This window comes from Bufo bufo, chromosome 2, assembly GCF_905171765.1.
Source record: "Bufo bufo chromosome 2, aBufBuf1.1, whole genome shotgun sequence".
In the NCBI taxonomy this organism is placed as follows: Eukaryota; Metazoa; Chordata; class Amphibia; order Anura; family Bufonidae; genus Bufo; species Bufo bufo.
Window position 1 is genome coordinate 529,479,309 of NC_053390.1, and position 144,179 is coordinate 529,623,487.

Below are 144,179 nucleotides of genomic sequence, written 5' to 3' on the forward strand. Positions count from 1 at the left end.
GGGTCGCCTCGGATCCAGTCAGAAAACAAACAGAAACACTACAATGTCTGCACACTTAACTGAAGGAGCTGCAGCAGCAGTGAAGACAGATCCAAAGACAGCTGGCAATATCCGGAGTACTTGCTGCAGCAGAACACAGGTCCAGTGAAATGATAGCACACAAGTGAAGATACTCAAGCAAGAGATACAGTCATGTGAAAAAATTAGGACACCCTTTGAAAGCATGTGGTTTTTTGTAACATTTTTAATAAATGGTTATTTCATCTCCGTTTCAACAATACAGAGAGATTAAAGTAATCCAACTAAACAAAGAAAACTGAAGAAAAGTCTTTTCAAGATCTTCTGTAAATGTCATTCTACAAAAATGCCTATTCTAACTGAGGAAAAAGATAGGACACCCTCACATGTATTCCCTCTTAAATTGGCTCAGATCTCACACAGGTATATCACACCAGGTGCACATAATTAGTAGATCGTTACTCTGCATGTTGAATGAGGCTTGCCCTATTTAAACCTCAGACATTTAGTTTGGTGTGCTCCTGACTGTTGAAGTGAGAGTGAGCACCATGGTGAGAGCAAAAGAGCTGTCAGAGGACTTCAGAAAAAAGATTGTAGCAGCCTATGAGTCTGGGAAGGGATTTAAAAAGATCTCAAAAGATTTTGAAATCAGCCATTCCACTGTCCGGAAGATAGTCTACAAGTGGAGGGCTTTCAAAACAACTGCCAACATGCCCAGGACTGGTCGCCCCAGCAAGTTCACCCCAAGAGCAGACCGCAAGATGCTAAAAGAGGTATCCAAAAACCCTAAAGTGTCATCTCGAGAACTACAGCAGGCTCTGGCTACTGTTGATGTAGAAGTACATGCCTCTACAATCAGAAAGAGACTGTACAAGTTTAACTTGCATGGGAGGTGTGCAAGGAGGAAACCTTTGCTTTCCAAGAGAAACATCGAGGCCAGACTGACATTTGCCAGCGATAAAGTTGACAAAGACCAGGACTTCTGGAATAATGTTCTTTGGACAGATGAGTCCAAAATTGAATTATTTGGACACAACAGCAGAGGACATGTTTGGCGTAAACCAAACACAGCATTCCAAGAAAAGAACCTCATACCAACTGTGAAGCATGGAGGTGGAAGTGTCATGGTTTGGGGCTGCTTTGCTGCAGCAGGACCTGGTCAGCTCACCATCATAGAATCCACGATGAATTCTACTGTGTATCAGAAGGTGCTTGAAGAACATGTGAGACCATCAGTTAGAAAATTAAAGCTGAAGCGGAACTGGACCATGCAACATGACAATGACCCAAAACATACTAGTAAATCAACCAAAGATTGGCTGAAAAAGAAGAAATGGAGAGTCCTGGAATGGCCAAGTCAAAGTCCAGATTTGAATCCCATTGAGATGCTGTGGGGTGACTTGAAAAGGGCTGTACGTGCAAGAAACCCCTCAAACATCTCACAGCTGAAAAAGTTCTGCATTGAGGAGTGGGGTAAAATTTCCTCAGACCGATGTCGAAGACTGGTAGATGGCTACAAGAACCGTCTCACTGCAGTTATTTCAGCCAAAGGAGGTAACACTCGCTATTAGGGGCAAGGGTGTCCTATCTTTTTCCTCAGTTAGAATAGGCATTTTTGTAGAATGACATTTACAGAAGATCTTGAAAAGACTTTTCTTCAGTTTTCTTTGTTTAGTCGGATTACTTTAATCTCTCTGTATTGTTGAAACGGAGATGAAATAACCATTTATTAAAAATGTTACAAAAAACCACATGCTTTCAAAGGGTGTCCTAATTTTTTCACAAGACTGTACAACTCAAATGAAAAATATAATCCGCACCCTACAAAGGAGGAGGGGTGATTTAAAGGCAGAGAAATCAAACACAGGAGGAACAGCTGGGAGGAAGGAAACAGAAAGTAAAGACCTCATCACAGGGGCGGAGAAACAGAGCAGAGAGAACTCCTCCAAGCTCTAGTAGTGACATCATCACAGGGGTGGAGAAACAGAGCTGTGAGAACGTCTCAAAGCTCTGGTAGTGACACAGGCTTGGCAATTGTAACTTGAGGAGTTTTCCTTCTCTCTATATCTGTCTATACTTTGTCCACACTATAGCACTCAGGTAATGGATATAATAACTTGTACTAGTCAGTAGCAATCCACAGGGCGGCTCCCTAATGGCAGGCATCAGTCTTCTGCTCCATTCTTTGGAAAAGATTCTCACTGAAGAATTACTGTCCACTATGTCCATAGAGGCATGTGGTAAAGGATAATTTTGCGCATTAATCATCCAGCTGTGTCCATGTACTTTTAGGTGCCTCCTGGTCACTGTTACTTGGAAGTCCCTTGGCTAACTTAGCTCTAACCTCCACTAGACTTTCTCCATATCCAGACATAGACTCACTGGTCCGTGCTGTGCTGCTGTAATACTGTTCTCTATGCTCCCTTAGCTTGATCAGGGCTAAGGGGCTAAAAAAGCAGCTACAATGTGGTTCTGCTCCTCTCAACAACCAACCGACACTGATCTTCTCGACCAACTTTATTAGCAAACCCCAGGATATATATATAAGTGGCGCCAGCACCACCAAGGACGAATAAATGAAACAACCTCTACTCTAAAACATATATGTGTTGCTTATATATGGTGTATGTATCTGTAAACATGTGTCGTGACGCCGCGTCTCCACCGTTGAGTAGGGAATCTGTTAAAAATTTGAATCCCACAGCTGGTTGCAATGACATCACCATGCCACCATGCATTCCTGTGTCGGGTCTCGCGTGATTACATGATGCTGTCATGAACGTCATGACGTCACCCTGCAAGACCTGGCACAGGAGGTCACGGGGATGTCATTGCAATCTCCTGTGCAGTTCTACTACCTCATGTATGACTTTACTAGGCCACACCCCTCATTATACCTAAAGAGAAAAAAAAAATATGTGAAGACCGTCAGGTGAGCTGCGCTGGGGGCAGAAGTGCTTCTCTCACCCTCGGTCAGTCACAGAGTGACATGTCCGCTGGCTCTAGTGACTGACTGGGGGTGAGAGAAGCCTCAGTCAGTCAACTTGTTGCTGCAATGCAGCACAATACAATGCTGAAAAGAAGGATATCTGCAGCCAGCCAGAACCGCAGGGGCAACGCGTAAGGTGCACGATGGGCCAATGAGGGGCCAAATAATAACACAGTTCGTCGGTTTACTCACGGTTAGCAGAAAGCCTCCCTGGCTGGCAGCACAGTGTTGAGGAAGACAGCACTAAATCCTCCGGGGCACACTCTGTGGTAGGGAAGCACCAGCCTAGATGGAGGTCGAGGTGCCCTTGATGGCAGTGGTGTTTAGGGTGCTTGTGGCGGCTGGGTCCCTTGGTGTTATTTGTCATGACGCCAGTACCGTTAATGGTGGTACAACCAGTTGTAAGAATGAAGTAGACAGTGGTAGGATACAACTCACAACTTTTACTGATGTTGGTTCCAGTTGCGGCATATACATCCAGACAGAATACAGTCCTTTGCAATTTAGAGGAATTCTGTTGATCCACTGTTAATAGGTTTGGCTGGGTTTAGGCTTAGCTGTATAAGTATTTCTGGTAGGTGACTTTGCTTCAGGTCCCTTGTAAACCAGAGTAATTTGGAGAGGTTGCCTGTAATGCTTATTGGTATGCTTAGTCCTATTACTTCTGTATCTTCCAAACCCTTAAAACAGGTAGCTAATCTGTATTCTTCAATATATGGTGAGGCTGCCTGTAGCCAGTGGCGTTGCTAGGGCTGGTGTCACCCGGTGAGGTAGAAAATGGTGCCATATATGGGGGCTATGGTGGTGCTACTGCCATAGGGGGCATCCGTAGGGGGCAGTCAGAGCCTGGTCTTGGGAGGGACACTTCCAGATTATTTTCTGTCCGCCGCCACAAAACAATGGTGCTTATAGAACAGACTACACAGTGTAGCGGTATACTGTATATTGTGTGGCACAGTGTATGTTATATGTGTATAACAAACATATTTCACATGAAAACTTACAATTACTTGGCTTGGCCCTTGGGGATCTCGGACGCCACTTCAACACTTGGCCGGGGGCTCAGCAGAGCTGATGTTGTAATTTATCCTAATGAGAAAGATTTCATAATTAGGATTTGGAGAAGGGGCAGAGGGATAGCATAGCAGGGAGAGGCTGTGCTGCTACTAGGGGGTCATACCATGGGGGAGTAATAAAGCCCACCATAATGCCCCCCCCCCAGTAGAAATAAATCTCCTTTTAATGTGACAGTGCAAAAAATACCCCCTTGTAATGCCCCCAGTTGAGCTAATGTCCCCATAGTGCCCCCATAATGTCCCAGTATAAAATACCCCTATATAGTGCCCCCAGTAAATTCCCCCATAGTGCTCCTCTCCCCCCTTCCTGCTAGTGCCCCCCATAATGTACCAGTATAAAATGCCCCATATATAGTGCCCCAGTAGATGCCCTCAGTGTCCGGCCTCTGATAGGCTTCCGGCCTAGTGTCCCCCATAGATGCCCCCCCATCATGTGCCAGTATCAAGTGCCTCTCCCCCCCCATATGTCCCAGTATCATAGTGCCATCCCCCCCCCCATCATGTGCCAGTATCAAGTGCCTCTCTCCTTCCCACCCCCCATGTGCCAGTATCATAGTGCCAAACCCCCCCATGTGCCAGTATCAAGTGCCTCTCTCTTCCCCCCCATGTCCCAGTATCATAGTGCCATCTCCCCCCCCAAAAAAGTGCCAGTATCAAGTGCCTCTCTCCCCCCATGTGCCAGTATCATAGTGCCAAACCCACCCATGTGCCAGTATCAAGTGCCAAACCCCCCCCCCACATGCCAGTATCAAGTGCCTCTCTCCTCCCCCCATGTCCCAGTATCATAGTGCCATCTCCCCCCCCCCCCCAAAAAAAAGTGTCAGTATCAAGTGCCTCCCCCCCATGTCCCAGTATCATAGTGCCACCCCCCCCCCCAAAAGTGCCAGTATCAAGTGCCTCTCTCCTCCCCCCCATGTCCCAGTATCATAGTGCCATCTCCCCCCCCCAAAAGTGCCAGTATCAAGTGCCTCTCTCCTCCCCCCATGTCCCAGTATCAAGTGCCTCTCTCCTTCCCCCCATGTGCCAGTATCATAGTGCCAACCCCCCCATGTGCCAGTATCAGGTGCCAACCCCCCTCCCCCCCATGTGCCAGTATCAGGTCCCTCTCTCCTTCCCCCCATGTGCCAGTATCATAGTGCCAACCCCCCCCATGTGCCAGTATCAGGTGCCAACCCCCCTCCCCCCATGTGCCAGTATCAAGTGCCTCCCGCCATGGCAGTAACAGTCGGGTATTTAAAAAAAAAAAAAAAACTTATACTTACCTCCATGTCAGCCTCTTCCTGTGTCCCGCCCTGTATGTCCATATATGGAGTCAGTGCTTGTGTATTCTAATTTAGCCTGTATTTCAGAAAAATTTCTGCTGGGATTCGAACCTACGACCTTCTGTATCAGAGGCAAAAAGCACTTACCCACACAGCCATAAGAGCTGCATTGCCACTGACTGAAAAAATATGAGACTTCTACTGTTATGGCTGGCTAAGTGTGCATCTATACACATGACAGCCATCCCAACACACCCAGCACTGCTATATCTCTATATGACAGCTGTCCCAGCACACTCAGCTCTGCTATATCTCTAAATATGATAGCTGCCCCAGCACACCCAGCTCTGCTACATCTAATACACGACAGCTGCACCAGCACACTCAGCTCTACTATATCTCTATATATGACAGCTGCGCCAGAACACCCAGCTCTTCTACATCTATATATCTCTAAGTATTGCTATACAGTATAGATAGATATATAGAAATATAGCAGAGCTGAGTGTGCTGGGGCAGCTGTCATGTGTATAGATGTAGCAGAGCTGGGTGTGTTTGGGCAGCTGTCATATGTATAGATGTAGCAGAGCTGGGTTTGCTGGGGCAGCTGTCATATATAGAGATATAGTAGAGCTGAGTGTGCTGGTGCAGCTGTCATGTGTATTAGATGTAGCAGAGCTGGGTGTGCTGGGGCAGCTATCATATATAGAGATATAGCAGAGCTGAGTGTGCTGGGACAGCTGTCATATAGAGATATAGCAGTGCTGGGTGTGTGTTGGGGCAGCTGTCATGTGTATAGATGTACACTTAGCCAGCTATAACAGTAGAAGTCTCATATTTTTTCAGTCAGTGGCAATGCAGCTCTTATGGCTGTGTGGGTAAGTGCTTTGCCTCTGATACAGAAGGTTGTGGGTTCGAATCCCAGACACATGTCTCCCTCTCCTGAGGACGGCAATACAAATGACTATGCCTGGGATTCGTAAATGCTGGCCCTGCTGGTGTCACCCCCATCACTGGTGTCACCCGGTGCGGCCCTCACCCCCCTTGCAACGCCCTTTCAATCATAGGGTATGCCTTCCCCAGTATATGCCAGTGTCTACGTATGATATTATCCAGCCTGTGATTACACGGATGAAATTTGTGTACCAATGCCACTCTAGACAATTTTGTTGCCCCAATATTATCAGGATTATCAAGTTCCCTCCTAGTTTTACTCAGAATAAAAGGAGGGTAACCCCTCTCCTTAAGACAATTCTTTGTACACGCTGATATTGGGATTTTGGAATGGCCCTCTTCAATGCCGGTGGATGAGCACTTGAGAAGTGAAGAATACTGTTCCTATCTGTATCCTTTCTGAAAAGATCAGTTGACAGAATACCACATTGGTCCTTAATCACCAGAGTATCAAGGAAGCTCACCTTATGCATGTCACAAACCAATGTAAATTGTAACCCTTCATGTATATGGTTCAAATGGTCGAGGAAAGCCAAAATGTGGCCCCGCCCATATGCAAAAAATGTCATCAATAAATCTTTTCCATAAGAGGACATTATTCTGATACCACATGGTATTATATAAATGTAAATCCTCAAAATTTGACATATACGCGTTTGCATAGGGCGGGGCCACATTCGACCCCATCGCGGTCCCACGCCGTTGTAGGTAGAAGATATCTTCAAACATGAAATAATTTTCATACAACACAAGTTTTAAAAGATGTAGAAAAAAAATCCTGTTCATCCTTAGTGTATTTACTTCTATCTAACAAGGATCCAAATGCTTGAATACCTCCTATATATGATCAATAGAGGTATACAAACTAACCACATCAATGGTTACCAAGAAACTATCAGGAGGAATGGATTTCAAACTAGCAATTGTATTAAGAAAATGTTGTGTATCAGACAAGAAGGATTTAGTATCCTTAATTAAAGGCGTCAATGCCTTCTCCAATACAATTGCCAGAGGTGATAATATTGACCCAACAGAGGCCACAATGGGTCGCCCTGGAGGGTCAATTAAGGTCTTGTGCACCTTGGGGAGAATATAGAAAACCGGGGTAATCGGTGTATGATTAATCAAAAACGTATACAATTTTCCATCTATGACCCCCAAGGATAAAAACTGGCTGGCTGTTTGCACGATTTTCTCTTTAATACGAAAAACTGGATCAGTAGGTAGTTGTTTATACGTGTTTCCATCAGAGAGCTGACGCATTACTTCTGCCACATATTTAACTCTGTCCATCAGGACAATCGCACCCCCTTTACCAGCAGGCTTTGCTATAAGATCCTTATCTTCCATTAACGATCGAATTGCCAATTTTTCTTGTAACGTCACATTATATGAAAAGCGCAATTCACCCCTCTTTATGGAATCCATCTGGCTCTGTATCTCTTTGCTGACTAATTGAACATAAGTCTCAATTGGATGGTAAGTCTTAGGAGGCATAAAATGACTTTTATTCTTTAGATCCAACTCTATCAGGCGTAGGCCAGAATGTCCCCCCTCCTCACCATACACATGTTGCGGTTTTTCATCAGATATCACAAAATGCGCCTTAAGCCTCAGCTTACGAAACAACTGGTTACAGTCCACATCAAACTGAAAAGAATCGAATGCAGTGGAGGGACTAAACGACAGTCCTTTTTGGAGCGCCTTCATCTGAACAGCACTAAGATTCTGAGAAGACAAATTAATCACAAGAGACGTGCTCTTACCTGAGAGCACATCTGGATCGCTTGGCTCAGTCCCATCCCTTCGCCAGTGTTTGCGGTGCTTGCGGCCTGCGCGCCTCCTCCTCCACGCGGACGCCGACCGCCCCTCTGAAAAAAAGGGCGAGTCTTCTGTGGTCCTGCAGATTAGTTTCCGGAACTGGAGGTGTAAGATCCTGGTTTTGTCGGCCTTCTGTAACCGAATCTCTGGCGGGATGAGGTATCTTGCCATTTATATACTTTATTTAGGTGATAATCTTCGCTATCGCGCAAAAACTTCGATCTCTTTTTGTCTTCCGTTTCTTTCTTGTATGTTGCAATATACGAATCCACAGAATCCTTTAACTGACTGAATTCTTCTGATTTGATAGAATCTCTAAGTTGCTGTTCAGTGGCGGAAATTTGCACTCGTATCTCCCCCACTGCTGTCTGTATACGATTAATGGTCAGTAGCATAAGATCATAAAAGCACTTATTAATGATCCTTTCAAAGTCCTTGCAGTATTCAATGTCCTCTGGAAATAATGTCGGGCGCAGATGCACCCTAAGGCCCCTAGGGATCCTTTTCACCTTATGGTATTCTGCGAATGTTATAGCATGTAATTCATATGACGTAAGTCGTCTAAGTTCGCGTTCCCAATCTCGCTTCTTAAATTCTCTAGTTGGAATATTTAAGAAATCAGAAGTCGACGTCACCTGCGAAAGAATCCTTTCAGCGTCGGCATTATCGAAACTCAAAGTCATAGAGGTAGTAGTCATCTGGAGCGGTGCTCGTGCCCACGATAATAGTAATTAGAAGAAACAGCCGGCACTCACTCAATGCACGCCGCACGGGATAGGAAACAATATCCACTTGAAATAAAAAATAAAATCCCAGCAGTCGTGTCTTGTATAATCGTGATGTTTTATTCCATCAAATCAAAATTGTCCTACAGCCAGGACGCGTTTCGGCCCCTCCCACCAGGGTGGGTGGGTGACGTCATTATGGGCGGTATTATCTCTCTATATATACCTGTTCATTTAAAGGGATTCTGTCACCTCTCATAACACAAATTCAGATTTTAAACCAGTCATGCTCCACAGCTTACCTTGAATCGGCTGTGCTGTTCTATATTGTAATCCGTACAGTAGTTTTGCAGAAAAACGACTTTTATAATTATGCAAATTAACCCTGAAGGTGTCCAGAGGGGCGTTATGTTCCCCTTTGTGTGCCCAGTAACGCCCCTCTTACAGTGCCCAAAACGCCTTCCTCCAGAATCCCTAACTGCCCACAGCGTCTCATCCCTCTCCTCCCCCTCCCTGACGGCCGAGCGAAGTCTCGCGCAGACGCAGTACCCACTGAGGGCTGCGCCAGTGCGATTTGCTGGAGGGCAGGAGCTTCATCGTCATCACTGGGCATGCGCCGAGCCCAGTGACGTCCGATGCTCGCTCTTCCCTCAGTCTCCAGCAAATCGCACTGGCGCAGCCCTCAGTGGGTTCTGCGTCTGCGCGAGACTTTGCTCGGCCGTCAGGGAGGGGGAGGAGAGGGATGAGACGCTGTGGGCGGTTAGGGATTCTGGAGGAAGGCGTTTTGGGCACTGTAAGAGGGGCGTTACTGGGCACACAAAGGGGAACGTAACGCCCCTCTGGGCACCTTCAGGGTTAATTTGCATAATTACAAAAGTTGTTTTTCTGCAAAACTACTGGACGGATTACAATATAGAACAGCACAGCCGATTCAAGGTAAGCTGTGGAGCATAACTGGTTTAAAATCTGAATTTGTGTTGTGAGAGGTGACAGAATCCCTTTAAGTATACCTTCAGCTGTTGATAAAGGCATGCTTCCCGAAATGCGTCCTGGCTATAGGACAATTTTGATTTGATGGAATAAAACATCACGATTATACAAGACACGACTGCTGGGATTTTATTTTTTATTTCAAGTGGATATTGTTTCCTATCCCGTGCGGCGTGCATTGAGTGAGTGCCGGCTGTTTCTTCTAATTACTATTATCGTGGGCACGAGCACCGCTCCAGATGACTACTACCTCTATGACTTTGAGTTTCGATAATGCCGATGCTGAAAGGATTCTTTCGCAGGTGACGTCGACTTCTGATTTCTTAAATATTCCAACTAGAGAATTTAAGAAGCGAGATTGGGAACGCGAACTTAGACGACTTACGTCATATGAATTACATGCTATAACATTAGCAGAATACCATAAGGTGAAAAGGATCCCGAGGGGCCTTAGGGTGCATCTGCGCCCGACATTTTTTCCAGAGGACATTGAATACTGCAAGGACTTTGAAAGGATCATTAATAAGTGCTCTTATGATCTTATGCTACTGACCATTAATCGTATACAGACAGCAGTGGGAGAGATACGAGTGCAAATTTCCGCCACTGAACAGCAACTTAGAGATTCTATCACATCAGAAGAATTCAGTCAGTTGAAGGATTCTGTGGATTCGTATATTGCAACATACAAGAAAGAAACGGAAGACAAAAAGAGATCGAAGTTTTTGCGCGATAGCGAAGATTATCACCTAAATAAAGTATATAAATGGCAAGATACCTCATCCCGCCAGAGATTCGGTTACAGAAGGCCGACAAAACCAGGATCTTACACCTCCAGTTCCGTAAACGAATCTGCAGGACCACAGGAGACTCGCCCTTTTTTTCGGAGGGGCGGGCGTCCGCGTGGAGGAGGAGGCGCGCAGGCCGCAAGCACCGCAAACACTGGCGAAGGGATGGGACTGAGCCAAGCGATCCAGACGCGCTCTCAGGTAAGAGCACGTCTCTTGTGATTAATTTGTCTTCTCGGAATCTTAGTGCTGTTCAGATGAAGGCGCTCCAAAAAGGACTGTCGTTTAGTCCCTCCACTGCATTCGATTCTTTTCAGTTTGATGTGGACTGTAATCAGTTTTTTCGTAAGCTGAGGCTTAAGGCGCATTTTGTGATATGTGATGAAAAACTGCAACATGTGTATGGTGAGGAGGGGGGACATTCTGGTCTACGCCTGATAGAGTTGGGTCTAAAGAATAAAAGTCATTTTATGCCTCCTAAGACTTACCATCCAATTGAGACTTATGTTCAATTAGTCAGCAAAGAGATACAGAGCCAGATGGATTCCATAAAGAGGGGTGAATTGCGCTTTTCATATAATGTGACGTTACAAGAAAAATTGGCAATTCGATCGTTAATGGAAGATAAGGATCTTATAGCAAAGCCTGCTGGTAAAGGGGGCGCGATTGTCCTGATGGACAGAGTTAAATATGTGGCAGAAGTAATGCGTCAGCTCTCTGATGGAAACCTGTATAAACAACTACCTACTGATCCAGTTTTTCGTATTAAAGAGAAAATAGAAAAACAGCCAGCCAGTTTTTATCCTTGGGGGTCATAGATGGAAAATTGTATACGTTTTTGATTAATCATACACCGATTACCCCGGTTTTCTATATTCTCCCCAAGGTGCACAAGACCTTAATTGACCCTCCAGGGTGACCCATTGTGGCCTCTGTTGGGTCAATATTATCACCTCTGGCAATTGTATTGGAGAAGGCATTGACGCCTTTAATTAAGGATACTAAATCCTTCTTGTCTGATACACAACATTTTCTCAATACAATTGCTAGTTTGAAATCCATTCCTCCTGATAGTTTCTTGGTAACCATTGATGTGGTTAGTTTGTTTACCTCTATTGATCATATAGGAGGTATTCAAGCAGTTAGATCCTTGTTAGATAGAAGTAAATACACTAAGGATGAACAGGATTTTTTTTCTACATCTTTTGAAACTTGTGTTGTATGAAAATTATTTCATGTTTGAAGATATCTTCTACCTACAACGGCGTGGGACCGCGATGGGGTCGAATGTGGCCCTGCCCTATGCAAACGCGTATATGTCAAATTTTGAGGATTTACATTTATATAATACCATGTGGTATCAGAATAATGTCCTCTTATGGAAAAGATTTATTGATGACATTTTTTGCATATGGGCGGGGCCACATGAGACCCTTTTGGCCTTCCTCGACCATTTGAACCATATACATGAAGGGTTACAATTTACATTGGTTTGTGACATGCATAAGGTGAGCTTCCTTGATACTCTGGTGATTAAGGACCAATGTGGTATTCTGTCAACTGATCTTTTCAGAAAGGATACAGATAGGAACAGTATTCTTCACTTCTCAAGTGCTCATCCACCGGCATTGAAGAGGACCATTCCAAAATCCCAATATCAGCGTGTACAAAGAATTGTCTCTGACCCAGATTAAAAATTTACCAGGATTAACGAGATGACCAATAGATTTAAGGAGAGGGGTTACCCTCCTTTTATTCTGAGTAAAACTAGGAGGGAACTTGACAATCCTGTTAATATTGGGGCAACAAAAGTTTCTAGAGTGGCATTGGTACACAAATTTCATCCGTGTAATCACAGGCTGGATAATATCATACGTAGACACTGGCATATACTGGGGAAGGCATACCCTATGATTGAAGAATTCAAGAATCCACCCTTGATATGTAATAAAAGGAACTCTAGCTACATGGATAAACTTGTGCACTCAGACATTGGGAGTACAAAAATGGCATTGAAACAAATGGTGTTGGCAACCCAACGGAAGGGCACTTTCCCATGTCTGCACTGTTCACAGTGCTCCCATATAATCAGAGGTTCTACATTTTATCATCCGCATAGTGGGCGGTCTTTCCCAATTGAAGGTTTTTACACCTGTGAATCTACTAATTTATTTGATAAAATGCCTGTGTGGTTTACTATATATTGGGGAGACAACACAAACAATTAGGGATCGTATGGGAAGCATAAATCTACAATTAGAACTAAAAATCTACAATTGGAACTAAAAATCTGATGCTACCCATTCCGTTTCACTTTGATCGGTGTAAACATAGCATAGCCCAGCTTAGGTTCCAGGTATTGGAACAGGTTAAATGACCTAGGAGGGGTGGAGACATAAAAAAAATGCTATTACGTAGAGAGGCCTACTGGATTCATATGTTGGATACTCTGCATCCAAGAGGCCTCAACAGGGATTATGAGATTATGCATATCTGATTTATTTATATATTCTATTATTATTTTTTTCAGACTTCTATTATCCATTGAGGGATCATACACCGGAAAATATGGCCTGTTATGTTCAATTAAGATATTTGGTAATATGTATACTGTTTGTTCGCTTCTGATATATTGTTGTTTGACATTGCTTAATTTTTTGACACCTTTGGCCCCTTCCACCAGGGTGGGTGGGTGATGTCATTATGGGCGGTATTATCTCTCTATATATACCTGTTCATTTAAGTATACCTTCACCTGTTGATAAAGGCATGCTTGCCGAAACGCGTCCTGGCTGTAGGACAATTTTGATTTGATGGAATAAAACATCACGATTATACAAGACACGACTGCTGGGATTTCTTTTGGATTTAATGTATATGTAAGTCCTGATGAGTTTTCTAATGTTTTTTTTTTTTTCCATTACTCGGATAACCCCTTTAATGGTACACACTCAGATTGGGTCACTGTCACTAGTGGAGTACCTCAGGGGTCAGTATTGGGCCCAATTCTATTCAATATATTTATTAATGATCATGTTGAAGGCTTGCACAGTAAAATATAAATTTTTGCAGATGACACTAAACTGTGTAAAGTAATTAACACGGAAGAGGACAATATACTGCTACAGATGGATCTGGATAGAATGGAGGCTTGGGCAGATAAGTGGCAGATGAGGTTTAACACTGACAAATGTAAGGTTATGCACATGGGAAGGAATAATGCAAGTCACCCATACATACTAAATGGTAAAACACTAGGTAACACTGACATGGATAAGGATATAGGAATGTTCGTGAACAGCAAACTAAGCAGTAAAAACCAGTGTCAGGCAGCTGCTGCCAAGGCCAATAAGATAATGGGTTGCATCAAAAGGGGCATAGATGTCCGTGATGAGAACATAGTCCTACCACTTTACAAATCACTAGTCAGACCACACATGGAGTACTGTGTACAGTTCTGGGCTCTTGTGAACAAGGCATACATAGCAGAGCTGGAGAGGGTCCAGAGGAGGGCAACTAAAGTAATAACTGGAATGGGGGGACTACAGTACCCTGAAAGATTATCAACATTCTGGTTATTCGCTTTAGAAAAAAGACGACTGAGGGGAGATCTAATTACTATCTATAAATATATCAGGGGACAGTACAGAGATCTCTCCCATCATCTATTTATCCCCAGGACTGTGACTGTGATGAGGGGACATCCTCTGTGTCTGGAGGAAAGAAGGTTTGTACACAAACATAGAAAATGATTCTTTACGGTAAGAGCAGTGAGACTATGGAACTCTCTGCCTGAGGAGGGGGTGATGGTGAGTACAATAAAAGAGTTCAAGAGGGGCCTGGATGTATTTCTGGAGTGTAATAATATTACAGGCTATAGCTACTAGAGAGGGGTCCTTGATCCAGGGATTTATTCTAACTGCCTGAGTGTAGACTGGAAGGAATTTTTTTTCCCCCTAAGTGGGGAAAATTGGCTTCTACCTAACAGTTATTTTTTTTGCCTTCCTCTGGATCAACTTGCAGGATAACAGGCCGAACTGGATGGACAAATGTCTTTTTTTCGGCCTTATAAACTATTTTACCATGCTTTGAAACTCTGTTGTGCATAATAATTTAAAGTTTTTTAATTCGGGAAAAAAAATACTGTTATCATTGGCAGGTTTGCTTAATAAAATTTGATTTATACTCTAAGGGGTGATGACTTGAAAATTATACTGTCACTTGCATCGGCCATTTAGGAAAATCAGAGAAAAATATAATTTGCATAATAATTTGGAATGTGGTATAATGTTCAAGTTTCAGCTAAAAATTTATTTCCTATATCCTATCAGCCCACAGGGTGGAGTATAGCCATATGTCATGATAAGGGAAACATATAAGAGCAGATATGATGAAATATATACTGGTAATTTGATCAGTCTCTATGGACTCCTGTAGCTCATTAAATGTAATTTATGAAATATCCTGACCTATCAGAACTATAAATCCTATTGTGTGCAATAATCCACTCAGTACAATGGAGATATAAGAGGGATTTCACAGGTGTCTGAAACTCAAACAGCAGATTTGCCATTTGCGTGTAAGGAGGAAGACATTTCAGGTAAGTAAAACAAATCTATGAACCTATCTATCTATCTATCTATCTCCTATCTATCTATCTCATATCTATCTATCTATCTATCTATCTATCTATCTATCTATCTATCTATCTAATATCTATCTATCTATCTATCTCATATCTATCTATCTTATATCTATCTCTCTATCTTATATCTATCTCATATCTACAGTATCTATCTATCTCATATCTACAGTATCTATCTATCTATCTCATATCAACAGTATCTATCTATCTATCTATCTATCTATCTCTTATCTATCTATCTATCTATCTATCTATCTATCTATCTATCTATCTAATCTCTCTCTATCATATTTTATAGATTTACAAATTGGTGAGATTTACAACATCTCAGCTTGTTATCTTGGCTGAAGATCACCTTCTCTGTGAGGCGTCTGATCAAGTGGCTTTAATTGAATAGTACAGGAGCCTTAATAAAGTCTTATCTCGTACTAAATGAAAGATGACTAAAGCAGCACAGTTGCTGATCGCCCACGTGTTTCTTTCTGGAACGGTACTCTGTGGAAACATTTTGATCTGGCCAACAGAAGGCAGTCACTGGTTAAACATCAAAACTATAATTGATGAGCTAATAAAGAGAAACCATAGTGTGACAGTATTGATATCAACAGGAGCAGCTTACATTAATGCAAATGATAAGTCCCACTCAGAAAAGTATGAGATTTATAACGTCTCTTATGGGAAGACTGAGATGCTAGCAATAATTGATGACTTTGTTAAGCTCTGGATGTATGAAAAGCCAAACATGACCTTTTTTCAGTTCTATGAGCGTTTCAGCAATTTGGTGAGTGAAGTCAATCTGATGATTAAGGAAAACTGTAATTCTGTACTTAAAAACCAAGACTTAATGACAAAGCTGAAGTCAAACCAATACAACATAATGATATCAGACCCAGTCACCATGTGTGGGGACCTCATAGCAGTGACACTGGACATACCATTCATTTATTCATTGAGGTTCACACCTGCCTCAGCAGCGGAAAGGCATTGTGGAAAACTGCCATCCATTCCATCATACAACCCAGCGTTCTTGTCAGAACTGACTGACAGAATGAATTTCTCAGAACGGATATCCAATATCATCTCATATCTGGTGCAAGACTATATATTTTTCTCTCTTTGGGGTCAATGGGATTCTTACTATAGTGACATCTTAGGTAAGACATCTTAAAATCAATTATATATAAGATTCGCACGGGTATATTTCATCTATTTCATTTAATGTTTGTGTGTGTCGTTAAAAGATATCGACAGTATCCCCCATAACAGTGACATCTACAGCAACCCAGCCCCTTACCAGTAAACTCCACAGTCCCCCAACCCTTAACACTGACCCCCCCCACAGTGCGCCGCCACCTTAAAATGGGACCTCCAAAGCGGCCCACTTCCTTAACTTTGACCTTCGCAGCAGCCTGCCCCTTTAACAGTTTAACAGCACCCCACTCCCTTGACAGTGACCTCCTCAGGGGACTGTCCCCTTATTTGTGATCTCCACTGTTCCCTGCTCCCTTAATAGAGACCTCCACAGCACCCGTCCCTTTAACAGTGACCGCCACAGTACCCCGTTCCCTAAACAGTGACCTCCACAGTTTCCTGCTACCTTAACAGTGACCTCACAGTACCCTGCTGCCTTAACAGAGACATCCACAGCAGTTGCCCCTTTAATTGTCGCCCCTGCCCCCTTAACAGTGACCTCCACAGTGTCCACCCCTTTAACAGTGACCTCCACAGTGGCCTGCCCCTTTAACAGTAACATCCACAGTGAACACCCCTTTAACATTGACCTCCACAGTGTTCATTCCTTTAACAGTGACCACAGCAGCTGCCCCTTTAATAGTGTCCCCTCCCCCGTTATCAGTGACCTCCACAGCGCCCTGCCCCTTTAATGCTAGGGCTACATGATGACATGTGTCGCGCGACATTTTGTCTCAACAATTTTTATAATGACAGGCTATGGTGTCGCACTGCGACATGCAACATACTGCGACACGACAGTTGCAAGAAATCCATCCAAGATGGATTTTTCTACGACTTTCACGTCGCAGCATGTTGCATGTCGCAGTGCAACACCATAGACTATCATTATAAAAAATTTGCGTGACATTGGTGCGACATCAATGTTGCACGACACATGTAGCAGTGTAGCTGTGCCCTATGTGTCGTGTGACTTATTGTCAGGTGACACATGTCGTTGTGTAGCCCTAGCCTAAAGCTGACCTACAGCAGTGAAGAAAAATGGCTGGGTTGTTATGGAAACCCAGAGTAAAACTGTGTGTATGTGGAGACTAAGGGCCTGTGAGTTTCTATTGGCTGATAAGGGACATGTGACCGTGTGTATGGCAGTTGGGATATGAAGAGAAAGACTTGCAGGCTTGTATTGGCTAATGCAGGTCATTTTGGGGAATATCTCAGAAACGGTACATCCTAGAGAGCTGGGACTAAAACCTTCCCGGACACCTAATGTACTGGTGTGCCAAATTTAGTGAAGATCGGTCTAGTCGTTTGGTCACGCATAAAGAAAAGACAGACAGATGTTTAGACAGACAGACAGACAGACAGAAACTAATTTTTATATATATAAGAGACTAACAGAAGGACCCGGCTTCGCACGGGTATATTTCATCTATTTCATTTAATGTTTCTGTGTGTCGTTAAAAGATATCGACAGTACCCCACTCCCTTGACATTGACCTTCTCAGGGGCTCGCCCCCTTAACAGTGACCTATACAGCACCCCATCCCTTAACACTGACCTCCATAGGGGACCGTCCCCTTATCTGTGACCTCTACTGTTCCCTGCCCCCTTAACAGAGACCTCCACAGCACCCGTCCCTTTAACAGTGACTGCCACAATACCCCGTTCCCTTAACAGTGACCTCCACAGTACCCCGCTCCCTTAACAGTGACCTCACGGTACCCTGCTGACTTAACAGTGTCCTCCCTAGCAGCTGCCCCTTTAATAGTGGCCCCTGCCCCCTTAACAGTGACCTCCACAGTGCCCGCCCCTTTAACAGTGACCTCCACAGCAGCCTGCCCCCTAACAATAACATCCACAGTGAACGCCCCTTTAACAATGACCTCCACAGTGCCCGCCCCTTTAACAGTGAGCTCCACAGCAGCTGCCCCTTTAATCGTGGCCCCTGCCCCCTTACAGTGACCTCCACAGTGTCCTGCCCCTTTAAAGGGTTTCTGTCACCCCACAAAACTCATATTTTTTTTTTGGGATAGTTAGATTCCTTATAGGGCGATATAGGAGAATATAATAGTCTTACTTACTTTCATGCGGCCGATTCTTTATAAAACGAAGTTTTATAATATGTAAATGAGGGCTCTACCAGCAAGTAGGGTGTCTACTTGCTGGTAGCCGCAGCAGCAATCCGCCCCCTCGCCGTGTTGATTGACAGGGCCAGCCGTGATCTCCTCCTCCGGCCGGCCCTGTCAGTAATTCAAAAATCGCGCGCCTCTGGTCATTCGGCGCAGGCGCTCTGAGATGAGGAGGCTCGTCTCCTCAGCACTCCTTCAGTGCGCCTGCGCCGATGACGTCTTCTCTTTCGGTGATGTCATCGGCGCAGGCGCACTGAGGAGACGAGCCTCCTTATCTCAGAGCGCCTGCGCCGAATGACCAGAGGCGCGCGATTTTTGAATTACTGACAGGGCCGGCCGGAGGAGGAGATCACGGCTGGCCCTGTCAATCAACACGGCGAGGGGGCGGATTGCTGCTGCGGCTACCAGCAAGTAGACGCCCTACTTGCTGGTAGAGCCCTCATTTACATATTATAAAACTTCGTTTTATAAAGAATCGGCCGCATGAAAGTAAGTAAGACTATTATATTCTCCTATATCGCCCTATAAGGAATCTAACTATCCAAAAAAAAAAAAAAGAGTTTTGTGGGGTGACAGAAACCCTTTAAGGCTAGGGCTACACAACAACATGTGCCGCGCAACATTTTGTCGCACCAATGTCACGCAACTATTTTTATAAAGATAGGCTATGGTGTTGCACTACGACTGCAAGATGGATTTTTCTGCGACTGTTGCATCACAGTCGCAGCATGTTGCATGTCGCAGTGCAACACTATAGACTATCATTATAAAAATTGTTGCGCGGCACATGTCGTTGTGTAGCCCTAGCCTTAAAGGGGCAGGACGCTGTGGAGGTCACTGTAAGGGGGCAGGGGCCACGATTAAAGGGGCAGCTACTGTGGAGCTCATTGTTAAAGGGGCGGGCACTGTGGAGGTCATTGTTAAAGGGGCGTTCACTGTGTATGTTATTGTTAGGGGGCAGGCTGTTGTGTAGCCCTAGCATAAAACTGACCTACAGCAATGAAGAAAAATGGCTGGGTTGTTATGGATACCTGGAGTAAAACTGTGTGTATGTGTAGACTAATGGCTTGCAAGCTTCTATTGGCTGATAAGGGACATGTGACCATGTGTATGGCAGTTGGGATATGAAGAGAAAGACTTGCAGGCTTCTATTGGCTAATGTAAGTAATATTTTGGGAATATCTCAGGAACGGTACGTCCTAGAGAGCCAGTCTAAAACGTTCACGGACACCTGATGTACCTGTGTGCCAAATTTGGTAAAGATAGCTCCAGTCGTTTGGTTGCGCATAAAGAACAGACAGACAGAAACTCATTTTTATAATATAAGAGATAATCCTGTTGTGAAAAATGTTCATACCTCACATGCCAGCATTGAAGAAGGTTTTTTATTGCAAGGTCACTGGTATACTGAAGTACTACTGAAAGGACAAAAACAAGGACTTTTTATACTCTTTAATTTGTCATAAAGTGGTGGTTATGATGCATTTCTATGGGTAGCCAGTGGCAGCTGTGTAGGAAAAAGCTAAACCAGTGCTGCAGCCCCTACATTTTTAGGATCTTTGTTTCAGACCCCTACTGATCACAAAGTGATAACATATCCCATTGATACCATGGAATATAGAATTCCATCAACAGTTCTTGTATCCTTAAAAATCTTCTTTATTTGGCATCCATGTTAAAAACGTATAAAATCATGTTGCGTACTGCTGACGCTTTTCTGGTTATGATTAAGGGCCTGGCTAGGCCAGAAAGGCGTCAGCAGTATGCAACATGATTTTCTTGGTTTTTAATATCGGTGCCAAAGAAGATTTTTAGGATACAATGACTGTTGCTGGAGTTCTATTTTCTATGCTCTGTACTACCTGGTTACCAGTCCTGTGATTTCAGTTGTTCTCCAATCTCCATGCAACATGCAACATAGTCACGATTTCCTGGAGTTGGAGAGTACACAGGACGGGCTGAGGATTATTTCACATGAAGTTGATATCCTAGTGATATGCTATCACTTTATGAGATGAGACACCCCTTTTAAGTTCCCTGACTATACAAGCACATTAAAACAGTTCCCAGTACTTAGATGCTGGTGACCTAGATCAAGATTTGATCGGTGGTTGTTCGACACCTGACATCTCCACCGATCAGCTAATTCATACTACTTCGGACTCTTACTTATCTGATATTGATGATCTATCCTGAGAATGGGCCAACTACTGTAATTTTAAGTACCTTTAATTAGAGATTTTTAAATATAGACTTAGGGTACTTTCACACTTGCGGCAGAGGATTCCGACAGGCAAAATGTATGCAAGCTGATGGCATTTGTCAGACGGATCAGGATCCTGATCCGTTTGACAACTGCATTGAAATGCCAGATCCGTCTCTCCGGTGTCACCTGGAAAAACGGATCTGGCATTTATTTTTTTTCAAATTTTTTGCGGTCTGAGCATGCGCAGACCGCAATGCCGGATCCGTTTTGACGGAACACTCAGAGTTGGATCCGGCATTAATGCATTATAATGGGAAAAAATGTTCCGGAATTTTGGACGGAGATAAAACCGCAGCATGATGTCTTCTGACAATGTGCTGTGACCTCTTGGAAGATGGTTAGATGTTCCCTTCCCTTTAGATAGTACTAATCCTAGCAGATTTGTTTGGAGTTTAGGGAATGCTGTGGATTTTTAAAAGTTGCTAAATATTTGGTTGCAATGCTGCACCAATATCCACAAAACTTAAGAGGGTTTTCTCCCAGTTGTATAGATAGGTTCAATGGATTACTATAACATTGCCTACTGTATGTGTGTATTTGCAATAGAGAAATTAGATTGTGGATATCTTGGACAGGGACTGACGTGAGTGCTGACAACCGCTGTCCAGTGCTGCAGAATATGTTGGTGCCATATAAGCAACAGAAAAAACGATCAGTAACTATTAGTATTGGGATAGTACATAGCTACACTACAGGTGAGTGTATTGTAGTGTGGAGCTAATGATGTCATTGAAAGAACAGAAATTGAGTTGTGCAATGACATATAATCCATTTCAGTTTGTGTTTATATGAACTGGGATAGCATAAAATTACATTTCACAAGTAAAAATGATACCATTAATACCATTAAGCTGTTTGTGCTTAGCAGAGTAATCATAAAAGCATTTAGTAAGGCATTTGTGGGAATGTTGTCTGAACAATACGGTTATATAGCTTCGTCTTGGGTTTCTTGATGCTGCCTTCTCAAGCAATGTCTGCATCTGTGTAAGGAGGAGAATTCTTGGCAGATTAAAAAGATTTCCCTATTAGAACAATTAGGGCAGTCTACTGTTGTCATCAACCTCACACGGTGTATGCAGTGGCGTAACTACAGTACTATGGGCTCCTGGGCAAACTTTGGATCGCCCCCTCCCCCCCCCGACCTGCCCCCAGTAATGTTCCCACTGACACCAGTAATGTCCCCCACTGCCCCCAGTAATGTCCCTCACTAGCTTTAGTAATGTTCCCCATTGCCCCAGTAGTGTCCCCCACTGCCCCTAGTAATGTCCCCCACTGCCTCCAGTAAAGTCCTCCACTTCCCCCAGTAATGTTCCCCACTGCCCCTAGTAATGTCCCCCACTGCCCCCAGTCTTCACTCACATGTAAGGGGGCCCAGCACTGTCACTGTACTTCATGCCGGGCCTGTTAGAGTGCTCATGTCACCTGCATCACATGTGCTCCAGCATCTATCAGCCCCGCGCTGGGGCCTTGTAGATGGTGTACCTCATGTGATGGAGCTGAGTTGAGAGCTCTGACAGGGCTAGGCATGAAGAACAGTGACAATGCCGAGCCCCATTACATGTGAGTGCAGCATGCCCCCTCTTCCCACCAGGCCTGGTCGTGGTTGAACCCTCTGCGACCACGATTGTTACGCCCCTGGGTGGATGTTCTGACTCAATACCCAGGCTGAAATATGAGCTCATGAGACAATATGGCTATGCTTGTCTGTATTGAACAATTTCACCTGATATCTATCAGACAGTGTTCAACTTCAGACGTGTATGAAGAATCCAGATGAGGTTTATTTCCGTGCTAAATCCTTATAATTATGTACAATCAGTAGGTGAAAATATGATCTTTGCCAGGGTTTACCAGGACAGATGGACTGTTCTATTGCTTGAACTACAATGGCTGACACACAGGAAGAAGGGAGGAACTGATTACAGAACCTGGCTATAGTGAGGTAGCAGGACAAACTTTACAATCAAGCATGGTGCAATGACAGCATTAAGATAATGCTTAAAAAATGATGAATACATGTACTATAGTGTGAAAGAGTGCAGTCCTTTCAAACCAATTCACTGATTCCACATAGATTTCTACAGAACCTGTTCTATTTAACGCTTATACAAGTAGAGCCCCCCGAAAGAGTGGAGTGGGTGTCAGCAGTAAGTTTGTGTTGACGTCACTGATTATTTTGCCCTTCCTCTGATCCATGAGAACAATAACGCCCAAAAAACGGATCCTGTCTGTGGAGCATCCACCTTCTCTCGGTCAGCATTTGGTCAGTAATTCCATCAGTATTGTTAAAGCCAAAAAAGCAGGAGTGGATCCAAAACAGAGATGACACGTGAATGGAATCTTTGCATGTCTTCTGTGTTTTGTACCCACTCTTGCTTTTGGCTACTAAATCATAAGCCAATTCTGATGCAAAATAGGGACCATGTCATGCAGGCCTTACAGCTGTTACATAGACAGGATCTATTGTGCGTCTCATTTTTCCTTCCTTCTGACCGATCAGAAGAATGGTCAAATAAATGATGTCAGCCAGGCCGAAAGGCAAAATAGTGGCTTAGTCATGAAGTGGAGATGGTGGGAACAGCATGAGAAGTCCACAGAGTGGCCCTATGACATAGTGGTGAGGTGAAAGCATCAGGAGGAGGCCACAGAGTGGCACAATGACAGTGTAGAGGTGGCAGCAGCATCAGGAGACCACAGTGGGGCTCAATGACAGAGTGTGGAGGTGGTGGCAGCAGCAGCATCAGGAGGACGCCACAGATTGGCGCAATGACAGTGTGGAGGTGGCAGCAGTAGCATGAGGAGACCACCGAGTGGCACAATGACAGAGCGTGTAGGTGGCAGCAGCATCAGGAGGCCACAGAGTGACACACTGACAGAGTGTGGAGATGGCAGCAGCAGCATCAGAAAAAGACCATAAGGTGGCACAATGACAGAGTGTGGAAGTCGCAGCAGCATCATCAGGAGGAGGCCACAGGGTGGCACAATGACAGTGTGGAGGTGGCAGCAGCAGTATCGGGAGGCCACAGAGTGGCACAATGACAGAGCTTGGAGGTGGTGGCGGCAGAAGCAGCATCAGGAGCAGGCCACAGAGTGGAACAATGACAGTGTGTAGGTGGCAGCAGCATCAGGAGGCCACAGAGTGGAACACTGACAGAGTGGAGGTGGCAGCAGCAGCATCAGGAGGAGGCCACAGAGTGGCACAATGACAGAGTGTGGAGGTGGCAGCACCAGAATCAGGAGGCCACAGAGTGGCAAGGTGACAGTGTTGAGGTGTCAGCAGCATCAGGAGACCACAGCGTGGCAAGGTGACAGTGTGGAGGTGGCAGCAACATCAGGAGACCACAGAGTGACCCAGTGACAGAGGTGGGTGGCAATACCAGTACCAGCTGAAGATGATGGGTGAAATAAGGAGCACTTGGCATCAGATGTGTGGCATCAGGCAGGTGGAAGCATCAGAATAGTAGCTGAGGCAGATAGCCACAAGAAACCGGTCTCTTTTGTGAAAGTGTTGGTTTGGCACCATGGATGATCTAGTCTGATGCATCAAGCAATGGTGTATGGAAATACTGGCTGATCCACGCCTGATTCATCTTCACAAACGTCAGTCTCTCCACATTTTGGGTGGACAGGCGAGTTCTTCTTGGGGTAACTATGGCTTCCGCCACACTAAACACCCGCTCTGAGGCCACACTACTGGCCGGGCAGGACAGCTTTTCCAGGGCAAACTCTGCCAGTTGCGCCCACAAATCCAGTTTGGCTGCCCAGTAGTCCAGCGGATCTTCAATGTGGGGTGGCATGGTGCTGTCCAAGTATGCCACTACCTGCTGGTTCAGGTCCTGCTCCAGGTCTAGCTGTTGCTGCTGCTGGTGAGCAGTTTTTTCACTAAGCGGGTGAAGAAAGCTGCTCATCAGCGACTATAGACTCAAGTTGCTGCTGATGGAGCTGGAACTGCTCCTACCCTCCCCCCCCACTCTGCCACAGCAGCCATGGCAGAGGAACGTGAGCGAAGAGGGCCCCCCGGTCAGAACTGCGAGAGGATGGACAATGGTGCAGATAGGCAGCAACCAACTGACTACATAGGATGTCTCTATAGTAGTTTAGTTTGTCCTCCCTCTCAGCGGGTGTAAAAAAGGCCCCTATTTTGGACCGGTAGCAAGGGTCCAACCAGAAGTCATCCCTCTGCCGAATGGTGACAATTCGGCTGTCACTACGCAAGCAAGTGAGCATGCATCGGGCCATTTGTGCAAGTGACTCGGAGGGACTCCCTGCCTCCATTTCCACTGCATACTGCCACAGTGTGTCTGGGTCCTTTGCCTCATCTTCCTCATTGCCCTGTAGCTCCTCTTGCTGCTCCTGCTCCTCCTTTCCTGTCACCTGTGTAAAAAAAAAAACACCCATTTCACTACACATTGCTTGTGCTTCAATGTCATCGTCGTCCTCCTCCTCCCCCTCCAGTTCAGCCCCCACATGAGATCTAGGCGCCACGCCTCCAGTCCCTTGACCAGCCAGATTTACCAGCATCTGTTCCAGGATATGAATCAGTGGAATGACGTTGTTCATACTGTAGTCCTGGCGACTGACAAATAACGTGGCCTCCTCAAAGGGTCTGAGCAAAATGCAGGTGTCAAGCATGAGATGCCACTGGCTGACATCGAAGTTACACAGGGGAGTACTCCTGTCCGCTTGGATGATCAAGAAATCATTTATGGCCTTTCTCTGTTCGTACAGTCGGTCCAACATATGGAGGGTGGAATTCCAACGGGTGGAAACGTCGCATATCAGCCAACAGGATGCTGTTCTGCTGCTGCAGCTTAAGGAGGGTGTGCTTTGTGGTGTACGAGTGGCTGAAGTGCATGCAAAGTTTCCTGGCCATTTTTAGGATGTCTTGCAGATGGGTGGAAGACTTCAGGAACCTCTAGACAACCAGATTGAACACGTGTGTCATGCAGGGTGCATGGCTCAGCCCTCCGTGATGCAGCGCCGACACCATGTTCTTCCCGTTGTCGGTCACCATGGTTCCGATTTTGAGTTGTCGCGGAGAAAGCCAGGATTCGATTTCTTGAGGAAGGACACGGAGCAGTTCCTCCCCTCTGTGAGCCCAGGCAAAAAAGTTGCAGAACAGCATGACACCACCGTGCCCTACACATATGGTATGCTGGAGGGGCACTGTGAATTGTCCCTGCAGTGGAGGCTGAGGACACGGTGGAGGATGAGGAGGCAGAGGCAGACATTGTTGCTGGACCAACGGCGTTAGAATGTGGAGGCAGAAGCAGCGTCACCTGGCCAAGTTGCTGGTGTGGCTATGCCGGAACCACATTCATCCAGTGGGCCGTAAAGGACATGTATTGTCCCTGACCGTAGTTACAGCTCCACAAGTCGGCGCTGCCGTGCACTTTGGCAGACACCAACAGGCTCAAGGACTGGCCCACCTTTTTTTCTACATACGTGTGCAGGTCTAGTACTGCCTTTTTGAAGAAATGATGGCTTGGGACTCTCCACCTGGGCTCGGCACGAGCCATCAGTTCTCTGAAAGGTGCAGAGTCCACCACTTGGAAAAGAAGAGACTGCAGACACAGCAACTTGGCCAGGAGCACATTCAGCTTCTGCACCGTTGGGTGAGTGCACACATACTGTTGTCTCTTGGCAATCGCTTCAGTGATTGATTCCTGACAGAATGACTGACGAGGAAGAGGTGGAGGAGCAGGAGCATCAGGACCAGCAGATGATGGCAATGACAGACAGTTCCCTTCTGCTGAGGTGGTGGAGCCTTGACTGCCTGAAATCGGGTGCGTGCAACTGGGTGATGCAGCGGCAGCTGCGAAAGGCTGGACCACCAGATCGTAACCACAGATCTGCTAGGCCACTTTATGGTGACGCTTCATATATGTTGACGCAGGGCCATGGTGCCAACATTGGCACCCTGCCCACGCTTCACCTTCTGCCCAAAAAATTGCCACATCGCCAAGAAGGTGATTTTACCCCCAACAACCTGCACTGACTGACTGCTACCGCCTCTGCTTCTGTGAACCCCTGCACCACTACTTTCCAGGCAGGTAGGCTCATGCGAAGAGGGTGGTCTAACGGGGGCATGTTTGGCTCCTGACCTCCCACTGCTGCCACCCTGCTGACTCTCGGCCACACTAGCGACTTGCTGGCTCCACCGCTGCCTCACGGGCAAGCTGCCACCCTCTTCTCCCGATGATGATGAAGCCCCTAATTCACCAGGCTTCTAAGTGCGATCAGCTACATCATCATCGAGTACTGTCTGCACGTCACTGATGTCCTCCTCAACGGTCTCTGGGTCCTCCTCATCACTACTTGCCCACCTACTGGAGGAAGCGGCGGGTGATTCCTTCACATCTTGGCTGACCAGTAGCTGCTGACTGTCCTCTAGTAGCTCGTCCTCGCTGTATAGTGTAGCTGAGCCCACAGAATATAATACTTGGCTGGCTGAGGGAACAGAAAAGGACAAAGGCAGGTTGAGGACAGGTGAGGGCACAGGGCCAACTAAGGGTTGTGTCTGATGAACCCACCGACTCTTGGCTGGGGGTGTCTGATGTCACTTGGGACGAAGTGGATGACCGAGTCAACCATTCAAGAACCGCTGGGTTGCTGGTCAAGACACGACAGCTAGATGACACCGGGATCTCAGGCCTCTCGCTGCGACTCCTGCTGCCACGCCGCCTTACTCTGTTGCGACCTGTGCCTGCGCCAGAAACATTTAGCCCTCTGCCACTCCCCTGTGCAGGACCTGGCACTTCTCTGTCTGACATACTGTTAGATCAAATAAATAAATAAAAAGGAGATTAAAACACCCCAAAAAAGTCTGTAATTTTCTCACTTCACCACACAACGGCTAATAAGCCCTTTTTTCCCCACTAATACATGCCAAAGAAGGCTTTAGAATATATAACTGCACCGCTGAATAGCAAATAGGCCCTTACTTTTTTCCACTTATATACGCCACAAAAGGCTTTAGAACATAAAACAGCATCGCAGAACGTTAAATAATATATATTTTTGTGCCACTAATACACACCAAAAAGGGCTGTAATTTTCTCACTTCACAACACAACGGCAAATACTTTTTTTTGTACCACTAATACACGCCAAAAAGGGCTTTAGAACATAAAACTGCACTGCTGAACGGCAAATAATATATATTTTTTTGCCACTAATACACACCAAAAAGGGCTGTAATTTTCTCACTTCACCACACAACGGCTAATAAGCCCTTTTTTTCCCCACTAATACACGCCAAAGAAGGCTTTAGAATATATAACTGCACCGCTGAATAGCAAATAGGCCCTTACCTTTTTCCACTTATAAACGCCACAAAAGGCTTTAGAACATAAAACAGCACCGCAGAACGTTAAATCATATATATTTTTGTGCCACTAATACACACCAAAAAGGGCTGTAATTATGCTTTAGAACATATAACTGCACCGCACAAGGGCAAATAAGACGTATAAATATTTCCTTGTAATCAACCCTGTTAACCCCTTCCCACAATATCACGTACATGTACGTGGGGGAATATGGTGCCTAACTGCATTCCCACGTGCATGTACATGATGTGATCGGTCGGGTGCAGGACCTGCACCCGCCTGATCCGCAGCACGGGCCCGGCTGTAACCACTGGCATCACTGTATGCGGTGATGCCGGCGGATTAACCCTTTCGCATGCCGCGGTCATCGCTGACCGCGGCACGTGCAAGGTTTACAGAGGGAGGGGGTTCCCTCTGATTTCATCGGCCCCCCGAGCTGCGCTGGCAGGGGGCTATGGATGCTACAGAAGCCCAGGAGATCCAACCTGAGGGCTGGGTCTCCTAGGCAACTGTCAGCGTCTAAGGCTACTTTCACACTCGTGTTTGGTGCGGATCCGTCATGGATCTGCACAGATGGATCCGCACCGATAAAACAACCGCATGCATCCGTTCAGAATGGATCCGTTTATATTATCTTTAACATTGCCAAAACTGATCCGTCTTGAACACCATTGAAAGTCAATGGGGGGTGGATCCGTTTTGCATTGTGTCAGTGAAAACGGATCCGTCCCAATTGACTTACATTGTGTGTCAGGACGGATCCACCCGGAGGAAAACTGATGCATTCTGAACGGATCCTTATCCATTCAGAATGCATTAGGGCAAAACTGATCCGTTTTGGACCGCTTGTGAGATCCCTGAATGGATCTCACAAACGGAAACCAAAACGCCAGTGTGAAAGTAGCCTTACTGTGTAAGACACTGACAGTTCAATTCAGTACAATACATAATGTATTGTACTGAATTGAACAGGGATCAAAGCCTGAAAAGGTGAAGTCCCACAGTATGAAAAAAGTGTTTTTTTTATAATAAAAAAAATAAAGTTTCAAGTAAAAAAAAAACATCCTTTTCCCAAAATAAAGTAAAAACAATTTGTAAAAAATAGGGATAATAAGAAAAGTAGACATATTAGGTATCGCCGCGTCCATATTGACGAGCTCTATAAAAATATCACATGACCTAACCCCTCAGATGAACACCGTCAAAAAAATAAAATAAAAACTGTGCTAAAAAAAACTTTTTTTGTCACCTTACATCACTAAAAGTGCAACACCAAGCGATCAAAAAGGCGTATGCGCCCCAGAATAGTACCAATCTAACCGTCACCTCATCCTGCAAAAAATGAGCCCCAACCTAAGACAATTGCCCAAAAAAAATAAAAAACTATGGCTTTCAGAATATGGAGACACTGAAAAATCATTTGTTTCAAAAATTCTTTATTATGTAAAACTGAAACAACCAAAAACAGTAGTCATATTTGGTATTGCCGCGTACGTAACAACCTGCTCTATGAATACCACATGATCTAACCTGTCAGATGAACATTGTAAATAACAAAAAATAAAAACGGTGCCAAGACAGCTGTTTTTTGTTACCTTGCCTTACAAAAAGTGTAATATAGAGCAACCAAAAATCATATGTACCCTAAAATAGTACCAACAAAACTGCCACCTTATCCTGTAGTCATATGTCTGTCTATTTCATGTTTGGATCAGTTGTGACATCACAGTGCTGATTGTCTGCATGCATGGCATTGTGGGTAATCCCTCGTTCCCAGAGTTCCTTGCTCCATGTCCTAACACGTGCAGCTGCAGCAGCCATTTTTGTGATTCGTTACCACGAAGCGTGAAGAAGTTCGGATTTTTCCTGAAATTCGTATCAAATTCAACTTTGTCAACTTCGATTCGCTCATCTCTAGTTATTATATGTTGGTCAAATAACTCTTGCATACACCGGAATAATAATATAATGACTAAGACCTCTTTCTCATCTGCGGTGTGCCCTGTGGCAGCCTGTTTATAGCAGATAACAGCCTGCTGAAGCTCTCTGGATGATACCGCAATACCTGTCTGCCCCTTTGGGTACATGTAATAATTGATTGAAGCCAGCTGTTTAGCTAAAACCCCTTTGGTTTACGTCAGCAAAAAGGTGTATTAGTGGTCACTATGGGGTTAATAAGCATGATAATGCAGTATCTAGTATAACACCCCGCAGTATGCAGTGCCCCACAGTATGCAGTATCTAGTATAACACCCCACAGTATGCGGTGCCCCACAGTATGCAGTATATAGTATAGCACCCCACAATATGCAGTGCCCCATAGTATGCAGTATAGAGTATAGCACCCCACAGTATGCAGTACCCCACAGAATGCAGTATCTAGTATGACACCCCACAGTATGCAGTGCCCAAGAGTATGCAGTATATAGTATAACACCCCACAATATGCGGTGCCCCACAGTATGCAGTATATAGTATAACACCCCACAGTATGCAGTACCCCACAGAATGCATTATCTAGTAAAGCACCCCATATTATGGAGTATATAGTATAATACCACACAATATACAGTAGCCCACAGTATGCTGTATAACACCCTATGTCACATTTCCTGATGTAATCTTCAGAAAAACTCCATAAAACTATATAGGCAATACTCCTCCTCTGAGAGAGAGAACCTGTGATGGTGTCATAACTATAGGACCAGTTACATCGATGTTCACATGCCGATTATGTGATCAAAGGTTCTTTCTCCTACCAGAATCACAACTCCCCTTCCTCGTTGTAATGGTTATTTTGGGTGCCGATGAGCCCCACAGAAACATTGGGCCTGGGCCACCGGCCCAAACGCCCCTATTATAATCTGCCATTGAGTGTGTTCACAATTTTTCTTAAAATCCATAGGATACTCCTGCGGCAAAAGTTCAAGACAGTCTATTGCAAACACTCATCCTCATACAGCTGCATTGTTTCTGCACGGTAGAATGCTGTTTAGACTGCTGCCCAGAATACTTGCCTGCACTAATGAAAGTTTCATCTGCACCTTTAGAAAGGCAGATTGTCAGGAACAAGCTTTCACAGGAACATTCATCCCAGATAATCTGCCCGATCTGTGTGTGTAATAGGCCATCTGACCAATGCTTGGTCAGAAAATCTGTCAGATAATCTGTTGGCGTAATACAGTCCTTAGGCTACTTTCACACTTGCGGCAGAGTGATCCAGCAAGCAGTTCCATCGGACAGCATTTGTAGACTGATCCGAATGCAAATCCGTCTTACAAATGCATTGCAAGAATGGATCCGTCTCTCCGTATGTCATCTGGAGAAACTGATCTGTTATATACACTGCTCAAAAAAATAAAGGGAACACTTAAACAATACAATGTAACTCCAAGTCAATCACACTTCTGTGAAATCAAACTGTCCACTTAGGAAGCAACACTGAGTGACAATCAATTTCACATGCTGTTGTGCAAATGGGATAGATAACAGGTGTAAATTATAGGCAATTAGCAAGACACCCCCAATAAAGGAGTGGTTCTGCAGGGGGTGAACACAGACCACTTCTCAGTTCCTATGCTTCCTGGCTGATGTTTTGGTCACTTTTGAATGCTGGCGGTGCTTTCACTCTAGTGGTAGCATGAGACGGAGTCTACAACCCACACAAGTGGCTCAGGTAGTGCAGCTTATCCAGGATGGCACATCAATGCGAGCTGTGGCAAGAAGGTTTGCTGTGTCTGACAGTGTAGTGTCCAGAACATGGAGGCGCTACCAGGAGACAGGCCAGTACATCAGGAGACGTGGAGGAGGCCTTAGGAGGGCAACAACCCAGCAGCAGGACCGCTACCTCCGCCTTTGTGCAAGGAGGAACAGGAGGAGCACTGCCAGACCCCTGCAAAATGACCTCCAGCAGGCCACAAATGTGCATGTGTCTGCTCAAACGGTCAGAAACAGACTCCATGAGGGTGATATGAGGGTCCGACGTCCACAGGTGGGGGTTGTGCTTACAGCCCAACACCGTGCAGAACGTTTGGCATTTGCCAGAGAACACCAAGATTGGCAAATTCGCCACTGGCGCCCTGTGCTCTTCACAGATGAAAGCAGGTTCACACTGAGCACATGTGACAGACGTGACAGAGTCTGGAGACGCCGTGGAGAATGTTCTGCTGCCTGCAACATCCTCCAGCATGACCGTTTTGGCATTGGATTAGTAATGGTGTGGGGTGGCATTTCTTTGGAGCGCTGCACAGCCCTCCATGTGCTCGCCAGAGGTAGCCTGACTGCCATTAGGTACCGAGATGAGATCCTCAGACCCCTTGTGAGACCATATGCTGGTGCGGTTGGCCCTGGGTTCCTCCTAATGCAAGACAATGCTAGACCTCATGTGGCTGGAGTGTGTAGTGTGTCAGCAGTTCCTGCAAGACGAAGGCATTGATGCTATGGACTGGCCCGCCCGTTCCCCAGACCTGAATCCAATTGAGCACATCTGGGACATCATGTCTCGCTCTATCCACCAACCTCACGTTGCACCACAGACTGTCCAGGAGTTGGCAGATGCTTTAGTCCAGGTCTGGGAGGAGATCCCTCAGGAGACCGTCCGCCACCTCATCAGGAGCATGCGCAGGCGTTGTAGGGAGGTCATACATGCACGTGGAGGCCACACACACTACTGAGCATCATTTTGACTTGTTTTAAGGACATTACATCAAAATTGGATCAGCCTGTAGTATGTTTTTCCACTTTAATTTTGAGTGTAACTCCAAATCCAGACCTCCACGGGTTGAAAAATTTTATTTCCATTTTTTTATTTTTGTGTGATTTTGTTGTCAGCACATTCAACTATGTAAAGAACAAAGTATTTCAGAAGAATATTTAATTAACTCAGATCTAGGATGTGTTATTGTTGTGTTCCCTTTATTTTTTTGAGCAGTGTATTTATTTCACATTTTTACGGAAGGACGGATCTGGCATTGCGGTATTTTTAATGCCGGATCCGGCACTAATACATTTCAATGTAAATTAATGCCGGATCTGGCATTCCGGCAACTGATCCGGAATTTTGGACGGAATTTTGAACTCAGTGCCGGAAAAGAAAAACGCTGACCCTCAGTCAGGCAGGCTGGCAGCCATTTGTGTTAGTGCTGTAATATTTAAAGCTATACAATCAGATATATTATTAATCACCCTAATCTTCATCACATAATTCGCGATCACACACACACAAATCCTTTACAATATTAATGCTGGTGCTGGACTCTGTCGATGTGTCCTTTAAAAAAATAAAATAAATCTAAGGTAATCAGAGACCAGTGTGCCTGACATTGTTCCGCATTACCTGGACTTTGTCCAATTGACCATTAAAAAACTAAAATTATATATATATATATAAATATATAATGAAGCAAAAGAAGGCAGCACTCCAAATGATGAAAAAAGTGGATGGTTTATTCACTCATCAGCAACTTTTTAGCTCTCTCTATGTTGCTGACGTAAACCAAAGGACCATTCATAATTTATAATTCAAAATAATGTCCTATAAAAATGAGAAAGAGAAAGACCAGTTCTTTTTTATAGGACATTATTTTGAAATATAAATTACGAATGGTCACATATGGCGAAGACTGGAGGAACTGTGTTGGCGATCCTTCTGTATATTTTTCATTTTTGTATCTTTATTATCAGATTTAGCTACTGTTGGATGAGAGCCCCTGTCTGCGCTATAATGCGACTCCTGCCCCCTATGGGACCTGGGTCGAATTTACACAGACGGGTGTTGCTGCCATATGTAATATTTATAATATTAACACATTATGAGCCCCGATGTAGTTTGTCCGTGTCCTCCTAACTGACAGTGGTGTCGGACTCACATTACGTGGATCCTTCCTACTGTGTGGCGATGAGTGACATGGAGCGGATTTGCTGTCAATTCTGAACAGCGGGATGTTAGCGGCATGACCACCGCACCACCCCGCTGATGCGAATATCCTATTGGTGACCGACGTTGACCCGCTGGCCCCCGATGTTTGGATCAGCTATGTCTGCTATACACTGCAGCTCTCAGACACTGTACAAGTGTCTGTCAATTTTACATGGGCGGTCGTATTGGCATGCGCATGCGCCCTACAGCAATGTTCAAAAGCGGCCATCTTTGAAGTGGTCTACATACTACGGACTATCTCTGTGAATCTCGCGATAGCGGTCAGAGCGGCGCGTGCGCCGTCTTCTTTCCTGGACGCCAACAGTTCCCACCATGTCTACTCGGCCTAAGGTGATTCATTCAAAGGTTTTTAACTTTCTTTATTGTTGTATCATGGTAAACACACCTGTTCACTTTTCACACTTGATTATCAATTATGCTTTTGTGGCGATTTTATATTATATGTATCACATCATGGAACTTTTATTGTCATATTTATGTTGCTGCGATATTGAATCACGATGATACACTGACTACACTTGTAACATGACTATAATATTTATGCATTTGCACTTTATTAGATGATATATTAATTTGTAATTTGTTAATCACTTGCACTATTTATAATTGTAATTGTGCACATGTTACTCAGCTGGACAAAGGCTCCATAGAGAGAGCTGAAACGTTGTTGATGAGTGAATAAACCATCCACTTTTTTCATCATTTGGAGTGCTGCCTTCTTTTGCTTCATTATCCATACCTGGGATCTTGGTCACAGGTCCCCAAGGAGGATTATTTTGCACCCGTACAACCCTTTTTGTGTGCTGCTTCTTTCCTTTTTTCTAATATATATATATATATATATATATATATATATATATATATATATATACAGTGGGGGAAATAATTATTTGACCCCTCACTGATTTTGTAAGTTTGTCCAATGACAAAGAAATGAAAAGTCTCAGAACAGTATCATTTCAATGGTAGGTTTATTGTAACAGTGGCAGATAGCACATCAAAAGGAAAATCGAAAAAATAACTTTAAATAAAAGATAGCAACTGATTTGCATTTCATTGAGTGAAATAAGTATTTGAACCCCTACCAACCATTAAGAGTTCTGGCTCCCACAGAGTGGTTAGACACTTCTACTCAATTAGTCACCCTCATTAAGGACACCTATCTTAACTAGTCACCTGTATAAAAGACACCTGTCCACAGAATCAATCAATCAAGCAGACTCCAAACTCTCCAACATGGGAAAGACCAAAGAGCTGTCCAAGGATGTCAGAGACAAAATTGTAGACCTGCACAAGGCTGGAATGGGCTACAAAACCATTAGCAAGAAGCTGGGAGAGAAGGTGACAACTGTTGGTGCGATTGTTCGAAAATGGAAGGAGCACAAAATGACCATCAATCGACCTCGCTCTGGGGCTCCACGCAAGATCTCACCTCGTGGGGTGTCAATGGTTCTGAGAAAGGTGAAAAAACATCCTAGAACTACACGGGAGGAGTTAGTTAATGACCTCAAATTAGCAGGGACCACAGTCACCAAGAAAACCATTGGAAACACATTACACCGCAATGGATTAAAATCCTGCAGGGCTCGCAAGGTCCCCCTGCTCAGGAAGGCACATGTGCAGGCCCGTCTGAAGTTTGCCAATGAACACCTGAATGATTCAGAGAGTGACTGGGAGAAGGTGCTGTGGTCTGATGAGACCAAAATAGAGCTCTTTGGCATTAACTCAACTCGCTGTGTTTGGAGGAAGAAAAATGCTGCCTATGACCCCCAAAACACCGTCCCCACCGTCAAGCATGGGGGTGGAAACATTTTGCTTTGGGGGTGTTTTTCTGCTAAGGGCACAGGACAACTTATTCGCATAAACGGGAAAATGGACGGAGCCATGTATCGTGAAATCCTGAGCGACAACCTCCTTCCCTCTGCCAGGAAACTGAAAATGGGTCGTGGATGGGTGTTCCAGCACGACAATGACCCAAAACATACAGCAAAGGCAACAAAGGAGTGGCTCAAGAAGAAGCACATTAAGGTCATGGAGTGGCCTAGTCAGTCTCCGGACCTTAATCCAATCGAAAACCTATGGAGGGAGCTCAAGCTCAGAGTTGCACAGAGACAGCCTCGAAACCTTAGGGATTTAGAGATGATCTGCAAAGAGGAGTGGACCAACATTCCTCCTAAAATGTGCGCAAACTTGGTCATCAATTACAAGAAACGTTTGACCTCTGTGCTTGCAAACAAGGGTTTTTCCACCAAGTATTAAGTCTTTTTTTGTTAGAGGGTTCAAATACTTATTTCACTCAATGAAATGCAAATCAGTTGCTATCTTTTATTTAAAGTTATTTTTTCGATTTTCCTTTTGATGTGCTATCTGCCACTGTTACAATAAACCTACCATTGAAATGATACTGTTCTGAGACTTTTCATTTCTTTGTCATTGGACAAACTTACAAAATCAGTGAGGGGTCAAATAATTATTTCCCCCACTGTATATATATATATATATATATATATATATATATATATATATATACAGTATATGTAGAAAAGAGAGCAGCACTCCAGTATAGGATAAAACAAAATCCAAAAGATTTATTCACCCAAAATGTGGCAACGTTTCGGCTCTACAATTGAGTCTTTCTCAAGCTTGAGAAAGACTCAATTGTAGAGCCGAAAAGTTGCCACATTTTGGGTGAATAAATCTTTTGGATTTTGTTTTATCCTATACTAGAGTGCTGCTCTCTTTTCTACATGTGACTATTGGGTAAGCTTTAGCCCTTAGAGCAGGGATCAGCAACCTTCGGCACTCCAGCTGTTGTGAAACTACAATTCCCAGCATGCTCTATTCATTTCTATGAGAGTTCTGAGAAGAGCAGAGCAAGTATGCATGCTGGGAGTTGTAGTTTCACAACACCTGGAGTGCCGGAGGTTGCCTACCCCTGCCTTAGAGAATGCACCCGGTTGTTTCAAAGTACATCGGTGCTGCCTCCTGTTTTTTTTTTTTTATATATATACTGTATATATATATATACACTCACCTAAAGAATTATTAGGAACACCTGTTCTATTTTTCATTAATGCAATTATCTAGTCAACCAATCACATGGCAGTTGCGTCAATGCATTTAGGGGTGTGGTCCTGGTCAAGACAATCTCTTGAACTCCAAACTGAATGTCAGAATGGGATAGAAAGGTGATTTAAGCAATTTTGAGCGTGGCATGGTTGTTGGTGCCAGACGGGCCGGTCTGAGTATTTCACAATCTGCTCAGTTACTGGGATTTTCACGCACAACCATTTCTAGGGTTTACAAAGAATGGTGTGAAAAGGGAAAAACATCCAGTATGCGGCAGTCCTGTGGGCAAAAATGCCTTGTGGATGCTAGAGGTCAGAGGAGAATGGGCCGACTGATTCAAGCTGATAGAAGAGAAACGTTGACTGAAATAACCACTCGTTACAACCGAGGTATGCAGCAAAGCATTTGTGAAGCCACAACACGCACAACCTTGAGGCGGATGGGCTACAACAGCAGAAGACCCCACCGGGTACCACTCATCTCCACTACAAGTAGGAAAAAGAGGCTACAATTTGCACGAGCTCACCAAAATTGGATTGTTGTAGACTGGAAAAATGTTGCCTGGTCTGATGAGTCTCGATTTCTGTTGAGACATTCAAATGGTAGAGTCCGAATTTGGCGTAAACAGAATGAGAACATGTATCCATCCTCTGATGGCTACTTCCAGCAGGATAATGCACCATGTCACAAAGCTCGAATCATTTCAAATTGGTTTCTTGAACGTGACAATGAGTTCACTGTACTAAAATGGCCCCCACAGTCACCAGATCTCAACCCAATAGAGCATCTTTGGGATGTGGTGGAATGGGAGCTTCGTGCCCTGGATGTGCATCCCTCAAATCTCCATCAACTGCAAGATGCTATCCTATCAATATGGGCCAACATTTCTAAAGAATGCTATCAGCACCTTGTTGAATCAATGCCACGTAGAATTAAGGCAGTTCTGAAGGTAAAAGGGGGTCCAACACCGTATTAGTATGGTGTTCCTAATAATTCTTTAGGTGAGTGTATATATATATATATATATATATATATATATATATAAAAAGCCCATGGAAACACATGGAAGGCCTTCCGTGGTCTTCCAGGTCCGTGCCTCTTCACTGCAAAAGATAGGACATGTCCTATCTTTCTCCGCATCTTGCGGATTGTGGACCCATCAAAGTCAAAGTTTGCACCGCGATGCAGAGTTCACATGGCCTGTGCCTGTGTTTTGTGGTCCTGTATTTTGCAGTCCGCAACACGGTCATCATGGTGACACCACAGCCTTTTGAATGTTCCCTAAGATGCATTGAGAGGACTCCTTTGAGTCCTGTCCATTAAATACCTCTATGCAACAAGACATGAGGCTACATTTGAAGGATACAGTTTGCAGAAAGGATGAGGGTGAAGGCTCTTACTATCCTCATTGGGACACACCCTTCCAAGCATCTCTCTGCCATCAGTGACATAAGCCTATGGCTTTGGCTGTTTGTATTTCACATTTTCACTTGAGCCAATTCTTTTCTTCTGCAAATCCACTCCATGCATTACATTAAACAACACGGCCCCAAGCCCTGTCTGAAATCATGAATATATTATGATGCTCTTGGACACAGGCGAGTGCAAGGCTTATCGTTACGGTGATTACAGCATCCAAATTTAACGGTGTAATATTGTACTGTCATGGTGATGCTACAGTACTTCCTTAAATCATGTCTGCTTCAGCTGCTGCTTTCTGGGAGTTTTCATTGTGGTAACGTCCTGGTGTGGCCGGCAGAGAATAGTCACTTGATGAGCCTGAAGCTGATTATGCAGGAACTGCTTTCCAGAGGACATAATGTCACCATGCTTGCCGTCACCGCCTCACAACAACAGGTAGTATCTGAATCCTCCAATCTTCACATAGAAATGGTAGAGGTAAAATTTACTGCTCAAGAACTTCATGCAGTTTGGGAAAGATTCATTCACTTCTGGGTGTATGAAAGTCATAAAGTCTCAGTCTGGAGGATGTATAGGACACTGAGGACCCTTTCAAGAAATGTCACATACATCCACAAGCATATATGTAATGGAATATTAAGGAGCAAAAGACTCTTGAAGAAACTTCATTTGTCTAACTATGACATTGTCCTCTCAGACCCTGTCATTCCGTGCGGGGATCTTCTTGCTCAGAAGTTAGATATTCCTTTTATATATAGTCTGAGATTTTCACCAGGTTTTGTGTTTGAGAGACTGTGTGGCAATGTCCCGGCACCTGCTTCATTTGTACCTGCGGCTACGTCTGGACTCACGACACCCATGTTTTTCTTGGAAAGGGTTCAAAATGTTCTGTTGTATCTTGTACATGATCTGTTACAGCTTCTGATTTGGAAGCAGTGGGACAACTATTACAGCTATATCATGGGTGAGTTCAAATGAAAAATACACTAAGAATTCATAATTCTAAGTAAAAACCAATAATATTTACTAGAATACCACTTTTCAGAGATGTGTAGTAGGAGTTATTTTGATGTATTATACGGAATTTAAAGGGGTTGGCCAGCCCTTGATACTTTTTAATACCAGCTCAGATTGGCATAAAATAATAAAAAGAGGGCTATTCACCTTACTTTTCCTTAATTTCTCCTCCCTGGTCCCTCGTGACATACATAAAATGCCCGCTCTGTCAATCTCTAGCTGCTGTGGTGACCCACCTCATGATTGGCTAAACAGGCATTTTTTTGATTGAAGAGATGGGACCAGGAAGTGGAGACGGATGGGACCCAGTACATGTTGGATTGGGAGCAGCAGGGGAGCAGGGAGTTCAGTATGCCTTACTCTATTGTTTTACACCGATCTTACATGGGTTATCCCACAATTATATATTACATTGCTGTGTTAAATTACACAAAACATAACAATTTTCCAATTACAATTATTAAAGGTGTTGGTCACGTTCTGGTTACTGTTGAGTAATGTGTATGTAAGATGACTATATGACATTTACTAATATAGCCTTTGTTAATATTATGTGCCATTTGCTATATGTCATGTCGCTTTTTGGGGTAAATCTTCTGTGCTGTCCGCGTAACATGGCTGCTGATGGAGGATCATGTGACCAGACACATCAGTCTGCCTCCTGCATTCAAATGCACAGCATCTGCACTAAACTCCCAACAGAGCAAGTGCAGACGGCAGGCGCGGTGTATTTGAATGGAGGAGACTGAGTGATTTGACTCTCCATCAGTAGCCATTTTATGGACAGGAACTTTCTGTGGAGAGCACAAAAGACTTGGCTGACAAGTGGGCATATCTTATGAAATATAGAAAATGGAGGAGAATATCAACAAAGGCTATATTAGTAAGTGCCATATAGTCATCTCACAAACACATTGATCAAGAGTAGCCAGAAACTGACCAACCACTTTAATAAAAATGTTTTGTGCCCCCAGGGTTCCTCCTATGCACAAGCAGCAGAGTTATTACTGCTGTAGTACATGTCAGCCAGTGAAAATAGCTAGACACAGTTTCTTCTCACTGGCCGTGAAGACAGGTTGATATACTAAGGGGGAATCAAATCACCATAACGTGAGATAAAGCGATACTTAGACGCCATTTGAACCATTTGCTATAACCCAGTGGCGATAAGTGAAGTGCATGTATGGTGCTACTGCCAGTATTTGCACAGAGTGCCATGGTTATACAGTCCTGGCACAGCATAGGTTCAGGAATTGAGACTGTGCCATGTGCAACAGGAGCAGAGCTCTAACATATGGCTGGGCACCTGCTGCAATTGCCAAGATCAGAGCTAGCTGCCCTTTGTTACAGTTGATGGCAATGACGCCATATAAGTGGTCTAGAAAGGGGGAGAGGGGCTCCCTCCGTACCCTATCTGGCCCCTTGAGAAACAATCGCAGGATTCTGACAGTGACCATGGCAACCGAAGGCCTAACAATGGCGTCAAGGGTTGCCAGGTAGGGAAGCATATTAGGCCATAACAAAGACAGGGTTTAAAAGGCTAACTGCCAGTGTAAAATTGGCAGATACCGTAAAATGCATAACAATATCTTACCAGCAATCAGGGTATTTTTCCCCTTATTCAGTCTTTTATTGAAGACTAGATAAGAGGAAAATGAGCAGGTGCCTGGCTATATGTTAGAGCTCTGCTCCTGTTGCAGATTGCATGGGCTCAATTAGGGTTCGGCGATATAAAAAATATTCCTACGATAACGATATTAAGTCTATCATGAAAACTTTATATATCGAAGTAAATATCCATTTAAAATAAAACATGCAGGAAATGTGGTGACAGACTCCGTCCACTTCCACTTCTGGTCCTCAGGCAGCCCAGACAACAAGGTGACATTATAGCTGTAGCCCCCATACAGTATAATGTCTCCTTGTTGCACCCATACATTATACAGCAATGTCTCCTTGTTGCTCTCATAGTATGGGGCAACAAGGAGACATTATACTGTATGGGGCTTATCTTGTGTTGCCCCCATACATTATAGTAATGTCTCCTTGTGGCAAAACTGCCCCACACCATGTAATGAGGCCCGAGGAGTGAGTGTTGAACAGGGCTTTCACTCACCAGCTTCTACAGTACCATGTATATACGGGTTGCAGTGTCTTTGTATACAGTAATATGGGATATATCACAATGTATATAGGGTGCAGGGTCAGTGTATACTGGTATATGGGGTACAGCAAAGAATAAACAGGGTGCAGGGTCAATGTATACAGTTATATGCGGTACAGCATAGTGTATATGGGGTGCAGGGTCATTGTGAAAAGGTATATGGTGTACAGCCAGGGGCGTAGCTATAGGGGAAGCAGGGGAAGCGGCTGCTTTGGGGCCCTGACCCAGAAGGGGCCCATCCAGGAGGAGGAGGACTAAAAGATTTTGTCAGGGCCCCCTCAACAGTATTACACAATGAAATGATATACAGTGACAGTATAGACAGTGTAGAAAACGGATGGAATAGCTGCCGGGCCTGGTCTGAGAGAGTGATCTTTAGCAGCCACAGGAATGGGGGCGGCATGAAAGGAAGGGGTTGTGAAAAAATTACTGTGGGAGGGTGACCCCATTCACAAATTTGCTGTGGGGCCCAGTCAATTCTAGCTACGCCACTGTGTACAGCAAAGTATATACGGGGTGCAGGATCAGTGTAAACGGTTATATGGTGTACAGCACAATATATATGGGGTGCAGGGTCAATGTATACAGTTATATGGGGTACAGACTAGTGTATATAGAATGCAGGGTCAGTGTATACAGTTATATAGGGTGCAGCAAAGTATATATGGGGTGCAGGGTCAGTGTAAACAGTTATATGGTGTACAGCACAATGTATATGGGGTGCAGGGTCATTGTATACAGGTATATTGTGTACAGCAAAGTATATACGGGGTGCAGGATCAGTGTAAACGGTTATATGGTGTACAGCACAATGTATATGGGGTGCAGGGTCAGTGTATACAGTTATATAGGGCACAGAATAGTGTATATGTAGTGCAGGGTCAGTGTATACAGGTAAATGGTGTACAGCAAAGTATATATGGGGTGCAGGGTCAGTGTAAACGGTTATATGGTGTACAGCGCAATGTATATGGGGTACAGGGTCAGTGTATACAGTTATATGGGTCACAGCATGGTATATATGGAGTGCAGGGTCAGTGTATACAGTTATATGGGGTATAGCATAGTGTATACGGGGTGCAGGGTCAGTGTATACAGTTATATGCAGTACAGCATAGTGTATATGGAGTGCAGGGTCAGTGTATACAGTTATATGCAGTACAGCATAGTGTATACGGGGTGCAGGGTAAGCGTATACAGTTATATGCAGTACAGCATAGTGTATATGGAGTGCAGGGTCAGTGTATACAGTTATATGCAGTACAGCATAGTGTATATGGAGTGCAGGGTAAGCGTATACAGGTATATGCAGTACAGCATAGGGTCAGTGTATACAGTTATATGCAGTACAGCATAGTGTATATGGAGTGCAGGGTCAGTGTATACAGTTATATGCAGTACAGCATAGTGTATATGGAGTGCAGGGTAAGCGTATACAGTTATATGCAGTACAGCATAGTGTATATGTAGTGCAGGGTCAGCGTATACAGTTATATGCAGTACAGCATAGTGTATACGGGGTGAAGGGTCAGCGTATACAGTTATATGCAGTACAGCATAGTGTATATGGAGTGCAGGGTAAGCGTATACAGTTATATGCAGTACAGCATAGTGTATATGTAGTGCAGGGTCAGCGTATACAGTTATATGCAGTACAGCCTAGTGTATATGTAGTGCAGGGTCAGCGCATACAGTTATATGCAGTACAGCATAGTGTATATGGAGTGCAGGGTAAGCGTATAGAGTTATATGCAGTACAGCATAGTGTATATGGAGTGCAGGGTAAGCGTATACAGTTATATGCAGTACAGCATAGTGTATATCTAGTGCAGGGTCAGCGTATACAGTTATATGCAGTACAGCATAGTGTATATGTAGTGCAGGGTCAGCGTATACAGTTATATGCAGTACAGCATAGTGTATATGTAGTGCAGGGTCAGCGTATACAGTTATATGCAGTACAGCATAGTGTATATGTAGTGCAGGGTAAGCGTATACAGTTATATGCAGTACAGCATAGTGTATATGTAGTGCAGGGTAAGCGTATACAGTTATATGCAGTACAGCATAGTGTATATGTAGTGCAGGGTCAGCGTATACAGTTATATGCAGTACAGCATAGTGTATATGTAGTGCAGGGTAAGCGTATACAGTTATATGCAGTACAGCATAGTGTATATGTAGTGCAGGGTCAGCGTATACAGTTATATGCAGTACAGCATAGTGTATATGTAGTGCAGGGTAAGCGTATACAGTTATATGCAGTACAGCATAGTGTATATGGAGTGCAGGGTCAGTGTATACAGTTATATGCAGTACAGCATAGTGTATATGTAGTGCAGGGTCAGTGTATACAGTTATATGCAGTACAGCATAGTGTATATGTAGTGCAGGGTAAGCGTATACAGTTATATGCAGTACAGCATAGTGTATATGTAGTGCAGGGTCAGTGTATACAGTTATATGCAGTACAGCATAGTGTATATGTAGTGCAGGGTAAGCGTATACAGTTATATGCAGTACAGCATAGTGTATATGTAATGCAGGGTAAGCGTATACAGTTATATGCAGTACAGCATAGTGTATATGTAGTGCAGGGTAAGCGTATACAGTTATATGCAGTACAGCATAGTGTATATGTAGTGCAGGGTAAGCGTATACAGTTATATGCAGTACAGCATAGTGTATATGTAGTGCAGGGTCAGCGTATACAGTTATATGCAGTACAGCATAGTGTATATGTAGTGCAGGGTCAGCCTATACAGTTATATGCAGTACAGCATAGTGTATATGTACTCTTACTATATATGGAGGCTATGGAGGTGTGAATGGGGTGACTTAAAAAGGCTAACAGAAAACTCATCACCTTTTTAGAAGAATTTTAAAGCACCTATGGGAGACTTTGCTCTTGACTCTTCTCAATCTAGTAAAGAGTCTAAAGGTAGGTCAGAACCCAGTGCCCGATGCTCATTTGAGGTTTGTGGAAAGAGAAGAAAAGAAATGTTACTGCTTCTGCTCAGTGTGGCCCCCTCTCGACCTTGTCCTCCTGCCTGTACACTCTGTACAGAGGTATTACCTTATCAAATGAATTTGCCCCTAGGTTCTCAAGGACCCCATTCTGAGGTGGGGTCACACTTAAAGTGAACACAAGAAAAGATTCCACTCACTTGGCCACACTTTCACTGTTTAATATATTTAGGTGGGCACCACCTCATAGTCATTTCAATGTATGAGTATTCCCTATTGGGGCTCAGTAAGGGGAAGAGAGTCAGCCTGCATGTATCAAATCTATACTGCAGTCTAATGCTCGACGCGTTTCCCTTCCGACTACTGTCGGTAATTCATCAGGGGCATTGATCCAAGTGTATGGCCAACACTATGTACTGCGACCCTGATGGTGGGTACGCAATAATCACGCCAAACACACTTCGATCTAATTACTGACTATAACGCTGCACGCCTCTGATGGCGTGCGTGCAGCAAACAACGAGCCTCCCGGGAGTTAATAATTTCAATGTATGTTTTGAAATCTTGTATTTATATTGTAAAGACAAGCCTAGATGGGTGTATATTGTGTGGATTATCATCTGCCAATAATATCCTTTGTTTACCGGTCAATGTAACACAATATTGCACTGTAGCTAATCATTGGCCTTGGCAGTCGCATGTACGTACATGAATGGCATGTGACTGCTGTGGTCAGTGATTGAGTAGTTTAAATGATGGACATAAGGTCATCACTTAATGGCCTGATGAGGACCGCAAGCCCCTGGGTGGACACGCAGCACTGGAATAGATGGACCTTCAACTGGTAATTAATTTTTTTTCCTTTGTTTTATAAGCCTGCTTGTTCCCCTAAGAAACAATTGGTAGAACAAGTCCTTTAAGTATCCTGCTACTATTGAAGCAGCTATTGAGGGACAGGGGTGTAACTACCATAGTGGCAGACCATGCGACTACTATGGGGCCCAGAGCTAGAAGGGACTAAGTCTAAGTCTCTGGGATTAGCTCCTCTTCTACTGGAGGTGAAAACTTGGTCAGGATTCTACCCTCTAACAACTTTTAACAAATGAGGCAGTGGAATAAGTGGCCCAAGTGTCATTGAAAAGGGTTTAGGCAGAAACCCTTGAGTCCTGTGTGGGGGGCCTGGTTTGATCCTTGCTATGGGGCCCTTACTTCTCTATGTAAGCCACTGCTGATGGACCAAATTTATGAAAACGAGTGCAGTAAAAACTAGAGTTGTTTAGAGATTCCAGCTTATCAGTTCTATAAATGAGACATTATTTGATCAGAGGGAGATATAAAGACAAAGGTCAAAGGCCTGAAGGCTACCACACTTGGTTCTCATGTGATCCTAAAATATGCTGAATCATGGTTACACTGTGAATGCTACCGCCAGACCAGGTGTGTCTGTGATCTGTAGGTACTCTCTATGCCATTGTACTCATTACAACTCAATTTTCTAATGGTTTAAACCTTTTGGTTTGTGAGGTTTAAGTACCAATGAATGTGGTTCATTTAATGTTATTCTTATCATGGAATGCTTCTTGTGTTTGGAGTACATTAAAGTGATTCAAGTAGATCAAGCAGCTCCAAATCAAATATTTCCGACTGGTAGTAGATCAGTTTTAGATGAACGTAATTGGTGCATTTTTGTGCGTGTATGACAGGTACACTTTTAACATTTGTATTATGGGTGCATCTTTACCAGGGGGGGATTGGGAACTTAAAGTGGCCCTGGAAAAGAAACTAAAAGTAGCCCCATGCTGTAGGCGGGACTAAATTGATTGAAGACCGGGCAAAAAAAGTTGGCGGGGCCAACACAAGTAGGAAGGGACACCAGAAATAGACAGGGCCTGCAATATCATAGTGCAGCAAAAGATACTGCTGCTCTCTCCACAGTATTCAACTGTATTATTGTCCTGAGGATGGTAATACAGTTCAATTGGGCAACTGCAGCCATTGAGCATCAGATTTATTTATTTTATGCAATTATATATCACTATTATATTCTGCAGCGATTTACACACATTAGCATCAAGCTACCCCCAATAGGGCTCACAATCTAAGTTCCCTATTAGTATGTCTTTGGAGTGTAGGAGGAAACTGGAGTACCTGGAGGAAAACTCACACAAGTACAGGGAGAACATACAAACTCCATGCAGATGTTGTTATTGGTCAGATTCGAACCTAGGACCCCAGCACTGCAAGGCACCAGTGCTAACCACTGAGCCACCATGCTGCCCATCAGATCACTATGTACCTGGCCTGTGGCCATCAGGAGAGCTTGGGTGGCCCCCTGAGCATCGGCCCATCAGGAAATTTCGCTGTAGGGTCTATGGCCAATCCACCCTGATCTTTACACTTGTATTACATGAAAAAATCCAAATGCAACTGCAGGTCTAATGACCCAAAACGAATTGTATCATAGATTCTTAAAAAAAAAAAATGCCCATATTAAACTAGTCTGAACCTGGCCTTACTGTCACAATTTGATTTATAATAATTAAAACTGTGGAGTAAGAGATGCTTGAAGCATGGCTACTTATGCTGCAATACGTTCGGTTCACAGGATTGAAAAAAAAATCATTATTTCTCGCCAGTGCCATGAACCTTTGGCCATTACTGTGAAATTTGTACTTTTTGAGCTACCACTCATAACCTGAAAGCACACTGACTAATCAACATGCTTTGTACTGGTGTCTTCCTCTTGCTACTGCCTATATGCTGCCTCAACACAGTATCTGCTGGGAAGGTTTTAGCTTGGCCAACAGATGCAAGTCATTTCTTAAATCAGATAATAATTTTGGAGGAACTGGCACGTAAAGGACATGATGTGACTGTGTTAGTCCACTCAGCATTTATGATTGTGGGCGTGGATAATATCTCATCTTTGAAATTTGAAAATTTCTCTGTTCCATTTACAAGAGAGAAGAATGAAAAGTTTTTGGATCGGTTTTTGGCATTTTGGATTTATGAATTACCAAAAATGTCTTATTGGAATATCTATGAAAAGACTAGGAAGTTTATGGCAGAACTGCGGGAACAAGAAGAACAAATATGTAACGGTGTAGTGAAGAACGAATCACTGTTAAAACAACTGAAAGAGAATAAGTTCGACGTTTTGGTTTCTGACCCAATGGTACTGTGTGGTGAACTTATTGCTGAGCTCCTTGGAGTGCCTTTTGTCTACTCCATTAGGTTTTCAATGGGTAACTCAATGGAAAGACTATGTGGTAAACTCCCAGCTCCATTTTCCTATGTTCCTGGCTCTATGGTGGAGCTCACTGACAATATGTCTTTTGCGGAAAGACTAAGAAATTTGAACTTTTACATATTTCAAGATATCTTATTCCATCTACTCTTTTCAGAACAATGGGATGGGTACTTCAGTGAGGCATTAGGTAAGTATAAATGCGGATAGTGTGATGTGTGTATATGAACATACTACCAAACATATGCAACTGAATTGCATATAAAATCATATGCAACACAATGTACTTATTTTGTGCAATAACCTAGTCCACAATGCTTTTTGATACAGTTAAAAAAAAATGCACCAAAGTATGCCGTCCAAATATATGCAAAAGGGTCATGTCTTTAGCATACATTTGGCTATAGAAATCTATGGGCATGTATGTAAGTCAGAGGAACCTCTCCATGTACTGTATATACTTAATGCAGAACCCAAGTGCAGTGTTAACAGACCCTAATCGAGCAGCTGACATGATATTAAACACCAGCAGGAAACTCTAGAACCCCAAAAATATACGTATAGCACTTAGTACAAACTAATACAAGATTCATAGTTGATGTAGTAACTATTCCATTACAATATATTTTTTTAAATTTTACACCTATTTTCAGCCTTGCTTAACCCCTTAAGGACTCGGCCCTATTTCACCTTACGAACTTGGCCATTTGTTGCAAATCTGACCAGTGTCAATTTAAGTGCTGATAACAATAAAACGCTTTGACTTATCCAGGCCATTCTGAGATTGTTTTTTCGTCACATATTGTACTTCATGACACTGGTAAAATGAAGTAAAAAGAAAATCATTTTTATTTATAAAAAAAAATACCAAATTTACCAAAAATTTGTAAAAAATTGCACATTTCCAAGTTTCAATTTCTCTACTTCTATAATACATAGTAATACCTCCAAAAATAGTTATTACTTTACATTCCCCATATGTCTACTTCATGTTTGGATCATTTTGGGAATGATATTTTATTTTTTTGCGGATGTTACAAGGCTTAGAAGTTTAGAAGCAAATCTTGAAATCTTTAAGAAATTTTCAAAAACCCAATTTTTAGGGACCAGTTCAAGTCTGAAGTCACTTTGCGAGGCTTACATAATAGAAACCACCCAAAAATGACCCCATTCTATAAACGACACCCCTCACCAGTTACAAAGCAAGGGTTAACAGCCAAACCAAACTCAATATTTATGGCTCTGATTCTGTAGTTTACAGAAACACCCCATATGTGGTCGTAAACAGCTGTACGGGCACACGGCAGGGCGCAGAAGGAAAGGAATGCCATACGGTTTTTGGAAGGCAGATTTTGCTGGACTGTTTTTTTTGACATGTCCCATTTGAAGCCCCCCTGATGCACCCCTAGAGTAGAACCTCCAAAAAAGTGGCCCCATTTTAAAAACTACGGGATAGGGTGGCAGTATTGTTGGTACTAGTTTAGGGTACATATAATTTTTGGTTGCTCTATATTACACTTTTTGTGAGGCAAGATAACAAGAAATAGCTGTTTTGGCACCGTTTAAATTTTTGTTATTTACAACATTCATCTGACAGGTTAGATCATGTGATATTTTTATAGACCAGGTTGTCATTGATGCGGCGATACCTAATATGTATACTTTTTTTTATTTGTGTAAGTTTTACACAATGATTTCTTTTTTCATGTTTTAGTGTTTCCGTAGTCTAAGAGCCATCATTTTTTCAGTTTTTGGGCGATTACCTTCGTAGGGTATGATTTTTGCGGGATGAGATGACGGTTTTATTGTCACAATTTTGGGGTGTGTGTGACTTTTTGATCGCTTGCTATTACACTTTTTGTGATGTAAGGTGACAAAAAATTGTTTATTTAGCACAGTTTTTATTTTACATTTTTTACGGTGTTCATCTGAGGGGTTAGGTCATCTGATATTTTTATAGAGCCGGTCGATACGGACGCGGCGATACCTAATATGTATACTTTTTTTTATTTATGTAAGTTTTACACAATATCATTTTTGAAACAAAAAAAATAATCATGTTTTAGTGTCTCCATATTCTGAGAGCCATAGTTTTTTCAGTTTTTGGGCGATTATCTTAGGTAGGGTCTCATTTTTTGCAGGATGAGATGACGGTTTGATTGGTACTATTTTGGGGTGCATATGACTTTTTTATCGCTTGCTATTGCACTTTTTGTGATGTAAGGTGACAAAAAATTGTTTATTTAGCACAGTTTTTATTTTTTATTTTTTACGGTGTTCATCTGAGGGGTTATGTCATGTGATATTTTTATAGAGCCGGTCGATACGAACGCGGCGATACCAAATATGTATACTTTTTTTTATTTATGTAAGTTTTACACAATAACAGCTTTTTTAAAACAAAAAAAATGATGTTTTAGTGTCTCCATAATTGTCTCCGGTAGGGGCTCATTTTTTGCGGGATGAGGTGAAGGTTATATTGGTACTATTTTGGTGGGCAAACACCTTTTTGATCGCTTGCTGTTGTACTTTTTGTGATGTAAGGTGACAAAAAAATGGTTTATTTAGCACAGTTTTTATTTGCTATTTTTTACGGTGTTCTTCTGAGGGGTTAGGTCATGTGATATGTTTATAGAGCCGGTCGATTCTGACGCGGCGATACCTAATATGTATACTCCCCCCCCCCCCCCCCCCCCCTATTTTTTACCTTTTTTTTTTTCACCTTATTTTTGTCCCACTTTGGGACTTGAACTTTTGGGGGTCTAATCCTTTACAATGCATTCCAATACTTCTGTATTGGAATGCATTGGCTGTATGAGTAATACTGTGTGTATTACTCATACAGCTTCCGGCCTGTGAGATCCAGGGGGCTGGATCTCACAGGCTCTTCACCGGAAGGCAGCGCAATGCCTTCCTTAGGCATTGCGCTGCCTTCCATGCCATCGGGTCCCCCCCACATCCCCATTAGGGCACAGTCCATATATGATGTCACAGTAAAAAAATGTTCTGTTGTATCTTGTACATGATCTGTTACAGCTTCTGATTTGGAAGCAGTGGGACAACTATTACAGCTATATCATGGGTGAGTTCAAATGAAAAATACACTAAGAATTCATAATTCTAAGTAAAAACCAATAATATTTACTAGAATACCACTTTTCAGAGATGTGTAGTAGGAGTTATTTTGATGTATTATACGGAATTTAAAGGGGTTGGCCAGCCCTTGATACTTTTTAATACCAGCTCAGATTGGCATAAAATAATAAAAAGAGGGCTATTCACCTTACTTTTCCTTAATTTCTCCTCCCTGGTCCCTCGTGACATACATAAAATGCCCGCTCTGTCAATCTCTAGCTGCTGTGGTGACCCACCTCATGATTGGCTAAACAGGCATTTTTTTGATTGAAGAGATGGGACCAGGAAGTGGAGACGGATGGGACCCAGTACATGTTGGATTGGGAGCAGCAGGGGAGCAGGGAGTTCAGTATGCCTTACTCTATTGTTTTACACCGATCTTACATGGGTTATCCCACAATTATATATTACATTGCTGTGTTAAATTACACAAAACATAACAATTTTCCAATTACAATTATTAAAGGTGTTGGTCACGTTCTGGTTACTGTTGAGTAATGTGTATGTAAGATGACTATATGACATTTACTAATATAGCCTTTGTTAATATTATGTGCCATTTGCTATATGTCATGTCGCTTTTTGGGGTAAATCTTCTGTGCTGTCCGCGTAACATGGCTGCTGATGGAGGATCATGTGACCAGACACATCAGTCTGCCTCCTGCATTCAAATGCACAGCATCTGCACTAAACTCCCAACAGAGCAAGTGCAGACGGCAGGCGCGGTGTATTTGAATGGAGGAGACTGAGTGATTTGACTCTCCATCAGTAGCCATTTTATGGACAGGAACTTTCTGTGGAGAGCACAAAAGACTTGGCTGACAAGTGGGCATATCTTATGAAATATAGAAAATGGAGGAGAATATCAACAAAGGCTATATTAGTAAGTGCCATATAGTCATCTCACAAACACATTGATCAAGAGTAGCCAGAAACTGACCAACCACTTTAATAAAAATGTTTTGTGCCCCCAGGGTTCCTCCTATGCACAAGCAGCAGAGTTATTACTGCTGTAGTACATGTCAGCCAGTGAAAATAGCTAGACACAGTTTCTTCTCACTGGCCGTGAAGACAGGTTGATATACTAAGGGGGAATCAAATCACCATAACGTGAGATAAAGCGATACTTAGACGCCATTTGAACCATTTGCTATAACCCAGTGGCGATAAGTGAAGTGCATGTATGGTGCTACTGCCAGTATTTGCACAGAGTGCCATGGTTATACAGTCCTGGCACAGCATAGGTTCAGGAATTGAGACTGTGCCATGTGCAACAGGAGCAGAGCTCTAACATATGGCTGGGCACCTGCTGCAATTGCCAAGATCAGAGCTAGCTGCCCTTTGTTACAGTTGATGGCAATGACGCCATATAAGTGGTCTAGAAAGGGGGAGAGGGGCTCCCTCCGTACCCTATCTGGCCCCTTGAGAAACAATCGCAGGATTCTGACAGTGACCATGGCAACCGAAGGCCTAACAATGGCGTCAAGGGTTGCCAGGTAGGGAAGCATATTAGGCCATAACAAAGACAGGGTTTAAAAGGCTAACTGCCAGTGTAAAATTGGCAGATACCGTAAAATGCATAACAATATCTTACCAGCAATCAGGGTATTTTTCCCCTTATTCAGTCTTTTATTGAAGACTAGATAAGAGGAAAATGAGCAGGTGCCTGGCTATATGTTAGAGCTCTGCTCCTGTTGCAGATTGCATGGGCTCAATTAGGGTTCGGCGATATAAAAAATATTCCTACGATAACGATATTAAGTCTATCATGAAAACTTTATATATCGAAGTAAATATCCATTTAAAATAAAACATGCAGGAAATGTGGTGACAGACTCCGTCCACTTCCACTTCTGGTCCTCAGGCAGCCCAGACAACAAGGTGACATTATAGCTGTAGCCCCCATACAGTATAATGTCTCCTTGTTGCACCCATACATTATACAGCAATGTCTCCTTGTTGCTCTCATAGTATGGGGCAACAAGGAGACATTATACTGTATGGGGCTTATCTTGTGTTGCCCCCATACATTATAGTAATGTCTCCTTGTGGCAAAACTGCCCCACACCATGTAATGAGGCCCGAGGAGTGAGTGTTGAACAGGGCTTTCACTCACCAGCTTCTACAGTACCATGTATATACGGGTTGCAGTGTCTTTGTATACAGTAATATGGGATATATCACAATGTATATAGGGTGCAGGGTCAGTGTATACTGGTATATGGGGTACAGCAAAGAATAAACAGGGTGCAGGGTCAATGTATACAGTTATATGCGGTACAGCATAGTGTATATGGGGTGCAGGGTCATTGTGAAAAGGTATATGGTGTACAGCCAGGGGCGTAGCTATAGGGGAAGCAGGGGAAGCGGCTGCTTTGGGGCCCTGACCCAGAAGGGGCCCATCCAGGAGGAGGAGGACTAAAAGATTTTGTCAGGGCCCCCTCAACAGTATTACACAATGAAATGATATACAGTGACAGTATAGACAGTGTAGAAAACGGATGGAATAGCTGCCGGGCCTGGTCTGAGAGAGTGATCTTTAGCAGCCACAGGAATGGGGGCGGCATGAAAGGAAGGGGTTGTGAAAAAATTACTGTGGGAGGGTGACCCCATTCACAAATTTGCTGTGGGGCCCAGTCAATTCTAGCTACGCCACTGTGTACAGCAAAGTATATACGGGGTGCAGGATCAGTGTAAACGGTTATATGGTGTACAGCACAATATATATGGGGTGCAGGGTCAATGTATACAGTTATATGGGGTACAGACTAGTGTATATAGAATGCAGGGTCAGTGTATACAGTTATATAGGGTGCAGCAAAGTATATATGGGGTGCAGGGTCAGTGTAAACAGTTATATGGTGTACAGCACAATGTATATGGGGTGCAGGGTCATTGTATACAGGTATATTGTGTACAGCAAAGTATATACGGGGTGCAGGATCAGTGTAAACGGTTATATGGTGTACAGCACAATGTATATGGGGTGCAGGGTCAGTGTATACAGTTATATAGGGCACAGAATAGTGTATATGTAGTGCAGGGTCAGTGTATACAGGTAAATGGTGTACAGCAAAGTATATATGGGGTGCAGGGTCAGTGTAAACGGTTATATGGTGTACAGCGCAATGTATATGGGGTACAGGGTCAGTGTATACAGTTATATGGGTCACAGCATGGTATATATGGAGTGCAGGGTCAGTGTATACAGTTATATGGGGTATAGCATAGTGTATACGGGGTGCAGGGTCAGTGTATACAGTTATATGCAGTACAGCATAGTGTATATGGAGTGCAGGGTCAGTGTATACAGTTATATGCAGTACAGCATAGTGTATACGGGGTGCAGGGTAAGCGTATACAGTTATATGCAGTACAGCATAGTGTATATGGAGTGCAGGGTCAGTGTATACAGTTATATGCAGTACAGCATAGTGTATATGGAGTGCAGGGTAAGCGTATACAGGTATATGCAGTACAGCATAGGGTCAGTGTATACAGTTATATGCAGTACAGCATAGTGTATATGGAGTGCAGGGTCAGTGTATACAGTTATATGCAGTACAGCATAGTGTATATGGAGTGCAGGGTAAGCGTATACAGTTATATGCAGTACAGCATAGTGTATATGTAGTGCAGGGTCAGCGTATACAGTTATATGCAGTACAGCATAGTGTATACGGGGTGAAGGGTCAGCGTATACAGTTATATGCAGTACAGCATAGTGTATATGGAGTGCAGGGTAAGCGTATACAGTTATATGCAGTACAGCATAGTGTATATGTAGTGCAGGGTCAGCGTATACAGTTATATGCAGTACAGCCTAGTGTATATGTAGTGCAGGGTCAGCGCATACAGTTATATGCAGTACAGCATAGTGTATATGGAGTGCAGGGTAAGCGTATAGAGTTATATGCAGTACAGCATAGTGTATATGGAGTGCAGGGTAAGCGTATACAGTTATATGCAGTACAGCATAGTGTATATCTAGTGCAGGGTCAGCGTATACAGTTATATGCAGTACAGCATAGTGTATATGTAGTGCAGGGTCAGCGTATACAGTTATATGCAGTACAGCATAGTGTATATGTAGTGCAGGGTCAGCGTATACAGTTATATGCAGTACAGCATAGTGTATATGTAGTGCCGGGTAAGCGTATACAGTTATATGCAGTACAGCATAGTGTATATGGAGTGCAGGGTCAGTGTATACAGTTATATGCAGTACAGCATAGTGTATATGTAGTGCAGGGTCAGTGTATACAGTTATATGCAGTACAGCATAGTGTATATGTAGTGCAGGGTAAGCGTATACAGTTATATGCAGTACAGCATAGTGTATATGTAGTGCAGGGTCAGTGTATACAGTTATATGCAGTACAGCATAGTGTATATGTAGTGCAGGGTAAGCGTATACAGTTATATGCAGTACAGCATAGTGTATATGTAATGCAGGGTAAGCGTATACAGTTATATGCAGTACAGCATAGTGTATATGTAGTGCAGGGTAAGCGTATACAGTTATATGCAGTACAGCATAGTGTATATGTAGTGCAGGGTAAGCGTATACAGTTATATGCAGTACAGCATAGTGTATATGTAGTGCAGGGTCAGCGTATACAGTTATATGCAGTACAGCATAGTGTATATGTAGTGCAGGGTCAGCCTATACAGTTATATGCAGTACAGCATAGTGTATATGTACTCTTACTATATATGGAGGCTATGGAGGTGTGAATGGGGTGACTTAAAAAGGCTAACAGAAAACTCATCACCTTTTTAGAAGAATTTTAAAGCACCTATGGGAGACTTTGCTCTTGACTCTTCTCAATCTAGTAAAGAGTCTAAAGGTAGGTCAGAACCCAGTGCCCGATGCTCATTTGAGGTTTGTGGAAAGAGAAGAAAAGAAATGTTACTGCTTCTGCTCAGTGTGGCCCCCTCTCGACCTTGTCCTCCTGCCTGTACACTCTGTACAGAGGTATTACCTTATCAAATGAATTTGCCCCTAGGTTCTCAAGGACCCCATTCTGAGGTGGGGTCACACTTAAAGTGAACACAAGAAAAGATTCCACTCACTTGGCCACACTTTCACTGTTTAATATATTTAGGTGGGCACCACCTCATAGTCATTTCAATGTATGAGTATTCCCTATTGGGGCTCAGTAAGGGGAAGAGAGTCAGCCTGCATGTATCAAATCTATACTGCAGTCTAATGCTCGACGCGTTTCCCTTCCGACTACTGTCGGTAATTCATCAGGGGCATTGATCCAAGTGTATGGCCAACACTATGTACTGCGACCCTGATGGTGGGTACGCAATAATCACGCCAAACACACTTCGATCTAATTACTGACTATAACGCTGCACGCCTCTGATGGCGTGCGTGCAGCAAACAACGAGCCTCCCGGGAGTTAATAATTTCAATGTATGTTTTGAAATCTTGTATTTATATTGTAAAGACAAGCCTAGATGGGTGTATATTGTGTGGATTATCATCTGCCAATAATATCCTTTGTTTACCGGTCAATGTAACACAATATTGCACTGTAGCTAATCATTGGCCTTGGCAGTCGCATGTACGTACATGAATGGCATGTGACTGCTGTGGTCAGTGATTGAGTAGTTTAAATGATGGACATAAGGTCATCACTTAATGGCCTGATGAGGACCGCAAGCCCCTGGGTGGACACGCAGCACTGGAATAGATGGACCTTCAACTGGTAATTAATTTTTTTTCCTTTGTTTTATAAGCCTGCTTGTTCCCCTAAGAAACAATTGGTAGAACAAGTCCTTTAAGTATCCTGCTACTATTGAAGCAGCTATTGAGGGACAGGGGTGTAACTACCATAGTGGCAGACCATGCGACTACTATGGGGCCCAGAGCTAGAAGGGACTAAGTCTAAGTCTCTGGGATTAGCTCCTCTTCTACTGGAGGTGAAAACTTGGTCAGGATTCTACCCTCTAACAACTTTTAACAAATGAGGCAGTGGAATAAGTGGCCCAAGTGTCATTGAAAAGGGTTTAGGCAGAAACCCTTGAGTCCTGTGTGGGGGGCCTGGTTTGATCCTTGCTATGGGGCCCTTACTTCTCTATGTAAGCCACTGCTGATGGACCAAATTTATGAAAACGAGTGCAGTAAAAACTAGAGTTGTTTAGAGATTCCAGCTTATCAGTTCTATAAATGAGACATTATTTGATCAGAGGGAGATATAAAGACAAAGGTCAAAGGCCTGAAGGCTACCACACTTGGTTCTCATGTGATCCTAAAATATGCTGAATCATGGTTACACTGTGAATGCTACCGCCAGACCAGGTGTGTCTGTGATCTGTAGGTACTCTCTATGCCATTGTACTCATTACAACTCAATTTTCTAATGGTTTAAACCTTTTGGTTTGTGAGGTTTAAGTACCAATGAATGTGGTTCATTTAATGTTATTCTTATCATGGAATGCTTCTTGTGTTTGGAGTACATTAAAGTGATTCAAGTAGATCAAGCAGCTCCAAATCAAATATTTCCGACTGGTAGTAGACCAGTTTTAGATGAACGTAATTGGTGCATTTTTGTGCGTGTATGACAGGTACACTTTTAACATTTGTATTATGGGTGCATCTTTACCAGGGGGGGATTGGGAACTTAAAGTGGCCCTGGAAAAGAAACTAAAAGTAGCCCCATGCTGTAGGCGGGACTAAATTGATTGAAGACCGGGCAAAAAAAGTTGGCGGGGCCAACACAAGTAGGAAGGGACACCAGAAATAGACAGGGCCTGCAATATCATAGTGCAGCAAAAGATACTGCTGCTCTCTCCACAGTATTCAACTGTATTATTGTCCTGAGGATGGTAATACAGTTCAATTGGGCAACTGCAGCCATTGAGCATCAGATTTATTTATTTTATGCAATTATATATCACTATTATATTCTGCAGCGATTTACACACATTAGCATCAAGCTACCCCCAATAGGGCTCACAATCTAAGTTCCCTATTAGTATGTCTTTGGAGTGTAGGAGGAAACTGGAGTACCTGGAGGAAAACTCACACAAGTACAGGGAGAACATACAAACTCCATGCAGATGTTGTTATTGGTCAGATTCGAACCTAGGACCCCAGCACTGCAAGGCACCAGTGCTAACCACTGAGCCACCATGCTGCCCATCAGATCACTATGTACCTGGCCTGTGGCCATCAGGAGAGCTTGGGTGGCCCCCTGAGCATCGGCCCATCAGGAAATTTCGCTGTAGGGTCTATGGCCAATCCACCCTGATCTTTACACTTGTATTACATGAAAAAATCCAAATGCAACTGCAGGTCTAATGACCCAAAACGAATTGTATCATAGATTCTTAAAAAAAAAAAATGCCCATATTAAACTAGTCTGAACCTGGCCTTACTGTCACAATTTGATTTATAATAATTAAAACTGTGGAGTAAGAGATGCTTGAAGCATGGCTACTTATGCTGCAATACGTTCGGTTCACAGGATTGAAAAAAAAATCATTATTTCTCGCCAGTGCCATGAACCTTTGGCCATTACTGTGAAATTTGTACTTTTTGAGCTACCACTCATAACCTGAAAGCACACTGACTAATCAACATGCTTTGTACTGGTGTCTTCCTCTTGCTACTGCCTATATGCTGCCTCAACACAGTATCTGCTGGGAAGGTTTTAGCTTGGCCAACAGATGCAAGTCATTTCTTAAATCAGATAATAATTTTGGAGGAACTGGCACGTAAAGGACATGATGTGACTGTGTTAGTCCACTCAGCATTTATGATTGTGGGCGTGGATAATATCTCATCTTTGAAATTTGAAAATTTCTCTGTTCCATTTACAAGAGAGAAGAATGAAAAGTTTTTGGATCGGTTTTTGGCATTTTGGATTTATGAATTACCAAAAATGTCTTATTGGAATATCTATGAAAAGACTAGGAAGTTTATGGCAGAACTGCGGGAACAAGAAGAACAAATATGTAACGGTGTAGTGAAGAACGAATCACTGTTAAAACAACTGAAAGAGAATAAGTTCGACGTTTTGGTTTCTGACCCAATGGTACTGTGTGGTGAACTTATTGCTGAGCTCCTTGGAGTGCCTTTTGTCTACTCCATTAGGTTTTCAATGGGTAACTCAATGGAAAGACTATGTGGTAAACTCCCAGCTCCATTTTCCTATGTTCCTGGCTCTATGGTGGAGCTCACTGACAATATGTCTTTTGCGGAAAGACTAAGAAATTTGAACTTTTACATATTTCAAGATATCTTATTCCATCTACTCTTTTCAGAACAATGGGATGGGTACTTCAGTGAGGCATTAGGTAAGTATAAATGCGGATAGTGTGATGTGTGTATATGAACATACTACCAAACATATGCAACTGAATTGCATATAAAATCATATGCAACACAATGTACTTATTTTGTGCAATAACCTAGTCCACAATGCTTTTTGATACAGTTAAAAAAAAATGCACCAAAGTATGCCGTCCAAATATATGCAAAAGGGTCATGTCTTTAGCATACATTTGGCTATAGAAATCTATGGGCATGTATGTAAGTCAGAGGAACCTCTCCATGTACTGTATATACTTAATGCAGAACCCAAGTGCAGTGTTAACAGACCCTAATCGAGCAGCTGACATGATATTAAACACCAGCAGGAAACTCTAGAACCCCAAAAATATACGTATAGCACTTAGTACAAACTAATACAAGATTCATAGTTGATGTAGTAACTATTCCATTACAATATATTTTTTTAAATTTTACACCTATTTTCAGCCTTGCTTAACCCCTTAAGGACTCGGCCCTATTTCACCTTACGAACTTGGCCATTTGTTGCAAATCTGACCAGTGTCAATTTAAGTGCTGATAACAATAAAACGCTTTGACTTATCCAGGCCATTCTGAGATTGTTTTTTCGTCACATATTGTACTTCATGACACTGGTAAAATGAAGTAAAAAGAAAATCATTTTTATTTATAAAAAAAAATACCAAATTTACCAAAAATTTGTAAAAAATTGCACATTTCCAAGTTTCAATTTCTCTACTTCTATAATACATAGTAATACCTCCAAAAATAGTTATTACTTTACATTCCCCATATGTCTACTTCATGTTTGGATCATTTTGGGAATGATATTTTATTTTTTTGCGGATGTTACAAGGCTTAGAAGTTTAGAAGCAAATCTTGAAATCTTTAAGAAATTTTCAAAAACCCAATTTTTAGGGACCAGTTCAAGTCTGAAGTCACTTTGCGAGGCTTACATAATAGAAACCACCCAAAAATGACCCCATTCTATAAACGACACCCCTCACCAGTTACAAAGCAAGGGTTAACAGCCAAACCAAACTCAATATTTATGGCTCTGATTCTGTAGTTTACAGAAACACCCCATATGTGGTCGTAAACAGCTGTACGGGCACACGGCAGGGCGCAGAAGGAAAGGAATGCCATACGGTTTTTGGAAGGCAGATTTTGCTGGACTGTTTTTTTTGACATGTCCCATTTGAAGCCCCCCTGATGCACCCCTAGAGTAGAACCTCCAAAAAAGTGGCCCCATTTTAAAAACTACGGGATAGGGTGGCAGTATTGTTGGTACTAGTTTAGGGTACATATAATTTTTGGTTGCTCTATATTACACTTTTTGTGAGGCAAGATAACAAGAAATAGCTGTTTTGGCACCGTTTAAATTTTTGTTATTTACAACATTCATCTGACAGGTTAGATCATGTGATATTTTTATAGACCAGGTTGTCATTGATGCGGCGATACCTAATATGTATACTTTTTTTTATTTGTGTAAGTTTTACACAATGATTTCTTTTTTCATGTTTTAGTGTTTCCGTAGTCTAAGAGCCATCATTTTTTCAGTTTTTGGGCCATTACCTTCGTAGGGTATGATTTTTGCGGGATGAGATGACGGTTTTATTGTCACAATTTTGGGGTGTGTGTGACTTTTTGATCGCTTGCTATTACACTTTTTGTGATGTAAGGTGACAAAAAATTGTTTATTTAGCACAGTTTTTATTTTACATTTTTTACGGTGTTCATCTGAGGGGTTAGGTCATCTGATATTTTTATAGAGCCGGTCGATACGGACGCGGCGATACCTAATATGTATACTTTTTTTTATTTATGTAAGTTTTACACAATATCATTTTTGAAACAAAAAAAATAATCATGTTTTAGTGTCTCCATATTCTGAGAGCCATAGTTTTTTCAGTTTTTGGGCGATTATCTTAGGTAGGGTCTCATTTTTTGCAGGATGAGATGACGGTTTGATTGGTACTATTTTGGGGTGCATATGACTTTTTTATCGCTTGCTATTGCACTTTTTGTGATGTAAGGTGACAAAAAATTGTTTATTTAGCACAGTTTTTATTTTTTATTTTTTACGGTGTTCATCTGAGGGGTTATGTCATGTGATATTTTTATAGAGCCGGTCGATACGAACGCGGCGATACCAAATATGTATACTTTTTTTTATTTATGTAAGTTTTACACAATAACAGCTTTTTTAAAACAAAAAAAATGATGTTTTAGTGTCTCCATAATTGTCTCCGGTAGGGGCTCATTTTTTGCGGGATGAGGTGAAGGTTATATTGGTACTATTTTGGTGGGCAAACACCTTTTTGATCGCTTGCTGTTGTACTTTTTGTGATGTAAGGTGACAAAAAAATGGTTTATTTAGCACAGTTTTTATTTGCTATTTTTTACGGTGTTCTTCTGAGGGGTTAGGTCATGTGATATGTTTATAGAGCCGGTCGATTCTGACGCGGCGATACCTAATATGTATACTCCCCCCCCCCCCCCCCCCCCTATTTTTTACCTTTTTTTTTTTCACCTTATTTTTGTCCCACTTTGGGACTTGAACTTTTGGGGGTCTAATCCTTTACAATGCATTCCAATACTTCTGTATTGGAATGCATTGGCTGTATGAGTAATACTGTGTGTATTACTCATACAGCTTCCGGCCTGTGAGATCCAGGGGGCTGGATCTCACAGGCTCTTCACCGGAAGGCAGCGCAATGCCTTCCTTAGGCATTGCGCTGCCTTCCATGCCATCGGGTCCCCCCCACATCCCCATTAGGGCACAGTCCATATATGATGTCACAGTAAATACTTGTTGAGTGAACTGGCTCGCAAAGGTCTTTTTCCTGTGGGCAATAGTGGTGCAACATTTACAGTGGTTGTTGAGGCTTATGTGACTGCCAATTGGTATACTACTGGGGAGTTTCCTATTGGTCTTAAAGGGGTTATCCAACCCCTATAATGCCCCTCATATAAGTTATACTTACCTCTCTCACCGGCACCTGAGTCACTCCTGATCCCTGCACGGCTGCCGCTGCATCTCCCCGTCACACGGATCAAAACATCCGGCAAGGGGTGGTGGGGAAGCAGCCAATAGCAGGCCGCAATGGGACCTAGCCTCCCTAACATCACGGGTGAGGCTAGGGAGGCTCGTTCCTGTTGCAGCCTGCTATTGGCTGCTCCCCCGTCGCCAGATGTTTTGATCCACGTGGCGGTCGTGTGGGCATCGGGTGCGATGCAGGTGCCGGGGAGCAGGGTAAGTATTACCTATATTGCGGTGCCCGGGTATTTTGGGGGGCATTATAGAGTTTGGATAACCCCTTTAACACTGCCTTGTTAAAAAAAAGGCTTAAATATAATAAATATATTGAAGGTCAGAGGGGAACTGATAAGCTATGACTTCACCTGTTGTGAATGGTTGATTCTGTGTTATCTATATTGAGATGCTACTTGTCATCAGGCTTGGACTGGCCCACAGGGGAACAGGGTAATCTCCTAGTGGGTCCCTGAGAATGATGGGCCCCCTGTCCACCAGCACAGCATCTCAAATAACCTATATCAATAGGGTAGACTATCCAGTTTTTTTTTTATTATAGACGCATCAGAAGGTTAAGATGGCCTGTAGTAATAGAGGCAGGCCAGCCAGTATCCTCTCTTCCCTGGGACCCACCTTTTGAAGTTGTTGCAGAGACCCCCATAATCAATCATCTTATAGCGTCTTGTTGCTGTCTGCCTCTGTGTGGGCAGGTAATATTTGCATGTCGCTGTACAGTGGGCTCCCTGAATGAATTTTACTGGTGGGCCCTACGCATCCCAGTCTGACACTGCTTGTCATTGTAATTCTGTCTGTGGTGATAATGGCTAATAAGTTACCTGTACCCTTTCCTGACACTGTGATTTTCCGTTTTTGTGTTTTCGTTTTTTGCTCCCTGCTTTCGCAGAACCATAACTTTTTTATTTTTCTGTTCACATAGCCATATGAGGGCTTGTTATTTGCGGGACAAGTTGTACTTTCTAATGTCACCATTTAATATGGAATACAATATAGTGGGAAGCAATTCCACCACAGTTTTATGTTTTGTTTTAGTTTTCTACTGTGTTCTCTATGTAGAAAACTGACTTTTGTCAGTACAAATGTGGCAAAACTAGATATTTTTTATTTTCATCACTATATTCTGATCCCCATAACTTTGTTATAGTTATGTTCTAAGGAGATGTGTGGGGGCTAATTTTTTTTGCGGGACAATCTGTAGTTTTTAATAATAATACCATTGTGGGGTGTGTATTACTTTTTTGGTCACTTTTTATTCAATTTTTTTCAGAGATAAAATGATGAAAAAACGACGAATCTGACATTTTTTCCCCATTCACTGTGTGGGGTAACTTTTTAATATTTTAATAGTATGGGTATTTTTGCATGTGGCAATGCTCATGATGTTATTAATGAAACAGCAGGCACCCAGAAGCTATTGCGCTCGCAACGCTCCACAGTTGGCGCCATCTATAAAGACCTGACATCTGTCATACATGTACGGCAGATGTCGGGAAGGGGTTAGCATAAAAAATCTGATTTAAACAATAAGCTATGTTCTGATGACACATTCCCTTTAAAAGCTAACACATTTTACTTATTTTGGGCTGAAAAGCATTTTTCCAGTCCGTAGCACATGTAACAGGTCAGCCAGTTTCATAGGTACAAATCTGCTGACAGATGCCCTATAACCCCTTAAGGACTGGGCTCATTTTCACCTTAAGGACCAGGCCATTTTTTGCAAATCTGACCAGTGTCAATTTATGTGTGAATAACTTTAAAACGCTTTTACTTATCCAGGCCATTCTGAGATTGTTTTTTCATCACATATTGTACTTCATGACAATGGTAAAATGGAGTAAAAATTTTTTATTTTTATTTATACCAGAATTCCAAATTTACCAAAAATTTCAAAAATTTTGCTAATTTCCAAATTTATATTTCTCTACTTCTATAATACATAGTAATACCTCCAAAAATAGTTATTAATTTACATTCCCCATATGTCTACTTCATGTTTAGATCATTTTGGGAATGCCATTTTAGTTTTTGGGGACGTTACAAGGCTTAAAAGTTTAGAAGCAAATCTTGAAATTTTTCAGAAAATTTCTAAAACCCACTTTTTCAGGACCAGTTCAGGTCTGAAGTCACTTTGTGAGGCTTACATAATAGAAACCACCCAAAAATGACCCCATTTTACAAACTACACCCCTCAAGGTATTCAAAACTGATTTTACAAACTTTGTTAACCCTTTAGGTGTTCCACAAGACTTAATGGAAAATAGAGATAACATTTTCCATTTGAATCCATTTTTTCCAGTTACAAAGCAAGGGTTAACAGCCAAACAAAACTCAATATTTATGGCCCTGATTCTGTCGTTTACAGAAACACCCCATATGTGGTCGTAAACTGCTGTAGGAATGCCATACGGTTTTTGGAAGGCAAATTTTGCTGGACTGATTTTTTGACACCATGTCCCATTTGAAGCCCCCCTGATGCACCCCTAGAGTAGAAACTCCAAAAAAGTGACCCCATTTTGTAAACTACCGGATAGGGTGGCAGTTTTATTGGTACTATTTTAGGGTACATATGATTTTTGGTTGCTCTATATTACACTTTTTGTGAGGCAAGGTAACAAGAAATAGCTGCTTTGGCAAAGTTTTTATTTTTGTTATTTACAACATTCATCTGACAGGTTAGATCATGTGGTATTTTTATAGAGCAGGTTATTACGGATGCGGCGATACCTAACATATCTACATTTTTTTTATTTATGTAAGTTTTACACAATTATTTCATTTTTGAAACAAAAAAAATCATGTTTTATTGTCTCCATAGTCCAAGAGCCATAGTTTTTTCAGTTTTTGGGTGATTATCTTGGGTAGGGTATGATTTTTGCGGGATGAGATGATGGTTTGATTGGCACTATTTTGGGGTGCGTATGACTTTTTGATCGCTTGCTATTACACTTTATGTGATGCAAGGTGCCAAAAAATTTCTTTTTTACACCGTTTTTTTTATTTTTTACTGTATTCACCTGAGGGGCTAGGTCATGTGATATTTTTATATTTTTTATAAAAATATAAGTTTTACACAATTATTTCATTTTTGACACAAAAAAAATCATGTTTTAGTGTGGTCTGGTCAAGACGCCGGCGTCTTCTCTTCCGGGTGTATGCGATGACGTCATCGACGCAGGCGCATTGAGGATGGAGCGGTCGAGCAGAGCGGCCGCCTCTCAGTGCGCCTGCGCCAATTGAAGCCAGGTACGGCGCAGGCGCGAGATTTCAAATTCTAACAGCGCCAGCAGAGAAGGATTACCTTCCCTGGCCCTGTCAATCAGCATGCCGAGGGGGCGTCATTACCATCGGAGGATGCAGCTGCTACCAGCAAGTAGCCGCCCTACTTGCTGGTAGCAAGGTAATTAGCATATTTTAAAAATCGTTTTTTAGCAAAATCTACTGAACCAAAATTATTAATTTGATTATGTATCATGAGATCGCACTATAGGGATTATTATTAAAGAAAAAAAAAAAAACGGTTTAATGGGGTGACAGAAACCCTTTAAACTCCTTCACTGTATTTGCATCTACCACTTCTGCAGGAAGGCTATTCCATGCATCCACTACTCCTGATATTACTTTTAAACCTTTGCCCCTCTAATTTAAAACTATGTCCTCTTGTAGCAGTTTTTCTTCTTTTAAATATTCTCTCCTCTTTTACCTTGTCGATTCCCTTTATGTATTTAAACGTTTCTAGGTCCTTTAACCACCTCCGGACCGCTGTACGCAGATTCGCTTTCCGGAGGTGGCAGCGCTGCGCACAATCACGCATATACGCGTCATCTCGCGAGACGCGAGATTTCGCTCCAAGCCGGCCCGCGCATGCGCATCGCGGGCCGGCAAAATTCAAAGAACAAGTTCGTCACCAGCCTGCCAGCAACGATCATTGGCTGGCAGGCTGGCGATTTTCAAAAAATCCAATCAAAAGTCTTATAACAGATCATATTAGTAAATATGATCTGTTATATGGCTTGTCTGCTCCTGTGCTGGTCCTTTTCGTCGGTTGGATCCAGCAGAGGAGCAGACTGAACTGTGAGTACACCAACACTACACCTTAGCCCCAGATCACCCCCCTGCACCCCAATTAACCCTTTGATCACCCCTTTGATCGCCCCTGTCAATCACTAGTGAAAGGAAAAAAAGTGATCAGTGTAAACTGTCACTTTTTTTTTTTCACTGGTATTGACTGTTAGGTTTTAGGGATAGTTTAGGCCCCTTGGTTAGGTAGTTAGCGTCAGTTAGCGCCCACCCCACCGCACCGCAGTCACTTTTATTCGCTGATTAGCGTATCGCTAATCAGCATTTGTACTTTTATAGTATCTGTAAGTGATCAAAACTGATCACGGTCAGATCTATAATAGTATTAGTGTCACTTTAGTTCGCCCTCCACCCAAAACGCAGTGTTTGCCCGATCAGGCCTGATCGGTCGCCCACACGTGCGTTCACCCACTCCCGCCCCACCGCAGTGACAAAAAATATATATTTTTTGATCACTGCACATTCATTTTACACGCACTGCGGCGATAAAAAAAATCAGTTTTGATATTTTTTATCAACCGCAGCGGCCTCTGGTACTTCGCTAGCCTACCCTTTGTAAGACAGGTTTGCTTTTTTTCTTGGGTAGTCTCAGGGAATACCCCTAAATTTAGTAGTCCAAAATGTCAAACAGGGGGTATTCTTCTGAAGAGGCCTACAGGATTCTGACCCAGTCGGATGAGGAGTGGGAACCCTCATCTGACGAATCTAGCGGGTCAGAATATGAACCTGTAGAAAGCAGTGGCTCTCTGACCCAAAGTTCGGACGAGGAGGTTGAGGTCCCTGGCAGCACCAGGCGTACCCGGCCCCATGTCGCTAGACCACAGGTTATGCAGGATCCGCTTCAAGAGCAGCAGAGTGGGGCTGTCGCTGCCGGATCACGTGGTGAGGCATACACCAGCAGCGCAGCCCTCCCTGGACCTAGTACCAGCACTGCCGTACAACATGGTGACGTGGCGAGCACCAGAAGGGCAGTTGAAGCTGGTACGGTGGCACGTGCACTAGTTACCCCGTCGCAGCCACCTCGCAGACAGGCCCGTAGAGCCCCTAGAATCCCTGAGGTGCTGGCAAACCCTGATTGGCAGTCACCAACTTCAGCCGCACCTGTAGTTCCCCCTTTCACCGCCCAGTCTGGAGTTCGGGTTGAGACGGCTCAAATCAGTTCGGCCCTGGGATTTTTTGAGCTGTTCTTGACTGCGGAGCTCTTGGACTTAGTCGTGGCAGAGACAAACCGGTATGCCACACAATTTATATCCGCCAACCCGGGAAGCTTTTATGCCCAGCCTTTCCGGTGGAAACCAGTCCAAGTTTCCGAACTTAAAATTTTTTTGGGCCTTCTCCTCAACATGGGCCTGACAAAAAAGCATGAATTGCGGTCATATTGGTCCACGCACCCGATTCATCACATGCCCATGTTCTCTGCTGCTATGTCCAGGGCACGATTTGAGGCCATCCTCCGTTTCCTGCATTTTAGCGACAACACCACCTCCCGTCCCAGAGGCCACCCAGCTTTTGACCGGCTCCACAAAATTCGGCCCCTCATAGACCATTTCAACCAGAAATTTGCAGATTTGTATACCCCCGAGCAAAACATCTGCGTAGACGAGTCCCTAATACATTTTACCGGGCGCCTTGGCTTCAAACAATACATCCCAAGCAAGCGCGCCCGGTATGGGGTCAAATTGTATAAGCTCTGTGAAAGGGCCACAGGCTATACCCACAAATTTCGGATCTATGAGGGAAAAGATCAGACCCTGGAGCCGGTCGGTTGCCCTGACTACCTGGGGAGCAGTGGGAAGACAGTCTGGGACTTGGTGTCACCCTTATTCGGCAAGGGGTACCATCTTTATGTGGACAATTTCTACACAAGTGTGGCCCTCTTTAGGCATTTGTTTCTAGAACGGATTTGCGCCTGTGGCACCGCGCGAACTAGTCGCGTGGGCTTTCCCCAACGGCTTGTAACCACCCGTCTTGCAAGGGGGGAGAGGGCTGCCTTGTGTAACGAAGAACTGCTCGCGGTGAAATGGAGAGACAAGCGTGACGTTTACATGCTCTCCTCCATTCACGCAGACACGACAATCCAAATTGAAAGGGCAACCCGTGTCATTGAAAAGCCCCTCTCAGTCCACGACTATAATGCGCTCATGGGAGGGGTGGACTTCAATGACCAGATGTTGGCTCCCTATTTAGTTTCCCGCAGAACCAGACGCTGGTATAAGAAGGTGTCTGTATATTTAATTCAATTGGCGCTGTATAATAGTTTTGTTCTCTACAGTAAGGCTGGGAGAACACGATCCTTCCTCAAATTCCAGTAAGAGATCATCGAGAACCTCCTTTACCCAGGAGGTTCCGTGGCCCCATCCACCAGTGTAGTTAGCCGTCTACACGAGCGACATTTCCCCAGTGTCGTTCCTGGTACCTCAACCCAACCGTCACCCCGAAAAAGATGTCGTGTCTGTAGCAGGAGTGGAATAAGGCGTGACACCCGCTATTTCTGTCCTGACTGTCCTGACCACCCTGCCCTATGCTTTGGTGAGTGTTTCCGGAAGTACCACACACAGGTACACCTAGCATAGGGATTGCATCTCACAGGACAGGCACACAGGGCTATTAGGGCCCTTTTACTCACAGCTGCTGCAAACCTCTCCTTTCACCTGGGATAAAGTGCATAACGTACTTCGCCACATCTTTGGGCGATTTGCGCTTTGCACATTGTCCCATGGGGAAGGAGAGGTTTGTTCTATAAAGGTAAAAAAAACTAAACAAAAAAAAAATTACCGGTAAGTAAAAAAGTTAAAAAAGTTTATAAAAAGTTAATATGTTCTGTTCTAAAGTTATTAAAGTTATTGCGTTGCGGCCTGGTTTTTTCTTTTTTCTTTTGTTTTTTTTACCTTTCAGGTGGACCAACCGATCGACTAGCTGCAGCACTGATGTGCATTCTGACAGAAGCATTGCGCTGCTGTCAGATTACACGCAAGTCGGTGTATGCGGCGCTGCAAGACGAGATTTCTCCTCTGCAGTAAAAGATACGTTTGCCGAGGCATATGAGCTGAGGAGGTGGCGGTGTTCATATACTTTGGCAAACACTTTGTATATATAAAAAAAAAAATCCCGGCAATGATTTATTCATCCACATCGATTGATGTGAATGGAGAAATCGGGTTTGCCAGGGCATACGAGCTAAGTGGGTATGGATGTTGGGCGGAGCTCCTATGTCCTGGCAGACGCCTTTCCCCTCCTTTTTCTTTTTTTGGCAGAGATTTTTTCATCCACATTGATCGATGCGAATGAAGAAATCTGTGCCGTTCATTTTTTTCTTTCAGCCCAGAGGCTGAACGGAAAAAAAAAAATCTCATTACCTGTATGCTCAATATAAGGAGAATAGCAGAAACTCCTAATGCTGGGCATACATGTAATGATTGTGGAGACCCTCAAATGCCAGGGCAGTACAAACACCCCACAAATAACACCATTTTGGAAAGAAGACACCCCAAGGTATTCGCTGAGGGGCATATTGAGTCCATGAAAGATTGAAATTTTTGTCCCAAGTTAGCGGAAAGGGAGACTTTGTGAGAACAAAATAAAAAAAATCAATTTCCGCTAACTTGTGCCAAAAATTTATTTTTTCTATGAACTCGCCATGCCCCTCATTGAATACCTTGGGGTGTCTTCTTTCCAAAATGGGGTCACATGTGGGGTATTTATACTGCCCTGGCATTTTAGGGGCCCCAAAGCGTGAGAAGAAGTCTGGTATCCAAATGTCTAAAAATGCCCTCCTAAAAGGAATTTGGGCCCCTTTGCCCACCTAGGCTGGGTGAGATAAATATCTTGGTCAAATGCCAACTTTGTATAAAAAAATGGGAAAAGTTGTCTTTTGCCAAGATTTTTTTCTCACCCAGCATGGGTATATGTAAAATGACAACACAAAACACATTCCCCACCTTCTCCTGAGTACGAAGATACCAGATGTGTGACACTTTTTTGCAGCCTAGGTGGGCAAAGGGGCCCACATTCCAAAGAGCACCTTTCGGATTTCACAGTTCATTTACCTACTTACCACACATTAGGGCCCCTGGAAAATGCCAGGGCAGTATAACTACCCCACAAGTGACCCCATTTTGGAAAGAAGACACCCCAAGGTATTCCGTGAGGGGCATGGCAAGTTCCTAGAATTTTTTATTTTTTGTCACAAGTTAGTGGAAAATGATGATTTTTTTTTTTTTCATACAAAGTCTCATATTCCACTAACTTGTGACAAAAAATAAAAACTTCCATGAACTCACTATGCCCATTAGCGAATACCTTGGGGTCTCTTCTTTCCAAAATGGGGTCACTTGTGGGGTAGTTATACTGCCCTGGCATTCTAGGGGCCCAAATGTGTGGTAAGGAGTTTGAAATCAAATTCTGTAAAAAATGACCTGTGAAATCCGAAAGGTGCTCTTTGGAATATGGGCCCCTTTGCCCACCTAGGCTCCAAAAAAGTGTCACACATCTGGTATCTCTGTATTCAGGAGAAGTTGAGGAATGTGTTTTGGGGTGTCTTTTTACATATACCCATGCTGGGTGAGATAAATATCTTGGTCAAATGCCAACTTTGTATAAAAAAATGGGAAAAGTTGTCTTTTGCCAAGATATTTCTCTCACCCAGCATGGGTATATGTAAAATGACACCCCAAAACATGACATGTGCTGGCGGCCATCTTGGTTTCTGGGTTTCTTGTAGCCTTCCACCCTGCGGCTCCTCCTTCCCCTGGGAGGAGCTGGATGCCTAGCTCATATATATAGGAGGTCTGTGGCTTCAGTTCCTTGCTTGGTCCTCTTGTGTTCACATGCTTCTAAGACTGCTGCTGCTTCTGGTTCCTGATCCTGGCTTCGTCTGACTACCCTTCTGGTTCCTGATCCTGGCTTCGTCTGAATACCCTGCTGGTTCCTGATCCTGGCTTCGTCTGACTACCCTGCTGGTTCCTGATCCTGGCTTCGTCTGACTACCCTTCTGGTTCCTGACCTCTGGCTTCGCAAAGACTCTGCTCGGTTTCACCATCCGTTTGGACTTTTGCTTTACAGCTTTATTTTCAATAAAGCCTTCTTATTTTCACTTATCTCTTGTTGTACGTCTGGTTCATGGTTCCGTGACATTAGGACCAAGCCATGAATTCTGACGGTACAGGGCCATCCTCGCTACCCACGCTGGTTGCCAGACTTGATCAGCAGGATCACCTGTTGGGTCGGTTCGCTGTGGCGTTGCAAACCCTGCTTGAACGCACGGCTCATTTCGCTCCCGTTGCCGATGGGTCGGTTGTCGCTCCTGGGCTCGCTCCTACTGCCGCTCCGGTTGTTGCGCCAGAGTCTACCCCGACACCTGTTGTTGCGCCTGCGGTGTTTCGGGGTATGACCGGTTCTGCCCCTCTTCCACAGCGCTTTGGGGGAGAGCCAACTCAGTGCCGAGGTTTCCTTAACCAGGTGGGCATTTATTTCGAGTTGCTGCCACATGCCTTTCCTACTGAGAGATCAAAGGTGGGCTTCTTGATCTCGCTGCTCTCGGACAAGGCCTTGGCCTGGGCCAGCCCTTTATGGGAGAACAACAATCCGGTGGTTGCCGAGTTTTCCGGTTTTGTTGCTTCTCTTCGGAAGGTATTCGATGTGCCGGCTCGTGCTGCCTCTGCTGCGAAGCTCCTTATGTCCATCAGACAGGGTTCACGATCCGTAGCTGAATACGCCATTGAGTTTCGTACCCTGGCAGCAGAGGTGGGCTGGAATAATGAGGCTCTGGTCGCTGCTTTCTCTCATGGTCTCTCGGATGCCTTATCACGGCAGTACTCCGAGCTGTCCAGGGAGGAGTCGATTCCGACTTCGGTCATACCTCCGAATCAGATCCTGGCCGCCATTCGCACCAGCCTGACCTCTCCCCTGGGTGAGCAGATTTTGGCGGCTCAATCTGGTGCTCCCTCTGGGAGACCCAACGGCAGATGTTTTGTGCCTGAGGAGTTGCGCACTCGGTTGTTGCGAACCTACCATAACTCCAAGACCGCGGGGCATCCTGGAAAGAATCAGCTGTCCTGGGCTGTTTCACGTCTGTTCTGGTGGCCTTCCCTACGTTCCGACATCGCCGCATATGTAGCGGCATGCTCCGTTTGTGCCCAGAGTAAGTCCCCTCGGCACCTTCCGTTGGGCCTTCTGCAACCCATAGCCACCGGGGAGCGTCCATGGTCACACCTGGGGATGGATTTCATTGTGGACCTCCCTGCATCCCGAGGCCATACGGTCATTCTCATGATTGTGGATCGGTTTTCCAAAATGTGCCACTGTGTTCCTCTCAAGAAGTTACCCTCTGCACAAGAGTTGGCCACGATTTTTGCCAGGGAGGTCTTCCGGTTGCATGGTTTGCCTAAGGAGATTGTGTCGGATCGGGGGAGTCAGTTTGTGTCCAGGTTCTGGCGCGCCTTTTGCTCCCAGTTGGGGATTCATCTCTCCTTCTCCTCGGCCTACCACCCTCAGTCCAATGGGGCCGCAGAACGATCCAATCAGGCCTTGGAGCAATTCCTTCGTTGCTATGTCTCCGATCACCAAGACAATTGGGTTGACCTCCTGCCTTGGGCTGAGTTTGCCAGGAACACGGCGGTGAACTCTTCCTCTGGGACGTCTCCCTTCATGGCCAATTATGGGTTCCAACCTGCCGTGTTACCGGAGGTATTCTCTCCCCAGGATATTCCGGCTGTGGAGGATCACCTTTCCGTCCTACGTGCTTCTTGGGTACAGATCCAGAAGTCCCTTGAGGTCTCTGCGCAGCGCCAGAGACTCCAGGCTGATCGCAGACGAGCGCCTGCTCCTTCCTACCAGGTCGGAGACCGTGTATGGTTGTCCACCCGCAACCTCAACCTTCGAGTGCCCACTCCCAAGCTGGCGCCTCGCTTTGTTGGTCCCTTCCGAGTGCTTCGCAGGGTAAACCCGGTAGCCTATGCCCTTGCGCTTCCTCCTGGCATGCGGATCTCCAACGTGTTTCATGTCTCCCTGTTGAAGCCACTGGTGTGTAATCGTTTCACTTCCTCGGTTCCTCGGCCTCGTCCGGTCCAAGTGGGCAATCGTGAGGAATATGAGGTGAGCAATATCCTGGACTCACGCCTGGTCCGCGGTCGGTTGCAGTTTTTGGTCCATTGGCGTGGTTATGGTCCAGAGGAGTGTTCCTGGGTTCCCTCCGCAGATGTCCATGCTCCTGCCTTGCTCCGAGCCTTCCACGCACGCTTCCCTCAGAAACCGTTTTGTGCTCCGCGGAGGAGGGGCCCTTGAGGGGGAGGTACTGTCATGGTCTTACCTGCTTGCTGCTCTCCTTTGTTTGACATGTGCTGGCGGCCATCTTGGTTTCTGGGTTTCTTGTAGCCTTCCACCCTGCGGCTCCTCCTTCCCCTGGGAGGAGCTGGATGCCTAGCTCATATATATAGGAGGTCTGTGGCTTCAGTTCCTTGCTTGGTCCTCTTGTGTTCACATGCTTCTAAGACTGCTGCTGCTTCTGGTTCCTGATCCTGGCTTCGTCTGACTACCCTTCTGGTTCCTGATCCTGGCTTCGTCTGACTACCCTGCTGGTTCCTGATCCTGGCTTCGTCTGACTACCCTGCTGGTTCCTGATCCTGGCTTCGTCTGACTACCCTGCTGGTTCCTGATCCTGGCTTCGTCTGACTACCCTTCTGGTTCCTGACCTCTGGCTTCGCAAAGACTCTGCTCGGTTTCACCATCCGTTTGGACTTTTGCTTTACAGCTTTATTTTCAATAAAGCCTTCTAATTTTCACTTATCTCTTGTTGTACGTCTGGTTCATGGTTCCGTGACAATTCCAAAGAGCACCTTTCGGATTTCACAGGTCATTTTTTACAGAATTTGATTTCAAACTCCTTACCACACATTTGGGCCCCTAGAATGCCAGGGCAGTATAACTACCCCACAAGTGACCCCAATTTGGAAAGAAGAGACCCCAAGGTATTCGCTGATGGGCATAGTGAGTTCATAGAACTTTTTATTTTTTGTCACAAGTTAGTGGAATATGAGACTTTGTAAGAAAAAAAAAAAAAAATCATCATTTTCCGCTAACTTGTGACAAAAAATAAAAAGTTCTATGAACTCACTATGCCCATCAGCGAATACCTTAGGGTGTGTACTTTCCGAAATGGGGTCATTTGTGGGGTGTTTGTACTGTCTGGGCATTGTAGAACCTCAGGAAACATGACAGGTGCTCAGAAAGTCAGAGCTGCTTCAAAAAGCGGAAATTCACATTTTTGTACCATAGTTTGTAAATGCTATAACTTTTAGGCCTCATGCACACGACCGTTGTGTGCACCCGTGGCCGTTGTGCCGTTTTCCGTTTTTTTTCGCGGACCCATTGACTTTCAATGGGTCCGTGGAAAAATCGGAAAATGCACCGTTTTGCAGCCGCATCCGTGATCCGTGTTTCCTGGCCGTGAAAAAAATATGACCTGTCCTATTTTTTTCACGGCCAACGGTTCACGGACCCATTCAAGTCAATGGGTCCGTGAAAGAACACGGATGCACACAAGATTGGCATCCGTGTCCGTGATCCGTGGCCGTAGTTTAGTTTTTATACAGACGGATCCGAAGATCCGTCTGCATAAAAGCTTTTTCAAAGCTGAGTTTTCACTTCGTGAAAACTCAGAACCGACAGTATATTCTAACACAGAAGCGTTCCCATGGTGATGGGGACGCTTCTAGTTAGAATACACTACAAACTGTGTACAAGACTGCCCCCTGCTGCCTGGCAGCACCCGATCTCTTACAGGGGGCCGTGATCAGCACAATTAACCCCTTCAGGTGCGGCACCTGAAAGGGTTAATTGTACTATCATATCCCCCTGTAAGAGATCAGGGCTGCCAGGCAGCAGGGGGCAGACCCTCCCCCCCCCCTCCCCAGTTTGAATATCATTGGTGGCCAGTGCGGCCCCCCCCCCCCCTCCCTCTATTGTAATAATTCGTTGGTGGCACAGTGTGCGCCCCCCCCCCTTCCTCCCTCTATTGTAATAAATCGTTGGTGGCACAGTGTGCGCCCCCCATTGCCCCCCCCCCCCCCTCTATAGCATTAACAACGTTGGTGGCCAGTGTGCAGCCTCCCATCTCCCCCCCCCCCCCCTCCCCCCCATCATCATTGGTGGCAGCGGAGTTCCGATCGGAGTCCCAGTTTATTCGCTGGGGCTCCGATCGGTAACCATGGCAACCAGGACGCTACTACAGTCCTCGTTGCCATGGTTACTTAGCAATAGTACAATAGTAGAAGATTAATACTTACCTGCTGCTGCGATGTTCGTGTCCGGCCGGGAGCTCCACCTACTGGTAAGTGACAGTGACAGGTCTGTGCAGCGCATTGCTAAATGAACCGTCACTTACCAGTAGGAGGAGCTCCCGGCCGGACACGAACATCACAGCTCCCAGGTAAGTATGAATCTTGTACTATTGCTAGTAACCCGCTGCCACCAATGATCGGGGGGGGGGGGGGGGGGGGGCGCAAGATGGGAGGCCGCACACTGGCCACCAATGTTGAAAATGCTATAGAGGGAGGGGGGCCAATGATTGCCACCAACGATTTATTACAATAGAGGGAGGAAGGGGGGGGGGGGCGCACACTGTGCCACCAACGAATTATTACAATAGAGGGAGGAAGGGGGGGGAGGCGGGGGGGGGCACACTGTGCCACCAACGAATTATTACAATAGAGGGAGGAAGGGGGGGGCGCACACTGTGCCACCAACGAATTATTACAATAGAGGGAGGAAGGGGGGGGAGGCGGGGGGGGGGCACACTGTGCCACCAACGAATTATTACAATAGAGGGAGGAAGGGGGGGGGCGCACACTGTGCCACCAACGATTTATTACAATGGAGGAAGGGGGGGGGGCGCACTGGCCACCAATGATATTCAAACTGGGGAGGGGGGGGGGGGGGTCTGCCCCCTGCTGCCTGGCAGCCCTGATCTCTTACAGGGGGATATGATAGTACAATTAACCCCTTCAGGTGCGGCACCTGAGGGGTTAATTGTGCTGATCACGGCCCCCTGTAAGAGATCGGATGCTGCTAGGCAGCAGGGGGCAGTCATGTACACAGTTTGTAGTATATTCTAACTAGAAGCGTCCCCATCACCATGGGAACGCCTCTGTGTTAGAATATACTGTCGGAAATGAGGTTTCACGATCTAACTCATATCCGACAGTATATTCTAACATAGAGGCGTTCCCATGGTGATGGGGACGCTTCAAGTTAAAATATACCATCGGATTGGAGAAAACTCCGATCTGATGGTATAAAAGGGACTCCGGACTTTACATTGAGTCAATGGGGACGGATCCGTTTGAAATGGCACCATATTGTGTCAACGTCAAACGGATCCGTCCCCATTGACTTGCATTGTAATTCAGGACGGATCCGTTTGGCTCCGCACGGCCAGGCGGACACCAAAATGACTTTTTTTTCATGTCCGTGGATCCGCCAAAAATCAAGGAAGACCCACGGACGAAAAAACGGTCACGGATCACGGACCTACGGACCCTGTTTTTGCGGACCGTGAAAAAAAACGTTCGTGTGCATGAGGCCTTACCCAAACCATTTTTTTTTTTACCCAAACATTTTTTTTTTTTTATCAAAGACATGTAGAACAATAAATTTAGAGCAAAATTTATATATGGATCTCGTTTTTTTTGCTAAATTTTACAACTGAAAGTGAAAAATGTCATTTTTTTGCAAAAAAAATCGTTAAATTTCGATTAATAACAAAAAAAAGTAAAAATGTCAGCAGCAATGAAATACCACCAAATGAAAGCTCTATTAGTGAGAAGAAAAGGAGGTAAAATTCATTTGGGTGGTAAGTTGCATGACCGAGCAATAAACGGTGAAAGTAGTGTAGGTCAGAAGTGTAAAAAGTGGCCTGGTCTTTCAGGGTGTTTAAGCACTGGGGGCTGAGGTGGTTAAGCCTCTTTCAGACAGGCGAGATTTCCACACGGGTGCGATGCGTGAGGTGAATGCATAGTACAATAGGGCTGGAAGGGTTAAAAAAAATAATAATAATTTAACTCACCTTAATCCACTTGTCTGTGCAGCCCGGCTTCTCTTCTGTCTTCATCTTTGCTGTGCAGTAGGAAAAAGACCTGTGGTGACGTCACTGCGCTCAACACATGGTCCGTCACATGATCCATCACCATGGTAAAAGATCATGTGATGAGCGCAGTGACGTCATCAAAGGTCCTATTCCTTAACCCCTTAAGGACGCAGGGCGTATCGGTACGCCCTATTTCCCGAGTCCTTAAGGACTCAGGGCGTACCGGTACGTCCTAACTTGAAATCAGTATTCCGGCGCCCGAGGGGTTAAACGGAACGGGATTTCGGCTAAAATCCTTCAGCCGGCATCCTGTGACAACGCCAGGGGGGGTCATGTGACCCCCCCGTGTCGGCGATCGCAGCAAACCGCAGGTCAATTCAGACCTGCGGTTTGCTGCGCTTTTTGCAGTTTCTGATGCCCGCGGTCCCTGACCGCGGGGATCAGAAACTTTTGAGTGCCTATAATCAATATTTTTCACCCCCCCCCTGCACCCCTGCACGATTTTATGCCGGCGGGTGGTGCGGGGGGGGTGTCGCATGCGGTGGGGGCGGTGCGGGAGGCGGGCGGTGCGGCAGGCGGGATCGCGATCCCCCGCCCGCCTCCCCATGAACGATCGTTGGCTTCTAGTGGTTATACCAGGGTGCCAGCACATAGCTGGCACCCTGGTATAAACGGCTGACATCTGTGCAGATGTCAGCCGTTTAACCCTTTCCATACCGCGGTCCGTACGGACCGCTGTATGGAAAAAGTTAACTGTCGTCGGTCAGGGAGCTCCCTCCCTCTCCATCGGGGGGCTGCTGTGCCTTTGCAGCCCCCCGATGGAGACGGAGAGAGCCCCCAGAGAGCCCCCCTCAGCCCTGTGCTTACCCTTCCCCGTCTGCGAAGTTCTGAGCAGACGGGGAAGGTTCCCATGGCAACAGGACGCCTGCTCAGGCGTCCTGCTGTCCATGGTGCTGAACAGATCTATGCTGAAAGCATAGATCTGTTCAGTGTAAGTAAAATACAGTACAGAACAATATATATTGTACTGTACTGTATTATACAGACATCAGACCCACTGGATCTTCCAGAACCAAGTGGGTCTGGGTTAAAAAAAAAAGTTAAAAAAAGTGAAAAAAGTTAAGATAAAAAAAAAAACATTCATCACTGAATAAAAATTAAAAAAATAAAATACACTACACATATTAGGTATCGCCGCGTCCGTAACGACCTGATCTATAAAACGGTCATGTTACTTTCCCCGCACGGTCAACACCATAAAAATAAAAAAATAAAAACTATGAGAAAATTGAAGTTTTGCCCACCTTACTTCCCAAAAAAGGTAATAAAAGTGATCAAAAAAGTCACATGTACGCCAAAATAGTACCAATAAAACCGTCATCTCATCCCGCAAAAATCATACCTTACCCAAGATAATCGCCCAAAAACTGAAAAAACTATGGCTCTCAGACTAAAGAAACACTAAAACATGATTTTTTTTGTTTCAAAAATGAAATCATTGTGTAAAACTTACATAAATAAAAATAAAGTATACATATTAGGTATCGCCGCGTCCGTATCGACCGGCTCTATAAGAATATCACATGATCTAACCCCTCAGGTGACGACCGTAAAAAATAAAAAATAAAAACGGTGTAAAAAAAGCCATTTTTTGTCATCTTACGTCACAAAAAGTGTAATAACAAGCGATCAAAAAGTCATATGCACCCCAAAATAGTGCCAATTAAACCGTCATCTCATCCCGCAAAAAATGAGACCCTACTCAAGATAATCGCCCAAAAACTGAAAAAACTATGGCTCTTAGACTATGGAGACACTAAAACTTTTTTTGGTTTTAAAAATGAAGTTATTGTATAAAACTTACATAAATAAAAAAAAGGTATACATATTAGGTATCGCCGCGTCCGTGACAACCTGCTCTATAAAATTACCACATGATCTAACCTGTCAGATGAATGTTGTAAATAACAAAAAAAAAAAAAAACGTGCCAAAAAAGCTATTTCTTGTTACCTTGCCGCACAAAAAGTGTAATATAGAGCAACCAAAAATCATATGTACCCTAAACTAGTACCAACAAAGCTGCCACCTTATTCCGTACTTTCTAAAATGGGGTCACTTTTTTGGAGTTTCTACTCTAGGGGTGCATCAGGGGGGCTTCAAATGGGACATGGTGTCAAAAAAACCAGTCCAGCAAAACCTGCCTTCCAAAAACCGTATGGCGTTCCTTTCCTTCTGCGCCCTGCCGCGTGCCCGTACAGCGGTTTACGACCACATATGGGGTGTTTCTGTAAACTACAGAATCAGGGCAATAAATACTGAGTTTTGTTTGGCTGTTAACCCTTGCTTTGTTACTGGAAAAAAAATATTAAAATGGAAAATCTGCCAAAAAAGTGAAATTTTGAAATTGTATCTCTATTTTCCATTAAATCTTGTGCAACACCTAAAGGGTTAACAAAGTTTGTAAAATCAGTTTTGAATACCTTGAGGGGTGTAGTTTCTTAGATGGGGTCACTTTTATGGAGTTTCTACTCTAGGGGTGCATCAGGGGGGCTTCAAATGGGACATGGTGTCAAAAAAACAGTCCAGCAAAATCTGGCTTCCAAAAACCATACGGCGCACCTTTCACTCTACGCCCCGCTGTGTGGCCATACAGTAGTTTACGGCCACATATGGGGTGTTTCTGTAAACGGCAGAGTCAGGGCAATAAAGATACAGTCTTGTTTGGCTGTTAACCCTTGCTTTGTTAGTGGAAAAAATGGGTTAAAATGGAAAATTAGGCAAAAAAATGAAATTCTCAAATTTCATCCCCATTTGCCAATAACTCTTGTGCAACACCTAAAGGGTTAACAAAGTTTGTAAAATCAGTTTTGAATACCTTGAGGGGTGTAGTTTCTTAGATGGGGTCACTTTTATGGAGTTTCTACTCTAGGGGTGCATCAGGGGGCTTCAAATGGGACATGGTGTCAAAAAAACAGTCCAGCAAAATCAGCCTTCCAGAAACCAAACGGCACACCTTTCCCTCTACGCCCTACTGTGTGCCCGTACAGTAGTTTACGACCACATATGGGGTGTTTCTGTAAACGGCAGAGTCAGGGCAATAAAGATACAGTCTTGTTTAGCTGTTAACCCTTGCTTTGTTAGTGGAAAAAATGGGTTAAAATGGAAAATTAGGCAAAAAAATGAAATTCTCAAATTTCATCCCCATTTGCCAATAACTCTTGTGCAATACCTAAAGGGTTAACAAAGCTTGTAAAATCAGTTTTGAATACCTTGAGGAGTGTAGTTTATAGAATGGGGTCATTTTTGGGCGGTTTCTATTATGTAAGCCTCGCAAAGTGACTTCAGACCTGTAGTGGTCCCTAAAAATTTGGTTTTTGTAAATTTCTGAAAAATTTCAAGATTTGCTTCTAAACTTCTAAGCCTTATAACATCCCCAAAAAATAAAATATCAATCCCAAAATGCTACAAACATGAAGTAGACATATGGGGAATGTAAAGTCATCAAAATTTTTGGGGGTATTACTATGTATTACAGAAGTAGAGAAACTGTTACTTTGAAATTTGCAAATTTTTCAAATTTTTTGGTAAATATGGTATTTTTTTATGCAAAAAAATTAACTTTTTTGACCCAATTTTAGCAGTGTCATGAAGTACAATATGTGACGAAAAAACAATCTCAGAACGGCCTGGATAAGTCAAAGCGTTTTAAAGTTATCAGCACTTAAAGTGACACTGGTCAGATTTGCAAAAAATGGCCAAGTCCTTAAGGTGAAATAGGGCTGAGTCCTTAAGGGGTTAAAGAAGAAGACAGAAGAGAAGCCGGGCTGCGCGAACAAGTGGATTAAGGTGAGTTAAATTCTTTTTTATTTTTTTTAACCCCTCCAGCCCTATTGTACTATGCATTCTCTATTAAGAATGCTATTATTTTCCCTTATAACCATGTTATAAGGGAAAATATTAAAATCTACACAACACCTAACCCAAACTCGAACTTCTGTGAAGAAGTTCGAGTTTGGGTACCAAACATGTAGATTTTTCTCACGCGCATGCAAAACGCATTACAATGTTTTGCACTCACAGGGAAAAATGGCGCATTTTCCCGAAACGCACCCGCATCTTATCCGGCCAAAAAACATGACGCCCGTGTGAAAGAGGCCTTATTCTTTCCTGGTAAGTTTTATCCTGCAATCCATGTACTAGTTTAGTAGCTCTTCTCTGAACTCTCTCCAAAGTATCAATATTATTCTGGAGATATAGTCTCCAGTACGGAGCACAATACTCCAAATGAGGTCTCACTAGTGCTCTGTAGAGCGGCATGAGCACCTCCCTCTTTCTACTGGTAATGCCTCTCCCTATACACCCAAGCATTCTCTAGCATTTCCTGCTGCTCTATGACATTGTCTGCCTACCTTTAAATCTCCGGAAATAATGACCCCTAAATCCCTTTCCTCAGATACTGAGGTTAGGACTGTATCACTTATTTTATATTCTGCTCTTGGGTTTTTACGCCCCAGGTGCATTATCTTGCACTTACTAACATAAAATTTTAGTTGCCAAATTTTTGACCATTCCTCTAGTTTTCTTAAATCCTTTTCCATTTGATGTATCCCTCCAGGAACATCAACCCTGTTACAAATCTTTGTGTCATCAGCAAAAAGACACACCTTACCATCGAGGCCTTCTGCAATTTCGCTGATAAAGATACAGTCCTGATCAAATGTTTAAGACCACTTGAAAAATGGCAAAAGATCATATTTAGCATGGCTTGATCTTAACAAGGTTCCAAGTAGAGCTTCAACATGCAACAAGAAGAAATGGGAGTGAGACAAAACATTTTTTGAGCATTCAATTTAATAAAAACAACTAATAAACTGAAACAGGCTGTTTTTCAGCTGATCAAAAGTTTAGGATCAAACCTCCAAAAAAAAACAAAACCCCCCCAAAACAGAAATCCAACTTCCAAACATGAACTCAGTAATGAGTAGCTCCGCCGTTATTGTTTATCACTTCAAAAATTCGTTTCGGCATGCTTGATGCAAGTGTTTCCATGAGGTGAGTGGGAACATTTCTCCAAGTGGTGAAGACGGCCGCACGAAGGCCATCTACTGTCTGGAACTGTTGTCCCTTTTTGTAAACTTCCCTTGCCATCCATCCCCAAAGGTTCTCAATTGGATTTAGATCAGGGGAACACGCAGGATGGGCCAAAAGAGTGATGTTATCCTCCTGGAAGAAGTCCCTTGTCCTGCGGGCATTGTGTACTGTAGCGTTGTCCTGTTGAAAAACCCAGTCGTTACCACACAGACGAGGGCCCTCAGTCATGAGGAATGCTCTCTGCAACATCTGGACATAGCCATCGGCCGTTTGACGCCCCTGCAATTCCTGAAGCTCCATTGTTCCACTGAAGGAAAAAGCACACCAGACCATTATGGCGCCCCCTCCACTGTGGCGTGTAGAAAACATCTCAGGTGGGATCTGCTTGTCATGCTAGTAACGTTGGAATCCATCAAGGTTACATTTTTTCTCATCAGAGAATAAAACTTTCTTCCACCTTTGAATGTCCCATGTTTGGTGCTCTCTTGCAAAGTCCAAAAGAGCAGTTCTTTAGCGTTCAAGGAGACGAGGTCTTTAAAGACGTTTTTTGTTTTTGAAGCCCTTCAGTCTCAGATGCCGTCTGATGGTTATGGGGCTGCAGTCAGCACCAGTAAGGGCCTTAATTTGGGTCGAGGATCGTCCAGTGTCTTGACGGACAGCCAATTGGATCCTCCGGCTCAGTGCTGATGAAATTCTTTGGGGTCTTCCACTTGACTTTTTTGTTCCATAACCCTCAGGATCATAGAATTTTAGAAATTCCAAATGACTGTCTTACTGCGTCCCACCTCAGCAGCGATGGCATGCTGTGAGAGACCCTGCTTATGCAGTTCAACAACCCGACCACGTTCAAAAAGGGAGAGTTTTTTTGCCTTTGCCATCACAACATGTGACTACCTGACAGAAAATGACAATGAATCCACATCTTTGCACAGATTTGGCCTTTTAAAGGCATGTGGTCCTAAGCTTTTGATCAGCTGAAAAACAGCCTGTTTCAGTTTATTCGTTGTTTTCATTAAATTGAATGCTCAAAAAATGTTTTGTCTCGCTCTCATTTCTTCTTGTTGCATGTTGAAGCTCTATTTGGAACCTTGTTAAGATCCAGCCATGTTAAATAAGATTTTTTGCCATTTTTCAAGTGGTCTTAAACTTTTGATCAGGACTGTATTAAACAATTGGGGTCCCAGAACAGATCCCAGAGGTACCCCTATGGTAACAAGACCATGGTCTGAATATACTCCATTGACTACAACCCTCTGTTGTCTGTCCCTCAGCCACTGCCTAATCCATTCAACAATATGGGAGTCCAAGCACAAAGACTGCAATTTATTGATAAGCCTTCTATGTGGGACAGTATCAAAAGCCTTACTAAAGTCTAGATAAGCAATGTCTACTGCACCTCCGCCATCTATTATTTTAGTCACCCAATCAAAAAAATCTATAAGATTAGTTTGACATGATCTCCCTGAAGTAAACCCATGCTGTTTTTCATCTTTCAATCCATGGGATTTTAGATGTTCCACAATCCTCTCCTTAACTATGGTTTCCATTAATTTCCCCACTATTGATGTCAGGCTTACTGGCCTATAGTTGCCCGATTCCTCCCTACTACCTTTCTTGTGAATGGGCACAATATTTTCTAATTTCCAATCTTCTGGGACGACTCCTGTTACCAGTGATTGGTTAAATAAATCTGCTAATGGTTTTGCTAGTTCACCGCTAAGCTCTTTTAATAGCTTTGGGTGTATCCTATCAGGCCCCTGTGACTTATTTGTATTAATTTTAGACAGCTGACTTAGAACCACTTCCTCTGTAAAGACACATGCATCAAAAGATGCATTAGTCTTCCTTCCTAACTGAGGTCCTTTTCCTTTGTAAAAACTCAAAAGAAGTATTCATTGAGGCAGTCAGCTAGTTCTTTATCTTCTTCCATATACCTTCCTTCTTTTGTTTTTAATTTGGTAATTCCTTGTTTTAGTTTCCTTTTTTCATTTATGTATGTGAAGAATGTCTTATCGCTTTTTTTCACTGACTGAGCTAATTTCTCTTCTGCCTGTGCTTTAGAAGCTCTTATAACTTGTTTGGCCTCTCTCTGCCTAATCTTATAAATTTGCCTGTCATCCTTGTTTTTTTTTTTATAATTACTAAATGCTATCTTTTTGTTTTTAATGATTTTGGCCACTTCTTCTGAGTACCACAGTGGTCTCTTCCTTTTTTTTCCCTTTTAGTGACAAGCCTAATGCAATTATCTGTTGCCTTCAATAGTGCTACTTTTAAGTAGTCCCATTTCTCCTGGACTCCATTGAAACTGTTCCAATCTGATAGGGACTCGTATACCACTAATCTAATTTTAGAAAAGTCAGTTTTTCTAAAATCTAAAACTTTTGTTTTTGTGTGGTGTGACTCAGTCACTGTACTTATAGTAAACCACACTGACTGGTGATCACTAGATCCCAAGCTTTCCCCTACAGTAATATCAGATACCAAATACCCATTTGTGAATACTAAATCTAAAATGACCTCCAGGTTGGCTCCTCAACTACTTGCTGTAGAGATAATCCTAGTAGGGAATTTAGAATATCTGTACTCCTGGCAGAACTAGCTATTTTGGTTTTCCAGTTTACATCAGGAAGATTAAAGTCTCCCATTTACTCAACTAGTAGATCATCTAATTCTTTGACTTGGCTAGGTGGTCTATATATCACACCTACACGAGTTACCTTATGATTATCAAGCTGCAAGGTAACCCAAACTGACTCTAAATTGGTCTCGCTAACTTGTATTAAATTCGATTTTATGCTATCTTTCACATACAGGGCCACCCCTCCCCCTTTTCTGCCTTCTCTGTCTTTCCTATATAGAGAGAACCCTGGTATTGTTATATCCCAGTCATTACTCCCATTGAACCATGTCTCAGTAACAGCCACTAAAGAAATGTACAGCCAAAAATTCACACAAGTCATCAAATAAACAAGTTATGGAACTGGAACAGTCTGGCTGCATCCAAGGGTCTCCTCTATGCATTACATCTGTGTCAGCTGGTACCCCAGTGTACAATTCATAGTCCAAGGAGTCAGTCATTTTGTACACATTGTCGGTTTGGTAATCTTTACACTACATATTCAGTAACAGTGCGAAAGTTGTGCCTCACTGGTGGCGGGACCGTGGGAGCTTACATAGGACGGCGCTTTTTCCTATAGTGTGCAAGCACAACCACTGCTGCTGGATTGCAGGGTGGTCTGTAACCATGGAAACAATCAGTATATAATGTGATGGAAAAATAAATCTAGCCAGCAGAGGAGACAATATGGATAATAATGAAACAATAGTAAGTGCCTTGTATTCACTTTCTCTACATGATAAATGCTATTTGCTGAAGTGACACAACCCCTTTAATTTCAGACCCAGTCAGTACAGTGAAGCTTCTGCTGTACAAAAGTTGTAAATTTTAGCTCACATTGCACTAGGAATCTACTCCTGCTCCCCTACGTCTCCAGATTGATAAATACAGTGATAAATTGTCATTATTTTTACATATATTTCAAGATATCATTTAATATTTCAGACATGCAACCAGGATAAAGCAGATGTTTCATAGACTGTCCCAGTACAAGAAGTAGAATAACTAATATCATTAAAGGGGTTGTGTTACAATAGCCATGGAACCACTGGCCCAGGCAATTAGACAGGACTCCCGTATAGTAGGGGTTAATATAGGTGGAGGCTCTCATGTCATATCCTTGTATGCAGATGACGTATGTTTGACCCTAACAAATCTAATGGAATCCTTAAAGGAGGTTATGGCCCAGATTTCCATTTACGGTGACCTCTCATATTACCATCTAAACTCCTTAAAGACGCAAGCCTTACCTATTCATATGTCAGAGCACCTAGTGGTGAACCTTCGCAGCACATGGAACTTTGATTGGCGGCTTGATAGCATTAAATACCTAGGCGTCAATATGTCCTCTACCCAAAGCCTGCTATATACCCAAAATTATGACGCCTTACTACTCTCCACAGAAAAGGAACTCTGAGAATTTGCCAAACTTGACACCTCATGGATGGGGAAGATTGCTACATTTAAAATGTTCATTCTTCCTAAGTTTCTATATCTGTATCGCACTCTGCCTATAACCATCCCAGAAAGGTTCTTTACCCGAGCACATTTACTCCTCTCTAATTATATTTGGGACAAGAAACACCCCAGGATAGCCCGAGATATTATGACCAGGGAACGCTGTATGGGAGGACTAGCGTTGCCAGATTTGAAATTGTACTATATAACCTCCTTGGTTTCCATGTTGAAGGGATGGACACAGCCTTCCCAGGATTTGCCCTGGAAGCCTCTCAAGCTGCCCCGTACTCTTTGGAGGGGTTGTTAAACTTGCCTTTTTGGAAGATCCCTACTCCCAAAAATTTAGGCCCGACGGTGTTGGCATCACTGAAAGCATGGTCCAAATATCATATCTTAGCAGATGCTGACGCTCCCCCCACAATTGCCTCTCTCCCCTTTTCACTGCTCCGGACACTACTTCCTCAAACAGATCTGTCACCATGGGCATCAGCCGGCATACATAAGGTGGGGGACCTGTTAATTCATGGTGTACTGCAACCATTCCAATGGATCAGAGAAAAGTTTTCTATCCCTAGCCGGGAGTTTTTCAAATATCTCCAGATACGCCATTTATTACAGGACCTGCAGCCATCCGGTGTGAAAATGGACAAATTAGCTAAATTGTATATTACGAGCAATGTGAAAGGTTTGAAAACCCTTTATAATTCCATTCTCCACTCGGGGTCTTTTAAACGCTCTCACCTGATGGTGGCATGGGATAAAGATATAAATCTGTCTATTTCTGAAACGGAATGGATGCAGGCCCTTAGAATGATAGACAAATATCTGAAGTGCGTTTCCCATGTAGAATCAGCAATTAAAACTATATTAAGATGGTATTACACACCGGATAAACTGGCTCTTATGTACGACTCAGTATCTGATCTATGTTGGAGAGGTTGCGGATGTAAAGGAACCCTGTTCCATATATTATGGCAATGTCCTAAGATTCAATTGTACTGGTCCGACTGTAGAGAATTATGGGCCAGAATTGGGCTTTATGGGACGTCATGGTCACCGCAACTAGTCCTGTAATTGATAGGAGTGGATGCCCTGCCTGTCCGCCTAAGGGCCATACTCTGTATATTCTGTGTGACAGCAAAATTATTACTGTTGTGAAAGTGGAAAACCCCAGACCTACCGGTCATCTCTGAATTGATAGCTGCACTTAACATCACATACTCATATGAAAGAATTATTGCTATGGGGGGAGAGGGGTATGATAGATTCCTCCAAAATTGGAAGCCATGGGCGAGTTCCCCATATAGTATTCAATTTTAGAGACTCCATAGTCCTGCCAACTGTTTGGTCTTGAACCAATTCATCTACAAAAGTAAACAGGCTTGAATAGCAGACACCTTGCCATTGGTATTTGTATAAGACATTGGTGGCCACTTATTTCAACTCAATAATTTTCTTGCTGACAGCAGGCATTTCTAGTACGTGTAAAGCATATCGGTTTCTTCGTACTGAAGAATGTTTCTTTTGTTATTTTCTATTATTTGTCGTCGGGAAAGCCCGATGCTTTTTTTTTTGTATATTGTTAAACTCAATAAAAAACTATTGAAACAAAGGGGTTGTGTCACTTCAGCAAATGGCATCTATTATGAGGAGAAAGTTAATACAAGGCACTTACTAATGTATTGTTATTATCCATATTGCTTCCTTTCCTTGCTTGATAAATTTTTCCATCACATTTTACATGGCTCGTTTCCATGGTTGCAACCACCCAGCAATCCAGCAGTGATAGATTGCATGGTGGTCATACCCATAATAACAAGCACTGTATAATGTGATGGAAAAATGAATCCAGCCAGCAAAGGAGGCAATATGGATAATAACAATACATTAGTAAGTGTCTTGTATTAACTTTCTCTACATGATAAATGCCACTTGAAATGACACAATCCCTTTTAGTAGGAGGATCATAAACTTCAGGAGACCTTTCTTTGTATTAAAACGTGGACCCAGGAAGACAGGCAGTGAGTCCACTGGCTAAAACTGCTTGGCCTCACAGCTAATTTTTTTACGGGCTCCATACACACACTTCTTTGCAAACTCCCTCCTCCTGTGCAAACCCCACTCATATGGCTACGGGCGGGTTCGTGTTATGGAATTCTGTTATAGCAGAGTTTTAACGGAATATAACGGAATTTTCGGACGGAATTCAAAACGTCCATGGGGACAAATAACTGTTCGTTTTTTTTCCGTCATTCATGACGGAATAAATAGTTCTGTCGACTAATTTGTGACTTTTTTAATTTATTTATTTTACTGTCATTTTTAGCATGACTTTATAGTTTTTTTTAACATTTATATAGCTGCTGACGGAGTTTATATTTAACTTAATCCCTTTAAACCTATGCTGCAATTATAATAGACATGTCTGATTTACCTCTACATAACCACAAGTATTTTAGACTCTGTACCTTTCATACTGCAGCCACAGGTGTCCTATACAGTTCTCTCATGGACACACTCATACACACACTCACCACATACATAGACACACTAATACACACAGTCACCACATACATGGAGGCACTCATACACACACTCACCACATACATAGACACACTAATACACACAGTCACCACATACATGGAGGCACTCATACACACACTCACCACATACATAGACACACTAATACACACAGTCACCACATACATGGAGGCACTCATACACACACTCACCACATACATAGACACACTAATACACACAGTCACCACATACATGGAGGCACTTATACAGGCACTCACCACATACATGGACGCACTCATACACACACACCACATACATGGAGGCACTCATACACACACCCACCACATACATGGAGGCACTCATACACACAGTCACCACATACATAGACACACTAATACACACAGTCACCACATACATGGAGGCACTCATACATGCACTCACCACATAAATAGGTGCACTCATACACACAGTCACCACATACGTTGACACACTCATACACACACTCACCACATACATAGACACACTAATACACAGTCACCACATACGTTGACGCACTCATACATGCACTCCCCACGTAAATGGACGCACTCATACACACAGTCAACACATACGTTGACGCACTCATACATGCACTCCCCACGTACATGGACGCACTCATACACACAGTCACCACATATGTTGACGCACTCATACATGCACTCCCCACGTACATGGATGCACTCATACACGCAGTCACCACATACGTTGACGCACTCATACATGCACTCCCCACGTACATGGACGCACTCATACACACAGTCACCACATACGTTGACGCACTCATACACACACTCACCACATACATAAACACACTAATACACAGTCACCACATACGTTGATGCACTCATACATGCACTCCCCACGTACATGGACGCACTCATACACACAGTCACCACATACGTTGACACACTCATACATGAACTCCCCACGTACACGGACGCACTCATACGCACACTCACCACATACATGGATGTACTTATAAAGGCACTCGCCACATACATGGACGCATTCATACACAGTCACCACATACATGGACGCATTCATACAAAATAACTACATGCATGGATGCATTCATACACACAGTCATCACATAAATGGACACATTCATACGCAGTCACCAAATACATGGACTCATTCATACACACAGTCACCACATGAAAGCACTCATATACAATACACAAATGTAGACATCCAGCTTTCCTGCTGTCTTAACATGGCACATGAGTGACCCCCTTCCCCCTCCAACTGCGCATACTCTAATGCCTCCACACTTGTGCCATGCAGGATAGCTGAAAAGCTGGATGACATTACATTATGTAATGTGTCACCCAGCTTTCCTATTGTACTGCACGTCACATGTGCAGAGACATGAGAACAGTCTGGGAAAGCTGGGCATAGAAGGTTCAGGCTGCTGGAATCGCAGGTATGAAAAGGGACGGAGCTATGTCAGCTCCACCCATATCGGACCGTCCTAATGCTGGTCACAGTCCAGCTTTAGATCTGAGGAGGGGGAGAGGTGGAGTAATGTCAGTGTCAGATTAGTGCAGTACAAGTGCAGGACTCAGAACCTGACTTTAGGTGCAGGAAAAGACAGCTGCTCTGACAGGGCCCGGGTTGATGAAGCACAGTGACTGCTCCCGGGCCCCTTCTGCGCTCGGCCTTGAAGCAGCTGCTTCCCTGATAGCTATGCCAATAAATGGGGCAGAAGAGCATTGGTGCCACCACAACTGCCTTGTGCAGATAGAAGCTTAGAAGGACAAGTAAGAAATCTGGTATGCCAGTTTTTCGAGTTACAATGTCGCAAATGCTGGTGACTTTTTCTGCTAAATATTGCAACTTTTGCCTTCCTGCACCACCCTGCGCCACTTTCAAAAGTGGGCTGGGGTTAAAGCCAAGTTTACAGATTAGATCACTTTTAAAGGGTTGTGTTATGAAGCTAATTCTACAGTTTTCGAACCGGCACCTGAAACTGAATACTTTTGTAATTGCATTTAATTTAAAATGTAGCATAGCCAGTGAGCTATTCAATAAAGTGTATCTGTACAGCGCCACCTGCTGTTTGTTATTTTCCTTATTTTTTGTCCGTCTCACTGAGATGGCCGCACATGCTCAGTTTAAATCTTCACGTGTCACTAGCCTTATCTTCTGTTGGCTGAAGCTCTGGCAGTTAAAGAGAGAGATCTGCAGCAGAAAGGATACATCCTTGAGCTGCCAGGCTATAGATACGTAATCTAGCAGAGCATTTGGAGCTGTAAATGTGGAGATCTTTGGATCCATGTGAGGTTCAGAGCTGGTTCTAGTTTTGATTTTCATTTTTTTACATCAATCAGGACATAACCCTTTTAAGTCTCATTTATCTTCTGTGACATTCACAAAACTCGCAAAAATGTTTCCACATCGGGAAACCACCTGGTGTACCTTCACTGATTGGTGTCAGACTCATTCATTAAACTGCATCTCACGCGCGCCAAAATCATTATTCCTGTGTGCCATTTCATAAATTAAGTGCAACCGCACAAACCCGAGACAGACTTAGGCTACTTTCACACTGGCGTTACTCGTCAGGGGAACAGCCTGCCGGATCCGTAACTACAGTGTACATCCGTGAGCTGCCGGAAGTCCGCTCGGCCCCATCCACTATTATCGGGAGCGCTGGAGATCCGGCCGCAGCACGGCAAATATGCAGGGCAAATACCGCTGCATGTGAATAAGGCCGGGCGGACTTCCAGCAGCTCACGGATGTACACTGTAGTTACGGATCCGGCAGGCTGTTCCCCTGCCGAAACGAGTGACGCCAGTGTGAAATAGGCCTTAAAACTGACCAAAAAACACTGCAGATGAAAAATTCCACCCATATTCTTTAAATTCCTGCACCACTCATCATCTGCTGTGTTCTTTAAAAGTATGCAGTGATTAAACATAAAAATGTAGTAATACAGAGTGAAGACTGTAACAAGCTGTATATGGAAATCAAATGACCTGTAGGTGGAGCATCAAGAGCAGAAAACCTGGAGAGAATTCTCTCATCCAATGCTAAAGCAAACTATTTTACAGAAGTCTATTCTAGCACGTGATTTCCTGATAAACACTGGCTGCAGGGTGGTGTTCGCTGCATTTCTGCTCTGGATCTACACTTGGATTTCAGCATGTTCTGGGCAGGAGTTATACTTGTGCTGCATATTAGCTTCTTCAGCACAGCTTCCCCAGGAAAAATTCTAGCATGGCCCACAGATGGTAGCCATTTTATGAATCTAAACACCATCCTCGAGAAGCTTGCGCACAAAGGCCATGAGGTTACTGTGCTGGTTCATTCAGCCAACATGATCATGGACACCAATAAAACTTCGGCTTTACGGTTTGAGGTGTTTCCAGTTTCATTTGACAAAGAGAAAAATGAAGAGCTTCTGGAGGAATTTCTTCGCATATGGATTTATGAACTGCCTAACATGTCGTATTGGGACTTCTTTACAAGAATGAATAAGGCCTTGGCGGACTCTGAGGTACTGGAACGCCTTGTGTGTGACGGTATTATAAAGAACAAGGTACTACTGAATAAGCTACAGGAGGAAAAGTTTGACATCCTGGTGGCGGATCCCTTGGCTCCATGTGGCGAACTTATTGCTGAGATCATTGGAGTCCCATTTGTCTATTCCTTTAGGTTCTCAATGGGCAATGTCATGGAGAGACACTGTGGTCACATCCCAGCACCATATTCTTATGTGCCCGGTACAATGACTCAGCTGACTGATAAAATGTCTTTTGTTGAAAGATTAAAAAATGCTGTTTTCTATTTATCTCAAGATGCCATATTTTATTTTGTCATTTTACCGTCCTGGAATCAATATTACAGCGAGGTATTAGGTAAATATCATTTATGCTCCAATCTTACTTTTTATTTGTTTTTACACAAATTACTTTGCATTGTAAAACACTTATTAGGAGTGATACCTTCACTGGCTAACCAGAAAAATTATATTTGCAAGATTTCTGAGTACAAAAACGCATTACTTTAGAATAATATACAACACATATCTCCCTGCTCTACTAATTATTTCATGGTTTCTTGATTACTCACTTTTCTACTCCTATGGTCAGAAAAGTAGGTGTTTTTTTCAGCAGTTGAACTGCCGGATATATGATGTACATGTGGTGGCTGGCAAAAGTTCAAATGTATGTCACTGAAATAATCTCACGAGTGTGGCTAATGAGTAACCACCAGCACACCTTCAGACTGGGATCAAATCAAATTATTGAAGTAGTCACTATATATGCTAGCAGGGTTGAAGCCCACCAAAGTATGCAATTCACAACAGTTTGAGAATCACAGAATTATAAATGTTCAAATACACTGATTGTATATTGATTTCTAAGACTCTACGGCCCCTTGCAGACGAGCGTTCCTCCCGCAGTGAGTCCGCAACGCAGCTCCCAGCCTGACCTCCCAGCACTGACGGGATTCACATAGCATTATATTGATTTATGATGCTATGTAACCCTTACAGTTCTGGAATGTATTGGATAACACTGACATAATGCTGCCAGTGTTATCCAAAACATTCCAGAACTGTAAGGGTTACATAGCCTCATAAAGCAATATAATGTTATGTGAATCCCGTCAGTGCTGGGAGGTCAGGCCGGGAGCTGCGATGCGGACTCGCTGCGGGAGGAACGCTCGTCTGCAAAGGGGCCTAAGGGCTCGCGCACACGAACGTATTTTCTTTCCGTGTCCATATGCGGAACCATTCAAGGATAGTACTGTTCTATTAGGAGCCAGCTGTTCCATTGTGCAAAATACAAAATGCATACGGACGTCGCCCGGATCAGTTTTTTGCGGACCGCAAAATACATACGGTCGTGTCTATGAGCCCTAACTCTGAGATATCAATACTTAAAGACCTATACTACCTTTCTAGGGCTCAGGTCTATCATGTCATATCAAATGGGGTTCCCGGTCTCGAAGAACCCTTTAAACGTGGATCAAGTCAGATCCACATCAGTATCTACATTAGTGTGCCCTATGAAAGTGCAGACTGACAGTAAGTACCTCAGAAAGAGCCAACAAGGTGGATGCAAAAGTTAAGCTACACCATGCTTTTGTTCCAAGATCATTCAACTTACATAAAATACTCTGCAATATCGGTATTGTTAAAGGGGTTGTCCATTTTCCAATATTAATGACTAGTGTTCCGAAGTTTTGCATGAAGCGACTTCGGATGTAGCATCTGAAGCTTGCTTCGCTCACCACTATTGATGACCTATCCACAGGATAGGTCATGAATATAAGATCAGCAGGGGTATGACTCCCGGCACCCCCGTTGATCAGCTGTTTGAAGACAATGTGGGGGCTTCATTCTCTTGATTGTTTACCTGCTCGCTGTTGACATTGCACTGGCGAGCATGTGTGATTACAGCTCTTTCGTCCCATTCATTTGAATGGGACTGAGTGTAACCACAGCTGCTCTGTACCATTAAAGTGAATGGGACAGAGGAGATGTCCTTACACCTGCTCATCGCTTTAATGTCAACGCGAGCAAGTAAACATAGAAGAGAATGCAGCGCTGCGTTCTATTCAAACAGCTGATTGGCAGGGGTGCCATGAGTCGGTATGATATTGATGACCCATCCTGAGGATAGGTCATTAATATCAGAAACCAGACAACCCCTTTAATGCCTGTCATCCAATACTTATTTAATACATGTCATTGCAAATATGTATTTTGTTTTAATAGGTCGGCCAACAACATTGTGTGAAATTATGGGGAAAGCTGAAATTTGGCTCATTCGGACATACTGGGATTTTGAGTACCCACGACCATTCCTTCCAAACTTTGAGTTTGTAGGGGGCCTGCACTGTAAACCACCAAAGCCTTTGCCAGAGGTAAGTGGAATAAAGTCAAGCCATTAAATTTCCATAGACAAATATGTAACACCCCAGAGTGGTGTTACCACTGCTGCACCCTGCTACTGTCTTTATTAGGCTAACACCAATGTCATCTATGCATTTTGTCCACGTCCTCCACACTGTGCATTCCTAATCCTGTTTTGTAACTGTTATGTTTATGTAATGTGCCTGGTTCACCAGCAGGTGGCAGCAAACACGGCAGAGCTTTCCATTCCATTTTAACTCCCCTCTGGAGAGAAGTGGGCTTGTCCTACTTCCTGCAGGAAGGGTGGGGACCAGTTAGAGTCAGTTTAGCTTACCCTCAGCTAGGAGAAGGGTGTGCAGGGGCACGTCTCTGCTGGACGTGCCAACGCAATCCAGAGCACCCTAAGCTCTGATGGCCATGGAGGCCAAAGCTTGAAGCCTCAGGAGCCAGGAAGAAAGTTCCCTGGCATAACCTAGAGTCAGACTACAAACTGAAGTGCAGAATACAGAAGAAGCTGAGTTATACAGCCAGCCAGTCAGTGCAGCAGATTCAGAGAGAAACAGATGTAGCAGGGTGGAGTTTGCCTGCCAGTTTCATGCTAAAGCCTGGTGGAACAAAGATAAAGCCTGTAAACCGTTTTGGAGAATGTTTATGCAAAGTAAAGCTGCCATTGAACTTCATCTCAAGGTCTGGATTCAAGTTATTCTTTTATCCCTCAATTATTCCCCCTATTTATTGCTTCGGAGCCAAAGCCTGGGGTCCAGCCATATCCAGGTAGGAGCACCGTGACACCCATAAAGAGACATTTCAGGCCGCACTATACCACTGGGCAATTCCTACACCTGGGACGCGTTTTATATAGTAGGGCCCTAGGGGGAGGCGCCGGTTGCAAATATTAGAACAGATTATGAGGAGAACAAATGCTACTGAAAAGTAGTTGGAAATGTGGGCATGGTTAGTCATGGATAGGTATGCCAATTAATATTTTACCAACTTTATCAACTGCGAAAAAAAAGGCACGATATTATTAAGACTGACATTGCAAGCCACAGGGTTCAACAAGAGATGTTCATAGTACAAAGGCATAATCTAAAAATGGCTGCCAGGCACAGAAAGAAGGGAGGGACGGATTACTTCAGAGCCTATCTACAAGGAGATAGCAGGCCAAACTTCACACGGCAAACACACTGCAATACGAGCAATAAAACCTGACTATGTGCATGTATATATCACTTAGAAAACTGGATCATAAAGTGAGATAATAACAGAATGCATTTTGTTCACTAAGGATATGGAAAAGATTGTACAAAGCTCAGGAGAACATGGCATCATTGTATTCTCGCTTGGCTCTATGGTGAAAAACCTGACAGATGAAAGAAGTAACGTGATTGCTAGTGCCCTGAGCCAGTTGCCGCAGAAGGTAATCTTGACTGCCCCTAATGGAACCTATAAGAATTATAATAAGACACCTCTGTCATATAATTATTAATTATTGTATTATTGAAACAGGTAATCTGGAGATACAGTGGAAAAAGACCAGCTACATTAGGGGAGAACACAATCTTGTATGACTGGATACCTCAGAATGATCTCTTGGGTAAGGCTTGGGAACTAAAGATTTCAATGCTGTTAGTTCTGCCAGCATCTGTCAGCAGATTTTTACCTATGAAACTAGCTGACCTGTTAGGCTACTTTCACACTCGCGTTTTGGCTTTCCGTTTGTGAGATCCGTTCAGGGCTCTCACAAGCAGTCCAAAATGAATCAGTTTTGCCCTAATACATTCTGAATGGAAAAGGATCCGCTCAGAATGCATCAGTTTGTCTCAATCAGTCACCATTCCGCTCTGGAGGTGAACACCAAAACGCTGCCTGCAGCGTTTTGCTGTCCGCCTGACGGAGTGGAGCCAAACGATACATTCTGACACACAATGTAAGTCAATGGGGACGAATCAGTTTCCCTGACACAATCTGGCACAATGGAAAACGGATCCGTCCCCTATTGACTTTCAATGGTGTTCAAGACGGATTCGTTATGACTATAGAGGACATAATACAACCGGATCTGTTCATGATGGATGCATGCTGTAACGGATCTCCTGGCACCCCGACCGGGTACCTCCGTCGATGGATGCTCCTAGTGCTTCCCGAGGACTCCATGCACTCCACTTGACACCGTAAGCGCTGCAGACCCCACGAACCGCCGAAGCTTGGTTGAGGTCTCACCGTCTCCTTCCCACCCTGGACCTACGACAAGGCTCCAGGCTCCAGTGGGTGAACCTCTCCTAAATCCAGAGAGCAGAAACAGCTCTTACAAGAGCTAAGAGTTATAGCCAGGGGAGTATACAGCGTATAGCAATCCTCATACACATGAGACGAGGCTCTATGTTGAACACACAAGCATTGTCTTATACACATTTTCCAACAAGGTTACCACCCACAGGGTTTTGTAAAAACAACCAATAAACACGTACAATACAGTAAAACACTCCCACACAAAATCTTCCCCTCTGCCTGTGATACAATTACCTTACACAATGGGTTAATGTAATCATCACAGGCAGGAGAATACACAATGTCTTCTGTCCTGGAGACAACCGAGGAGTAATTCAATTATCTCTTAGGACAAAAGGGAAATCGCCAATACACACATGGAGACAATAGGAGAGAAATCACTACTCAAATATACAATGTCCCAACCATTACAGTAAACATAGACATTTAACATATCCCCAGATGGCTTGGATCTGAGCGCTCAATATATCCAAACAGCGCTCAGATGCCACAAACACAGTCAAATCGCCATGGGGTTTAAGTTTAGCATGGGCTGATGAGAGGGCCCATAATCCTGGGGCAAGAGGCTGGCAACCAGGCTTCTCCACCACCCAGTCGCGAGGTTGGTTTCGCCACACATGCAGTTGTATTATTGTAACGGAAGCATTTTTGCAGATCCATGATGGATCTGCAAAAACGCTAGTGTTAAAGTAGCCTTACATGTGCGCTTGGCAGCTGAAGGCATCTGTGTTGGTCCCATGGTCATGTGTGCCCGCATTGCTGAGAAAAATGATGTTTTAATATATGCAATTAAGCCTCTAGGTGCAATGTTGGCAATGCCATTACTCCTAGAGACTCGGCTCTCTCTGCAACTGCGGTGCCCTCACCACTTTTATTAACAGGGCCAGGCAGTGTAAACACGATCACACCTGGTATCTTTTAATCAAAGTGAAGAGGGTGCGGGGCAGTTTCAGAGAGGGCAAAGCCTCTAATAGCAAATGAGCTCCTAAAGACTCATTGGCATATAATAAAACATACGTTTTTCTCAGCAATATGGGCACATATGAACATGGGACCAACACAGATGTCTTCAGCTGCCAAGTGCACATGTAACAGGTCAGCCAGTTTCATAGGTACAAATCTGCTGAAAGATGCCCTTTAACATAATTGTTAACATTACTTCAATACAGAATTCTGAAAATCATCCTTTTTTTTTCTAAAATAAGAAATAATACAGTAATAATGAGTCATCATCATCAGACCTGGAGATGGCGGGTGGGGTTGAGGAATAGAAGGGAGGGGCAGAGGAAAAGTTGGACAGTGTCATTCCTAGTTTTGTAATGGATCCTGTAGTTACTTGTTCCACTTCAGGAACATAACTGAATCACTGTCGGCATATTTGTAATACTGGAGCTCAATAGGTTTGTAACCATTCATACAACTAAGTACAGGGCTGGATTAGGATCTAGGCAAAGCATGGTGAGGGGCTCTTCTCTCTGGACAAAGGTTATAGGTGAATGACGAACAGCACGGTACAGTGCTCCTAAGTTACCAAGCCAAACACCAGAGAAAGCAGAGGAGGCTGAAAAGGGCAAGTACACATATTGCTCTAGCTTTGGAATATATTTTGTTGCATCATTTCTTGATCTCAGGAAACATGGGTGATGTATTTCAACATGTCTAAACCTTTGTGCCCTTGGAAGAACAGCCCGCTACCATAGGTGTCTGTAGTGACTTATTCCCCTATCCTTATTAAAATAAACATTCCAGGGAGCGGTGTTATAGGGTGAAATACACTCAGCGACAAAAAATAACACACCCAGATAGACATGCCAGATTACTGCAAAACTGATTAGACACTGAGTCTTGTCACAAGAGGGTGAAAAACTGCTTCCCCCACTGCCCTATAAAAAAGCTCTCAGAGGCTACTTTTGAGTATTGATAACTGCTAGACTTGCCTCTACGACGTACTCAAAGACATTTTTCCCAGTTGACAGACTTTGAGAGGGGGAGCATCATTGGATTGGGTGAAGCAGGATGGCCATTTCAATGAATTGCCAGCAACATAGGCCGTTCTGACCTGTTTGGAGGTGCTGAGAGCAGTGGTTACATACCCCTGTCCCTGCCTGGACCATTTCCAGGCACTTAGCAGAAGGAAATTTTGTGTCACGGCGCCCAATACGCGTTCTGCTATTGACAGCCAGCCACTGTCGCCTTCGTTTGCAGTGGTGTCATGAATGAGAATCCTGGACTGTTATGGAGTGGAACTGTATCATCTTATGCCACAAATCCAGGTCCTAATCGGGACCCGACAATGGTTGGGTTCGAATATAAAGGCCTCATTGTGAGCGCTTTTGCTGTGGAGCAACACACTGCCTCAACTGCTGGTGTGATTATATGGGGAGCCATGGCATATGACAGTCGCTCACCACTAGTAGTGATACGAGGGACACTGACAGCTCAGAGATATGTGCAGGACATCCTGTGACCACATGTTCCCTCTCATGGCAGGTCTTCCAACTAGCATTTTTCAGCAGGATAAGCTCGTCCACACAAAGCAATGGTTTCCCAGGAATGTGTCCGCCATATTTATGTATTAGAAAAATAGTTCATGGGATATAATAACGCTAGTTCATTGTTCTAATAGTAATAAAATACCTTATTTATCATTTAGGGCGCTTCCACATGTTTTTTTTTTTTTTGCATTTTGACTTGTAAAAAAGACCATGAAATTAATGTATTCTATTTTGGGATGGCGTTTTTGACGATTTTTTTTTTTTTTTTTCGTTAGAGAAGACTTCTGAAAAAAGGCACACCCAGAGCATGCTGCAATTGACAAAAACATAGAAAAGAGACTTAAAAGTCTTAAAAAGCAACTAGAAAATACTCAGTGTTTGTAGGACATTTTATAATTTTCTTTTGGCCAACATGTAATATCTAGCTGTGACATTTTTCACTTAAAAAGGCCAACAAAAATGTGGTGCATAACCATCCTTAAAATGTCCTCATTTAGGCCATCCAAAGACCAAAGCTTTCATTACACATGGAGGAACTAATGGAATTTATGAAGCCATCTATCATGGAGTGCCTATGGTTGGAATTCCATTATTTGCTGATCAGCCAGATAATATTATTCATATGAAGACCAAAGGCATGGCGGTAATGCTAGATATCAACAAGATGCAGAGCCAAGAATTAGTGGATGCAGTAAATACTGTTATTAACAATCCAAGGTAAGGTGATCTTCAAGTGAATTTTTCATGCTAAAATAATGCTTGATTTCTAACATTAAAGGGGTTGTCCGGGCTTTTAATATTGATGATAATTAGGAAAATAGTTACAGAACTATGGTAATACCCCAATAAAGAGCAGACACGTATAATAATACAACCTACAGAAAAATTGAGTCACCAAATCTCAAATAAAACACACTTTTTATTGAGACAATCTATAAATACTTAAAGGGGTATTCCCATCTTAGACAATGGGGGCATATCGCTAGTATATGCCCCCATTGTCTGATAGGTGCGGGTCCCACCACTGGGACCCGCACCTATATTGAGAATGGAGCGTGGAGCGCTGTGGCTGGAGGACCCCAGATTTCCGTCCGTCCACCACCAAGCGCTAATCCCCGCCTCTCCCATAGAAGTGAATGGGAGCGTGCCGCTAGGATATGCCACCATTGTCTTATAGGTGCGGGTCCCACCACTGGGACCCGCACCTATATCGAGAACGGAGCCCCGGCGCTCGGCTATTTTCGGCGGCCCCATAGAAATGAATGGAGGGCGGCTGCGCATGCGCAGTGCGCTCTCCTTCACTTTCGGGGCTCCGTTCTCGATATAGGTGCGGTGGGACCCACACCTATAAGACAATGGGGGCATATCCTAGCGATATGCCCCCATTGTGTGAGATGAGAAAACCCCTTTAAAAGAGGATGAATCACTACAACAGAAAAAGTGCAGTGTTCCTGAGGGATAGTAACAAACAATGCATAGCATATGGAGCCTGAAGTTTGTAGAAGCTGGATGTTTGAAAAGTCAAAAAGCTATAAAAAAATAGTTAAACCAACAAAATATATGAAAAACGATGTAAAGAAACATACAAGCCAAAATATTACACAAATGGCTTATCATCCCTTCAACATTGCAGGGTATGATAATAAATAACCACAATTTACCCACATTAATGTATATAAACGTATATATGCACTGCAATGAAATTAAATGAGGACAAGCGCCATATACATCCTTACCCATAATCAGAATTCACCTCAGGAGAACCGTAAACCCCAACGCATGTTTTGGCACACCTTCCTCTGGGGCACATCTTTAGACCGTCTAGTCAAAATTTATATTGTCTGTGAGTTGGCTCACTTTATGCCAGAATTATGCATTTTTCCCACAGAGTTTTGTGTGTTAAGCCACTCCCCTTTCCTACAAAGCCACACCTCTTGTCGAGCTCATCGCTAACCAGTGTCTAAGACACCTAATAAATGTTGTGCATGCCATGTGCACTACAATTCTGGCTCAATTTTATTACTTTACGTGGCAACAGCCATTTGTCCCCTACTTTATGCAGCCTACATTAGGTTAGAAAGAAGTAACGAACAGGAAGATGGGAGTATGACTGCGGGATCAGACTGCACAGGGTTGTTTTGTTGTCTGTTACCGTGGAGACATATAGATCAATGTAGGAGCAGTAGAAACAAAACAGTAGGACATTTTTAATTATGATCTATTCTAGAGTTTCTTAATTTCAAATTTTCGATGCATTGGCTAATAATCATAAACAAATGGTTGCAAAGGTGTACATAGCCTTTGAGTGTAATTTTTGAAAAATGTGGCATTTCTTAGGTATTTAAAATTAAGCAGTGTTAAAGGGGTTTTCAAAGATTCTGATAGGCTATTAATATCATACTGGTGAGTTTCTACACCCGGCACCCCTGCCAAACATCTGTTTGAAGAGGCAGTGGCGCTGTGGCCTCTTCCTAGGCCAATGACGTCACATTCATAGGTCACGTGGCCAAGGCGTGGCTCAGTCCCATTCAAGGAAATGGGTCTGAGCTGAAATATCAAGCACGGCCATCTACCTAAGGCTCCATTCACACGTCCGCAAAATGTGTCCGCATCTGTTCCGCAATTTTGCGGAACGGGTGCGGACCCATTCATTCTCTATGGGGACGGAATGGATGCGGACAGCACACAGTGTGCTGTCTGCAGCCGCAATTGCGGAGCGCGGCCCCAATTTTGGGTCCGCAGCTCCGCAAAAAGATAGAGCATGTCCTATTCTTGTCCGCAGCTTGCGGACAAGAATAGGCATTTCTATGGGGGTGACGGGCTGGTGTATTGCGGACCCGCAATTTGCGGGTCCGCAACACACCACGGACGTGTGAATGTAGCTTAATGGACACTGCTGTCTTTTGTAAGCTGCAAGGAGGCCACAGCTCACACCAAAGCGCTGTGGCCTCCTCATAAAGTTGATCCACAGGGGTCCCGGGTGTCCAGAGAATCGGTCATCAATATCACACTCACGGAAAACCCCTTTAAGGCAATAATAAGGTTAAATGTAAAACATTACTACATTTTATCTTTCAGTTATAAAGAAAATGCAGTGAGGATATCTCAGATACATCATGACCAGCCAGTTAAACCACTAGATAGAGCTGTTTTCTGGATAGAGTTTGTCATGCGTCACAAAGGAGCAAAGCACCTGCGTCCAGCATCCCATGATCTATCCTGGTACCAGTACCACTGCCTAGATGTCATCGGTTTCCTGCTCATTTGCCTATTCCTTATTCTCTACATTATCATAAAAATCTTCTCATTTTGCTGCAGAACTTGCCGTCCAGCCAGGAGGAAGCAGAAGAAACATTAGCAGAATTAATTTACTCCACTGTGTGGGATACTGGTGCCATCTATTATTACAATCATTTTCCTACCAAAGGCATCACATAATTGCCCCTTTACTGCATAAAGATGTGAACCAGAGTATTTCATACTCTACTCCTGAAAGATTGATTGAAGATGTAGACCTGAAACTCCAGCTCCAATGGTCCAGTGACCTCATGACAACAATAAGGGTAACTTGTGGTCCTACTTTAAGTAGTCAAAGAGTGATCACAACTCTTCTAGGATCAGCAAATTGCTGTGTGTAAATACAATCGCTTCATGGTTTGGCAATTTAACAGTATGTTGCCGTGCAGCTTTTTGAATTTTCCTCACACAATTTAAAATATAATTATAATTTCAACTTTATTACACATACATGTTGTATGCCTTCTCTACTATGAGGAACCATGGACCAAAAAGTGGTCAAATGAATGAATATCATAAATCATTGAAGCATGTAAATCCATCACACCCAGCTTTTTGGGGCAGCTTTTGAGCCACATTCTAAAGTGGACCCAACAGGAAGGAGACGTATAAGTCCTTCCTTTTTATTTCTCATTCCCTCCCAATACAGTTCCGACTTTGTCTTAAAATACTGCATTACAACTGCCACAAAAAGCTGTGTGTGACACTAGACTAAGGGCTCATGCACACGACAGTAATTTGCGTTCAGTATACTGGCCGTTTTTTTAGTTCAGTAAGCGGTACATATACTGAACCATTTATTTCAATGGTTCAGCAAAAAATACTGAAGTGTCTCCGTGTGCTTTCTGTTTCAGTATTTCCGTACTGTGAAAAGATAGAACATGTCCTATTCTTGTCCCCAAATCACGGTGCTTGGCTCCATTCAAGTCAATGGGTCCGCAAAAAAACAGAACACATACGGAAATACATCCGTATGTCTTCCGTTCCGTTTTTGCGGAACCATCTATTGAAAATGTTATGCCCAGCCCAATTTCTGTATACTGTATATGGCATACGGAAAAACGGAACGGAAAAATGGAAAGGAAACGGAAACACAACGGAAACAAAAAACGGATCCGTAAAAAACGGACCACAAAACACTGAAAAAGGCCTCATGCACACGACCGTTGTTGTGTTCCGTTCCGCAAATTGGGGTTCCGTTGTTCCGTGATCCGTTTTTGTTTCCGTGTGTCTTCCTTTATTTTTGGAGGATCACCAGACATAAAGGAAAGTAAAAAAAAAATCTAAGACAGGTTTGCCATGCAAATGATAAGAAAAAAACGGACGCGGACAATCTTGTGTGCCTCCGTGTTTTTTAGCGGTCCCATTGACTTGAATGGGTCCGCAAACCGTTGTCCGCGAAAATAATAGGACAGGTTATATTTTTTTGATGGACTGGAACCACGGATCACGGACGCGGATGACAAACGGTGCATTAGCCGAGTTTTCAACGGACCCATTGAAAGTCAATGGGTCCACAGAAAATCACGAAAAACGGAAGAACGGACACGGCTCCATTCACACGTCCGCGGTGTGTTGTGGACCCGCAAATTGCGGATCCGCAACACACCCACCCGGCAGCCCTATAGAAATGCCTATTCTTGTCCGCAAGCTGCGGACAAGAATAGGACATGTTCTATCTTTTGCGGAGCTGCGGACCCGAAGATCGGGGCTGCGCTCCACAAATGCGGATGCGGACAGCACACTGTGTGCTGTCCACATCCATTCCATCCCTATAGAAAATGAATGGGTCCGCACCCGTTCCGCAAAATTGCGGAACGGATGTGGACCCATTTGCGGACGTGTGAATGGAGCCAAAGCCATACGGTCGTGTGCATGAGCCCTAACCCACACTTAGGCCTCTTTCACACGGCCGTTTTTTTTTTTCCGTTTGCGGGCCGTTTTTTCGGGCCGTATATGGAACCATTCATTTCGATGGTTCCGCAAAAACAAAGAAATGTACTCCGTATGCATTCCGTTTCCGTATTTCCGTTTTTCCGTTCCGTTGAAAGAGAGAACATGTCCTATTATTGCCCGCAAATCACGTTCCTTGGCTCCATTCAAGTCAATGGGTCCGCAAAGAAAACGGAACACATATGGAATGTACTCCATATGTCTTCTGTATCCATTCCGTTTTTGCGAAACCATCCATTGAAAATTTTATGCCCAGACCAATTTTTTCTATGTAATTACTGTATACTGTATATGCCATACGGAAAAACGGAACAGAAACGGAAACACAATGGAAACAAAAAAAGGTACAATGGATCCGTGAAAAACGGACCGCAAAATACTGAAAAAGCCATACGGTCGTGTGAAAGAGGCCTTAGGGTAGGTTCACGTGGAGTTTTTTGGAGGAGGTTACCTTCCTTTATATTTCCCATTCCTTTCTAATCCACTTCTGGCTGAAAAACCTGCAGAAAAATCCATGTGAACTTATGGCCAGACCACCATGAAACAGAACATTGACATGGGGCCACTGGAGAAGAGGAGGTTGATGGTTCAGTCTTATTAGGAGGTTGATGGTTCAGACAACATTGGAGTCAAAAGAAGTGCACACTGATAACCCAAATAATATTTAGTGCTTGAAGTAGTAAAATAGATGTGGTACACGTGCAGAACACCAATAGCATTTCAGCCTTACTAAAAGGGACCAATGTTAACCTCAGCAGCAATTGGCGTTCAGCTTTTGTTTATCCAAAGCAGTCTGAAAATGGATTTTTATGCATGAACTGGATATTAGAATCTAATACGGGGAAAGGGGCACATCATAATAGCCAAGCTTCCTACCTGCCGCCTTGTCACACAAACATTATCATCCAAAAGCATTAGTGTTACCTACACGCAGCCCGATTAAACTGTTCATTTATAATGAAAGCTGGAATCAGATAATGAATCTGAGAATATTTTTATTAGAACAATTTAAGGAATGAAGAGTACAGATAAATAAGATAAAAAAAAGTCATTACAAGGGTATTCCAGCACATTAAAAATGGTCTCAGATATCCTGCAAATGGTTATACTGACCTTGCAGATTCCCCACTGCTTCTTTTCTAGCAGTGCACAGCTCCTTTCATGCCCTCCACTTCCTGTTCCTGTTCTCAACACGGCAGGAAATAGCTAGGAATGCTGATCAGCCAATCACTGGCTGCATCGAGGCTCCGCCTCAGACACAGATTGGCTGAACGGCATGCCCTGCAATTTCCTGCTGTGTTGAGAACAGGAAGTGCAGCACAGCAGGGATCTGTCGGAAACCGGTGAGATATTAGCTGTGATTTTTTTAACCATTGTGCTAGAATAATCATTTCATGTTATTTGTTTCACCTATGCACAGACAAAATCAGGGATCACCATAGAAAAATAGCCCATTTAATGCATGACACACCATAACATTGCGCCACCACTTCATAGATGGTTTGGTGATCACCAAGAATTTTCAAACGCATCATTAGGTTAGGGCTGCATGCTGATTTTTGACAGTCCGCAAGATACAGTAAAGTGATAACATTAATGAAGCATCACCTCAGTGGTTCCCGATTGTCGTAAAAAATCCAAGTTGAAATGTGTCTCATGTGACCCATAGGAAACTATTGAAGTTGTGTGTGGCTTAGGCCTCACGCACGCGACCGTTTTTGTGGTCCGCATCCGAGCCGCATTTTTTGCGACACGGGTGCGGACCCATTCACTTCAATGGGGCCGCAAAAGATGCGGACAGCACTCTGTGCGCTGTCCGCATCCAATGCACCGTTCCGTGGCACCGCAAAAAAAATATAGCATGTCCTATTCTTGTCCGTTTTGCGGACAAGAATAGGCATTTCTACAATGGGCCGCCCGTTCCGTTCCGCAAATTGCGAAAGGCACAGGGGCGCCTTCCGTTTTTTGCGGATCCACGGTTTGCGGACCACAAAAAAACGGCACGGTCGTGTGCATGAGGCCTTAGTCGCAGGAATATTGTACAATCACACAATGACTTGAAAGTGGCCAAATGTCACCACATAGCGCCAGCCTTATTCTGAACCCTTTTAGTATTGACAGTTCTTTGCATTTTTGAATTGTCCACTTTGAACAACCCTAATAATTGCTAATAGTTATGTAACTTATAAAGTTATCTACATGTGATAAGTGGACCATTAAAAATCAGTTTTGCCACTGATCTCCTGAATTGGCTGTTTCTTTGGCTTCTTATTTTGTGCCCATTTGTGATTAGGGAAACCTATATTAAAATACCGCATTTCACAGTGTATTTTGCACAGGGAGGGTTCTTTATAAATAGGAAACAGGCCGTCTATTAAAGAACCACTCCCATGGTTTGTTTTCAGACTTGCATTGCAAATAGATATTAAAGCTCCTTTACTAATAAAGTTACGGTTTTAGATTCTTAGTTTATACAGAAATTCACATCTTCATTTTCAGTTACTGCATCATGTGACTTAGATAGGGCTAACCATTCTGTCCGTATACTTATGTCTTCCCCAAGAAGCCAGTTTCTCTCCTTCCTGTGCAGATCCAAAAGTCTGAAGGAAGATTGTCATCTGCGGCATCGCCGCCCCTCAGCAGCTCTTCATTCCTCCTACTACAGCCCCAGCATAGAATGCTTAGAATCAAGGTCATGTGACCAGAGTAAGTCACATACCATAGTCATATGTACCATAAGTGAGATGTACAGCAAGCAGAGTTATTATGCAGAATGAGATGTACAGCAATCAGAGTTGCTAAAAGATGCATATACCATATGTGATTATTATCTAGGATGACATGTGCAGCAAGCAGAGTTATTATACAGGATGAGATGTACAGCAATCAGGATTACTAAAAGATGCATATACCATATGTGATTATTATCTAGGATGACATGTGCAGCAAGCAGAGTTATTATACAGGATGAGATGTACAGCAATCAGGATTACTAAAAGATGCATATACCATATGTGATGATTATATGCAGGATTATGCAGAATTAGATGCACAGCGAGCAGGGTTACTAAAAGATGCATATACCATATGTGATGATTATATGCAGGATTATGCAGAATTAGATGCACAGCGAGCAGGGTTACTAAAAGATGTGTTATGGACTATTGATACAAAATGGATACTTGCTTGTTGAGGACTATGTTTAGCTAAGATGGCGGCCAGGCATTCAGCCAACACCTATAAACTAGAATCTTATTTTGTATTTTATCATGTGTTTCTTTGTGGTTTCCGTTCAGCTCAAGCAAGCAGTTACAGAGAGGTTTCCATTCAGCTCAAGCAAGCAGTTGCAAAGCATGAGAAGTAACGGTATCTCCCACGAGCCAGGGGGGAGGGTGGAGGAATTTCTTCTTCTGGCCGTCAAGGTTACAGAAGAAGTAGAAAAAGTAGAGTGTTTGTAGCCAATAGGAAAGATATACTTTATCTTTCACCCCCCCTCCCTGTCGTAAAACCTATGTATTGTGTGTTGTTTTACGAAATAAACTAGAGATCCTGTTTAACTCCGTGCTGTGAGTTGTCTCAGTCTGATCTCTCCGTGCACGTACACTAATCAATTCGGAGCAGTACATCAACCGAACTGGCAGCTTGGCCAGAACCAGAACAATTTTGGCGCCCAACGTGGGGCTCGAGGATTGGACCCTCTGTTCCCGTACCCCCGGAGACCAGACGAGGAGAGGCGCACTAACGGACACCGGGATCGCAACCCGTGATATGAGGTGAGAAAATTGAGTCATCTTGCCTATAAAGTGTCCCCTGGTGTAGCCTCTTGGAGTTCGTCTGAGGGAGGGGTGCGGAAGCAGTCTGGGACGTCCTCGAGGGCATGAAAGTAAGAACCCCATATGTTTTTTAAAGTCTTGATGTACTGTGTTGTGCCTATAAGTTGTGAAGATCCTGTTGACAAGTATCACTGACTGAGACACGGAGTTCTCCTGTGTGCCTGTATCGGAGTTCAGCCCGGCGTCTGACTCAAATCTCCATAAAGGGGACGATCACAGATGGGTGGAGAGCGGTTCAGGGTAGCCCAGAGTGTGCTGCCGGGACTCAAAGGTCTTCACGTCCAGTGATTACTTTATACAGAGGTCTTTAGGCGGCTCCAGTAGGTGCGAGAGACGATTAGACAGTACGCAAGGGTTCTTCCTTGATGTATTGTGGTTTATTGTTTTTAATGTGCGACCCTTTGTAACGGAAACACAGACTGATAGAAACCCAAAGGTCTCCTAAAGTGCCTAAAGTGTCAATCGGTCACCCTGGTGTTGTGACCGAGAGACGACAGAAGGGAGGAGACCGGCCAGTGTCTACCCAGAGTGTGTGGGACATTAGGCTCATTCGTGTTATATCGGGTTTCTGTGTTGTCCAGAACAAGGTGAAGGATCCAGAAGATGGGAAATGAGGAAAGTGTCCCGAAGGGTTACTGTTCTCCTGAACAGTATGTGGCGGACAGGAGAAGCAAACGTTTCATAAAAGGATTAACTAAGTTGGAGAAGAGTTATAGTGTCTGTAAAGGAGGCATCCTTTGTAGTGCCACCTGGCAAGTGTTGTTAAACGAGAAAAGAGAGAAGTTAGAGGATAATAAATTGACAGACATGGTCGTGTGTGGTTGGACTGTAGTAAAGAATTTGAACAGACGGGGGGGGGGGGGGGAGAACTAAATTTTGATGAGAAAAGACAGAGATATTTCTGTAAACCTGGTGTTGCATTGATACATGACTTGCCAACACCCTATAATGGCGCCGGGAAGAAAGCAGGTGGGTGGACCTGCAAAACATGTGGTCAACAGAATCCCTCCTCCCGAAATACGTGCCTTGCCTGTGGGGCTCCCCACCCACAAAACCACACCTTGGTAACTACTCCCCGGCACGTCCCATCACTTCCCGTGTTAGCTACAGCGCCATCTTGTCCCCAGGCAACGCCCATGAACGGACCTTTAATATCATTCGGTCCGGACCCCCCCCCCCCGTAACTTCTATGTCACCCTTGCCCCTTCCTACTACCTTGTACCCCATGGTTAACCCGGACGGTACATTCATGCTACCACACTCACCTGCCACCCTTACTCCTATAATGGTAGGAGGGCAACCTGATGAAGCAGAACAGGGGGATGCAGACGGTGCTGCAGAATCCACATCCCCACAACAGTTATTCACCATAGTGAATTTACTGCCTGACCCTGAGACCCATCCCATGCCCTTTTTCAGGAAACTGTCCCAAGTGCATCAAACCTATGGGTGCACATGGTTGGACCTGCAAAGTATAGTGGAAAACAAGACAGGTGAATACTCCACACTGATAATGGATCAAATCCACATCCCTGAACTTAAAGGTGCTAACTTTGACCCCCGGGATCATGAGTCTGGAGAATTATTTATAGAACAATTACAGACAAATGGGCGAAAGCAAGATTAGCAGATCATTCCACCACATTGCAGGACAGCTACGGGGGATCAGTTGACCCCCACCTTTTTTCTTTTCACAGAAATGTTAGTTTCTGCTGTGTTAGTTTAAGATCCTCTTTCTGATAAGAAACTGTCTTGCTTCTTGGTCTTTGTGGTTTTCACTCAAATTATGTGACACCCACGGCTGCTGGATGTCTGACAATAAAATTCTGCACTGATTTATATGAGCAAGGGGATTCGCTGCAAACCATTTTGCACCTCATCCCCGATACTCTCTGGACCAAAGGACCCCATGATATCGGACGCCTCAATGTCCCACCGGTCACTGTGACCCTGAAGGATCCCAAGGTTCTGCCATACAAAGCGCAATATCCGCTTTCTATCTCACAACAGGATGCTGTTACCCTCCAGGTGCAGGCCCTCCTGCAGAATGGGGCAATCAAGATCACTACTTCTCCCTGTAACTCACCCCTTTACCCAGTACGGAAGAAAAGGGAGAAAGGACAGCCTCCAACGTACCGCATGGTGCAGGACCTCCGAGCTGTCAATGAGGCTACTGTTCTTGAGACACCTATTGTCCCCAATCCGCACACACTCCTTGCTGGCATTCCACCCACTGCCACTACTTTCACTGTCATTGATCTGGCCAATGCATTCTTTTCTGTTCCCTTACATGAGAAATGTCAGTTTCTTTTTGCTTTCACACATGCAGGCAAACAGTACACCTGGACTGTTATGCCTCAAGGGGCTCAAAACAGCCCTTCCTGCTTCAGCAAGGCTATGTCCTCTGTTCTGCAACCCTGGCAAGCAGATCACCCGGATGTGGAACTCCTCCAGTATGTGGATGACCTTCTCCTCTGTGCGGTCTCTCCCCAAATCTGCATGACAAAATCTGTCTCACTTCTCCAGTTTTTAGCCTCTGCTGGATGTCGAGTCTCACAAGCCAAACTACAACTGTGTCTCCCCAAAGTTGTCTTCCTAGGTGATTGCATCTCTCAAGGTCACAAGCACCTAACTGAGGCGAGGAAGAAGGCTATCTCTGACATCCAACTCCCGGACACTCCCCATCAGCTGCAAACCTTTCTGGGACTCATCTCCTACTGCAGGCCTTGGATATCTGATGCTTCTGTCCTCATGCAGCCCTTATATGACTGTATACCTCGCAATGCTGCTACTCCTTTCCAGATGACAATGGAGGCCGGAGAAGCTGTTCAGTCATTGAAGGCCGCCATTGCATCTGCCCCTGCTCTTGGCATCCCCAACTACAACCTTCCTTTCCGGCTGTATGTCATGGAACGCCAAGGTCACGCCACTGGAGTCCTCACTCAAACTCATGGTGGCCGCAATCGACCCTTGGGTTACTGTTCTAAGCGTCTTGACCCGGTAGCCAGAGCTGCCCCTTCCTGTGTCAGAGCTATCCATGCTGCCAGCTCTCTTCTAAACGTCACATCTGACGTTGTGCTGGGTCATCCCCTCACTATTCTGGCTCCCCATGACATTTCTGCCATCCTCCAGCAGACTCAACCTAAACACCTCACTGCACAGCGCCACCTCCGGCTTCAGTGTAGTTTGCTTCTGCCAGATAATGTCACCATTCAGAGGTGCCTCATCCTCAATCCTGCTGCACTCCTTCCTCTTCCAAGGGGGGAGTGTAATGGAGATTCTGAAGATTTTATTGATCTACATGCTGAAGAGGATCTTCAGGAAGAAGAACTATGGGCCTCAACCGACTCTCTTTACAAGGAACAAGAACATGATTGCATCACAATGATGGAAGCTGAAGTAGGGACACCACCATCAGTCCAAGACACTCCTCTGACAAACCCTCATTGGATTCTCTTTGTGGACGGCTCAAGGTACGCCGATGACAAGGGGAAGTTCCATACAGGCATGGCAGTCACAAGTGAACATGAAGTGCTGTGTGCAAGACAATTGCGCCTAGACCAGTCAGCACAAGAAGCTGAACTCATTGCCCTCACTGAAGCCTGCCTTATGGCAAAAGACTCTACCGCCAATATCTACACAGATTCTAGATATGCCTTTGGAGTAGTTCATGACTTAGGAGTAATATGGAAGGCCCGGGATTACATCACAGCCGCAGGAACCCCAATCAAGAATGCTTCAGCAGTAGCAGCCCTAATGGCAGCAATACTCCTGCCCAACCAAGTGGCAGTGATCAAAGTAAAGGCCCATACTCGAGCTGACACCCCTGAGGCCAGAGGAAACGCCCTAGCTGACCAAGCGGCCAAGGAAGCAGCAGTGAAAGAGGAAAGAGTCCAGTCAGACCAGATTATGATAACACAGGAGGACCTGGAACAAGAAGAAATCACATGGGACCTACTGAAACAAATGCAGAAACAGGCCACTCCCAGGGAAAAGGAAATCTGGCTGAAAGAATCAGCCCTCGAAGAAGAATCTGGACTCTGGACACAAGGAAAGAGAGTCTGCCTACCCAGAGCTCTTTATCCCCTAATAGCCTCAGTGGCCCATGGGCCCACCCACCAATCCAAAACCATCATGAAAGAACTAATTGACAAAATATGGGTGGCCCCAGGGATAACCCCTGTCCTGGTGAGACATACTCAAGCGTGTCTCATCTGTGCAGAGTGTAACCCCGGCAGAACCGAGCCCACTCCCAGAAAATGTCTCCCGAAAGCCTTATATCCCTTTCAGAGGATACAAATCGATCATATCCAGATGCCAATGTGCCAAGGGTTTCAATATGTGCTAGTAGTGATAGACTTGTTCTCTGGGTGGCCAGAAGCCTACCCCGTCCGAAACCAGACAGCAACCACTACTGCAAAAAAACTGATGCAGGAGCTTGTCTGTAGGTTCGGAGTACCTGAGGTCATTGAGAGTGATCAGGGCCCAGCATTCACTGCTAGTCTAACCCAAGAGGTCTGGAAGATGGTAGGGTCACACCTGGCGTATCATACCCCATACAGGCCCCAAAGCAGCGGCAAAGTCGAAAGATTGAACGGGGTGTTAAAATCTAAAATGCTGAAGATGACCAGGGAGACAGGGCTTAATTGGGTTCAGTGTTTGCCTATAACCCTCTTTTCAGTTAGGCATACACCAAGGCCCCCACACAAACTAACCCCATATGAGATCTTATTTGGAACAGGGCCAAGAATGGGACAGTATTTCCCACAACAGTTACAAATGCATTATGAATCTGTTGCAAAATATGTGATAGCCTTGAGCAAGCAATTGTCTAATATACATGCACAAGTTTTCTCTTCCATTCCAGATCCTAACTCCCTGGAGGGAAGCCACACTCTCAAACCTGGAGAGTGGGTGGTGGTCAAGAAACACGTCAGAAGCACCCTCGAACCACGATACGAGGGACCTTACCAGGTGTTGCTGACCACCCCAACCTCTGTGAAACTCGAAGGGAGACCCACCTGGATCCACGCTTCACATTGTAAAAGAGTGAAGGCTGTCCCACCGTCCCAGGAACCATAAGCCATGAGGATTCACATACTGATCATGACTTTGACAGTGGGCATATCTGCAGTATTCACGCCACTGGGTGATGAATGGGACAATTCACTGATACGGCACCATCAAATTTTAGTCCAGGGGTTGAAGGAGACTGAAACTCTGAGAGATTGTTGGATCTGTACCCACAGTCCCGTGAGTTCAACCAGTATGCCTTATTTTGCAATACCCCTGGACCTTTCTGAACTGATTGACCTGTCTAATTCTACCATCTTTCTCACTAGTATACACCAAGTTAAATCCAGTACAAACAAGGACAAGGAAGTAGCCTTACCTGTTGCAGGGTGGGCAGATGCCCCATGGCTCATGATAAACAGATCAGGACCCTCGGTAGATCATAGCTCTAGCCCTTGGCAAGAGAGACACTGGGCTAATGTCACATGTTTTCCTAGCTGGACACACTGTTATTGTCTCCAAGTACAAACCAAAGGTATGACATTTAGTCCACACATACACTCAGGTTGCAATGATTCAAAAACAGACAGCCACGTGCAGTGTATTGGTGTAGATGCTGAGAACGGAAAGGATCTGCCCTGTAACAACCGTACTGTACAGGATCTCCGGACAGGTATATTAGCTAACGACACCGAAAGTCAGTCAAAAGGATATGAGTTGGCGAAAGGGACACAATTAGCCAAACTAATTACCCGATTATTCAATGGCACAGCAGTAGCAGTTCCAGACGACATATACTTAGTTTGTGGACACAAAGCATACAAATGGTTATCCGAGAATGTCACAGGACTGTGCACCATCGCCAGGCTTACTCCTGCTACCTTTATAGTACCACACTCTGAAATTGACATAAATGCAGTACCTAAACACACCTTGTACCGTAGGGCCAAAGATAACACACCCAGACCAAATGGCAAGCCACATGTAGTAGAGATGAGCATTACCAACAAAATTGTTAGTTCCATCTTCATATATCCCATGATAATGCAGATGTGGGATCATCTGGTAGTAGCAACAGACTACCTGGATGACCAAATATGGGAGGTGATGAGACTTATGAATACCTCAAACATTGTGCAAAACCAGTTAATCATCGTCACCAACCAACACACATTAGTTCTAGATTATGTTACAGCTAAAGATGGAGGTATGTGCCAGGTTGTGGGACCCTCTTGTTGCCATTACATAGACCCGCAGGGTAATTTGCAAGTTAAGGTGGATATAGAGAAGATGGCGGATTTAAGAGATAAATGGCTGGATGCACATAAAGCTGATAAAGATACATGGTGGTCTGATACCTTCTCTCCCCTTAACCCCAATAACTGGTTCAAAGGTATTGGGGGTTGGTTCATGGGAATTGTCCAAGTAATATTGCAGGTAGCCCTAATACTATTGGTGATATATGTAGTGATTAAGCTCGTTCTTATTTGTGTGACCCGCATTTCAAAAAGAATGAAGAAAACTGATGAACGACCTATTATGCTCCTCTACGATGAGGAAGGACAGAAGGAAACATCGTTCAACACAGCTCCCCCTCCTCACAATGATGCCTGGCTGAGATAGGGTGAGATGAATCCCAGGGTATTACCACAAGTCCGAGCAACCGGGAGCCTACCTATAAGGGGTAGGTTGTCGCCACTGCGGGTGAAGAGGATACGAATGGTATGCCCAGGGGATTCGCTAGGCGAAGGGAAAGTCTACAATCAAGTTTCCAAGGGGGGACTGTTATGGACTATTGATACAAAATGGATACTTGCTTGTTGAGGACTATGTTTAGCTAAGATGGCGGCCAGGCATTCAGCCAACACCTATAAACTAGAATCTTATTTTGTATTTTATCATGTGTTTCTTTGTGGTTTCCGTTCAGCTCAAGCAAGCAGTTACAGAGAGGTTTCCATTCAGCTCAAGCAAGCAGTTGCAAAGCATGAGAAGTAACGGTATCTCCCACGAGCCAGGGGGGAGGGTGGAGGAATTTCTTCTTCTGGCCGTCAAGGTTACAGAAGAAGTAGAAAAAGTAGAGTGTTTGTAGCCAATAGGAAAGATATACTTTATCTTTCACCCCCCCTCCCTGTCGTAAAACCTATGTATTGTGTGTTGTTTTACGAAATAAACTAGAGATCCTGTTTAACTCCGTGCTGTGAGTTGTCTCAGTCTGATCTCTCCGTGCACGTACACTAATCAATTCGGAGCAGTACATCAACCGAACTGGCAGCTTGGCCAGAACCAGAACAGATGCATATACCATATGTGATGATTATGCAGGATTATGCAGAATGAGATACACAGCAAGCAGGGTTACTAAAAGATGCATATATCATATGTAATTATTATGCAGGATGAGATGAACAGCAAGCAGAGTTATTATGCAGTACAGCAGTCACAGTAACTAAAGGATGTTAGATCCATGCCATGTTTAACTGCCTGACACTTGTTGAACAACGACACTTTGCGGACGTCAAACATGCCACCGCACACAAACATAGGATACACTTAGCAAATAAATGAAACAAACAGCAGATGCATAGATCTATGTTAGCTATCCTATAAGCCCTTTTATATTAGAAAATTAAACATCATAATTTAAATTAGTATTCCCACCTCAGACAATGCGAGTATATCACTGGTATATGCCCCCATTGTCTGATAGGTGCGGGTCACACGTCTGGGAACCGCACCTATCTAGTAAACTGAGCTGGCAAAGTGAAGGAGGGCACACCACACTTGCGCGGTCACTTCCTTCACTTTGTCAGCTCAGTTTACGAGATAGGTGCGGGTCCCAGAGGTGTGTCACGCACCTATCAGACAATGGAGGCACATACTAGTGATATGCCCCCATTGCCTGAGATGGGAATACTACTTTAATCAAATAAGGCTATTTTCACACTTGCAGCAGTGTGATCCGGCAAGCTGTGCCGTCGTCGGAACTGCCCGCCGGATCCGCAGATCTGCATGTGACTGAAAGCATTTGTGAGATGCATCCGGATGCGGATCCGTCTCACAAATGCATTGCAAGAACGGATCCGTCTCTCTGCTTGTCATGTGGACAGACGGATCCGTCTTGTATCTTTTTTCACATTTTTACCGCTCTGCGCATTCTCAGATCGGAAGGACGGATCCGGCATTCCGTTATTTTGAATGCCGGATCCGGCACTAATACATTCCTATGGGGAAAACTGCCGGATCCGGCATTCAGGCAAGTCTTCTGTTTTTTTCGCCGGAGATAAAACCGTAGCATGCTGCAGTTTTATCTTTTGCCTGATCAGTCAAAATGACTGAATTGAAGACATCCTGATGCATCCTGAACGGAAACCTCTCCATTCAGAATGCATGGGGATATACCTGATCAGTTCTTTTCCGGTATAGAACCCCTGTGACGGAACTCTAGGCTGGAAAAGAAAAACGCTAGTGTGAAAGTACCCTAAGTGTTTTGATGAGAACACAAACTGCCAAGAGGAGGATCAGTGGGTGGAAACAACATTATGGAGGAAACACCCACCCTCATTTACACTCCCCCTTCAGAAAGCAGTATTCTGGGACTTGTAAGTAATGCTGCAGCAACATGGGTGCAGCGTGCCGGACCGCAGGGGAAAACACGTGAGGCTCACGGTGGGCCGATGGGGGAAGTGGTTGTTTGTACTCAAGGTTAGCAGATGCCTTCCTGGGTCGGCAGTGCAGTGGATGGGAAGACAGCACAAGATCTTCCGGGGCACTCTCCGTTGCAGGAAACACCAGCCAGATGTTGGTTGAGGTGCCCTTGATGGTGGTGATGTGTAGGGTGCTTGTGGATGGGCCCCTGTGTCCATGACGCCAGCACCATTAGGTGCAAATGTTGAAAGTAGTAATTGTAAGAATGAGGAGTCATTGTAAACCAGTTGAACATTTACTGAAGATCAATAGTCTCTGAACAGTTGGTACAGTTCATCAATGGAAAGCTTTTGTATGCATAACAAGTTCAAGGGTATTCTATTTTCTGGTAGTGACAAATGTCTATGAGGAATTGTCCTTTTAGGAGTAGACTCTTGACAGGCAAGGATCCTGATGGAAATCCTATATTTATTTCACAGCCCACTGGCACTAAAGATGCTAATAATTATTTATCTATGAGTATTCCTTTAACCCCTACAACCCCGGGCCTGTTTTCACTTTCCTGCCCAGGCCATTTCTTGCAAATCTGACATGTGTCACTTTATGTGGTAATAACTTTGGAACACTTTTACTTATCCAAGCCATTCTGAGATTGTTTTCTCGTGACACATTGTACTACATGATAGTCATAAATTTACGTCAATATATTTCACTTTTATTTGTGAAAAAATCCCAAATTTACAAAAAATAAATAATTCCCAAATTTTCTCATTTCAATTTCTCTACTTTTATAATAGATGATGATACCTCATATAATAGTTATTACTTTACATTTCCCATATGTCTACTTCATGTTTGGATAATTTTGAAAATGACATTTTATTTTTTGGGGACGTTAGAAGGCTTAGAATATTGGAAGCAAATCTTGAAATGATCCAAGTGTGGAAGCAAATCTCGGAAAATTTCGAAAACCCACTTTTTAAGGACCAGTTCAGGTCTGAAATCACATTGTGAGGCTTACATAATAGAAACCACCCAAAAATGACTCCATTTTAGAAACTACACCCCTCAAGGTATACAAAACTGATTTTACAAACTTTGTTAACCCTTTAGGTGTTCCACAAGAATTAATGGAAAATGGAGATGAAATTTCAGAATTTCACTTTTTTGGCAGATTTTACATTATAATCCATTTTTTCCAGTAGCAAAGCAAGGGTTAACAGCCAAATAAAACTCAATATTTATTACCCTGATTCTGCGGTTTACAGAAATACCCCACATGTGATCGTAAACTGCTGTACGGGCACACGGCAGGGCGCAGTAGGAAAGGAACGCCATATGGTTTTTGGAAGGCAGATTTAGCTGAACTGGTTTTTAGATGCCTTGTCACATTTGAAGTCCCCCTGATGCACCCCTACAGTAGAAATTCAAAAAAGTGACCACATTTTGGAAACTACGGGATAAGGTGCCAGTTTTATTGGTACTATTTTGGGGTGCATATGATTTTTAATTGCTCTATATTATGTTTTTTGTGAGGCAAGGTAACCAAAAAATGGATGTTTTGGCACCGTTTTTATTTTTTGTATCTCCATTTTCTGAATGCCCTATTTTTTTTATTTTTCTGCCGATCGTCTTGTGCAGGGGCTCGTGTTTTGCAGGAAGAGTTGACGTTTTTATTGGCACCATTTTTTGGTACATATGATTTTTTGATCATTCATTATTACACTTTATGGGGCAAGGGGACCATAAAAATTGGTTGTTTTGGCGCAGTTTTTATTTATTTATTTTTACAGCGTTTACCTGAGGGATTAGGTCATGTGACTTTTTTATAGAGCAGATCGTTATAGACGTGGCAATATCTAATATGTCAACTTTTTCTTATTTATTTAAGTTTTATACAATAATAGCATTTTTGAAACCGAAATAATGATATTTTAGTGTATCCATAGCTTTTTTATTTTATGGCCAATTGTCTTAGGTAAGGACTAATGTTTGCGGGATGAGGTGACGGTTTGATTGGTACTGTTTTGGGGGGTATATGGCTTTTTGTTACAATTTTTGTGATGTAAGGTGACAAAAATGGCTTATTTTTTTACACAGTTTTTTTTTTTTTTTTTTTACGGTGTTCACCTGAGGGGTTAGGTCATGTGATATTTCTATAAAGCTGGTTGTTACAGACGTGGCGATACCTAATATGTATACTTTTTTTTATTTATTTCACTTTAGCACAATAATAGCAGTTTTGAAGCAAAAAATAATCATATTTTAGTGTCTCCATTGTCTGAGCGATAGCTTTTTTATTTTTTGAGAGATTCTTTTAGGTAGGGTCTCATTTTTTGCGGGATGAGGTTACGGTCTGATTGTTACTATTTTGGGGGGCATACACCTTTTTGATCACTTGCTGTTGCAATCTTTGGGATGTAGTGTGACAAAAATGCCTTTTTTTTACACAGTTTTTATTTTTATTTTCTTACGGTGTTCACCTGAGGGGGTAGGTCATGTGATATTTTTATAGAGATGGTTGATACGGACGTGGCGATACCTAATATGTATATTTTTTTATGTATTTCACTTTAGCACAATAATAGCAGTTTTGAAACCCCAAAATTATGTTTTAGTGTCTCCATGTTCTGAGAGCTATAGTTTTTTTTATTTTTTGGGCGATTGTCTTAGGTAGGGGCTCATTTTTTGCGGGATGAGGTGACGGTTTTATTGATACCATGTTGTGGGCCATATGCCTTTTTGATCGCTTGGTGTTGCACTTTTTGTGATGTAAGGTGACAAAAATGGCTTTTTTTTACATTGTTTTTATTTATTTTTTGGTGTTTATCGGACAGGGTGGATCATGTGATATATTTATAGAGCCGGTCATTACAGACGCGGTGATACCTAATATGTGTGTTGTTTTTTTTCTGTTTTTTATTATAAAATGAGAGGAAAGGGGCATTTTTTTTTCTTTTTTTACTTTAATTTTATTACTTTATTAATTTTATTAAAAACACTTTTTTAAACTTTTTTTCTTTACTTTATTTCTGATGTTCACTTTTGGGGGTCTGATCCCCTCTGCAATGCATTACAATACATTTGTATTGTAATGCATTGTCTGTGCGTGTACTACAGTGAGTAGTACACAAACGGGTTGCCTAGGAGACCCAGCCTGAGGCTGGATCTCCTCAGCACCCTTAGAAGGCAGGTCCTGATGCCGTGCAAGGCATTGGGCAGCCTCTGCATGGCATCGGGCTGCCTTCTGACACATCTTGTCCCGGCCACAGCAGTGCGGGGACTCGATGCGCTCACTCACCCGACACAAACCCCTTCTATGTCGCGGTCAGCGCGGACCGCAGCATAGAAGGGGTTAATCCGCCGGCATCTACAGCGATGGTGGCTGATACAGCAGGGGCCCGGCTACCAGGGACTGCTGGGCCCCTGCAGTGATCGCGCGCGCATCACCATGACGTACTATTATGTCAAATTGCGGGAACGCAGTGGTTTCCAGTACGTCATGGGTTGGGAAGGGGTTAAGGGCGTCTCCCTCACGGCAGGCAAACACATCTGCTTCATTCTTTGCCAGGAAAATCTTCTAGAACTTGTTTTATGGCTTCTCACTACCACCCGGAAGGATAATTCAGTGATAATGGCAACTTGGCCTAGGCTGTCTGGTTGTGTTCAGGCACTCTGTAAGCTTCTCCTGATCACTGGTGCTAATGAGGTCTATAAGCCTTGGTTAGCTGTTACCCTCAATAGTATCCTTGCATCTCTGTGTATAGACTCACTGTCTGGTGCTGGTCCTCTGCCGATATCTTCTCTAGGCTGGATCAGGGCCCAGAGAAAAGTACAGCTGTTACATGATGACCTAGGACTGTCTCCTTCCTCCATGGACTTGCTTCTTACTCCGACTACATACTGCTCTCCGCTAACATTCTCCTCCAAGCTAGACACACCCCCTCTTTATATATACTATGTGGTTCCTTCACCACCTAGGGGCGAATGGATGAAATGACATTGCCAGTCAGAAAATAAGGAATACAATACATTATAATTCAATAAGTACAGATATGCAGATGTTTGAAGTGTTCCTTTTTCACACAGATGTGGGACGCTGCATGGGAAGGAATTTTGAAAGAGCAGCAGCCATTTTTAATGAATATAGTAGAGAGAAAGGCACATAAATATGCCAGACCAGCACAGTAAAAGCAGAAAGGAGACTTGTAGCAGGGATGAAGCAACAGGAAGAACTGTTTTGACATACTGGTCGACGGGAGTACTTCTTTAATGTTCTTCTTGAGTTTCAATACAGTAAAATTATGGTATGAAAAGGAGATCAATCTTTTGGCCGGATTAGTGGTAGATAAAGTTCCTTCAAGCTCAGTGAGTAGCCGTTGAAAAGAGAAGATGTTCACAGCAGATGTGCAAATTTGTTTAAAACGGCAATAATACAGGAAGGTGGAAGAAGAATCACTATAGAGTCGAACGAAGGACTTGAGATCAGGTACTGTTCTGTTCCCTAGTAGAGACTTAAGTGGGAGAGAACACAGTTTATTCCACTTGTCTTGGTATGAGGAAACCTCGAGAGTGAGCAGTCTGGTTAGGAGACTTACTAGAGAGAGTGGAGTCGGTGGAGATGCCAAAGTCAGACACATGGACCACTAGGTTTCACATATGCTACACCACAAAAGCTGATACATGGGGGCTCTGAACTTTTTAGGGTCAGGCAGCCACAGATCATCTTGTAGAGAGGGTCCATAAGAGCGTTCTAACAAAGTGGAGAGAATGGGATCTCTATAGGGGGCGACAGGATCAAGCTAGCAGGACAAAAGTATAACCTTGTGGTAAGCCGAGATATCAGGTAAACCTAGGCCTCCTCTCTCTTTTGGATTAGCAAGCCATGTGACAACTTGGGTCTCCATCCCCTCCAGAAGAATCTAGAAAATAGTGACCGAATAGATTGTAAATAATAAGATGGTAGGTAGATTGGGATCATTTGCATGACTTAAAGCAATTGGGGGACCGTGTAAGACGTTAACAAGTTATTCCTCCCCATCTAAGACATGATAGGGAAATCATATTCTCGTAAAAAGCGCGTCAGGTTGTCAAGAAGTTTAGTTGATATAAATCCGAAGGGGGTTTGTAGATGCATACCCCTAGATACTTAACTGATTTCTCTTTTCACGAGAAGGTGGATGATGATTTCAGTTGGGAAAGCTCAGACCAAGCAATGGATATATTCAAGATCTCTGATTTGCCATAATTTACTTTAACACCTTCCTAACTGCCCACAGTAAATTTACGGTAGAAGTCGGGTATTTAAATATGGAGCCCACTCGTGAGTGAAGCAGATGCCATAGCATCTGGGTGATTGCTGTTTTAAACACCAGACACCTCGGGCTAATGTATGCTATTGACGATAACATTGATGGCACACATTTAACCCCTCAGATGTTGTGGTCCTGGGCATGCAACAGATTCCCCTAGTGTTGATTGGGGGAGTTGAATAGTGTGTGCTTCATCCTCCGTCCTCTGAATGATCCGAGGCTGCTGCAGATAGGTTCCTATGGAGACACTGTCTGTGGCAGGGTTCCATATGAACATAGTGAAATGCTAATGCATTGGAGTCTATGAGAGAAGCAATTAAATGATTTCTTTGATCCCCCTTTCCCCAAAATGAAAATTGTCAAAAAATAAACATCAAACAAACAAGGCATCACTGTTTGCAAAAAACGCCTGTACTATTAAAATCGAAAAATATTTATCCCATACAATGAATAGTGTAATGGAAAATCCATCAGAATCGTCATTTAGTCATTTTCTGTCACTTCCCCTCCCCAAACAAATTGAATAAAAAGTTATCAAAAAGTCATACACACAAAAAAAAAGAGCCCTCGCCCAGCGCTGTAGTCTCTGTAAAAGTTATGGAGATCTTAATATTGTAATGTAAAGAAAAAAATTGTTTTTTCCAAAGTTCTTATTTTCTTCCAGTATTAACACACAATAAGAACTACATAAATGTGGTATTGTTGTAATCGACCTAACCTGGCGAATGAAGGGCACAAGTCAGTTTTACCGCATAGGGAACACTGTAAAAACAAAACCCATAAAACTGTGGCAGAATTGTGTTTTTTATTTTTTATATTTTCACCCCAATCAAAATGTTTTTCCAGCTTCCCGCTATATTGTATCCAAAAGTAAATGGTACCATTGGAAAGTACAACTTGTCCTGCAAAAAAACAAGCCCTCATACAGTCATGTGAATGGAAAAATAAAAAAGTTATGGCTCTGGGAAGGCTAGGAGTAAAAAACAAAAATGTAAAATGGCCTGGTAGTGAAGGGGTTAAAGTCAGAAAGTTATCTAAGGTAATAACCAGTTTAGGAAGGCCTTAAACTGGGTTGGAGACCAAAAACAACAGGTCGTTGGCTGAATGCTGTTACCTTTAAAGGGAACCTGTCATGTGGATATTTGATTATAATCTAACTAATTATATACAATCATTAACTGCTAAAAAGTACCTTAGATGTATTCACTTACTGGTGTGACAGATGGTTACCTCATAATATACACACAAAGATGCCGCATGCTAATGAGCTAATTGGAGTCCAGCGTATATTTAATTCAGAGCTATAGCCACTCCCCTGCCCACCTGCTGCTGGTTCAGATGGAAAATAACTGTCATTCAGCAGCAGGTGGACGGGGAGAGTCATTAGCTCATGAATATTCATGACTCATCATTATCAGCTGGAGCTTTTCAATACAAGATGTTGGCAGATTGACTGGGTCAATTAAAGAAAGTGACCCAGCATTGTGCTAAGAGAATCAATCACTTATTTATGTTGCCCTTAGTTAGGACACCATAAAACTGGTGACAGGTTTCCTTTAAGTCTTCACTCCCAGGAATTAGCCCACTGATTTTAGGGTCTTGTCTGATATGTTGAAGAAGAGTTTCAATGGCCAGTATGAAAAGTGAGGGTGATAAGGGGCAGCCTTGCCTCGTACAGTTGGAGACCAACCTGTAGGCTGTTCGGGCATGCTGGGAGTTGTAGTTTTGCAACAGCTGGAGGGCCGCAGCTTGAGGATGCCTGGTATAAACGCTGGGGGAAACTTAAAACGCTGTAGTGTCAACTTCATAAAAGACCAGTTAACTCGAACAAAGGCCTTTTCAACATCAAGACCAAGAAGGACTAGTGGGAATTTATTTTTTTGAGCAAAGTGAATAAATAGCATGGAGTAAGCAATGGGAATTGCATGATTTTCCTATTTTATGACGTAAAGTCATGATTTCATTAAAGACACGGAGGCGAGTATTGCATAACTCTTTCTTTACTAAATTCCTCAGCAGCAAAGAGTTAACATAAAAAAGTGAATGACAAACCCCCAAATAACCCCTCCCATCAGCCAGTCCATAAATAGCTCCCTCTACATATCTTCCTCTTTCTTTGATGTGACTAGCCGATCCATACACGAAACCAAACCGATACTCCTCCAACCGGACACTAACTGGGATCCGTGGAACTAGAACCTGAACACCGGAACTCAACCGGAACAGCGGTCAACCAGAACTAAGAATTTCTTGGAAACATCACGTGGTGAAAACCAGAAGTCAGCCTAAGGAGACAACAGAAAAAGAAGACGAAGGTAATACATAGAAATGGAAACATATCCAATCGTGTGGCGATAAAAGATCAATATAAAATATATAATATAAACAATATCCAACAAATAGAACGTAAATAAATAACGATAATATATATAATATAAAAAATAATAATATACGGTAATACGAACATCAGGACCTGAAAAATGTGGGGGGAAAAAGTCGGGTGGGCAATACTCGCCTCCGTGTCTTTAATAAAATCATGACTTTACGTCATAAAATAGGAAAATCATGCAATTTTATAACACGACACGGAGGCTTCGTATTGCAAGTTTAAAGTGACGACATTACAGTAGAAAAAGCATGAGGAGGCGGTCTGAAGTAAAACTCCCTAAACGTAGAAGCCCTAGACCAATCCACCAACCGTAGGACATCCTCCAAACGGGCTCCGGCAACAGTCATGGATGTAGCAGAGGCTCCTCTAATCGAATGAGCCGTGAAGATAGACGTATCAACTCCGGCCTGAGACAAAATCCATTTAACCCAACGGGAAAGGGTGACACTAGTGACCGGAAGAAAAGGTCTGCGGAAAGAAATGAAAAGTTGTGGAGAAAGCGGATTACGTAAGGAAGACGTGCATCCTAAATACTCCTGCAAACATTGCCCTGGACAAAGGGAAACGTTATCCGGAAAGGCCGGATAGCAAACCGACCGGATATTAGTTTTGGTGCGGCGAGATACGTTAAAGGAAACCCCGCTAGGAGTAAAAGATAAGGCATCAAAATCCAAGGCTCGTACGTCCGAGACCCTTTTGCAGGAAATTAAGCACAGAAGGGTGACCAACTTTGCCGAAAATTGGCGAAGAGATAAATCCGAATTGAGGGGCCAGGCCGTGAAAAAATGAAGGACCAGCATCACATCCCAGGAGTTAGTGAAACGTGGTCTGGGTGGATGAGATCCTTTAAGGAGTCGACACACCAAGGGGTGCTGACCCGCCGGGCAACCCGCAAAACCCTGGTGGCGAGAAGAGATGGCAGAGCGGAAAAGGTTAATGGACCTATAGGCCTTACCTTCCTCAAACAGGGATGACAGGAAATCGAGCATGTCCGTCACAGGTGCTGAAAAGGGATCCAAACTCCGTCCCGTGCACCAACCAGACCAGCGATTCCAAGCTGATTGATAGGCCCGTCTGGTGCCGGGAGCCCATGCGCTCTCCAAAAGGATACGAGTTGTTCTCGATACGCCCGAGACATTCCACTGTTCCCCGAAACTCTGCACGTGAGGAGAGTGAGAGAGCCGTCTGTCACCAGAGGATGATGTTGATCCAGGGGTCCGTGAAGGAGATCCGGAAATGATGGGAGAAGTCGGGGGTCCTCCACTAGAAGTTCCAGGAGTTGAGGAAACCACGATTGGGCTTGCCAAAAGGGCACGACCAGCACCAAGTCCGCCTGTTGACGACGAACTTGAGACAGCACCCGCGGAATGAGAGTAAACGGAGGAAAAGCGTAAGCTCGATGATCCGACCAATCCTGAAGAAGGGCATCCACAGCTTCCGACAACGGGTCTGGTCTCCAACTGTAGAAGCGCGGTAGCTGAGCGTTCCACCGAGAAGCAAAAAGATCTATACATAGGGGTCCCCAAGTCGACATGATGGAGGAGAATACAGTTGGATCTAATTTCCAGTCGCTGAAATCCGATGAGTGGCGAGAGCTCCAGTCTGCGAAGGTATTGCTGAGACCTGGAATATATTCCGCGATTACCGTGAAGCCCTTGTCGAGGCAAAAAGTCCAAAACTCCTTCGCTAAATGGGACAGAATTGAAGAATGGGTGCCCCCCATGGCATTGACATAACGTACTGCAGACACATTGTCCATCCTGAGTCTGATGCAAGCCGAAATCCTGTCGCTGGTGAAGCTGCGTATGGCAAAGTAACCTGCCAAAAGTTCCAGAGCGTTGATATGAAGGTGAGTTTCGTTGCCTGACCAAGGACCTCCGGTGGAGACCCCATTGCAGTAAGCACCCCAGCCGAGAAGGCTGGCATCTGATTCCACAACCAGGTCGGGTTGGGGTCCCACGATGGCCTTGCCATTCCACGCGTCGAGGTTGGATATCCACCACGCAAGTTCATCCCTCGTCTCGCAATCCAGAGTCACCAGATCCGCATAGGAGGCCCCCGCTTGTAAGTGGGCGATCTTGAGCCGTTGTAACGCCCGGTAATGAAGAGGAGCCGGGAAAATCGCTTGGATGGAGGAGGAGAGGAGACCAATAATGCGAGCTAAGTGACGAAGCGACAACTGAGGAAGTCTCAGAGCGTGACGAAGTTCCTTCCGTATGGACTTGACCTTGGTTCTCGGGAGAAAAAAGGAAAGCTCGCTGGAGTTCACGACAAAACCCAGAAACTCTATCGACCTGGACGGTTGCAGACAGGATTTCTCGGTGTTGAGGACAAAACCAAGATCTGTAATGAGAGACATCGCAGAGTGCAGATGAGAAAGGAGCTCCGATGGGGATTGAGCCATGAAGAGGATGTCGTCCAGATAAATCACCAGACGAATACCCTGACTGCGAAGCCAAGCCACTACCGGTCTCATTACTTGGTAAAACACCAAGGGGCTGACGAGAGGCCAAACGGTAGGCACGTGAATTGCCAGAGAAGGTTGTGCCAGCGAAATTGAAGGAGTAGTCTGGACTGAGGGGAGACAGGCACCGTCAGGTAAGCATCCTTCAGATCTAACTTCGCCATCCAGTCCCCTGGGAGAAGAAGGTCCCTGAGAAGATGAATCCCTTCCATTTTGAAATGGCGGTAACATACAAACCTGTTCAGTCTCTGTAAATTTATTACTGGACGGAATTGACCTCCCTTTTTTTCCACTAAAAAGATAGAGCTGACTATTCCGACCGAATGGGGGGAAGCTCTCTCTATTGCTCCTTTGACCACAAGGGAATAGAGTTCTAGGTCCATGAGAGACCGAGCCGATTCCGATAAGACCAGCGGATGAGGCTCCGGAAGTGACAACTGAGCAACTACCAGATCTATCTGGAATCCTTGAACCGTGGCAAGCACCCACGGATCGGAGGTGACACGGCTCCAGGCAGGTAAAAAATTTCGGAGTCTGCCCCCGATACAATGGCTGGAAGAAAACCATAGATTTTGAGGACTTACCGAGTGGACGTCTTGAACCAACAGAGCCTCTGAATCCTCTGGGACGGTACGACTGACCCCTGGATGGGAAGAAGGAGGACTGCTGCCTCTGGTCCTGGAACGAAGCACGTTGCTGATAGGAGCCTCGAGCGTTTCCACGCATCTGGAAGTGGACACGGCCGGACAGTAGGCCCCTGAAGCTGCCGGCCCTGCTAGAGACACGCCCATGAAAAACGCTGCGCATGGAGCTTTGCGCTTTGTCAAGGGCAGTAAACGCTCCCACAAACTTCCCTAAATCTTTAAAGAAGCTATCCCCAAAGAGGAGCCCCTGGGCCTCCTTGCCCGTCTCGGTCAGTGCCATATTGGACAATTTGGGCTCAATCTTCATAAGAAGAGCTTTTCTCCGTTCAATGGAGAGAGAGGAATTAGCATTCCCAATCAAACAAATGGCACGTTGCGCCCAGCCACTTAGTTCTTCTGGGTCTATGGCCGTACCCTCAGATCTGGCTTTTTCAGCCATTTCAAACATTTTTGTCAGGGGTCCTAGACTGTCTAGGAGCTTGTCTTGACAAGCTCTGAGAGCGGAATCAAGGCCTTTGCAGGGATTAAAGCCCAATTTTGAAAGGAATTGGATCATTTTGGGATCCACATTTGGTGTTTCGCACACCTTATTTGGTATCAGGGGACAGGGGCATTCTGCCTTCAACTTATTCTGGGTCTCCTTGGAGAGCGGCTTCCTCACTCTATTCTCCAAATAGTGGGCCACGTGAGGTATGGGTAACCATTCAGCCGACCTGGGGTGGTGAAGGTTGTCAGGATCAAACAGGGGAACACCCTGCGGATCAACAAGGGAGTGAGGACCCGAGGTACCAGCTTCTGGACCAGAGCCTGAAGGGGTAGGGGGGGGGGGGGGAGAAACCAGAAAACTCATCAGCCACCTGGACTCCTTCAAGGTCCATATCAGAGAAATAATGATCCTCACTCAAAACCTCCTCATTAGACTCAATATCAGAGTCAGAACTAGAGTCGGGACGAGCCCGAGCGGACTTCCAGGGGCGCGCTTTTTCCGCCTGGCGCGGACAGGCTCTCTTACGTTACCTATGCACGTTGTCATTTGATGGAACTAAGCTATCTACATCATAAATTCTGGAGGTAACAGGAGCCGGGTCTAAGCGCCTGAGAAACAGATTGAGATATAATAGAGGACATATTACCCATGGCGCTGGCAATAGCTGACGAAATGGATTGCTGTAAATCCATTACATGTGATTCAGCTTGTCTGGGGTTAACAACAGCAGGGGGTGCTATGGAGCTGGTGGTAGGGTTCCCCTGAGATAAGGGGGTGTCACTGGGCAGAGACATGAGGAGTTAGTCACTCCTGGCGCAGGACAGACAAGACACAAAGGACCGACCGACAAGCAAGCAGGACAGCCGCAGGAGCCGATGCGGACGTGCAGACGGCGAACCGGAAGCAGAAACAGTGGGTGGAGGGGAAGGAAGGAGAAACGCCCCCTACACCCATGGTGTACTAAGATGGTGGCCGAGAACGGCCTACACTGGGAAACAGGTCAGAACGGGGGTAGCAAGATGGCGCCCAGCGCGCCCCGCCCCTAAAGGAGAATGCCGCCGAAATCCCGGAAATCGCGAGATTTCGGACGACAAGAAGCGCGAACGCTGCACAGATAGAGGGGGCAATGGCGACGGAAAACAGAGCGAGGACAGAATGAGGTACTGTGATAATACTAAGAATAACTAGTAGGGGCAAGCGGAATAGCGCAGAAGATGCGCACAAACAGTAAGGATAAAACGACCTAGATAAAAGAAAAGAACAAAACAAAATGCAGGATACAATATATATACTGTATAAATAAGACCAAGGTGACAGACCAAGGGAATATATAAACCTTAAGATCTAAAAACCTGATCTCAATACAATAAGTAATAATAATATCACCAATCAAATAAGGAGCACTTATGTGCTGGGGAGCAGCAAAGAAAAGAGGAAGATATGTAGAGGGAGGACCTATTTATGGACTGGCTGATGGGAGGGGTTATTTGGGGGTTTGTCATTCACTTTTTTATGTTAACTCTTTGCTGCTGAGGAATTTAGTAAAGAAAGAGTTATGCAATACGAAGCCTCCGTGTCTTGTTATAAAATTGTGTTTGTCTTCCCTACCCTATACAAATCTCGATTGATCTGGTTGAATTGGAAAGGGTATTAAAGGTTGTAGTTTAGACTCTAGTAATTTCACACAGATCTTAACATCAAAATTCAAAAGGCAGATTGGTCAGAAACTACATAAAAGCGGATTTTTACCATCTTGTGGGATTGATGTGTGCTTCTAGAGCATGTTTCAGGAGGGAGCTACCAGTTAAAAGGGAGTTACACAGGGCCGTAAGATGGGAGATAAAGATATCAGAATGATTTAACCTATGGCAGAAGAAGACCATCTGGTCCAGGGCTTTTACCTGGTGAAAAACTGCACAAAATAGTTCTGATTTTTGCAGGAGAGATAAGGAAATGACATTGTTCCTCAAACAGAGTAGGGAGATTCAGACATGAGAAAAGTCATAGTTGCAGACTATCTGCTGCGTTCAATTCAGAGGAAGAGTTACATATTGTCCTGATGAAGGGGGCTGTTCGACCCTGAAATGTGTAGACCTGGAATAAAAAATACCCTTTTTACCAATATCCACTTGGTACCACATCTCCTGCATACAGCACCGATACGAAGGTCCTGACTTTTTCTTCATTCCACAAATCTTCCCATCCCGAAAACCACTCCTGCGGCACGGGCAAAGACCTTGGCAGCGGTGCAGGCATCCCGTTCGCTGGACGGGAAAATACCAGCAAGGCAAATTAAAGCTGTTGTGACTCATCACAACAGTAAATGGTAAGCGCAACAGATTATATATAATGAGATTTCGTGTCAAACGGCAACACACACGAGGTGCCTCCTCCTGTCTTCTTTTTTCTCTTGTATAGGTTGCATAATGAAATATAATCACTGGAAATATCTATAGTAGATTTAACCAGAGTGTCTGTGGTTGCATCTATATGAGTTTCATCACAAGTTTTATCACTTGCCTAATTAGCTCTGACACAAACTCTCCTCTGGTATTGCCTTCGGCGTAGACCCTATGTGGAAAATAGATATGCTGCTTTGCAGATCTAGCATTTGGTAGTGTTTTATGTTTATCTCTGAGCAATGCAAGGTCTGCTTCAGCTGCTAGTTCTTTAGTATCCATTGTGGCAACTTGAGGTAGCAGAGTATCTACCTTTTTCTAAAGAAATATTTTGAGGCAAGCTCCCAGGGGAATAAGAATCCCATGACTATGAAGCCCCATCTTCTCCACTTGGTCAAGACCACCATGTTGACTTCTTTCTGACACTTCTCATCTCTGCAGAGTTTGCCACACAGACATGTTAGATACCTCACTTTTCCATTATCTTCTCCAACCTTCTTAAAGGGGTTATCCTGGAAAAGATAATGATGAAATCCTCAGGATAGGTCATCATTATCATGAAAGCGGGGGTCCAAGTCCCGTTATCGCCATACCTCCCAACTTTTTGGACAGTCATAGAGGGACACCTATGGTCATTGTGTGAAAGTCCATTTTTTCCTGCATATTTATACACTTTAGTAGTTTTCTTAGCGCACAACAGTGCAAAAATTATCTATATATAGAAATTTCTAAAATCCAAATTGCATCAAATAATGAAATAACATCCTGGATATTCCCTTTAACACAAACTACCCATCCTGCTGCCACCCCTAATACTGTGCCTGGTGTGCTCTCCAATGCCCCTAAATACTATGCTGAAGACAAAATAGTGACCCCCCAGTAATAATAATGCCCCCTAAAATTTCTCCAGTAATAATAATGCCCCATATAGTGCCCACAGTACTAATAATGTCTCCAGCAATCATAATAATGCCCCTTTTACTGTCCCCAGTAATAAGAATGTCCCCTAAAAGTCCCCCAGTAATAATATTGCTGATATTAATATTAAGATCAGGGACCGTTCCGAAGGTGGATGAAGGCCAGTAAGTTCAGAGCACATCACTTTACCATGTCCAGCACCTGGCTCTCTCCTCAAACACTTAATGACATCTCGGACCCAGTTAATCTATTGAGTTGGCAATTGAAGGGTTAACAAGAATTAGCTATGTAATCTGTATGAAGGACAGAAGGTTGGGTGACATCATATTGAAGGGTAAATGTATATACATTTACCTCATCTCTGTATAAGGAAAAGTTTCTAGTCAGCGAAATTATAATAAGAGTTGCTGTCTGTATAAGGGACTGCTATTATTGTAATGAGAGCCGCAGCTATTCTCGTATGTATGCATGGATGTATATAAAGGCCTGAACAACCAACAATAAATAGAACTGTTACTGACATCATACTGCTTGTGTCACTGATACGTTCTCCAGGCCTGTCTTCGGGGACAAAGGTAGGAATCACGGTGCATTGAGACGGAAAATACACTTTCAGATTGGGAGCTCGTCCGTGTATTAGAAAATACAGGAATTCGGTAAGTAACGGAACATTCCTGTCTAAACGACTGGGGACTTTCCGATGCTTTCCGTAAAATTTTCTGTTGCTTCTATTTTGAATCCGCTTTAGACACTCTGAAAGTAAAGGAAACTATTTTTAGGCAAAATAGTGTGGACACAGATGGTGTCTGTCTTTCGGGAAGATAGACTGCAAATAGACTCCTGGCCAGGTCACACAGTTAAATCTTTGGGGAAGTATTCATTAGATATATCTCTTGGGGAAAGATACACCAGAGGCTTTTGGGAAGACTTCATATAGACTCTGCACCTTGATTTCTCTTGTCACCCCCTGTCTATTGCTTCTTTTCTTTCGCTTTCTTAGGCTTTCTGTTATATTGTTATAAAGCATTAAGTAATTTTGTATGCTGAAGGTAAGCAGCAATTGATACTGTGACGAATGTACTAACTTTATTGTGTGTGTCCTGGATGACCTTCTAAACCCAGCAACTGGTGAACGCAAGTAACTGTTTTAAGGGATCGTATTAACAGACAGTTGAGCAGGTGGTTGTGCATAAACATAAGTCCTTCACGATTCTGTAAAGCCAATACTAAGTTCAACTTTGCTCTGCTTCCATCTCAATTAAGACATGGGTGCAAAGCAAGGAAAGGTCTCTCCACCCCCTCCAAATGTAGGAGAAACATGTAAGGATTATGTAGCCCGTGTCTGTGGGACTGATTATTATTTAGTCACTCCCTGGGTAGATAATCTGGCAGGATGGACAGAGGGGATGAAGAGTATAAATTCGTTCCCTCGGGAGGGGGCTAATGACACCTTCCATATGGATATGATAAAAGGGTTATGTTTGGGTGACACTGACGCTTACCCATATTATGGTCCAGATCCCCAGTGGGATATGCAGTACATGCAGTCGGGAGGGGAAAATTGGCTAACTTATGCACCATACTGGTATGATAGACCAAATAAGACGGTTCACAGACAGAAGGCAGAGAGCCAGGAGGGGTATAAAAAGAAACATGAGTTAGAAAAATAATTGACAAGGGGTTCACTCCAGAGGCCCCCTCCCCCCTATTTAGGTAATATCCCACAGATATATCCATCCCTTTCAAAAGATGACTTAGCTTTACTGGCTGCATATACTGTTACTAATATCCAACCACCTACTGCTCCCCAGCTCCTGCAGCCACCTCCGCAGTTGCCACAACCTATGCCTGATCAAAGTGGTCAGGATCCAGCGGCTGGTGCTGCTGGTGCTGGGGATGTCATAGTTCCTATGCGCCTTAGATCACAAAAGAATTTTCCCACATCAGCACAAATAACTCATCCTGATGTGGACAGTGACCTTGAGGAACAGTTCCCTTTTATGACTGTAGGGGACACCTTGTTAAAGAAAGCTATTGACATAGATGATATTAATAAGATTGTTAAACACTGCCCTCAACCCTCTTCATCTTCATCTGGGACATTTCATTATTTGAAGAGAGCTTGTAAAGGGAGATGTCTGACTCAGGAGGATATGCGCCTTATAATAGATGGGATAGTTGGACATAATTCCCCCTGGGATTGGAGCAAGGTCTCCTCTATAAGTACTATAGAGCCTCCGAATACGCCGGCTGGTAATTATAAATTAAATACTGAGGCAGGCATAGACACAATGTGGGAGGAAATTAAGTGTGAACTGGAGAGGTGTTTCCAGACTAGGTCTTCATTACCAACTGCTGTAGCCTGTAGACAGAAATCAGGAGAGTCTGTTATAGCCTTTTGGAAGAGGTTCAATGAAGTTTGGACTCTAGAGGCAGGAATGAGTATTCAGGATAATATGCATTCTATGCTCATTCAGACTTTCCTTACCAATCTGCAGCCACATCTCCAGCTTACTGTTAAACAAATGGTCTCCGAATGGCCTAGTCTTAATAAAGATCAATTCTACAATAAATTGCTGGAGAAGGATACGGCTGGTTGTTTTGAAATAATAAGACCTAAAGAGGCCCATTACCAAACTCAGGATAGGAATTGTCCCTCAAATCAGCACAATAGGGGTAGGGGCAGAAGACGGAGTAGAGGGCCATGCTCTGGGAGAGGAGGGAATAATAGAAATCGTTCTGCAGGTTGCTTTAATTGTGGTCAGACTGATCACTGGATCAGTCAATGCCCTTACCCATTCAGGCAACCTGCCCCAAATGATACCCAAGCTCGAGGCACCCAACCTAACCCACAAGCTCAGATCCGAGATCTTCCCCCACCACTGCCACGGCCCCAGAATAGTGCCCCTCGTTTTCCCGTAGCCTGGGGGCAGCAGACCTCACAATGAGGTTGCCCGGGGGACTGTGTCCCAGCATTCACTCTCATCACAAACCACTATAAGGAATCTCCACTGATTGTGTTAACCATAGAGGGACGACCTCTCCCTTTTCTTGTGGATTCTGGTGCTACCAGTAGTACTATATGTGAGGATTATTATAGTGGTCCAAGAGAGAATGCTGAGCCCTCTGTGGGAATAAATGGGATACTAACCAGATCTTATAAAACTCCTCCCCTCTCGATCCAACATCCATACCAGCACCAGTCAATGTTCACACACAGTTTTAGGATCATTCCAAATTGTCCTGTCAATTTATTAGGGAGAGATTTGTTTGTTCTGTTACAATTGCAGTTGGGGATAAGCAAGACGGGACACCTACATGTCACATCCTCAGTTATGCCCATTCATGTTCCAAAGGATAATTGTTTTTTATATTTGGAATGCCAACCTCAGGATTCGCTACTTGATCCAGTACCTCCTGAGGTTTGGGCACATACTGACCAAGATGTTGGCCTTATCTCTTGTACACCATATAGGGCAATGCTTAAGCCCGGCGCTGCACCTGTTTACATTAAACAATACCCCCTTTCCCCAGAAAAAGAAAAGGGGATTGAGTCTATGTTGATGGAATTTCTAGAGGCAGGGGTTATTGAGGAAATCATCTCCCCCTATAATACACCTATTAATCTAGTGAGAAAGGCTGACAATACCTTTAGGTTTGTCCAGGATCTTAGAGCAGTAAATGCACAGATCATACCTATAGCCCCAGTGGTTCCAGACGTACCATCTCTGCTATCAGCTATTCCTGCCCATGCAGAGTTTTTCTCTGTTATTGATTTAAAGAATGCATTTTTTTCTGTCCCAGTTGACAAGGAGACACGGCCACTTTTTGCCTTCACATTTAAATTTCGCCAGTATACTTGGTGTAGACTGCCTCAGGGTTATGTGGACTCCCCAGTAGTCTACTCCATTGTCCTCCAAGTTACACTGCGTCCTTGGACTGCCCCTCATGGTTCTGTCCTTCTACAATATGTGGATGATCTCCTCATATGTAGTTCTACTCGGGAGGCCTGCCAGGCAGACTGTGTTAGTTTACTACTGTGGTTGTGTGACAGCGGTCACAAAGTTTCTAGGAAGAAATTACAATGGTGTATGGAAAGTGTTGAGTATTTGGGCTTTGTTCTCAGTAAAGGTGAGAGGAAAATCAGCCATGCCAGAATTACTGCCGTACTGGGTCTGCCCCGCCCACAAACCAAGAAAGACATGTTGTCCTTTCTTGGCATGATTGGTTACTGCCGCCAATGGATTGCTGATTGTTCCTACTATGATAATATTCTGAGACAAGCCACTAATACTGAGATGCCTGACTCCATTAAATGGTCTGATGACATGTTACAAGCTTTTAGTCATTTGAAATGTGCAATGGTTTCAAGTCCTGGTTTGGGCCTACCCGACTATGGCGTGATGTTTCACTTATTTGCCAGGGACAATTGTAAAACCATGGCAGGTGTCCTGGCGCAGAATCATGGAGGTAAATTCCGCCCTGTTGCTTTTTTCTCGAAAGTGGTTCCCGTACAGGTTCAGGGCATGCCTGCGTGTCTCCGGAGTTTGGCAGCCTGTGCTATGGTCGCTGAGATGGCTACGCCTATCACCCTAGGTCATCCCACCACTCTGCATACCTCACACAATGTTCAGGCCCTATTGAGGAACATACATACGCAACATATGTCAGCACAAAGACTGAGTGGATATGAAGTTTTGTTGCTATCTAATCCTCAACTTCATATCAAATACTCAGCCCCCACATTCGGTCCAATGGCTATACTGAATGCCCTACTTGGCTACAAGGGAGAGCAGGATGATTTGCCTCCTCCCCATGCATGTACTGAACTTATACATGAGCATACCTCACCTAGGCCTGACTTACAATCCACACCCATTGAAGGAGCACCTGATGTTTTTGTGGATGGATCCTGTTCCCGCCCTAATGACAACACTTATCATGCAGGATACGCTGTGGTTCGGCTCCCTGATGTTATACTGGAATCTAATCCTATACCTTTTCAGTCGGCTCAAGCTGCTGAACTGATTGCCCTCACTAGAGCTTGTTGTCTCTTTGAAGGGAATGATGTAAATGTATACACCGATTCCAAGTACGCCTTTGGGGTTGTACATGATCATGGGGTGATCTGGCAGAGGAGAGGCTTCATAGCTGCAGATGGGAGACAAATTTCACATTCCACCTTAGTACATGATCTCCTGGCCGCCATCCAATTACCAAGCAAAGTTGCTATCATCCATTGTAAGGCACATACTGGACTCCAAACACACATAGCTAAAGGGAATGCCCTGGCTGATCACGCAGCAAAAGAGGCTTCTATTAGAACAGAAGCAACAGTTCAAATGCCTTCCCTAGTTCCAGACATTACTCTTACTGACAATCTATTGCTCAGCCTCCAGGACTTGGCTACCAGTAGTGACAAAATGGAATGGCAGTCGGTAGGTGCAGTACAAGACCCTAATACGGGTCTTCTCTGCAAAGAGGGGAAGCCATGTATCCCAGTTGCAAGCGCCCCGATTTTAATTGCACAGTATCATGGTCTTGGCCATAGGGGAGCACAGGCAACTACTGACCTCATTCAGAGAGATTTTTTTATACCAGGTCTCAGATCAAAGGTACAATCTTATGTTTCACGATGTATTATATGTCTCAGAAATAACCCAAATAATTCAAAGAAGGCCCAACACCAGCATCTGAATTACCCAACTTCACCTTTCACTCATTTACAAATTGACTTCACTCATATCCCAAAGACAGGAAGAACACAGGAGTATGCCCTTGTAATTGTGGATCTGTTCTCTAGATGGCCAGAGGTCTTTCCTACCACCAATGAAACCACACAAATTGTGGTAAAAATTTTGTTACAAGAAATCATCCCTAGATGGGGGTGTCCTGTTCAAATTGACTCAGATAATGGCCCAGCTTTTGCGTCCAGGGTATGTAAGGAGCTTTCCAAAGCCCTTAGGATTGACTGGAAGTTTCACCTCCCGTATCACCCGCAAAGTTCAGGGGTGGTAGAAAGAATGAATAGAACGATTAAAGAGAAAATAAGAAAAATTACTGGAGGCACATTCACAAATTGGAAAAAGTTCTTGCCTATAGCCCTAGCAGAAATTAGGATGCAGCCTAATAGGAATACTGGTTACTCACCATTTGAGGTCCTAATGGGAAGACCCTTCCCCACTCCCTGGGGTCCAAAGGCCCCCGTGATAGAAAAAGGGGATCTAGAAGTAGTACAGGCAGAATATGTGAGGAAACTTGTAGAAACTTTAGATCAAATTGAACGAGATGTTGCTCGTGCCTCTCCTTTCTCTCCACAGGAACCTACGCATCCTTTCCAACCAGGAGATGTGGTGATAGTCCAGCGCCTGGCAAAAGGACGAAAACAGACTGATTTCCCGTTTGGACCACCCACCCGAGTGGTAGCAGTCACCAGAACAGCGATTCTGACAGAAGAGGCTCCAATCTGGATTCACGCTAGCAGGATAAAAAGGGTCCCTGAGGCTTCTTCTCCAGTGACAGACAAAGACAAAGAGGGTGAAGCAGGTGTGAATTCCCTGAACAAAGAGGGGAACTCAGAAGAAGTTTCCCTGAAAAGTGCCTTGCCACAGGCTGAAGATGATGACCCCACAATATTCTGGGAGATTTGTTTGTCTGCTGATAATTATTAATCTTTGTGTTTTCTTGCCAGCCTGGCTTATTACTACATGTATTTATCACCCAGAGAAGATGAGTTTCTTCTGCGGTGCACCAAATAATCAGCCAGTATATAAAAGAGCTCAGGAGCAAGATCCCTTTGCTCCCGTCCCCTTTTATTCTGAACAAAATAGTATAGTCAGGATAGCAAATGCCCTAAATGTTAGTTCATTGTGCCTTAAAGACTTACAGAGCCCACGGGATCTTATACAAACATGCGTTATTGCTGTGCCTACACCCGATGAATCCCTCCTTGAAGTCTGGTCGAAGGCTAACAATACACAATCTTTTATCCCCTTGTATGACTTCTGTGGGGAGTGTCAGAAATTAGGAAATAGCAGGGATAATATTAGAATAACTACGATTAACGTGACTGCAGCAGATACTTGTTTTACCTTTTCCCAGGATATGACTTTATATTGTGATAATAGAGACATAAAAAGTGGATTACCTAAGAATAGTGTATATGAGTATATTGACGACACTTGTAAAAAGAATAGTAGACTTGCTAGCTCCCTGGATAATTCCATGAGTTGTAATAAGACCATTGTGACTCCCAGTTTTATCTATAATATAATGCTCCCTAAGGGATGGTTTTTGTCTTGTGGTAACAGCACTTACAATTACATTCCTGCTAATGTTATTGGAGGTCCCTGCGCGTTATCCAGGCTGACTTTGGCTCTTCCCAGTCAACCCCCTATCAGGAGAACTTACAGATCGGTTACCAAGACTTTATCAGAAGACTGTGACTCTACTTTACCCCTTCTCAGCCGTACAGAATATACAAGTTTGGGCGCCTCTATATTAGGAGTGCCTGGACTGGCTATATATAATACTCGTACTATAAATTCTATTGCATGTGACTTAGCTAAATCTCTGAATCATACCTCTATCGCCTTATCAGACATGCTTTTAGATATACAAGGTATAAGAGGAGCAGTGCTAGAAACTAGATTTGCTGTAGATTATTTGTTACTTAAACATAATATAGGATGTCAAGATTTTAAAGGAATGTGTTGCTTTAATTTATCTGATCATTCCAGATCAATCCAGTCCCATATTCAAGGGTTACATGAAATTGCTAATAATATCAGGAAAGATGTTGAGTCATCCTCTTGGTGGGACTGGTTATTGAGCTGGTTGCCGGATTTGAGTTGGTTTAGAACATTAGCAATGAGTATTATAATTATAATTGCTTCCTTGATTGTCATATGTTGTTGCTTCCAATGTATTCCTTCCCTCATACAGATGTTTTGTGGAATGTGTCCAAAACCCACAGACCCTGGACAATCCTATGCTACTTACCTCTCTATGAGAGAGAAAAGATAATTCATATTCATGACTTAAGAGGGGATTGAAGGGTTAACAAGAATTAGCTATGTAATCTGTATGAAGGACAGAAGGTTGGGTGACATCATATTGAAGGGTAAATGTATATACATTTACCTCATCTCTGTATAAGGAAAAGTTTCTAGTCAGCGAAATTATAATAAGAGTTGCTGTCTGTATAAGGGACTGCTATTATTGTAATGAGAGCCGCAGCTATTCTCGTATGTATGCATGGATGTATATAAAGGCCTGAACAACCAACAATAAATAGAACTGTTACTGACATCATACTGCTTGTGTCACTGATACGTTCTCCAGGCCTGTCTTCGGGGACAAAGGTAGGAATCACGGTGCATTGAGACGGAAAATACACTTTCAGCAATCACATCAGCTACAACATTTCCTTGCATCGTTACCTCCAGCATCCACATATGTAAGAAACAAAACAGACTTTGAACAAATATGCGATGCGAAGGGGGTAATCAGACACGCGCTGTCTAGATTGTATGGCCTACTCATCTCTCCCACCATTCAATCCTTAACACATAAGACCTCTATAGCCAGCAATATACAGGAAACAGGTTTTAAGGTCCTATCCAGGTGGTACAGGGTCTCTGCCAAGTTACATTCTCTTTTTCCTACAGTCTCCCTGCTATGTTGGCATTGTGGGAGAAACAGAGGATCGATTTTACATGTTTTCTGGGAGTGTCCCGTGCTAGCCAGCTTTTGGCATGAGGTGTGGCACATCACGTCTAAATTCACTAACCATGCTCTCCCCAAGACACCTGCATTCTTCCTACTCCATCATAGCAAGATCCCCATGTCAACATACAGGAGGTCGGCGGTAGAACATATGATGAACGCCGCAAGAACATGTATCCCTTGCATGTGGAAACAAAAATCTGCTCCCACAATAGCAATGCGGATCTACAAACTTCAGGAGGTCATGAGAATGGAGGACCTGACAGCATCTCTAAGAGGTACAGTATCCAAATTTCACAAAACGTGGCAGCACTGGATTGCGCTCCAAAACTCACAGGAATACACATTATTGACAGCATAGAATCCAGAAGAGAAGTTGTTTTTTTTCTATCTTTTCTTCCCATCCCACCCGCCTCTCTTCCCTTACCCTCCTCTCTTCCCTTACCCTCCTCTCTTCCCTCACCCTTCTCTCCTCTCCTTTCTTAGATTCACACCTATCTCTTAATGTATTATGCTTCTGTTCACACTCCGAATACCGGATGTTAAGTAAATGTCTATGCTTTTCGGTCTTTTTATTTAGGTGAGTGTATAGGCCAGTTGCTTATACACTCACCTAAAGAATTTTTAGGAACACCATACTAATAGCCCATCCGCCCTAAAGGTTGTGCGTGATGTGGCTTCACAAATGCTTTGCTGCATACCTCGGTTGTAACGAGTGGTTATTTCAGTCAACGTTGCTCTTCTATCAGCTTGAATTAGTCGGCCCATTCTCCTCTGACCTCTAGCATCCACAAGGCATTTTTGCCCACAGGACTGCTGCATACTGGATGTTTTTCCCTTTTCACACCATTCTTTGTAAACCCTAGAAATGGTTGTGCGTGAAAATCCCAGTTACTGAGCAGATTGTAAAATACTCAGACTGGCCCGTCTGGCACCAACAACCATGCCACGCTCAAAATTGCTTAAATCACCTTTCTTTCCCATTCTGACATTCAGTTTGGAGTTCAGGAGATTGTCTTGACCAGAACCACACCCCTAAATGCATTGAAGCAACTGCCATGTGATTGGTTGACTAGATAATTGCATTAATGAGAAATAGAACAGGTGTTCCTAATAATTCTTTAGGTGAGTGTATATGTGCAAATACACCTAATACAATTGTTGGGCTGCGTCCCTTCAGTAATATTTTTGTCTGTTCAAAATACATTTGAAAATTTAAATAAAGAATTTACACAAAAAAAGGAAGTCAATGGGAGAACCCGAGCATTAAACTAGGCACCCCCTGCTCTGAAGAGGGGAAGGTGTCTGGTTCACAGGAAAAGGTCAGAAATTGATGGAAACACCACTGAAATGGTTCGGGAACAGCATGGGGAGGATGTCTGGATGTATCTTGGACTCCCAGGTTGCTGCTGGGAACAATGTTGTCCGAGTAGTACGCCACTTTTACAGACTGACAATAATAGGCACAAAACGGAAGATAAAATCGATTTTAGAGGAAAAATTGTTAGGAAACATTCTTTCCTATATATTTACTTGTATATAAAGTGCAAGTGCTGCCAAAAATTACAAGGAAGAGGCACTCCGATACAACCTGTATATCATATAAAGGAGGGCCTCATTCACATTGCGGTACAATTGTTCAGGTAGTTGGACACTCATAAAGCCTATGCACTAAGTAAAAAGGGCTGCCAAAATTACAAGGAACCGGCACTCCAATACACCCTTTATTACACATAAAGGAGGGCATCATACACAGCCTTGAAAAATTATGATTGATGGCCTGCTGGTGACCCTCAAAACATTAGGAGCAAAGGCCTGCTGGTGACCCTCTAAAACATTAGGAGCGAGGGCCTGCTGCTGATCTGACCATCTAAAACATTATGGGTGAGGATCTGCTGCTCAGCTGACCCTCTGAAACAGGAGCGAGGGCCTGCTGCTGATCTGACCCTCTAAAACATTAGGGGTGAGGATCTGCTGCTCAGCTGACCCTCTGAAAAATTAGGGGCGAGTGCCTGCTGCCGATCTGACCATCTAAAACATTAGTGACGAGGGCCTGCTGCTGATCTGACCATCTAAAACATTATGGGCGAGGGCCTGCTGTTGGTGACCCTCTAAAACATTAGGGATGAGGGTCTGCTGCTGAGCTGACCTTCTAAAACATTAGGAGCGAGGGCAGCCTTGTTGTGGCAGACCAAGGGTCAGTCATGTGATGATCGTTGTCACGTGTTCAGGTGAATGACGTCGACGGAGGAAAATGACAGAAGTCTTAGTATAGTTCAACATTCTGCCAGGATCCCAAAGAGGGAGTGTCTTTGGCCCTTTATTTATACACAGTTCAAAGGGTGTAACTTCTCAAAGTAAAACATGATTGGTTTACAGATATTTCAATAATGGCTTCTGATTGGTACACATACAGTTGCAAGAATAAGTATGTGAACCCTTTGGAATGATATGGATTTTTGCACAAATTGGTCATAAAATGTGATCTGATCTTCATCTAAGTCACAACAATAGACAATCACAGTCTGCTTAAACTAATAATACACAAAGAATGAAATGTTACCATGTTTTTATTGAACACACCATGTAAACATTCACAGTGCAGGTGGAAAAAGTATGTGAACCCTTGGATTTAATAACTGGTTGAACCTCTTTTGGCAGCAATAACTTCAACCAAACGTTTCTGTAACGGGGTTCCGAAGGTGCACTCGGTCCCCCATTAGCCGCAGACCTGTTGCTTAGCTTCGGGAGCGAGGATTTGTGTTTGACTTCGTTCCCAGGGTGGCTTTACTAGGTGGGTGGCTCCCTGCTCCTAAGTCGGCCTTGAGCGCCGAGCTGATCACTCGGTGCTCGACCGGTTGGTCTGTCGGTCATGTGGCGCTGGCCACGTCACATGACCCTCACTCCCCACTATAAATACAGGCAGCCTGCTGGGCACAGGTTGCCTGTTAATTTAGGTTCCACCTGTGGTTTTGTCTTTCCTGGCGTACTTACCTCCTGCTGAATTCCTGACGATCCTCTGCCTGCTCCTTGTGTACTTTGCTGCTCTCC

At 43.8% G+C, this 144,179-nt stretch overlaps 2 protein-coding genes across 4 annotated transcripts; both read left to right on the forward strand.

The window, feature by feature from the left end:
* Positions 1-15,707: 15,707 nt before the first annotated feature.
* On the forward strand, positions 15,708-51,095 carry LOC120990958 (UDP-glucuronosyltransferase 2A1-like). Its single transcript, XM_040419849.1, has 3 exons — positions 15,708-16,422; positions 47,570-48,199; positions 51,046-51,095. Exons 1-3 carry the CDS (start codon positions 15,708-15,710, stop codon positions 51,093-51,095), a joined length of 1,395 nt encoding a protein of 464 aa, XP_040275783.1.
* Positions 51,096-58,720: 7,625 nt separating this feature from the next.
* LOC120989703 (UDP-glucuronosyltransferase 2A2-like) lies at positions 58,721-104,005 on the forward strand. 3 transcript variants are annotated; one of them, XM_040417965.1, is made up of 7 exons: positions 58,721-59,457; positions 92,625-93,254; positions 95,123-95,271; positions 96,549-96,680; positions 96,770-96,857; positions 100,545-100,764; positions 103,126-104,005. In XM_040417965.1, the coding sequence occupies exons 1-7, from the start codon at positions 58,740-58,742 to the stop codon at positions 103,403-103,405; spliced, it is 2,217 nt and encodes a 738-aa protein (XP_040273899.1). In that variant the 5' UTR covers positions 58,721-58,739; the 3' UTR covers positions 103,406-104,005. The 3 variants fall into 3 exon arrangements, with proteins under 3 accessions (XP_040273899.1, XP_040273897.1, XP_040273898.1); XM_040417963.1 differs by lacking the exon at positions 92,625-93,254; XM_040417964.1 differs by lacking the exon at positions 58,721-59,457 and having other exon boundaries at positions 92,490-93,254.
* The last annotated feature ends 40,174 nt before the right edge of the window (positions 104,006-144,179 follow it).

Coding starts and splice junctions, on each gene's coding strand:
- LOC120989703 (XM_040417965.1), top strand. CDS start 58,740: ATGCTTTGTACTGGTGTCTTCCTCTTGCTACTGCCTATATGCTGCCTC. Junction 93,255..95,122: donor ATATTACAGCGAGGTATTAG/GTAAATATCATT, acceptor TTGTTTTAATAG/GTCGGCCAACAACATTGTGT. Junction 96,858..100,544: donor ACCTCAGAATGATCTCTTGG/GTAAGGCTTGGG, acceptor GTCCTCATTTAG/GCCATCCAAAGACCAAAGCT.
- LOC120990958 (XM_040419849.1), top strand. CDS start 15,708: ATGACTAAAGCAGCACAGTTGCTGATCGCCCACGTGTTTCTTTCTGGA. Junction 16,423..47,569: donor TTACTATAGTGACATCTTAG/GTAAGACATCTT, acceptor CTTGGCCAACAG/ATGCAAGTCATTTCTTAAAT. Junction 48,200..51,045: donor GTACTTCAGTGAGGCATTAG/GTAAGTATAAAT, acceptor GATCTGTTACAG/CTTCTGATTTGGAAGCAGTG.